Raw genomic sequence first — 144,179 nt, 5'->3', positions numbered from 1 at the left:
ACAACTTTGAAAGTAAAACAAAATAACAATAAAATAAATAAACCAAAAAAAAAAAAAAAAAGGAGCAGCAATTGATTAGCAGAATTAGATAGTTAAGACCAAGAGATTAGACGATAAAATCCTTCATAAAACCAGAACAATCAATAAATCCATCTTCAGTAAAACAAACTATCCAAAATATGAAATATAATCCAAATATAACAAGTGTGTCTCTCTTTACTTTGAATTCAGGCAGATAATTCATAACTATAATGCCCCTGACGCACAGGTTTTAAACTGCTGTGGAAGGGACAGTGGAAATGCAGTGGGCGGATGAATAGATATTTGAGAGGAGGGGAGTGACGGGGGGACAAGGCTGAACTGTTCCACTACACTGAACCCAAACAGAGGCGGCAGCAATTAGAGGGACGATGATTAATGTCTGTGACAAAGCAACAGCTGAGTTGAAGGCTTTTGAAAGAGCATTTAACCCATCGTTGCTTTTAAAAACATCTCTACAGGTTGCGATTCCCCTAATCTTCTTAAACAGAGGAAGGTTTGATACTGTGGTCTCCAGTCGGGAAAGGCATGACAAAGGCACTTTTGTAAGGAGAGTCAAAACCAAAGCGATCCAAGACCATGTCACCGGGGGGCTCCGAAATCCCTGCTCTGTGTGGACAAGCTGTTCAAGACACGAGAGTCAGAGATTTAAAGAACAGCTTTCCAGTGACCAAATCACAATCACAAATTCAATCAAGCATTCCAAGGAATATGAATTTAAAACATTGAAAGCGCTTGAACACCGCTGACAGTTTAGCTCCAGTGGAAAGTTACGGCCTCAGGCATACTAGGCTTTTAATCATCGATAGTAAAATGCACAAATTCAGATATAACCAACAAATTAACTACATTATCTACACACACATCTCACCTCCTTCAGCGAACGCAAACCTCCAGTTATTTTAACTTTGCCATTGTGTCATCAATCACTCCATCTCCTCTCGGCCCTCAACACCATCAAACGCCTCCAGTAAAGATGTCTGCTACACTGTAACCACGGTAATCTAGTTAGACGCAAAGCCTCGCTGCCCTGCCTCCCCTCTTTCTCCCCCTCCCTCTCCCTCGCTTTTTCTCCTGGTCCTCCCTCCCTCTGCCTCCCCCCTCCTCTCCCTCTCACTCCATCCTGTGATGATGGGAGAGGGAGGGGGGGCTCTCTGCTAAAGACCCATTATCACAGTTGGGGGAAAATCTAAAGGAATCACCCGTAACTGGAGGTGACAGAGAGCCACTGGCAAGCCAGGCATGAATTCACACACACACACACACACACACACACACACACACACACACACACACACACACACACACACACACACACACACACACACACACACACACACACACACACACACACACACACACAGCCTCTTGCCACCAACACCTCACCTGATACACGCATGCCAAGCCAGCACTCAGACCTCCCCCCCTCCTCCCCCAAAGCTGTAACATCCCTCGGGAGGGGATTACCACCAGAGAGAGGGTGAGAGAGAGAGAGAGAGAGCGAGCGAGAGCGGGGGGAGAGAGAGGGAGCATAGAAAGAGAGATATATCGAGAGATATGGAGGGAGAGAGGGAGTGAGATAAGAGAGGGAGAGATCTCAGTCAGCAAAGCTGGTAGGCCAGTGAATGACACAGGCACACACACACACACACACACACACACACACACACACACACACAAGATTTAACATCAATTCAGCGGACTATTATGTGCATAAACTGCCGACTCATTAAGTTTTTAGAATGTGAAAATGTTTGAAGTGGAGACATGATTTTCCAAAATGAATCTTCAAAATAAAGCAACACATTCACATTCATCGGCAAATAAAGGAAAAAATACAATACACGTGTTCATTTCAATTTCCATAATAATGAGTCCTCATGACCTGCAGCCTACCTCCACTCATTTCTCCCCGGCAGATCTTCATCGCAGGCGGTGGAACAGCGGAACAGTCCGAACTCAGCTTGCGCTCATGCTAAGAGGATGAAGGGTTTGAGCTGCTCTCTGAATATCTGCTCACGCAGCTGGGAACATTTATGCAACTTTTCCTTTTGTGTGCGAGCCTGTGCGTATTTGTACGTACTCTTTATTTATCTGCGTATGTATCTGTGCTCAGTGTGTTCTGTGTGGGTGTGTGTTTGGGCTGTGGGTGTGGGCCATGCAGCTCTGCTGGGGTGGCTGTTAGACACCATTGGGGAACACTTGATTAATAGTCACTTATAATCAGTTTGCAATCAAAGCCTAACGTTATAGCAACACTTCACACAAATCACCCACCTGCAATTTTTCCTATGTCCGAAAAGGCTTTTTGTGCTGTAAAATCATTAGAAGCGGTCAGTTGTGTGCGAGAGCCTGTTCATTTTATGACTTTTATGACCACTTTGTTGCCCATTTCATTGCCGGGTTATACAGTACATCCTACATTTGCCAGGAAATAAGCAATAAATGACCATTTTGGCACTAGGTTTTAGGTTGCATCTCATAAAAAGTCAAGTGAAGAAGGCAGAGACATATAACTAAAATATTTCAGATAAAATGAAGGATTTGGCTGTGCCCCCGGAGGAAGGACAAGCCAGGATGGGTTAAACGCAGAGGCCTCATTTCACCTGCCACCATCCAAAGCATGTGCATGTGTGTGTGCATGTGTTGTAGTGTGGTGTGCTGTGTGACGATTAAAGATTGTTCTGTTCTTCTCTTCTTCTAGAGATGGACATTCCAGAAAGTAAATAATCCGCCCCAGTGTTTTGAGTCAACCAACGATCGATTAGCACAACCCAGAGGTCCAAGAGCGGAATCAGCTGGATCAGTGCAGGGCTGAAGCAAAAAGGACTTACATTTCCGGACCCGGAATTGTCCACCTCAGGCCTGCAGGCGCCACCCCAGTAACCTACACCTTTTTAACCTCGATTTTTAAACCTATACCTTGTTTTTTGATCATTGGCCCTCCGTGTGACTTGCATGAGAACCTTTGAAATGGATCCAGTATTGAGAGAACACAACCAGCCGACCGCCACGCAACAGGGCCAGCACGGTCACCCAAGAGCGTGATCGCGGTTGCCCCGTTGTGTGGCGTTGTGACAGGTATTCTGCCGAAGCTCTTCTCTCTGTACCTCAGAGGACTGGGAGGATGAGCAGTAAAAACTTACTCTTCATCACCCTGAGTGCACCTGCTTCTGCCTGAGAGGCCGAGGAGAGACCACCGCCTTGACAAAGCACCAGGGAGGAGAGACCACAGAGGAGGTGGAGGTGAAGTAGGAAGGAGAAGGCACATGCAAAAGAAGAAGTAAAAAGAAAGAATGAAAAAAAAAGGAAGGAAAGGGATTTGAGGTGAAATAACGGTTAAAGTGTCGCTAATAGAAGATACGTTTGTTTCTGTATGATGTAGATGGACTGCACCCACACAGGGTCATGTTTTAAGTTATGAGACCAACTGGGTATATTAGTTCACAAAGTACATTATAAGAAAAAATCAATATTTATTTACATTATTGTATTGTACTATTCGTGTAACCCCACCTGGTGGGTCTCAAGCCATGGTTTGAGAACCACCAATTTTGACGACACAAAATGGAACAGCAACATTCACTAATATTACAGTGTTATAAGTGAGGGCTTGGACAGAGGAGAACACAATCAAGAGTGATCGTTTTCGACATGAAAGAGGCGTTGGATGCAGGAGAGGTTTGAAGTCGGCGCATTTCCTCCTTCTCTTATGTAACTGGAACACCTCGTGGGCAGCGACGTCAGGTAGCAGCGGCCGAAGCACTTAAGGAAATAGCTGAATTCTAAACCAGCCCTCGGGGTAAAGCTAGCCTCGTGGCATTCATTTATAATGAGTTTTCTTTGGGATGCAGGGGCCCGAGCCAGCTCATCTTCACCCTGTGAGATAAGCCATTCATAACAGGAACTCTGCTTTCTAGTAATAATCAGCACGTGAGCATATTGAGGATTGTCACGTGTGTGAAATGTTCACTCTCTGCACTGTTTGAATTTTGAAGGGAGCTTCATGCCATAAATGCTTGCTATTACACATTGAATAGTTGATACAGAAGTTTACTGATTCACTTTTTTCTATTTTTTATTATTTATTTTTTTCTTGCCTATTTGTTCTGATGAGCGCTGCTGTGACACCGCAATTTTCCTCCGGGGATGAATAAAGTATCCATCCATCCATCCATCTTTCTAGATAGGAAGACAATAAAAGCGACGATGTAGAGGGGGATGAAAGAGATGAAGGATGATGGACGAAGGATGAAAATATGTGCTAATATCTAATTATCTGCTTATTATGGATGAAACAGACTTGGTGACCAGTAATGTTTTTTTGTTGATTCATTTTCCTATTAAGCCTCCCAAGAGAGAAGTTGGACTCACTTCCTGAGGAGGAAGACGCTCGTCGCTGGTTGGCGTTGCTGCTGCTGAAGTGGTGCTTGCTGGTGGGCGTCTCTGGGGGCAATGGCGGGGGAGGGGGCGGAGTCGGCATGATGTTGCTGGGAGGTGGAAGAGGGGGTGGTGGAGGCGGCGGAGGCGGTGCCAGCTCCTCTAAGGTGCCATTTTCAGGGCTGGGGGCGGGGCTATCGGCAGGTTCCTCCAATAGCACGGAGCCCTGGAGGGGGAAGTGGGAGGGAAGAGGAATTTAGCGATAGGGCGGAGAGTGTCTGTGAAGCCAGTGTGGATTCCCTCATCAGGTCCCTCGATAATCATCATTAAGCCGAAGTAAAAATGAGAGTCAGCCCATAAGACTGGGCTGACTCTGGGGACTTACACACCCTGCCACTTTAACATGATGGAGATTCTGTTAGGTACATTTTAGTAGGATCTGTGGAGATTCTTGTGTACTATTCCCAACTTTTCTAAAATGTGTCTAAAATTTTTGGTACATGGCTGAGAAATGGACAACCCTTATCTAAACTCTCACAGGCAATCTACCAATTAAAAAAATATAGGGTAACTGATCTAGAAAATGTTTTTCTTGCTTGCAGTGTGCACTTAAATTAAAATAATAATAAATCCGGAAGATTCTTTATTTTTTATAAGAAACAAGAATAAATTATTTGAAGATGTCTGGAAAAGTAAGTAGTGGAATAATTAAGGTATAAATGACAGTATAAATGCTCCAAGACAAAATGTGTATGACTAGACCTTAACCTATGATTAAAGCTTAATCTGGAACATAATACAGAGTTAAACTGTTTTAAATGTTTTTATTTTTTGCTTAAATTTAATCTTTTCACTTTTGAATTGTTCATTTGGTATGTATTAAAAAAAATCTATTTAAAAAGATTATATGTGGCTGATTTAAAATCCATAATATTGTGAAGAAGTCACCTGCCTGCCCACCCATCCTGCATCGGAATCCCAGAGTGGTTCCTTGCTAAAGTGGCTCTAGTGTGTGTGTGTGTGTGTGTGTGTGTGTGACAGCTGTGTGTTGACACAGTGGTGGACGGTCTATTAGAGGTTTCCACTCTCTGCTTGCTCCTTTGATCAATTTGTATAGACATAACGCCCCATCGCCTGTAATGGAGTTAATGTGGCTCTAATCTGGATCTCTGGGGAGAAATATCAGGGAGCAGCCATCTGTTGCTGTAACTGATAGTGCTTTAACCCCCCCAAACGCCCAAACCCCCCCCACGAGGGCGCACGCGTCCGGCACGTTCCACGGGCAAACCATAAAACAGCTGCTCACAAGCTAATGGGCCATGACATTACCCCCACCCCACCCCCCAGCCCCACCCTTCACAGCCTTTTCATCCTCAGACGCGTGCCCATCATTGTGGCCCCCTTCTCTTGTTCAACCCTCCAGTGAGTTGTGGGGCCGGGGGGAGGGGTGGGGGCTGTAGGTGTCCAGACAGGGACTCCGGCGGCACGTGCCGCTGCTGATTAGTCGGGGCCATCTGCTAGGACGCCTCTGGGACCAGGAGGGGCCCGCTGAGGCTCTAATTGGCTCAGCATGGATTATACCCCTTAGTGGCTCATAGCATCCCCACACCCCACCACTTCAGATATACCAGATTATGGGAAAACTCTTCCCCCGGGACACTGGTGTCCAGCAATGTGCCAGCAACAGGTTGTTAAGCTGATGGGCCAAAATAATTCTTTTAATGCAGAAGTGTTTCACTGATTCATATTTCTTCTCATATTTCTTTTATATATATATATATATATATATATATATATATATATATATAAATAATTATATATAATTTGGATCATTACATTTACTCTTTTTTCCACAAAACTGGCTCCTTAAAATGTAAGAAGTTTTAATATATATACACACACATATTCTCCAGCAAGCCTTCTTAGTTAATCGGTAGTTTTCAGTAATCTTTCCTAGTTCATAGGAAAAAAAAAAACCCATTCAATTATATTTTGTCATGGTGGCTTATTTCCTTGTCTACTCTTGGGTTTTGCGTGCAGCGAGACTGACTGTAGGTTCCTGCAGAGTTTACACAGTGGGGTGGAGACTTGACACGCAATGGAAATGAGGGTGCAGTTTGCATCCGGCAGCAAACAAAAACTTAGGAGGAAAGAATGTTACATAAGTCATTGTTTACAAGAAAATAGTGCTGACTGTTGGAAGCTAGTACATTCTACAAACCTCACTCTGAAAATCACCTTGTAAAGGCAAAGCCATGATCTTTACTTACCTAGCCTTACTTACTCCGGGTTTTATTTGGCCCCTGATCATACGGCAAATCACTACATCTAGCTATATCTATATATTTATTGGACTTCTCAATAAGAGAGTTGCCTTTCCCTGGGATCAAAAAAGCCCCAACACTTGTTTCGGAGTTGGCGGCGAGCGTAAACCCAAACTCGGGGCTTATATTCATCTATTCAGAAACTGACGGGTGACGTCACAGCTGCTATGTCCATTTCTCTCTCTACAGTCTGTGTGCTGAGCAAGATGCTTCCACGGTGGCCTTACCTCCTCGTTGGGCGGCATGGTTGTGCTCTGCTGGGGCGTGTCGCTGCCCAGGGCCTTGTAGTAGTCCCCAGTGCTCGGCTGTTTGCTGAAGCTCCTCGACTTCCTGTTGGAGTCCACACGTCTCAGCCTATCAATGTTTTCTCCTGGAGAGAGCTGATCGAAGAGAGAAGAGGAGATGTGTATATTATAAGGAGCTGTTATTCTGACCTACACCTATCTTTTTTTTTAAAAGAGTAGATGAAAAAAAAAAAGGTGAATTCTTAACATTTTTTCAATGTGATGAATTGACCTTAAGTCCATTTCTATATAAAGTAAATCAACTTTGTACATTTAGTAAATAAGTAAGTAGTCTTAAGGTGCATATATTTTGAAACGCTTCCCAACTAATAAGATAAGATAACATTTTATTTATCTGCGGAAGGAAATAAGAAATTCATTAATATATATATATATATATTTTTTTTTTTATATAAAATATGACTTCCATAAACATTGCATTAATTATATTAATTTCTCAGAATTATCTTAGGTTTAACACTGATTCAAAACAATTTAATTCACAAAGAAAAAGTTACTATTCATTGGAATCAACCAGACATAATTTGTGCCAAAGTGTTCGATCCAACATTAAATAAATGAAACAAATAGATTAAACTACAGCTAACCCTGCACAAGTAAAAACATCATATATTCTGTTTCTACAGTATATATTGTTTTAAGATGTTTCTCCTTCTTTGGCAGATTTCTTTTAGCCTGCTCCAGTCATGTGACAGGATCCATAAGACCCACAAAAAAAACAAAAAAAAAACAACAACAACAACAACAACAACGTTTTCATTTAGTTCATAAATATTGTACGCTGTTCCTGTGGGTCACAGAAAGCGACTATTCATGCGTGGCTTTCTTAATCCCCGCGTAAAAGAAACCCAAATTACCTCAGAACGGGGTCAGAGTTCAGTAACTTCTCGGTTTCCACACTCTCACTTTCCTGCTCTGAGCTCCATCTTGACCAGTTCCATTTAATACCCGAGGGACGAGGATCAGATACAAGCCCAGACTTGAAACTCTCACTTTACTGAATGTAGCACTCCATATCTCTCCCCCCGCATTCATTACTTTAGGAGATCACATGCATGGAAGCTGTTTTGTTTGCAGTCATATAGGACCCCAAAAGATATGCCATCACATAAAGGGCAAATCAAATCACAAAGTACAAAACGATGGTGTGGTCTCATTGAAGACAACTTGAATGACAAAGTAAGACAGTGACATTTTGGAAGGATTAAATCAATGACCTAAAAAATGTAATTAAATAAAACAAAAAAAAACAAGCAGACAAATATGATGTCTCTGCAAACCCTGACCAATCCAAGCAGGTCAAGAAAATGGATGGATTTATACACATGGAGTCAGATGAAACACCGCTGAACTTGAACCTGCCGCTTGAGCGTTGAAGTACAAGTTCTGTTCCTCTAAGTATCCAACACTCGTTCTTGCTGCAGTACATTCTTAAAAGGCATCGCGTTCACTGGAAATGTTCTTGCAATTCCAGCTGACGTGTCGTTACCGTCTTCTCAGCAAGTTGGTACATTTTCCTGATGCAAAAATCCTCCGATCTTATGCAAATACTCCTTGAAGTTTCTGAAATCTTACGATGTCATTTTTTTGTTCTTGGTCACCTGTTTAGTTATCCCAACGGCGAGCAGCACTAAATGTATCGCAAATGCGTTGACGCATAGGTGCTACTTTAAGTATTCTCTTGAAAATAAACTGAAAAATGTAAAAGCTGCGTCAGTTTCCCCTTTCAAATGATGGAATCAGCCATTCATTGACATTCTGCAGACGGGAGCAACTGGCGTTTGGCAGATGTCCCTCAAGTGGAGATAATGTCAGAGCCAGCGCAAAATAATAGACAGGCGACCCCCGACCTTTCCCCGCTTTGTGGTGTCGTGTTCTGAGTTCTTCTACGCCCGTTTCCTTCTGTTGACTCATGTCTGCCGTCAAAGAAACGCTCGTCAGGTGGAAGGGTAATGTGAGAGGCCAGCGCTGCAGATGGTTTGATTGTCGTCCCCCCGGGAGGACGAGCGACAATAGCCAGAGCACAAAGCATTTCTGCTGCCCACCACACACAGACACACACACACACACACACACACACACACACACACACACACACACACACACACACACACACACACACACACACACACACACACACACACACACACACACACACACACACACACGTCCTTTAGCACTAAATTATTGTTCAGAGATCTTTCTTTTTGTTTCGCTAAACCACCTTTTTAAAATGTCACTAATCGCCATTTGTGCTCGGCTAGGGCACAAACTGAATTATTCAGTTGCCACACATTTGCGTGTAACTTGGAAATTAAACCTCACACGATCAGAATGATGAGCGGAAAGTATCGTCAAAAGAACGACCTCATGTGGAGCCATGCATCTCACATCCCATTCGAAGCTTTGTTTAGCAGATCAAGCCACAGAAGCAACAGAAGCCTGGAAACAGCAACAGCCTCTTATACAAAAAGGAGAACTTTTGCAGCCTTCCACCACAGCCCAACACCGCTCCACCGTTACTAAATGCATTGAACCCGTCCAAGCACAAGGAAACAAAGCGAGCACAGCCCTTGTCCTCCACGGGTCGCCACCACCTCAGAACACCTCAAGCAGCAGCTTCCCTCGTCATTACAGTACCTCGGCCTCGGCGTCCCCTGTCCCCCTGGTATGTAGCGCTCCTCTCCTCCACTCCTCACAGAGCCTCCGTCAGCCCCGTCAGCCTCCGGAGGTGCAGACGGTGTGGCTGTCACCAGATCCCAGGAGCCGCCTCCCCTCGGGTTGTTCTCTGTTCTCTGCGTGTGCGGGTGTCACTCTACCCGCCCTCTCACTTTACCCAGTGGCCTCATCAATAACCTATCGGGTCGGACTCAGCAGCGGTGACGGTGACCTCACCGCCGGCCGGCCCACTCAACAACCGCTCCTTCGCCCCGCCCCGCCATCCTAGGCCTCTAATGCAAAGCATGTGCAACAAAAGACCCAGGTCATGCTCAAATCGCTCCGATTTTGATTTAGGGATTATCTGAATAATCTGAATATTCCAGGCTGCAGGGCACCAGTGAGTGTGACTGAGGGGAAGGAACGGGTCCAGTGCGTGGAGGCCATGGGGTTTTTTGGGTGAAAGGCATCACACAGGAGCGAGGGAGCTGGGCGCCCGGGAGGCAAAGCAGTCATTTGAGCGGCCTGCCTCAAAAACACTTTGCCCCAACCGAAGGCAAACACAGACAAATTAGGCGGGGGAGTGGAGGCTCAATCACACGCACGCAACGCTTTTAACCAGAACCAGTAGATGATGCCCAAATAAACCACACTAGTCACTAAACTACATTCAAAAAACACTAGGGTTTTCTAGGGTCTTCTTTCGATTTGTATCGCAGGATAAACTGCGCAATGGGTTGCTGAGACTTTAATTCTGTGTGTGTGTTTATTTATCTTTGTTCAACAGGAATGTGTGTGTGCATGTGACATCTCCGTATGTTAGTGTTGTACGTGTATGTATCCATGTTGCAAGAGGAGGAAACAGATCAGTTAAATAGATAAGTTAAGTTAATAGTAATGTTCGCCCTCTGGTCAGAGTGTACATTGGGCGGGGGGAGGGCTGTTAATTAGGGTTTTAAGGGTGCACACACACATGCATACACCTCTTCACTTCAGTTCCTAGGCACCCCATAATGAGCAGGACACTTCCTACAAGCCGATGCTATGGCAGGCTGCAAACAAAGCAGTTTTCCTAATCCACTGATTTAATTTGATTCATGTAAATTGAGTGTGCAGAGCGCCGTGTGTGGGCGGTGCTGCGACAACCTGCCACTGGTGTCCAAAATAACCATCCGACAAAAACAAAATAATTTGAAAATAAAACAAACTTCGATGGCAAACATTTTAATCCACATATATATTGATTCTGAAAGGACACATGTCCTAATAGGTAAGTTAATAGTTAAAAAGCAGTATTTTTGAGCTTTTCCCCCCTAACATCATCTTGTAATTGGAACCACTTTTAGAGCAAGGATTATTTTCTGACTGTAATTGTCCAAACATTGTTGAAATGCGACAATATCACACAACTATAAGAACTCACTGTGGAGGGACATCATCCCGAGTTCTACTTTGATCCACCACTTATAGGAACAAGATTGCTGCTCCGCATCGTGTGAAGTGCGGCAAACAGGAGTTGACGCCCTTGACAGCCCACAATGCAGTCGCAATGATCCGTGAGCCCATCGACTGGCAAAATGATCATCGAGGACCATTAAAAAAATCAATTTTTCTCTGACTCAGAGGCTTGGCCTGATAATGAGCGTATTCGTTCTCCAGCACAGTAGCAGCATTGTGCGCTTGCAAAGACAGGAACACTGACCAAAGTGATTAGTCATGTGTGAGGGAAATGCACCTAGTGGCCCCTTTAATCCACACACCCCAAATCCAGCAAACAGCTACTAATAGACAGGTTTTGTTCTCGGATTTCATCAAAAGAAAGATGCTAGAGTCTAAAAATCCATTAATACAGCGATGTGGAGTTTTTTGACACTGAATTGTGTAAGTGATTATTAACTTGGAAGGGCTGAGTCTAGCCTGAAAAATACAGTCCTCCCATTTCAAACCAAAGACAGTTCTGACAGTGATGGCTAATCTTTTAAAAACCCATGTATTCCAAGTGAGGTTCACCTATTGATAATATAAATAATAATATCATACCAAATAAAGCCTCACAGGTTCAGGGTAATGTGCAATATGGTTACACTTCACAACTATTCCATACTACAGTCGTACACTATTCATAGTAGTATGTCAAATTAGTGTTGAGTGTGTCTGAAACCATAGTAAGCATAAAATAGTGTGTGAGAAGCACCTGAATGACACACTACATCTGGTGAAATATCTTCCTATACAAATACTGCACACTACGGCAGCTAGCGTATCCCACAATGCATTGTGATGGGTCAGACGCCGTTGAAAGTTTCTCTGGACGATAGTACTGTAGTAACATGTAGTACGCGACACTCCATTTCTAAGTAAGCAAAGTGGCTGAAGGTGGCTGTTCTTACCCCCTTCCTGCCGGTGTCGCTCTCCACGTGTCGCAGGTTGCTCTTCACCTTCAAGAACTCGACTGACCCCTGCTCTTTGGGGGGCTGCGGCGCTGGGTAGCCTGGAGGGGGCGGCAGCGCCTGGGATGCTGGCGGAGGCGGTGGAGGGGGTGGGAAGGCCGGCGGAGGTGGAGGGGGGGTCTTGGACTCAGTGACAGGAGAGGGTTCCTTCACGGGAGCGGCGGCGCCAATGTCTGGGTTCAGCATGTCCATGTAGGCCTGCATGTCGGCGATGGCCGACTTACCTGCAGCACAGAGATATACATCATAAATATTCATATTTATATTGAATAAGGATCCTTCAAAAATACTTGTTTGTAAGTGTCAACCATTTGCTTTGTGTTCAAATTTACACTTGAATTGAAAAGGTTTAAAAGATTTTTCACCATCAAATCAACTTATCAAAGTATATATGAAAGACATTCTAACTATTATTTCTTTTGTTAATATTTAGAAAGAGCATTTTTGGTATTTGTGTTTTGTTTAAATGTGGTGAATGAATAGAAATTAGAACATTATAGTGCAGAGGATAAGAGTGCAGCCTGTAATAAACTATTTGCACAAGTCACTAGGGTGCAGCACTGGCACGGCATGCTACAGTGACACCAAATAAAAGGATGCAAACTGAGGGCATAGAACCCAAGTGGAGGTTCCCACAATAGCCAAGATACTTTTCTCCAAAGATGTTAAGTTGCTGACACAAAGTCCCCACCACTCACTATTGTCGGACAAAATTTCATTTTTATATTGCATTGTATCCGCAGCTCACCAGGAAAATATGATCATTCATACGTGTACAGGGAATTAATGGAAGCCTTTGGAATACATTAAAGTAAAAAAAATAACTTTCTACATGACATGTGCATCATTTAGGAGAACGGAGAGCCCTTTCACTAGCTAACCAACCTGCTTGGGTGACAGGGGCCTGCTGGCCGGCGGGGGGCCGGGAAGGGGGGGAGCTGCTTCTCTTCTCTCCGGTGCTGGTCTGACTGGAGTTTGCTGAGTCATAGTTGGACAGGCTGCTGGACGGAGAGCCCAGCTGGAAGCGGGCAGGAGGGTTGGCAGGGGACATGGTGGTCACAGGCGATGACAAGCCCGAGTCCGGCTGCTTGTACTCCAGGTCGGTGGACGGATCCCTGGACAGCACACGGTGCTCCACACTCTGGGGTTAAAAGCCAGGAAGAAGAGATCAGAAGTGTTTTGTGGATGTGAATTCCATCGAACAGAGCAAGAAGTTTGAACATTTTTGTTCAAAAATTGAATTATTACAATACATAACATGAGGAAACTGAAATGTTGTTCTGCAGCTCAAGGAATTTCATAGCACAAGGATCAGGATCGAAAACAGAATTCAATGGCCAAGTGCATTTGCACTTGGCCATTGACATAAAATCTGACTTATAAAAAAAAAAAAATCTAAATGTTATTTATATAGGAGATTTTGTACATAAAAAAGCAATGCAATACGGTTTTCATAAAATAATAATAAAAAAAATATATAAAAACATGGACAGTAGTCAAAAGCTACAGGAATGAAAATAAATGCAAAAAAAACAATAAAAACAAATGTAATAATCCTAAATAAAATTCTAATTCCAAATAAAATCATAAAAGATTGGTGCATTTGTGCAATATGGGTAAAATAATTTAAGGAATGTAAATGTTAATATGTAAATCAGAAGAAAAGACAGAGATGTCGGTATTGACATGAGCAGCGGACATTACGGCCAGTTGAAGATTATCATTCGAAAGCTTATTTAGTTGGAGTGACTGATTCTAGAGAACTGTGAAACATCTACAGTGAGAGCTTTAAAGGCAAACTGAGCCGTGTCACGTGTGTTTCCCCTCCGTCTCTAGAGCCATGGGCCGTGAACCACGGAAATGTTCCCAGTCTCGGTCCCAGGCGACGCTCAGAGGCAACAGTTGCACGATTGGTTTAATCAGCACAGTTTAATGGCTCAGCCCACAGCTGATGGTGAAGCCTCCAGGGTCCTCTGCTCCCTCCCCACGGCCCTAGACTCAATTTGTTAACATTCCTCGGGGGGACGGACGGCGAGAAGGGGGAAATATGTTTGCGGCAGTGCAGAGGTGTTGTGAGTTCCTTATTGGACTGGAGCCGAGGGGAGCAGTCAACAGCTCTGGTGATTAGAGCAGATAAACCCGAGGTGGTCGGGGGATGCGGCAGCTCGCTCCAGCAGAGTGCACCGGCCATGGCCAGGACAACACAGTGAGGACGTCAATTCTACACATAGTGGTCGAACAAGGAGTAGCTAACTAGTTCAAATGTGTTGAAGTATTTCAATTATTGTAAAGAATGCATTAAAGCTGCGATTAAGTGAAATTCAAGGAAATGACGATGACCGATGTAAGCAAACTCATATAGTGTGGGTAGGCCCATGTCTCACCATGTTCTCCACCGTGCGCAGGTACTTGGCACACTGAGAATGGCCATTGTACTCTGCCAGGTCCGCTGCCGAGAAGCCGTCCTGGTCCCTGATGCCGAGGTCCACTCCATTGACAACAAGGATCTGACAACACTGGAGACGGAGTGAGAAGATTAGAGAGAAAGAGAGGGAAGAGTGGGAGAGAGAGAGAGAGAAAGAAGCAAAGAGAGCGGGGGGAGGGTGTTCTGTTTAAGAGTCTGTTTTGAAACTATCTTATCAGTGACTGGATGACTGCAACTTTTGTTCGATACAAGGCGAGCTAGTTGGGTGGTCATTAGTAGTCGCCCGATTAATAGATCAGCCCATTAATTGGGCCGGTATGTGCGCATTTTGAGATAATCGGCATGGGCCAATGCCTGCACTCACAAGGCCAATAAACAAAAAAAGTGTTGTAAAAAGTATATTTTTCTATACATAGAAATTCGGAATATTTGAAACTGTTTCAATATAAATTTTCCACACTATCAATATACCGGTAGCAGCTGCTTCCTCGATCTCTCTTCTCTCTGACAGCGAGTCAGCACACACACAGCACACACACTGCTGCAGAGCCCACATAGCCCCGCCTCCTCTCACTCACTCGCTGCTTCATTCGTCTATTTACTCCAGTTTGTTGTGGCATAAGCTCATTAAAGTTGGCAAGTACAGAGCCTCCGCAACTGGTCTTGAAAGTAAACAGCAGGAGTGCTGTTTGGAAATATTGTGCATTTGGGGCAAAACGTCCTACGTTTTTTTTTTTCTCCTCCAGGCAGCGCAGTGCGTGCGTTCCCATGGCGGTTTTCCTGTCTTTTTATTTGAGTACTAATTTTTTTTGAGTTCCTCCTTGTATGAAACAACATTTATAAAAACACAACTGAGTTAAGGGATCCTGATCCGCCCCATTACAAACAAACCCTGTGTCCCCACTGCCCCGGTAACACCGTCTCCCCATTGCTTTCCGTTGCCATGGAACTTAATTTAGTAAAAACTGGATGTTTTTGTGTAATTACTTTACTTGAAAATAATAAATCATGCACTTCTGTAACGGAGAGACTGTATTATATATAACCTGTGGACACTTATATAGTTGATAATTTTATTATTTTTTTTTTAATGCTTTTCAGAGACAATAACATTAGTGTTAAATAAATGTATATTTAAGTTCAGCAATTTTGTCTCTCATTTGTTGTTATTATTATAAAACTGTTGTATTTTATCAGATGCAAAAAAACCCCCATGATATTGGCATTAGATATCGGCCATCGGTCACCCTACTCTCTAAATATCGGCATTGGCCACTGAAAAACCCATATCGGTCGATCACTAGTGGTCATACACCAGTTCCTAAATTCCAAAACCTTAAAATATATCAACTTTCTGTATCATTCCCCTTCCCCAAAGATTTTATCATCTTAATTATTTACAATTCATTCTAGGTCTAACAGAACATGTAGGGATCATCAACAGACCAATCCCAGTCAAAACAGCAGGTTGGAGGGGTAACAACAGCTCATTCAAAACAGATGGTCCACATGCAAAATCAGATATGAAGGGTTATGTAGAATCATAACACTAACCATCATGAGGCATGCAAAAATGTGTGTATTGTAAAACCTAAAGTATCATATACTTTGAGTATTTTTCGAGCTTATAGAGCTTGTGCATAATCACCGGGTGTCATGACATTTCACTGCATATATGTACAACCGTATGTGTATGTATGTGACAAACAATCTCTTGAACTTTAACAGCACCATAAAGCCAAGTTTGCCGAGACTATACCTCTCAAAGTCTCTTTGCTAGGTAGACACAGAAACAGAGATATCAAAACTTAGGTGAGTTGCAAGCAAGCAAGCAACACACCCCCACACCCACCTCCAGTTCTCCGTTCTCGGCCGCATCGTGCAGCGGCGTCCCCCCCCAGCTGTCGGTGACGATCTCGCCCCCGTGCAACAGCAGCCAGCTCAGCACCTTGGCGTGGCCTCGGCTGGCGGTGAAGTGCATGGCCGTGGCTCCATCACCATCCCGGTCCGACAGGCTGACCTCTGTGAAGCTCATCTGTTAGAGGGACAAAGGTAACAGCCCCTTTGTAAATTTAATTTTTGAGTATAAATCATTTAATATATACAGCATATAGGGAGGAAGATGCGCAGAAGAGAAGGTATTGGAGGCAGATGATCTGCTGTGGTCGACCCCTAACAGGAGTAGCCGAAAGAAGAAGAAGATACTGTATATACACAGTTCTGGCTATGGAGGCTTGGTCCCTGGTAAGGGTGATGAAATGTCAGTTTCTGTACATGCAGCTTACAGTACTGTATATGCAGGAATTTTTTTAAGTTGTTCCTGATTTTTTTTTACAGCCAGATAAAATGGCTATACTATCTCAGGCCTGGATTGGCAAATCTTTTTTCAAATTTGTCACGCTGATAGTTAAACCCGATAAACTAGTATCCATAAAGCCCGGTACAAATTTGACCATAGGGGTCACTATATTAAGAAGCCAAACTTGTAATGCTCAGTCCTGCTGCCTCTTTTGACCTGGAGACCTGAAACTTGGTATACACAAGGTGTCATTTGTCATTCTGATTAATTTTGCCTCAAGAACATATGAATTCTGCTGTATCAATTTTCTGCCACCTTGGTAATTTGGGAAAGTCTCCAACTCATGAACCATTAGAAAAAACATAATAGGAGTAAACAAGTCTTGGGTTTGAACCACCAACCACAGATCTTTGCCATCCCAACATACCAGCCAGACAATGACGGTGTTGTGGCCCATCTGGGCGGCGGCATGGAGAGGTGTCATGCCGTCGTTGGCTCTGATGCTTGGCTCTGCCCCGCAGTTCTTGACCAGGTACTGGACAACCTCCAGGTGACCCTCCTGGCAGGCCAGGTATAAGGGTGTGGCACCATTCTTAGTTTGGGAATTGACAACGCTGTAGGAAAAGAAAAAAAGTCAAATAAGTTTCAGCGGGAGAAACAATTTCTCTGATGAAGCTACAGCTTCAGAAGGTCAGACACATAAACAGCTAAATGTGCATCATCCATTCATCCACCCTTTCCAACTACATATTCCAGTCTCGGAATGATGTGGATATACAAGTTCTATCATTAATAATAGCACATGTAATGATATACCCCACGTTCCAAATTATTATGCAAATTATATTTTCTCTGATTTTCCTAAATAGTCGATGCAAATGACATTCAGTGTAATTTTCAAGTCATCAACCGTTAGGTTATAATTCAAATTTTATTGGATGGGATGGGGACCACACCATGAGTTTCTCTCCTTTTATACCTATATGCAGCCAATGACACAGAGGTATTCTTTGCAGCATGAGATGGTGCATTGTCATGCATGAAGATGATTTTGCTACGGAAGGCACGGTTCTTCTTTTTGTGCCATGGAAACTCTATATACTTTGCCGAGGTCATTTTCACACCTTTAGGGACCCTAAAGGGGCCTACCAGCTCTCTCCCCATGATTCCGGCCAAAAACATGACTCTGCCACCTCCTTGCTGACGTGGCAGCCTTGTTGGGACATGGTGGCCATCCACCAACCATCCACTACTCCATCCATCTGGACCATCCAGGGTTGCACGGCACTCATCAGCAAACAAGACTGTTTGAAAATTAGTCTTCCTGTATTTCTGGGCCCACTACAACCGTTTCTGCTTGTGGGCATTGGTTAGGAGTGGCCCAATAGTAGGTTTATGCACAACTGCAAGCCTCTGGAGGATCCTACACCTTGAGGTTCGTGGGACTCCAGAGGCACCAGCAGCTTTAAATACCTGTTTGCTGCTTTGTAACGCCATTTTAGCAGCTGCTCTCTTAATCCCATGAATTGTCTGGCAGAAACCTTCCTCATTATGTCTTTATCTGCACCAACCCATCTGTGCTCTGCATCAGCCACAAATCTCTTCACAGTACGATGATCACGCTTAGGTTTTCATGAAATATCTAATGTTTTCATACCTTGTCCAAGGCATTTCACTATTTGGGGCTTTTCGGCAGCAGAGAGATCCTTTTTCTTTCCCATATTGCTTGAAACCTGTGGCCTGCTTAATAATGTGGAACGTCCTTCTTAAGTAGTTTTCCTTTAAATGGGCTCACCTGGCAAACTAATTATCACAGGTGTCTGAGATTTATTTCAGTGATCCAAAGAGCCCTGAGACACAATACCATCCATGAGTTTAATTGAAAAACAAAAAATGTAATGTTTGACACTAAAATCCAATTTGCATAATCATTTGGAATGCTGAATAATAATTTTGAAAAAGTGTTAAGTGATTTCAGAAATAAAATATAAATATCAAATAAATATAAAAAATACAACTGAAATGAAAAAAATCTTCCAAGATTCTGTGAGAAGGGATGTTTAATGCGCTTGAGGAGCTCAGATACAAACTGTTTGGTCAGATTTGCTTTTTAAGCTTAAGACTTTTGGACTTTCAGTCAAGAGGGAGGCCTACTGACTGGCTTTGGTCGGCAGTCGGCTATAAAACAAATCAGAAAAAAAAAAATACAGCTTGACATTTTTGTGCTAAAGACAGACTAAAGTGGGCATGAATTCTACTTGAATAGACCTCAGAAGTGGCCGTGATAATGATGACGCAAATTAAGCTGGGTTTTTCTTTAAACTGCAATAAACAGACCATGAGAATTAAAAAGCTCGATATACACACACACAAAAATGAAAAGGCCTGGCTACACATTTTGCCATTATCCACCAAAGTGGAAAACTAGTTGTGACAAAAACCCAACGTGTTCACAGGGAAGCTATTCTTAGTAGTGCAGACAGTGAGAACAATGAGCCCAATCCAGCTACCCCTCGTTTTCAAAGGCCCTCGGCCCCTCCCCTGGGGACGCTCAGCCAATGTCCCAGATCCCTCAAGTCATAGCGGCAGGTGAACAAGTGCCCCCCCCCCCCGCCCAAATCCCATAACTCCATGCTTTATTTGGACGCTGACAAATGAGCAGCAAGTCTGCTAAGAGGATTATCACTCCAGTAGCTTTGCCCTCCTTCCTCAGAGCCGGGCAAAGTGTCGCGGAAAGCCGAGGGAGACAAGCCGAGGGAGACAGAGTGAGGTGAAGAGGAAAAGTAATGGACGAGACATAAGGGAAGAGTGAGATGGAAGCAGACAGGTTGATCGCAGGGAAGCAAACATGACCCTGGCCAGGATTTCGCCGAAAAGGTCGCAGGTCACATTAGTCTCAGCCCTGTATGTGCATGGAGGTACCGTCTGGCCTAAAGCAAACACTTTAAGCTGCCTGTTTATTTCTGGTTGAGGTGCTGGGGAACAACCAGTTTCACTGGCTTGGGACAGCTTTGGAACATGGTCTGGGCTTTTGGCAAACTCAGTGTCCAAGGTGAGAAAAAAGACAAATCAAAAAAAATTTAACCTCAAATGCCATTGAGGGAAAGGTTCGTAATAACAACAAGCACATCCTAAATATTCCAAAATAAGAGCATGAGTGGGGGAAGTAATTTGTGGATCTGTCATCAGGGAGTGGGCAGACAGATCCATTATTCATGAGTGTAACCCAAGTGGGCAGAGTTCACCTGAACGCGAGGGTCCATACAAGAGAGAGCCACGTAGGTGCGACATTCATTCCAACTACAAAGTCGAAAAAACAAGGACCAAACAGACGTCCACGTGATTTGCTTTGTTTGGACACAGATGATGCATAGAGCAAAAACAAAAGACGTCCAAAACCATGAATGCATTGTGAGCTTGGACCCTCTTCACTAAAGAGTTGCTTTTGGAGTGGAGGTGTAGGTTTCAAAGGGCTTGACAAAGAGGTTAGCGTTGTGTGACCACACGAATACAAAGTGCCACAAGGGGCGAGACTTTGTCACTCACTTTGTCACTCAAAGGGGGGAAAAAATAAATACTCCAAAGTAGCAGATATTTGATATATTTTCAGTTCATCTCTGATGAGTATTTCACCCCAGTAATTGTCCGTACACTGTTCTCTCCCCTACTCTCCCATGTACACTGCAACAGAGGCTAATGTTATCTTCATTACCTGCAAAGTAATTGATGTCACGCTAATGGTCTCCGTACCTGATAAGAGCTTGTTGCTTACTCAATGGCTTTTCCTTTCTAAATAATTAAAACTGCTGAAAGAGAAATTATACCTTGCAGAGTCCCACAATTCTATTCAAACAGCGACATGTGTTTCATCAAACATCCAGGTTTACGCTGGTCTTCGCTCCGAGACATCACTTTCTTTTCTCCATCAGTCGATTCTTTTTTCTGGTCACTTGAGGTGGTACAGGAATGTTTTTTCATCACGACGCTGCTCATTTTTGTGGATGTTCTGCCTGCCACACACCACCCGAGTGGCATTGTCAGGGCCCTCCGATGGAGAGACAGAGGCAGAGATTTTGCAAACACACCAATTTATTGGAGAGAGTGGCAAGATGTAACAAGCCAGGAGCAGGTGGGACATTAGGTGTTTATGCACAGCAGGTACTTTATCATAGTTCTAAGAATCTTTGGAGGAACCGTAGTTCTCAGAACGGTCTTCTTGAGGGACTTTTTTAGCTTCTACTAAAAGGCAGGGACTACCCAGCATAAGAGGAACCTTCAGTGACGTAAGTGCACGGTGATTAGTCCAGACATACAGTAAGTGCACAGTCCCTCGCCCCCGGCACACTGAGGACAGTCCACCCGGCCGAGTCGCATTGCTCTGTGTGGGGACCAGCCCACGTACCCTCAGCGGTAATAAAAAAAACAAAAACAATAATAAAAAAATAAAAAATAAATTGTATTTTCATTGTAGATGTATTTATTTCATTTTATTTCCCAACGTTAATTGAATGAAACACAAAAAAACCCTGCGATGTCCGGATGCCCATGTCCATGTCTGACAAAAGTCGGAACAAACTTTAAAATTACGTCTTGTAGATCTAATATGAGTGAAGATTCGGCAACTGGATTGCTTATTTCTCACCTCAAATTAGTTCAGAAACAGCTTTTAGTAGACTGATAAGGTGAAACACATGAAAATTTACTGTAAATTCAACGAGCCCGGAAGTGAAGCTAAAACCCCATTGGCTTACGTAACTTCAGCATACATACTACCAGTGCAAGCCCTTGAAGTTATCTAGTTCTCCGGGGACAGTTCCTAGTTCCCCTCAGGGAGTCCCCAGAACTATTCTGTGCGAAAAACACCTATTGTCATGACAGAGGCCCTCCCAGTGTGTGCGTGTGTGTGTGTGTGTGTGTGTGTGTGTGTGTGTGGAGATGGGTGATTTACCTGTTGCACGTTGATTGCTCTGACGAGCAACAGGCGTACAGCCCAATTACCTAGACCCAAGACAGGTGCGGCTGCTTAAACCACACCACCCCCACACCACACAGAGCTTTCGAGAGCTGCTTTATCCAATTTTCCGCAGCTGTCATTCACTTTCTCTGCTTACGCAATCTTTGCATTGTTGCAGGGAAAGGCAGACCCCACCACCATCACTGACAACACCATATAGACGAGCACATGCACAACGCAGATACATTCAATGTTGTACTGTATTGTTTGTATTGTGATAAAATCATCTCCCCCCCAAAAGTGCTTGTAACACAATGTCTTTCTCCAGCTCTCTGTTTATACCCTCAACTCCATGATTGGTTCACTAAAGTTCACCAAACCATTTAAGGCATTCTAAAGCATCTGTTATGTGTTTAAAACCCTTTTCCTGAGACTGAATAGGTCTCACATAAAAAAATCTGTCGGCCTTGAAAATAAATGTGTGCGATCCTATGTGCCATTGGTAAAAATACCCAAATGTAAATGGAAACCCATCACTGCACATGTGTATCTTTTTACTCCAACAAAGGCTTGCCCAGTCCATGTTTGTCCCCAAGTCCATGTTTGTCCCCAAGTCCATGTTTGTGAACTTGAGAAACTTGTCCTCAGTCCGAAAAACAATAGAAGCATGGATTGGTGTTGAAACCGGGGCACGGTAAAAAGCGACATCGTAAAAGTCCCAAAAGTGAATCGGCTAATCCAAATCGTAAGACCGGTGTTTTCCTCGAATAGCTCGTTTAACGTGTGCGAAGTGTGACTCTGTTACTAGAATGTAACGCCGTACAAGACAACCAACCCACCTCACAACCTCCTAGAGGAATTATGCCCGGTGCCAAATATCCTAATCTGTGCTAATTGATTGCATAACTCGCCCCCCGCCTCCCCCACTCCCATTCATACATTCAGCCCTTTGTATGCCATACGCTATCGCTGAGGACACAGCATGTTCGCCTGCTGGTTCTGTTGTTCTGCGGGATGGATGGATGGCTGAACAAACCCCCTGATTCAAGAGTGACCCATAAATCTGACAAACACTATCTGCAAGAGGATTTGCATCGGTGCCGTCTCAATTGTGGCCTTCAGGAGACAGCGATGGCTTAATGAGGAGCACATTGCAGGGCTCGGAAGAAACAATACTCCAGCGTGTTTGCGGTGGCACACACTCCGGTTCCCTTAACCTCATATCACACGCCTGTTTGCCTGGATTTTGCAAAAGAAGCCAGAAGCCCTAATGCTATTAGGAGGCCTTTGATTGGGAACACTTTCAACCGTTTTATGCGGGGAAAAGGTTGCAATGATACCAAAGCTCATTCTCTTTGGGATGCAAGGTAAACGGTGAAGAAAAAGAACATTCATCCGGAGCTAAAGCTAATTCTCCAAACCAGAAATGCCACAGAAACACAGACACTGTTGTCCGCCCCCCCTCGGCCTACTCGGGGGAACCTACTGTATTAGCCCACTACTCCTCAGTGTGGTTATGTATTCCAGGCGGTCATTCAATCCTCCTGAATTTCGAACCAATAACATTCACCAAACAGTCAAACTGACTCCATAAACTTCACGACAACATCCGCGTTGTGTAATAAACCTTGACACCAGGTTTCCATCTCCCTGTTGCCAAGTCTCTTTCTGAACAAAGGGCAGAGGAAGATGTCCGTCTATTCAAAACCTATTTGTTTGTTCTCATTAGCTTATCGCTGGTCTGTGCTGCTGTGCACCCTCGCCATGGAGACAGTGGTAAACAGTGGCATTGGGCGGAGCGGAGGACGGAGCTGCCGGGTCCCAGTGGGTCATTAAATTTTCAGCAGCTGTGTCCCTGTCTGGGGTGCAAGCCGACAAAATGGAGAGTTCTCCAGCTTTCAGGTGAACGCCACAACCACGTCCGCCAGCACCACGACCATGAACACGACCTCGCTGAACTGAAGCAACTGTCACCGAAGCCACTTTGCATGCCATGAGGGCTTAGTCGTAAATTAGGCGCAATTTTATTTCGCTCCATCGGTTTATGGCCATAATAGGCCATAAACCGATAGGTCTATTTGTAGCTGGCTGGGGCACACAACAGCACAAAGATCATCTGCAGCAGACCCAGAAGAAACTGATCCCTTTCCATGTCTTTATGACTGACATAGGTGATCATTAATGCAAAACCTAAAATGCGGTGAGACGCAGCAAATGACCGCAGGCCTGATTGCAACCCAGGCCGCTGCAGGCATTTCGCCAATATGGTACTCGTGCTTATCCAGTTAAGTCACCAGGAGACCCCTGACAGTATATCTAACTTTCCTTTAGCTGTCTAACTTGAATTTGTAGCTGTATCCAACACAGTATCATAACCATTTCTATGTGGAAGCCCTGCGTTGAAGAATGCAAATAAATGTGTTGTATCACTTTCAATGGGGAAGCTTCCATCAACAGCCATCTCCTTTTTAAACCTCATGTAGCGTACGATCGTAGTGTTGGAATAAGTGTAATCTGAGTGTTTGCAATGCACAATTTGAAGGAAAATAAGGCATTTCCTTGAGAAAGCATCCTGCCCTCGAAGCAATAGTAATATGACTTCCTGTGAATTAATTCCCAAGAGAGTATCGGGATCTGGGGAGATAAGACCCAGATCTTTTGTGACTCGGGGGTTTTTCTGTCATCACGTCAGATCTTCTTAGGCACACTGAAGAGTTATACAAGGCAAAAACAATTACATTTTATTTAAAACTTGGGCCCTTTAGCTATAATCAAGCAAACTGTGAGACACGATACAATAAATAACTAAATAATATGACCGTGACACAATAGGTTTCTTTTGAAATAACAGTGAATAGTGTTAAATAGGGAAGTAGTACGTTTAATTTACCTATGGAGAAGTAGTGTGATGGTAATTGTTCCTGTGTTACGTGCCTTGGGTACACCTTTGTAATCACGTTCTACATTTGGAGGATTTTCATTTCCATTTTGAGCACATTTTAACCATTTTTACACACTGAAGAATGTCCTTGCTGTTGTTTTGACAGAAAAAAATATCCAGAGGGATCCCTTCGGGCGTGGAGAAGCTACCATGTGACTAGAAGAAATTGACAAAGAAATTATATGTGGGTATACGGGCCACCCCATGAAGTAAACGTATCATCCATGAACAACCGTCAACCACAATGTGGGACTGAAGCTCAGTTCAGATGAAGCAGGAATCCATGCAGCAAAGAGCCCCAGGAAACCTTCCTGATGTAACTGAGGTGAAAGTGATATGACCTTAACTCTGCTCTGGCTATTTCCAGATGTACCTGTATCGAGTCTCGTCCCCGTGACCCAGTGGACGCACTGTTACATACGTGCGCTGTTCGTGAAGTGCTGCTGACTGACGAGGAATACTCAGTACTAAGGCCTTTGCCTGGTGCCCGTGGCAGCCACGGAGGCCATATGGCCCAGTGTGTTATCTCTCTGAGGCACAGGTCTTCTGACATAGCACCGATTACATTCATCTGGACCTAGTCTCTCACTCTCACACTCACACACACACACACACACACACACACACGATAAATAACTTCAATAAAGTTTTGTAAACCATCTCCTTTTTCTCCAATACAAATTTCCTTTTTTGTATTCTCTAAATACTGACTCTCTAAAAATGTCTGCGTAAAAACTTTAAACAAAAAACACCACGATGCATTTATTCATGTGCACAAATCTTTCTCACTGATGATGGAGAGAAACTACTTGGGGAAACAGAGAAATGCTTTGTCAACTGCTTTCACACACTTCTCATGCACAAATTGAAGAAATTAATCCAGCTAAGAGGTTATTTTGGAATGGATTTGAAAGCAAAGGGTTTTATATTGCTCCACACTGCCAAAAAAAAAAAAAAAAAAAGCAATCTGGAGATTTCTGGGAGCCAGCACATTAATAAGAATCCAATGAATAGGCACTGAGAAAAGTTGATGAATGAACAGGAAACCTCATGAAATACAAGCCTTTGAAATCGGATTGTTTGCATCACACTATCATAATTCTGTGGCGACAATCACATATTTGATTCACAACATTCTGCCATTTTCAATGACAAATAAAATGTGGAAAAATAACCTTGAGACTCCATTAATATCAAAGGAGGATGCATGTCTAGAGATGTTTTATTAGGTGGAGATTACAGCCTCCCTCCAGAATGTTTGAATTTTGAGACTTTATGTTTTTCTTTGGAATCCCCTCCCGTAATACATTAATTCTAGTCTGGGAAACAGACGAATCTGCGAGATCATGTTTCATTTGTTCTGCAGAATGTGACTGGCCACCCTCCCCATCAAACAGATTTCCATCTGACCTCGCCAGGGTCGGGCCAATCACAACCGTTTATCTAATATTGGGCGGGTTTGATAGGATGACAATGCAGAGGAGAGCTGTTGATGCACCTTACCAAGATGGCTGACGCTGATGTGAAAAGGTCTGTTGAATCCGCTATCGCCGTTGAGGCACCTTACCAAGATGGCTGCCACTGACATGGAACGGTCTGTTGAATTTGTTCTACAATCACCACAATAACCCTACACCCTAATTTCAAGCTGTTGTCAAATTTTAAAGCGATGAATATGATTAGCCAAGCTGGAACACCCATTCAGTGTGAAATAAAACCATTAGATTTACACGACTCTTCCACCAAAACGGATGACGCCTACAGAACATCTCCCTGTTTTTCAATGACAACAAAGACTGAAATGCCAATGGATACGGATGAGAACACAGACTACAATCTAGAGAACATAGATCACAGTTCTGTTGATAGTGGGACCCTCGTTGAGCCACTACAACCACTCTGCAGACGTCATGAGCAGCTTGCCGCCTGTTGAGACAGCGGGCTCTTACTGTGGGCTGTGCCCGAGTAGCAGGCGCAGAGAGGGAAGGTCTCCCTTGGCAGCAGCGTAGTGGATGGGAAGGGCCCCAGTGTCTGTGGTGGAGCCGGGGTCCGCCTCACTGCTCTTCAGCAGCCAGTCGGTGAGCTCGTGGTGACTGAAGCGAGACGCCAGGTGAAGAACAGTCGCACCGGAACTGTCCCGATCCTGCCGATCAAAGAGGAAGTAGCACAGCTGAAAATGGGTGCCAATTTAGATGTAACATATTAAACAGAGACACGGTAGACCCCTCATGGGGGGAACTGAATGGCTTCCTGTAAATACAGGGCACTGTTTACGCTAGGACTGATGTAAGATGACGAGAGCAGACTGACGGTACTGTAGCAATGGGAAGCACAATGCAAGTTGGGGTTTTGAGGTATTTGTACTTAATGCAAGTAGTTCCATTTTGGGGAAATTTTACTTCCACATGGGTAGGCTTCATCCACCACTGATACAATAGGAAGAAGGATCTAGGCATGTTATAGCAACTCACCCCACAATGATTGCATTCAGTCTCAGATAGATGGATAGATAGATAGATAGATAGATAGATAGATAGATAGATAGATAGATAGATAGATAGATAGATAGATAGATAGATAGATAGATAGATAGATAGATAGATAGATAGATAGATAGATTTCCGGTAGGGTGGACAGGAATCACCAATGTCCAGTTATTCCCACATGAAAAATCTGCATTTCTGATTGTAACAACTTCTGAAACCCTTTTTGCTTTCATTAGACCCAAACCTTTGCGAACGAAAGGCCCTCTTCTAAAATTACCACATTTTCTGGCTATTTCACCAGGTGTAAAAGGACTTTATTGTACAAAGCTTTACTGGCCGCCATGGCCTGGGAATTAGGTGGTTTAGTGAGGAAATGGAGCGCCAACAATTAGGTGAACATGTGACAGATTAAGGTAGTGCAGCAGCTGACCATGACATCTGAAAAGAAACTCTACTCTCTGCAATACATGGAGGCATGACCTGTACTCTTCTTTCAGATCATTTCTTACATCTAGTATGAAATGATTTGTGTTATACTGTATGGATGATGTTGTGTGGTATAGGTTGTAGATTTGTATTTTTAGCCATTGATAATATATATCTTTGCAGACCTTTCTACCATTTTGAGGTTGGCAGATGTATAATTTTATTTATATGGGTTTTAGAGGGTTTTGTTAGAGGAAGTCAGGGTTCCATGATCTGGTCAGCTAATAAGCTGATAGTTGATCTTGGTTTCAATAACAGATTTTTAGAGCAAGTCCAGAAGGAAACCTCCCCCCCATGACCATACGCTAGTAAATACCAATATTATTGAAACAAGTTGCACTTTAAAATGTTGCTTTAAATTGTCAGACGTATATTTTGTATAGTTGTTCTCAACTAAAAATGTATTCTTAATTTCGAAATCAATTACTATTTTGTAACCAATTACTATAATGACGATAAAAGTGGAACCGATGAGTATTTTTCTGCAGCGTGCCTCTGGATCAGGTATTTAAATGTCATAAATGTGTTATGTCATCAATCATGAAAGCGGTGGCAAAGATAAGATGACATGACATTACTTGATCTGGAAATTGGGGTTGTGCCAGATCGATAGAAAGAAGCCCAACTCACCGCCGGGCTGCAGCCCCCCTGGGTCAGCAGCCACTGCAGACAGGCCAGGTTGCCGGTGGCCGCTGCGTCGTGCGCCGGGCTGGCCCCGTTGCTGGCCGGGCTGTTGCCCCGCAGGCCGGCCTCCTCCACCAGGAAGCGCAGGCACGTCAGCCGGCCGGCCCGGGCGGCGTGGTGCACGGGAGACGCTCCGAGCGCATCCCGTAAGTCGTTGCTCAGGACCTTGGAGGCGAACTGGACCTTGAGGGTCTGCAGGTCCCCCTGCCGAGCGGCCAGCAGGGTCTTCTCCACCACCATAGCTGGTCTCCAACAAGCCCTGCGGTGGGTCCGCGGTGGTTCACCGTGCGAAGCGGGGATTCATTTGATATTTGATATTTGCACCGTGCAACACCTTCGCTCTTCTCCCACATAAACACGCACCCGGAGAGAAGAGGCGTTCAGGTCAGCTGGTCCGTGAAGCTCATAATAAACACGCTGGATGCAACACATGCATGTTTAATCCATGTCCATCCCTGTTTTTAGGAACAGTGTGAGCACCTGAGCTGCTCCCCTCTCCTGGACCCCGCGGTGCCGCTCACCTGTTGCACGGTCCTTTTTATTCCCTGGGTTTGTTTTTGTTTGTTTGTTTGTTTGTTTTTCGTTCCGTCTGTGTGCGTGAAGCCGCTGCGACGTGCGTAGAAGAGTATTCCTTGGTTGTTCTCCGTCACAGATGGCGACGTGGGACTCACCACTCGCTAAATAATCCATCAGGTGGAGGATCACCGCGTTGGTCTCTGGAGATTGGCTCGGTTAAAGGGGCAGCACACCCAAAACTCAGCACCCGGGGCGCTTCTTTTTTTTTTTTTTTTTTTTTATTGGGAATCAATAGTGAGTTATTGGATTTTGTGTTGGTCAAATTGAACAGTTTCACCGCCTGCAGCTTCATTATTGTCCCAATTTAGACTCCACTGGCAACTTTGAACTTACTAGAAATGACAAGGTCACGACAAGGTGCGTCCACCTGGCGGCTCTGTGTATAGCTGTTTCAGGGGTTCCCAAACTGTGGTCCGCGGCCCCCCTAGGGGTCCTCGAAAGATTTGTAGCAGCAAAACTGTTTTCTTTATTAATGTATTGTCTTTTGTATTATTAATTAATACATTATTTTTTGAATTAATACTTTTCGTCAGCAATGTTGATATATGTTAAACCACATGACAGTGTATTGCAGGCAGATAAATTGAGGAGGCTTTTACATTTCTTTTTTGAAGGGTGGAGGCGGGCATAAACGTTTTGGGAACCCCTGCTATATAAACGTGTTGTCAAGGTGTAGCCTACTTTTAAGACTAATAAGCCAATGAAGAGTTTAAATGTCTTGGACAAGACATTTGAGTAACAGCTGGGAAAGTAAACAGTTGTCTTTATCGACAAAAATAGTGTACCTTAAGCCCATTAACACAGACCTATTGAACAATTTTATAGGATATACCAGTGAATAATTCTGAACACTTTTTATATCAACAAACCTCAGTTTGATACGCATTGTGTCAGGGAGCCCATTTAATAAAATGCTGTGTCTAGGACCCCATTTTGACAAGATTTGTATTGTTAGATATATGATAGAAAGATACTTCAAAACAGTCATTGTTGTACATAGTCTAATGGTGCTAACGTCGAGTAAATTAAATTATGGTGAAGTTGAACTATTAATCAGTTCTGCTGTGGCCCCATGGAACTTGTGACAGACCCCCAGGGGGGGTCCCTGGACCCCACGTTGAGAACCACTGGAGTACACTAAACCCACTGTCATATAGCTGCTTGTCGAGCTAGATGAAGAATATGGAATCACAATATTATATCGGTAATATCAACCTGTCTGGTTGATCTATTAATCCATCCTATGTGTTAGCCCTAAAGGTTCAATTAAGCAATATTTAAACCAAAAAAAACCGCTTCACAGATCACATTGTGACATTTTTTGTTAATAATTAATTCGATTGTTTAGAATAAATCGGAAGAAAAGTCACTTCTTTGACGAAGAATAACATTTTGAAGGAGTCGTTTTGACTTTTTCTTTTAAATTCAATTGTGTACATTTTGCGTTGTATTACACGAGAGGCGATAAACGAATAATATGAAATTATCATCCGGCTTTATATAGCAAGTTGAATTATTTTGGAGTTTTTTTCCCATGTGTGTCCTTGCTGGGCACCAACAGGAAAATATATTCTTTCTGTAAAATACCAACCTATAAAGAGCTTTTTATATTGTACCCTTGTACCCTCCCGTAAAATATGACATACGATGCTCGGACTTCTACTCTGTGAGATAAGTACTGGAGGTCAGTTAAGGTAAGTTTCATTTAGGAGGATTTAAATGTATATTCAATACAACACAGACAAATAATTACATTATATAATTATAGAACTCTGAATGCGATTGTGGCACCGCCCCTTGCGGCCGCCTGTGCGAGCGCCTCTTGTCGATTACGCACATATTAGTATTAGTTTATAGAGCTTATTGTGCGTAATCGCCGGGTGTCGTGACATTTTACTGCATATACGTCTCACCGTATGTATATGTATGTGACAAATAATAACTTGAAGTTGAATCCACATCTCACAAGAAACTGGGATGTGTTGTATTGCAATACTCCCCATCACCAAACGGTGGCAGACAAGTGTTAGAGTCATAAAGGTATAAGGCTGCACCTGAGGAGGGCTGCAGCCACCATCTCTCCAGCCTCCAGTGGGCTCACCTGTGTGTGTGCCAGAACAAGGCACACAGGCCTAAATAAAGTCAGAAAAAGGACAAAAACACGACCTGGAATATTTTTTTCTGGAAGCAATTCCAGTACTTCACAGGCCAGTATCCACGCTTTTGTCTATATATAGACAAAAAAACCGCATAATTAATTAGATCTATCATAAAATACCTAAAATAACCAGATCTATGACAAGTTGCCAACGGTTTTTATTCACATCCTTCTAATTTATGATTTTCCCTATATTTGTATTTGGGTTGACATGGCAACAGCAGCAAGACAACGCCACCAGCAACAAGGTCAAACACCATCACTCCCTCTTACTTCATTCTCAAGGCGCGTTCCGCTCGAGCGCTTTCTACTGGGGTGGAGTGGGGGGTGGGGGTGGGGGTGGAGTGGGGGGGGGTGTGGTTGGTGGGGGTGGTGTCCCCCGGGGGGCCCGCGGCTCGTGCTCGGCGCGTGCTGCTCAGGCCCATCTGGTGCACATCGACTCAACTGTCAGAGGTTTGGATTTCAATTCAAGAAGAGGCGGAAATTCCCACATGGGATGTAAGGTTCCGATTGAAATCATCTTCCATGATATCTGAGGAAAGGACCAAATGGAGGTTCAGATCAAATAATAATAATAATAATAATAATAATAATAATAATAATAATAATAATAATAATAATAATAATAATAATAATAATAAATACAAACATGCATATATTATTACTTTGTTTTCCTTTTTATGTATTTGTATTATTGTATTATCTTTTAAAGATCGATTCGTTGCAATGGACAATATAGTCATATATACTTAAATTAATTTGTTGATTCATTAATAAATAAATAAGAAATTATGATGAATACACATTATGAATAATTGTTAACCCCATATAACAAATGTGTTTATTACTTGATGTTTAAAGAAAGATTGATTCGTTGCAACGGTCTATATGTATATCTTAAAGCAATTAGTTGATGACTGTAATAAATAATTATTGATGAATAATATTAACAAATCATTCCTAACCTCGTGTAATAAATACTTTATGTTTAAAGAAATGGTGGTTCGTTGCGGACTGTATATTCATATAAGTCTTTATATATAACTTGGCTCGGGATCAATTATCAATAGTTCTTTCAATTGGCAGAGGCCCAGGCTTCAAACCATGGAGAGCATCACTGTTCTCACCGTTTGTAATGTACCAGCCTCCCTGGCCCAGCTGCACCCCTATAGGGGCTGCAGATTAGGGTTAAATCATGTGTAGCCTCTCCGGAGCCTTTTCCCAGGGTTAATTATAAACGCTCTCATTACCTCAAGCAATGTAAATCCCCCTTGAATGGGAGGGGGACCAACGGTCTTCCCCCCCCCAGGACTCGAGGCTTGGGAGCTGGGGTTTGAGTTGCACGCGTCGGACGTGCGACAGTTGTTCAAACGGGGAGCCGTTATTCGGCGCTTTTGTGGTCGCATCTGCTGCTGCGCGGGACCGTTGAGAAGGGGGGACACGTCGTGCGGGGCATTATTAATACCCTGCTTGTCGAGCGGATGCTGCCTTTGACACAAGAGCCGAACACCAATCTTTAAAATGAAACGGCTCCATGGAGCCCCTAGAGAGCAACGTTTTCTTTTTTCTGGGTGAAACAAATCATCTTAATGAATATGCAATCTGGGATTTGAGCTAGTTTTATGGACCAAATAAAGGCGCACTTTCAATGTGAGAATGGAAGGATGTATGTGTATGTGACAAATAAAAAATCTTGAATCGTGAATCTTGAATCTTGAGAACCACATTGTTTTGAAAAACAAATAGATCGGCAACCCCCCCCCCCAAAAAAAAACAAAAAACGATGTCGTCATCCTATTATCAATGTTGTTAATTTGCACATTTTTTATTTTATAATTATTCAAGATATTATTTGATCTTTTGTTCACACTGTCTGTCTGGTTTTTTTTTTCTTCTCGTGTTTCTTTTACTGTAACTGTGACGCCGTTCTGAGGCTGACATTCCTGCAGGCCTGCTGCTGGGCAGCCTCGGGCCCATCTGGCCAACGGCCCATCTGGTTGGCGCGTGCCAAGTCGCTCGCGCCGGGTACACCGTGGCGCGTGCGGTAAGAGGCTTCAATCACGTCACAACAACAAAAGCCCAACTGGACACGGATGACCTCATCAAACAACCGCAAACAATTGTTCATAATAAGAATACTAATATTAATATTAATACTACTACTGCTACTACTAATAATAATAATCGTAACATTAAATATAAATAATAATAATAATAATAATAATAATCATAATAATAATAATCATAATAATGATAATAATAATAATAACAGTTTGTGATAGCCACAATTGAGCATGCATAAAATGGACTTTTCCCGTCACCATATAACAGTGGAAAAAACGAGACCAGAAAAGAAAAGACATTTTATTTTGTCGCAGTCGATGACTTAAAGAAGACCCGGACACAAGCAAAACATATCTTTATTTATCCTCCAGTCCTCCGAGCCCCTCCTTCTTTCTTTCTTTCTTTCTTTTCATTTTTTCTCCCGCTCGATCTCCCTCTCTCTCTATTATCATTTGTCATAAACCATAATGATCAAATACATAAATAAATAAACAAACAAACGGATATCTATATTTAAGCATCCATGCCTCCCATAAATCGATATAGGATCAAAATAAGGTGAGGGTGGATTTAAGGATAACCGGGCGAGCATAACCAGACAAAGAAATACCAAAGAATGAGTTCTGTAATTACAAATAAGGGTACTGTCGGCCTAAATGTCTTAAGTTACCATAACAAATGATTAATTTCGACCGACAACATGCACTCCTAATAAACCAACAAGATTTTAAATACTGTAGGTATTCGTTTAATCGTTTTTTTCCCTTTGTGCGAGTGGGACTACCAGTTCAATTCAAATTTAGTCCAGGGCCAGTTACTAACTCTGGTTTAAAAACAACTCATTCTGAAACATTTGGAAAGCCTTTCAACCATACCGATACAAATATAATCGTAACATATTTTATATATAGTTGTGTTGGAATTTTATTGAGCGTTTACCACCTTTGGCGGTCATTTTAAGTTCTGTGACTTTTGAATGATCAATTAAGAAAGAAATAATCTATTGCATTTTAAACTATACCAAACCCTAAACGTGCACCTCTGATGAACTTCATCATTTTACGGAGCTCAACTTGAATTTATTGAGCAGAAGCCCCGACTTTCCCCCCGGTAATTAATAAAATACTATCTAATATTATCTTATCTTATCTGATGTTTTTTTTATAGTGGCTTTGCGAATGTCAGCTTCAGCATTATTCATTCTGCACAGTAATTCGTTAAATGCAATTTATCAATGGACTAAGCACATAGAGCTTCACACAACCTCTACAAGTTGCAGTTTCGGATATTTCTCTATAGATTCATGTAGAACAGTCAGTAGAAACAACAATCAACGCATATGTCATTTCCAAAGCATGTCAAATGTAAGTCTGGGAAACTTGTTTTCTTTTTTCTCTCTGCAGAAACATTCAGACACACCCATGCAGGCTTGCCCCCCCCCCCCTGCAGAGCTCCGTGGTGCTGTCCAGCCATCCGTGATCTGCAGTGAGAAGAGAGACGCTCAGACTTTCTCACACTTCACTTCATTAGTGACAGACACGCATTACATATAGAAGAAACACACTCACTGAGACGGAAACAATGGGCCGTTTACATCGAAAGGTCAAAGTTCAGGATGCACAATTGTGTCTCATAACTTGCTTTGAAAATTGATTTACAAGTCTACCTAAAGCCCTCTCAATGTTTAGAATAGACCACCTTGACTCGTGTAAAAGAAAAGCATTGAATGAAATGGTATACAAAGAAACCCTACGACATAAACTAAATTCCTCAATACAATTTGTATTCAAGAACACAGTAAGTATGAAAGCATATTGCATGCAAAGTGTAATTTGCGAAATGGCAATGCAATCTTAAATTTGACTTCACATTTACCACTTGTGTGTGCAAGTTTAGTCTCAAAATGAGCCTTTCATGCATCAGAAGATGACAATATAGAGCAGCAAATGCAGAGGAATTTCACTTTACATTGCTCAAATGACAGTGCGAACTGGGAAATGATATTTCAAACGTATCGTCACATTTTAATATTCCATTCTTACTATGCATTCAATATCATAAAAGACACAACAGAACACATGGAGGTCTGTAGGTGACACGGTATCAAAACAAGGCGTGGTCTGAAACACCCTTTTAAGCCATGGTTATGGATCACACCCTACTCTACATCTAAATGTTTACAGTGTGATCCCAAACAAAAGTCAACAAATGTGCTTGATAAACAACAACATTAACATGATGTTATGTAATGATAACAAATGTACATCTATTGTCAGTGTTAGATCCGACAATGCAGCCTAAAAGAGCCTAATATATTATGAACAGCAATAAAAGGTAGAGTTATAAGCTAAGTTAATATCAAAACTTGTTTGTTCATTATAACCTACACGTCACATCGGGTCGTGCTTCCTTTCAGGCCATCACATCGTTTCATTCTTGTCCTTGTTCCCGTTCAAATCACACAACTCTTCCCCCAAACTATAGCAATGCAGGGTAAACATTTAAAATGTAAAGAAAGAGAGAAGCACTCACCCAAACGTCTTTCGTTTTGTTTTTGGAGCCTCGGGGGCAGCAGCGCGTGGAGGCTGTGCACGCGCTGCCGGTCAGATCGTATTGAGCGCCCTTTTACGTCACGGGCCTCGTGCGCAAATGAGGCCGTGACGTTGTCCTTGTGGGCGGAGACAGGGCGCGGGACACGCCCCCTCCTGGCCTTGGCCCCGGCACAACGCGTTTAGGTGCGGTTGAAACTATAAAGATGAATATATGTTTTTTTGTATTTGTATTTTCATAGTATGAAGATATTGGGTACCTTTGAATACATTCATAAATACATTTGAACCTGGCACTGAAGACCAATACAAGCTTCATTCATAATAAAGGGCTTTACTTAACAGTTTGTTTGTCTTGTTTTGTTGTTTTTGTTTTTATATTAATAAAAGTATAAAGTATGTTCATCAGGTATTGGGTAGCCTATACTCATCGACACTCATCATAGGGGCACTTCCATTCCATCCTTCCATTTTTCTGTACCGCATACTGTGTCACGGTTCAGGGTTATTCGTGTTGCCGTATTGCTGCGCGGTATTGTTGTATGCTGTGCTGTATTATCCCAAGCACTACCTCACTTGATTCACATGCCACTTTAATTCACATATCTGTATATACATAATTGCCTATTCCATATACACAAGCATATTCCTTCTATCGATTCCTTTTTATCTCATTTTATTTTATTGTATTTTATTTTATTCTATATATTTTTACTTTATTCTATAAGTATTCGACTTACTGTATTACGTTTTAGAAGTCAGTTAGTTGGTCTATTAGAAATATTTTTTTCCTAGGACATACTGTGTGTTATCACCGGATGCTTGCATTACATTTCACTGCATATATGTATAAAAGTATGTATATGTATGTGACGAATAAACCTCTTGAATTGTGCCATAGCCTTTTAATGTATCATGCTTTCTGTACATTCTGTGTAGTTTGTTTGATTGTTTGTTTCTCAGAGTGCTATTTTTTTATGTCTCTGATTGTGCAATGATGCACCAACCCTGGGGAAGTGATGATGACTATGATGATTATTATCCAGGCAGATTCAAACTCCATTCCTCCAAACCATCCCTTGAAATTACTGTACATGAAAATGCACTCATGGACTTACGTAAACGTACTTCATAACAAAACAGATTCTGATCGGTTACATTCATAAAATAGCTGTTGAAGCTATACCAAATAGCCCCACGGTTTTCTTATTCACGTTACTTTAATTATAAAACAAGCTCAATTCCGTGATAACGTTTTGAAATCATATATGCTGCGGATCATATGTACACACTGCCTTTCCAAACCCCAGCCGGTGTCACCGGGACCTGGCAGCGCTTTATGGAACAGGAATAAAAGCATCTGCTGCCTTTGTTCTCTGCGTGGCTCGTGCTGCTCGCGTGCCCCTGATATGGAGGCACAACGGTGGCCTCGTGAGAAATCAATATTCAAAAAACCCGCCACAAGCGGCCCGGCCAATACCCCCCCCCCCCCCCCCCCCCCCCGACCATATCCCGAGGCACGGATAAGTCTATGGTATATTCGTTTTAATAAAAGCAACAACAAGAACGCGTATCTATAGCAACGGGGGACAATTGGATATTTACCATATGCGTCCAGTGAGCGTCACTATGGACTGAATGCGAGACGGATGGTTACGTACAGAGAGATGCGCTTATTGGAGGTGGAAGCGACCAGCTATTGGCCAAATGCCCCTTATGCGACGCTATACCAACTTTTTAAACCAAAAAAAAACAAAAAAACACACACCAGATGTGCTCCAGACCCTACGTCGAGGCTTGGGTCGGCGTCTTAGCCATTCGAATCCTGTCATCTGCAGCTTGGGGCTTTTGCTACAGCTGCGCACATGGACGCGTTTCGAGCTCTGCGACAGACGAGACATGGTTGTGCCTCTTGGAAAGTACATTTCACAGAATACAAGGTGATATCAAACGTAGGAAATACAAAGTGTTTGAGGCTTTATACAATTTCCAAGGAACAATAATGAGGCAGAATAATGTCGATCTCCAGGCGTGACATTACGCACACAATAAGGAGAGCTCGTGCATAATAATTTGGCACGACGAGAAATATGTAATCTTACCAAGCATTTAGATATAGTTTTCTATCCGTTTCAACTGGATTTAACATAAATTGGTAATACATGTTGTTCTAATGTCAGATTTGTTGACACGAGGAGAGCCCACGGTGGATAACTGCATGTACCCAAAACGAAATGTGTATCCAAAACCCACCACCCGCAATGATCCAAAGCTATGATATTCAAACAACATTGCTCGTTTTGCGGGATGTTGAAGACATTTCGCCTCTCTAAAGATGCGTTTGCAGGAGGAACTTTACTCAAGTCTCACATGTTGATGAATTTGATATCCAACCAGGTAGCCTATACCATTCATGAAGTACTGAAAAGTTTATATAAAAATGGACTGCAGAGCAGGTTACATTATAAAATTTGTGTGTCTTTAAAAAAATAATAATCGAGAAGTCTCGAGCTTATCCCTCCTGTCTGGCTGTAGACGCCGAGGCTGACGCGCGCATCAGTCTGTGACGTCATATTTACTGTCTACTACGACGAAAAGGGAAACAGTAGAAACCTTGACTTCCTCACGAGGCAGATGTCTCATGAGGAACAGCATTTTTTTTTGGCTTGGGAAGCGATTCTGCACGTTTTAATAGGCCCATGTTCACATTTCTGCATCTGTAGCATCAGCATCCCCATGACGCACCAAACACAGACAGCCCTGCTGTGTCAGATCAGACATTCATCTACTCTGCTTGATTCACTTGTGCCAACGAAATACAAAATAAGAATGGTTGCAAAGACAGTCATACTATTATACAGATAATTTTTCCAGCTGTAGTTGAATTTAACTCTCACAATCGTTTCAACTTATAATGCGTAACTGCCCGGTTTGAATTAACAGTTAGGTAGGTCTATTAAACCATCATCAAATGGAGAATCGCACAAATAGACGCAATTTCTAAAATTTCTGACAAATAAATATCTGACAATACAAACAAGTGTATTTTCAGTTGTTTCACGCAAAATCAATGTAGCATTTATTATACCTCAGCATGAGAAAATAGCGGCGGTCTTTCTATTTCTGAGATTTGAGAATCAGCTTGAGTTGCCTGCCCTCAACAATGCAATCTTCCTGCAAGCTATAACCAGTGTCCTATTGCAAACGCAGTTAATCTATGGTTTATCTTTGTCAGGATAGTTTTTTGTTTGCTTTGTCAATATACTGTACTAATAAAAGCATTTTGATAAGACATCACATTGTTAAAAGTGACCAGGAAATTAAGCCAAAAAACAGGGAGAGAGCCATGATGAAACACTTGGGGATTGTAAGTTTGTCCAATTCAATGGTTTTCTGTCCTTGATTTTAAAGCCATGCTCACTCATTCTAATGTACATGCATTTCTGTTTTGACAATTCCCAAATGAAAGATCAAGAGATCTGATGGATTTTAAAGGCCATTATTTGATTTTTTTTGCATTTATTAGCTTTTAAATGTTTTTCTATCACAGTCTCTGATGTCACACACAGTGTAACACTACAGTCACCAGCATACATTTTTGACATATACCTTATTTAAGCATGAAAATCTTATTAAAACTTAGTGTGGTATGGGGATGGTGTGGTTTGAGCAGTCTAGGTAATTGGTGACCAGGATCAGAGTGACTGCATAGCTGTTGCTCGTTGGTTGGTGTAACAACAACAGCAACAGGTAAAACCCCCATCCCCACATACACTCAGGAGAGGAGCCTTTGTCATGACACATGTCCATCTGCTCCTGGCCTTATTCCAGCTAGCCCACTCTCTACAATAAACAGGTGTCTACAACCCTGTCATCTGTGTCTCTGTGCCTGAGGTCCTGGGGTGTGGTAGGTGAAACTGCCACACTTAGCAAGGGTATGATGATCCAAGATGGCAAGCCACACTCAGTGTGAAATAAAACCTTTTCTACCCACCTGTTCTGAGGGACCGCAGCCCTTTGGCAATATTGAAAAATCCTCCACCTTGGATCCTTCACTTTAGCTCTTTATTGTTTACACTACATGTCACAATGTTGCTAAGCACCAACTTTCCATTTGGAGTCAAACTGAGGGGTACTGAAATGAGTGAGCAGGTAGGATATGGAGAGAGGTGTGTTGCAGGTTTTAACCTCATGTTTGTGCTGACTTGAACGACAGAAACTCAACAAGTCGTTTCCAACCAAGAGACAGAGATCTGGAGTGCAATGGAAGTCTTTTCAGATGTTGATTTATCTCAATGGAGGGCATCATTGGCATCCTGTTATGAAGACTTTTGTCAATATAAAATTATTTCCTTGCTTTTTTAATCTCTTAAAATATCCAGACAAAGCTCAGAGAAGCCTGATGTAGAAAAATCTAGATTTCTACCATGTGAAGGCACGTGGGTCTTGTATTGTGATGTCGGAGAGGCATGTCACCAAGAAGAACCTTTAGTTATAGATTATTTGTACTTGTAACCGCAACATATTTATTTGTTATTGAAGAAATTCCATAACTACAGAGTGACGTTAGATATTAAAAAGCATAATTGCTTCATCCAGAATAGGGCACTTTTGGAAGTTTTTTCTTCTTAAGTAGAGGACAAACAGTGACCACTTCAGCACATTTGGGAGGATTGTACAAAGGACCAAAGAAAATATTGTGCGTTGTGACCAAAAGATCCCTCTTGTATGGGATGTTGTTCTGCCAGCAGCCCAAAAAGCTCATATGGAGAAACTCAAGGTGTTTCCGTGGTGGCCAATTGGGATGCATTGATAGTGATGAGACCATCTCCTCGTCTCAGGCCATATATTCCGTTGATTTCACCATTGAACAAACAGCCATATACTGTAAAGGAAAACTTCACAACACCAGTTTGGATTTCTTAGGCCTTTATAGTAGAGTATTTTAACTAAATGCAGGGAAGGGTTCAAAGTCTTGCTTAAAATCACTCTGACCTTTGAATTACGATACAGCTAAGAATAGATAGCCAACAACCACAAAAGTAAGACCACGTAAAGTAGATGTATCAAAGAAAAAACATAGTCTTTAATGCTGTCTTGTATTTTATTGAATATAGCAGGTCAACAAAGGTCAACAAAAATTGTCTTTGCAGTAATACAAAGCCAATTCTGGCTGTATTTCATTGCACCTTGAGGTTTTAGGACTTAAAATCTGTACTACATAACTTTAATGTTTGTTGTCTTTGTTTCCGCTTTATCCCTTTGCTCCATTTTTTTTAAATTTAAGAGTAGCCTATTGATTTATGTTATTCTCCTCTTTTAAAAGTAATATTAACAAATCAATTGTACCATCACTGAAAATAATGTAGCCATCAGATACATTTAATGGCATTCTCCATTTGGAATTGAGAAATTTATATGGATATTTTAAGTTAAAAAAAAATTAAAGCTATTTTAAAAGTCGGTCCAATCAAATCAAATGGACATTTTTCAGTGCATAATTCTGCAAACTTGCTATCAACATGAACAGACGGCAACTGGGTGATTAAAATACAGTTTCAGACCAAGCTGGGTGCATCAATATTTCAGTATGCTAATCTAAAATTATTTTGACAGGTTATACAGCGTAAATGTATATTATTTAACTAATTCCTTATATTGCCATTCTTACACTTTTTGTTCTATCCTCAATAAACTGTAATGCTCAACTCTAAATATATATTATTATATCATTGTAGACTGCAATACATCATGGTATGTTAGGGTAATTTGTAATATATGCACATAACATTTGCATCTGTGTTGTTTTCTAAATCATTTTAATCCAATCATGTTGGTCTGAAGACATAGTGTTTGATACTTTTGGTTTGAGTGACTTGGATAGGTCGGAGACCATTCAACTCCATGGACGCATCACCACGCCTCAGTACATCTCCAGACCATCTGTCTGGAAATGTTGGCTCGTGTCAGTCTCATGTCGTCTATAGAAGGGCTTCGTATGGAGCATAAAAAAATAAAATGAAAAAAAACAACTAAAAAACATATGCCTTCAGCTCTCTTAACTTTTCTTTAGGGGCTTTGAGTCCTTTCATTGAGGCTACATCTTAATGCAGTCAAAACATAGTTTATGAATCTATTCAAGCCAACATGCGCATCGTGCCTCCTTCCCATATACAGATGCCGACAAACTCTTTGTACTGCCGCATTCTGTGTGTCCCCCAACTAAGGATATCTGTGCTATCAGCCTGCACAGATGGATACCCACGCCGAGACATTGGCCCACAGGCTCCAAACCGAAGCCGTAGATTTTTTTTTATCCTATCTCGAAGGCCCAGTTCCCAGACTGAACCCATGGCAGTTACTTGGGGCCCCAGGGGGCCGGACGCGTGCGAAGCGCGTATCCATATCTTGAGCCACCCCGCCCCACTCCACTCCACCCCCAACTCCAAGCAGGGCAGCTTGGAGACGGAACCCAGCGTCCCCCTAAGTGGCAGATGAAAAATCCAGGGATTTTTCGAAAATGCACTGAAACTGACCTTGTATTTCAATGTTGAAACATTTTCCTGCGTATTCGTGCTCTTGCGATTACGTTAAGATACTGCCATATACACTGCGCAGCCCCGGGCGTAAATAAAAACCCATCGTGCGTAAATGTACATTTACGCATAGCGTTTACACACGTTATTGTAGCTTACGTTTAATAATTGACCGTTGAAACGTGTTGGCTTTGTATGGCGTGAATGTATACATGAACATATAACTGCGCTATTGTGTTCATTTTTTCATACCCAAGTTACCCTCCCCCCCAGTTCAGCCTCCATGCAGATGGAGGATGGGCCTAACAAAGCTTTCCAGTTTAAAACAAAACAAAACAAAAAAAAACGTTGTCGTTCGAACCCATTGGTGGCGATGGGAGCGAAATGAGAGCAGGAACGGGACGAAGCGAGAAGAGGAATCCTGCTGCTGATTGGACCGCAGGGACCCATGGGGGTGGGGAGGTGGGTGGTGGCTGTGGAGGAGGGGATCTCGGTTTGGCGAGGTGTGTGTGTGTGTGTGTGTGCGTGTGCGTGTGTGTGTGTGTGTGTAGGGGTTAGAGACGGTGCCGATCTGTTGCGCAATTGTGGCGCGTGCCGAACACGTGAATCCAGCTGCATCTCTCTGCACCCCGCCGCCCCAAACAGCTCAAAGCCCTTGTCCGCCCCCTTGGATAAGCACGGGTTGTTTTTTTTTTTTCCAAGGCCGTGCATGTTTATTTTTCCATCTGCATGCTATTGTGCGTGTTGTTTTTGAATCAGGATTCAAGATTCAAAAGGTTTATTCGTTACATACACATAATCAAGGATGGAAATATGAAAATCATTATTTAATTAATTTATTTGAACGTAGGGTTTCGCACAGCATCCCGGCGTTTGCGGCATTGTCACTCATTACAAACTTTCCCACTATTATTTGCATGCATTTAAAACAATTTTATAATTAATGTATTCATTAAAGCCACAAATTAAACGCCTCTACAAGATACACCCTGTTCAAAACGCATGTTGTTCCTCGTCCTTCCTCCTGCTCTCCAGGTGAACCTGCATCTCCTGACGTTTGAACCAAACAAAGGGCTCCAGCAGATGTTAATCCACACAGCGTGGCTTGGGTATCTGCTTTATTAATTTCAACATTAGATTAGACATGCTACCCCACGCAAACACTCGTCTGGCTCTGCGCGGTATTTGTTGTCCATACTAGCATTGTAAACAATTGTGTTGTCCATAGTCATAAGCCTATTTCTTCAAATTAGTTCATAATGGATGATTTATCATTTATCACTTTTTCCCCCTACCCATTCTCTAACGTTTAGGCTAATAGAACATACACTTGCACCCCATCCTGGTGTATGGCTTAATGTTTAATGCAATAACTATATAATAACTATAGGACGGATAATAATAATAACAACAATAATAATAATAATGATAAACAAATAAATAAATAGATGTTATAAGTTTATAACCTAAGGTATGATCTGTCAATTCAATATGACAAAACTGAAATAAGCTCCGATGTGGACAAGTGTATTCTGTTAGATGGTGTATCAGATACATCCGTGAGGGTTTTAAATCTTGGAAATGTATCGCAACATAAAAACCAGACTTATAGTGCACGTCAAGGCCTCGACATGGACCAGATGGTCCCTGCACGACCAGTTAGGAGTCCCACCCACCCCAACCCCTGTCTCAGCAGCATGATGGCTTGTGGTCCCTCCCCCGTGACGCGCAGGAGCCACATAAATAGGAGACTCGCTGCGGCTCCAGCACTCCAAGAGACCACCTCTCCCCCAACACACCTCTCCTTCACAAAGCACAACCAACACACACCAAAAGAAATGACTCCCAGCATCACACCAGAGGCCAGCCAGCCTCTCCCAAGGTCCACCGTGGCCCAGAGGAAACACGCCAACGAGATGAGAAAGGTAAGGAACCAAAAAGAGAGAATATGACACCGCTCTACACTACCATAGTGGTATATATACCTATAATATATATGTTTTACCCATATTTGATTGTTGAGGTATTTTACTAACGTTTTGCTCTCCTGCTTTCCTTCCAGACTCTCAAACCTCTGCTGGAAAAGAGAAGACGCGCTCGTATAAATGACAGTCTGGGTCACCTGAAGACTCTGATCCTGCCTCTGGTCGGCAAGGACAACGCACGGTACTCCAAGCTGGAGAAAGCCGATGTTCTGGAGATGACCGTCCGATTCCTCAGAGATCTCCCTTCAACCCCAGTCAAAGGTGAGCGTCGTTTCCTAAAACAACCAGATTCTATACATTAGATGCATTTCATTTTGTGACTAAATGTAAAATATCACCAGTCACTCACCACACGTCTTTTTTTTTAATTTCCAGATTCCACAGACAGCTACAGGGAAGGCTACAAAGCCTGCCTCCAGCGCGTCTCCGCTCTCCTCCCCAAAACGCGCCTGGACCAGGACGCCTGCCAGCGGGTGAAGCTCTTCATCCAGCAGTCCATGTCGGCGAACGTCGCCCCGACCTGCCACAACTGCTGCGCCCAGAGCCCCAGGTCCTTTCCCGGGATCCAGCAGACCCTCATGAGCCTCAAGTCCAGTCTGAGCTCCAGGGCCGAGCTGCAGCCCCACAGCAGCAGCCATGCGGCCCCCAGCAGAGCTCAGCAGGGGCCACAGGCAGTCAGTGCCAACATGTGGAGGCCCTGGTAGATTCGACGGAAATGTTGCCGTTTATTTATTTATGTATTTATTTATATTTATTTATTTGTGTAATATGTGTTATAATGGTCAGATAGAGATTTGATCAGAAGATGAAGAAGAATTCAGTGTTTGGCTCGTTACGCGTTTATGCACAGAAGCCAAAATGTGCACAGATCTCATAGAAACTGATAAAGCCTATGAACTTTAAGATGCAATCCTCTTTGGGGTTTCAGAGATATGGGTTGTAGACAACACTTTCGTAAAACCCCAAGGGTTAATATGTTAATAAGAGGTTTGCACTGTGGACTTCAGACAATTGGTCTGTGCAAAATAATAGTCTGTAAACACCATGTGTTAAAATATTCTTGTTTTGTTGTTTTATTTTTTGAAAGCATGTACAATTTTAAAAAAGCTTAAAAACTGAAGTTGAAATGTTTTTTTTTGTTGACAATTTATCTTCAATAAAAAAAATACTCGATTTGAATTTGTTGTGTTTTTCCTCCTTTTCCATTGCAAGCGTATGATCAGTCAAAAGTGAATCACCATTGCACACACGCGCCCGAAATGATTTGAATGAAACGAAAAACCGCGCAAAGTTTCAAGCGTGCGTCTATTCATGTGTGTGCAGCTGCAGCCTATTGTTACGCCCAGAGCCAGAGTCCTGCGGACTGTGGGAAGAAGCTGGACGGTTTGGGTGCAGGGTTGCAGGGTCAGAAAAACACATTACACATAATGGGGGCTCATTGGAGCAGATCTTACAATGAGATATTGATATATCACAGGTTCGATTTATTAGCAGTTGTATGGTGAAACTCCAGATGAAAAAAAAAATTACTGGTGTTTTTTAAATTATTGCTATAATTATTATAATTATAATTATTATTATTATTATCATCTTCTTCTTCTTCTTCTTCTTCTTCTTCTTCTTCTTCTTCTTCTTCTTCTTCTTCTTCTTCTTCTTCTTAGTATTATTATTATTACTATTATTATTATTATTATTATTATTATTATTATTATTTCTCAAGATTCAAGATTCAAGATTCAAGATTTTTATTTGTCACATACATATACATACTTCCATACATATATGCAGTGAAATGTAATCTTAACGTAATGTAATGTTAATGTTTTTCTTAACGTAATCTCCAAGCAACGCAGTTTTTTTTAAAATTTAAGATTATGTGTTTTTCGAACGCAAGAGATATTCTGTAGTTATTAAAGGATACATTTAAAAAATATATATTTTTTTTTGTTTTGTTTTGGTTTGATGTTCTTTTTAATGAATCACGTTTATCTTAATTTTAGTCAATCTTCCTTTCTCAGTTGAACAACATGCTTCGATGCGGCGGGCACATGTGGAGGTAAATGGTACAAGATAAATAAAAAAAAGAACTAAATATAAGCACTGGTTAAACCAGAGGTTACTGATTGAAAACCTTGTAGTGAATCATAATAACGTCACTGATTAAAAAACAGGTAAAAACAGCAATGAGACGACTTGCGACTATCTGGCAATTAAAACAGTGTAATAAGCAAGAATAATATTTCTGCGTTTCAGTGACAAACTCGATCAACGTCGTTTAGTGAAATAGCTTGGTTAAATTCATATAAATATGACATGTATGCGTATATTTATGCTTTATAAAGGTTGATTCAGTTATCGTCCTAGGTTTATGATCATATCCGTTTGGCATTTCAGAGACATTAAAAATATCTTTTCTGATATTGTATCTTTTTTATCTATATTTTTCTTTATTTTTGACGCTTAAGCTGAAAATGATTCCTGCATTCACTCAGGATATATACATAATTAAGTGCAGACATTATAATAAATTGTATTATAATTTTTCTAGTCTGAAGGGATAAGTTCATAATTTTCAACCCATGTAAAAATGTTGGTTCTAGTCATTTATAACTGTTCATAGCACAGCCTCACTAAACACTTTACTTTTGAGAAACTTACCACTCTGCTGTAGCTTCTCACTGTTCTTTAATATAGTCCAATTAAGCAAAATCTCCTTTTTCAAGAAATGGGAAGCTCACAATATAATCAGACAATTTTATATGTTATACCGGGAAAAAATGGTCTCACACTCACACATCTTATCAGGTTTGCAAGGTATTACTTATGTTATGCGGCTACATCCGCTCTAACATGATAGACTTGAAACAGGAAGCTGCGCAGCTTCCTACTGGCAAAAAGCAGTTTTAAATCAAAGGCTCCACTGTTATTCAAAAGATGTAAAAATAAAAAGGAGATTTATCATGTTGGACTCAATTTAAACACAGTGAGAAGCTGCAGCAGGGCAGTTTCTCAATAGTAAAGCATTCATCAAGGTTATGAAATATGGGGACAGTTATATATGATGGGGAAAAAACACTTTACGCCCGAATGTATATGAATACGTATTTTCCAAACTGTTTTGAACAGCAGTAATGTCACTATCATGATATATCATTTACATGATTTGCGGTCATCGCAATAATGTATTTAACATTACATTATGTGAAGCAGACATTTTTGTCAAAGGGATTAAGAATTATCCAGAGAGTTACAATATCCTCCAAAACAACGTATGCAGAACTTATATTATTTGATCTAATGTCTAATATCTGTGGCTGGAGAATATTGTTAGATAGACTTCGTGTCTTCTTAGTGTAGAAGGGATATAAGGTCTTCTTTAGTACGGTGGCACGCAGTTTTTTTTAGCTTCTTAAAGGCAAAACACAGTTATTTTAGCTTCTTAAAGGCAAAACACAGGGTTTTTTTTTCGCTTCTTTAAAGGCAAGAAGCTTTTGACAGCTGGGTACAGAAAGCAAGAACACTTGGCTTTTCGTGCTTAGAGCAGACAGGTATGATTTGGCACCAAATTCAAGCAGCCAAGGGGGAGAGAAGAAATCTACATGTAGTACTTTTGGACTGACACATTTTGTGGAAGGTATTTTGCTTCTCTCAGGTTCCTGATATTATTACGAAGCTATTTAGAGCATAATTTGTGTACATTAGATTCTGTTTTACAACTTGCGAATACACAATGTCACGGCAGCAGTTGGAAATAGGGAAAATGGCAGGTTGTAATATTTGGCCCTTCGCTTTTACTATGGCGATGGAAGTGATAATTAGGGCGTCTAAATTGGTGGTTAGTGGAGAGAGATTGTAGGGCGGTTTAACTAATCAGGATTGTTATGCGGTAGGTAGGTGGCACAGGAAAGTGTTCATATTGATGAGGAATGAATTCCTTCGATAACAGAGAAACCTTTTTATGGTCTGCTGTATGTAGATTGTACAGCTCCACCTTGAGCAATAAGGAGCAAGGCTGTAAGTTGGAAAGATGGTGGAGCTAGGTGGCAGAGGAGGAGGAGGAGGAGGAGTGGAGCAAACAACCCAGAGTTTGGAACCTGACCAGTGATTGCAGTTACTGTATGAAGAGGCAGTTTGATGTACAGCCTTGTGAGAGCGTACCAGTGTAATACATTTGATCTGAGTAGATCTGGGAAGCCAGTGAAGTGATGGTGGATATATTAGAGATGACAGGCGGGTCAATAAGGAAATGGTTAGAAGTTCCACCATGTCTAAGCAGTGCTGCCCTATATGATACGAGGAATTTAGAGACTCCACAGCGTTTGATCTCCAAAGAGGTCTATGCTTTGTCCGAAAATATTATCTCCCAATGACAAAGGGTTTCTACAAAACCTACATAGTTTGGGAGTCCCAAATGAAATATGACCAGAGAAATAATCGATACATATTTTATTTTTTCAGAAATATCATCCCTGATAATGATTGACACTAAAAAAAACAGCGTGTTTCTTTCTTTGTTGTCTTTTGCTGTGCTTGGTAATGACTCAGAATCTTGTCCAAATCCCTGAAGCCACAAACACACACACCAAGCACAATGAACACTGGGACACAATAGAGCAAACTGAACAAAATGTTGGGTTGCACACCCCAAGTCTGCAGGGAGTCTACACACACTGGCAGACTTAAAATATAGTAAATACAATATACGATACAACAGTAAATCAAAGCAAACAAAACTATGGCTATGACAAGTGGAAACTGTACACTCTTCTCCACTGGGGACCCTCTGGACCCTCTTGGATGACCCCTGGAGGTCCTCGGACCACACGTTGAGAACCCCAGGCGTATAGAGCCGATCTGCCTTGTCCAGAAGCACAACGCAGCCTCTATTGGGTGCTGGAGGATAGAAGTTCCTCCTCCCCCACCAACTACCCTGACTAATAATAATTCACATGTATCGGAAGATTTTACGCACAAAGGCTCCCTGTCCATCCAGCTCGCACAGATGGGTCACCCACGCCGAATCGGCTTGAAGGACAAAAGGGGACTCAAACCGCGCAGGAGTTTCACGACAACCCCCCTACCCACCACCCTCCACCAACACCCCACCCCCACCACCCCCACAACCCCACGGGCGCGTGCAGCAAGTGTGCATATCACTTACGTGGAAACTCTTTGTTCCACAGCAACTGCTTCTGATGCGGAGTTATGCCTGCTTTGTTCATCATCTGGACTCTGTTTGCCCACCGAGACACACAAATTAATGCATTTAAAGCTTAGTTACAAAACAGTGTAACTCCACTTGCGGTACCTATTTCTAGAGAAAGTTTAGCTGATATATTTGGTTTGATACTACCTGCAAAATGTCCTTATTGTAAGTCGCTTTGGACAAAGGCATCTGTTAAATTGCGTGATGCAATATGTAATATGTATGTTTTTAAAGATGTTTTATTGTCACATGGAATGAAACAAGGAAATTGCTTAACATCAACAGGATAACAAAGGAGATGTTTTCGATAAATTATTCTGACGCTTTTATACTTTTATTATTGTGAATTGGTAAACCGTACTTGTATGATTTGTGTAAAATAAAAAATATTGAATCTCGAATAATAGTAGTAATAATAATAATAATAATAAGATGCACATGCACATATCTGTATATACATAGGCATATTCCTTCTATCTATTCCATTTTATTTCAATTTATTTTTATTGTATTTTATTCTGTATATTTTTATCTTATTCTATAAGTATTCAACTTACTGTATTACGTTTTAGGAGTCAGTTAGTCGGTTTATTAGAAAGGAATTTTCTACTTTTATTTTTTATTATTATTATTTTTTTTTTTCCTAGGACATATTGTGTGCTATCACCGGGTTGCGTTGCATTACATTTCACTGCATATATGTTTGAAAGTATGTATATGTATGTGACAAATACAAATCTTGAATCTTGAATCTTGAATCTTGAATAATAATAATAATAATAATAACAACAGCAATAATAATAGTAATACTAGTATAAAACCGTCAGAATAATTTTCAGAATTCATCTCTTTGTTCATCTCCTTTGTTCATCAAGTTACGTATTTCATTTTTATCTTCTGATTGGTTGATTAGATCGTATGTCAGACAAAGAGGATAAGAACGAGGAGTCGATAGTGTATTATATGGGCTGTTCTATTTGAGATATCATCCATCTCAAAACAACAACAATGCAATTTGTAAAATTCTACATAGTCCCATATTCTCGCCATCTCTAAGAGGCTATAGTCTGGTCTCCAAACGCACAGCTCAACAGATTGGGATTTGCGTTTCGTCATGACAACAAGCTTGATAAACAAGCCTCATCGTGGCTTGTATGATGGCTTGGACGCAGAAGCATCAAGGAGACAAGCTGCAGAAAAAACCGACACCAAGCATCCAAACCCGGAGGTTGTTTGGATGGTGTGACTTCATTGGACAGGCTCTGTGCGCACAAACCCCATGCGTGGAGATGCAGATGGGGAACCCACGCCAAAACTGTTTGGGGATCAAGTGTAGACATAAACTTGATGGAAAAGTCGAGGACATGGTTTGAGTGTGTGTGTGTGTGTGTGTGTGTGTGTGTGCGTGTGTGTGTGTGTGTGTGTGTGTGTGTGTGCCTCTTTTTGTTTGCGCGTAATTCTATGCGTAATCGTGGGTCAAGCTTGATGGGGAGGGGTGTGTGACATATTGGATCATTGGGAAGGACAAGGACATTGGCTGTTATGGATGTTGGTGATGGGTGGGGTGGTGGGGTGGTGGTGTGGTGGTGTGGTGGGTGGGTGGGCGGTAGGGGGTGCGGTGGTTAATGGCTCGGTAACAGACAGCCATCTGGTCCCCGTGGCGCGTGCTGCGCGCGTGGTTCCCATGGGTTCCACAGTGTTTGATCGTTGGTCGAAGTATCCAAAGAGTTCTCTGCTTTGTCTGAAAATGTAATCTCCCAATGCCAACGGGTGTACACTATACCTTCATCATTTGATAGTCGAAAATAAAATCTGACCGAATACATATTAGAGAGATAATGTTTTCTGAAATACTATACACGCATTGACATTAACTACAGACCTGATGCTGAAATCATCCTTAAAAACAGCGTGATTGCATGCATTTATCAGTAAGCATTATTTGCTATACAGATTATATTCAGAAATATATCCCCCCAACACCCACAAATACATATGCGCACACATTAGCATACTGTATATTGAATACACCATACACGTAGCGAGACCCTCATGAGATCCAGAAAAAAAGTCTAATGCAAAGCTATTGTTTGAGTGAGAGCATATGCTATTTGAAAGCAGCGTGGCTTGGGTATCTGTGAGGCTCAGATAAAGGCTGTACTTTAGCTAAAACGCAAGTCCGACCCCTACACCAACATGAGGTGTACTGCACCCTGTATTTAAAAACGCACATCTATAAATGATCATTTATACATAGATAATGTGCTGGAACAGACAAGCAAAACCTTGGTTATGTGGTGATATCACATTATCATATTAATTATGGGTGTGTATGAAAATACACACCCATGTCAGTGCACGGCCAAATAAAGTTCACCATCACAAATAAGCCACAGTTGAAATCGATTTTATTTTGTAGAAACTGTGCCATTTTCGTGTTGTGTATTTTATTACACAATTAAGTTAGCGATAAACATGTTGTTCATGTTGTCCTGTAGGAAACTGAGCCATTACGCACGGGTATCCAAACGTTTTTAATACATCCTGTTGCATATATGTAACAATGTAGTTAGGAAAAGCAATACTTAATATATTACAAAGTAAGCGTGGGCTGAAAAAATACACATTTCCCAGCCTCCAGCGTAATCATACAGAGCTCAATTGGAAATGCAAGAGTCCACTATGTGCCATTTTACGCACGTCATTTTAGGCTTCTGGACGCCGTCTTTGTTTGCACGCTTGTATACTATAGATCACATTTAGACACGCAGTGTAGCTGTCGCGCCCGGATTTCGCACAGGGACAGATGGTTATCTCAGCAAATGTGATGCCTTTGTGTCGTTTCTTCCAAACAAGTCTGCTTTTCCGAGCACGTCGCCGTGGCTTGGGGGCGTAGCCGTGACGCACGGTACCGACGCCAAGGACCTGGATATAAACTGCGAACTGACGGTGCTGGAGACACAGTTGCACCAACCTCTGCATTGGACACTTATCTGAATCAAATAAAAGCCGCACAATGTCTCCCAACATGACCTACGAGCACAGCCAGTCGTTCTCTCCAAGGCTCACCGTGGCCAGGAGAAAGGAGGCTCTGGAGCTCAGAAAGGTAAGAGATTGTTCATTTTGTATCCCCGTGTTTCAACAATTGGACTTCGATTTTTTTTTGTGTGTGGGATCGGCGTTGGATGTGTTTTAACGTGTCCTCGCTTTTCTACCAGACAATGAAACCACTGATGGAGAAAAGACGGCGCGCACGCATCAACGACAGCCTCGACCATCTGAAAAGCCTCATACTCCCTCTCACCGGCAAAGACGTAAGTTCCATTAAACGAGCTTCAATTTGTTCGATTTCTGCAGAAAATACACACCGCTATGTACCACTGTAGAGATGTACTAACGTTTACTTTTGTCCCTTTCCTCCAGAAGACTTGCTATTCCAAGCTGGAGAAAGCAGACATACTGGAAATGACTGTGAGGTTTCTGAGCGACATTCCTCCTGTCGGCGCCAAAAGTGAGTTCGCGGTCAATTCTGCTTCACATTCTCTTTTGTTTTTCTCACTATTGTAGCCAAGCCAAGATGTGTTGAAGTGGCCAAACTAACAGTGAATCTATTGGTTTGTTTTTTTCCAGATTCCACAGACAGCTACAGGGAAGGCTACAAAGCCTGCCTCCAGCGCGTCTCCGCTCTCCTCCCCAAAACGCGCCTGGACCAGGACGCCTGCCAGCGGGTGAAGCTCTTCATCCAGCAGTCCATGTCGGCGAACGTCGCCCCGACCTGCCACAACTGCTGCGCCCAGAGCCCCAGGTCCTTTCCCGGGATCCAGCAGACCCTCATGAGCCTCAAGTCCAGTCTGAGCTCCAGGGCCGAGCTGCAGCCCCACAGCAGCAGCCATGCGGCCCCCAGCAGAGCTCAGCAGGGGCCACAGGCAGTCAGTGCCAACATGTGGAGGCCCTGGTAGAACTCCCAGTGGTTCCTGAGCTTCTGAAAGTGTGTGATACGAGCGTCCCATTCTGAGGTGGAGATCGCGTGTACATACACATGTAAGGTTAACTCTTTCGTTTTGGATGATGAAAAGAGCATTTCATCGTGACATCGGGGTTGAGTATTGTATACTCACGTATTGCGTACTAGTCTGTTGTCTTTTATAAGTTGACAAGTTTAGACAGTCGTGTTATTTCGAGATCTGCATGTATGTATTTTTGTTCTATTTTAGTCATTTTGGTGACTAAGTGAATAAGGGCCATTAAAAACGCCCAGTAAGACCCAAAGGGTCATTTTGTTTATGGATTTGCACAGTGGACCTCGGTGTTCTGGGTCTGTGCAAATTAACTTTGTAAACATGTTATTTGTTGTTATTAGTATCTCGATGGAGATGTGCTAGTATTTTGCAATTTATTGCAAATACATGTATACATGTTACATAAATAAAACTACATTCTCGTGGTAAATCTGTGAAGTTTATTATTTGTGAATATTTTGTAAGAATTATAGGCAGGGCTTTCAAAGAACGGTGCCATGCCATTATTCCGAAACCCTAATAGTCCCTGGACATGGAAGTCACCCTAATCCTAAACCCTAAATGTAACCATCTCGAACCCGACATTTTCGGACTATTTGTTTCCGAATAATGGGCAGTCCCCCAAAGAACAGCCTATATCTACTCATATATGAATTTAATTTTAGACACACAAGATTATGTTCACATTGCAAAAGTTAGTGAGATACAAAAAAAGGCGGGACTGAGTACAATAGGTGAACATAAACTAATATACAAATAGAAATGTGTAAACACTGCACTTGAAATTATAAATATTAAAATGGTAAAAACACCCCAGTACGAGCCAAGACAATGAGCTTGTATATACATCTGGTGTTTTAACAAGGATCTCGGGGAACAAGTCTTGCAGCAAAAACGAACAAAATGCGGCGAACGCAGACGCGCCCCTGCAGGCGTCACAGCAGCGGGCTCGCCTAGATCCACACGCGGTCACTGTTGCCCCCCAGCGGCAAACAGAGGCACCGCCCGACGCTCACGCACGCCTCTCCCCTCCCGTGCAACTTCCCCGCGTCGGCGTTTCAAGACCGATTGAGTGGAGACTCGCGGTGTTTGGCGGAGCCGCATTTTCTCCCTATTTAGCGAACCGAGCGCTCAGGTCAGCGAAACGTAGGGGACGTCGATTCACCCTCGGCTCGGAGGACGTCCGCAGGTACGTCGCGCCGGGATCCGATCGTCTCTCTCCCTCCCAGACGCGACCAGCGGAGCCCAGAGAGGCTGCCACCATGTCGGAGTCCTCCTCTCCGGGTGCGCCCTGCTGCCTCCAAGTGTGCAGGTAGGCTTGTGCGCGCAACCCAGCCACGCATCCACCTCACCCCCCTCATCCACCTCATCCACCCGCGCATCCACCTCATCCACCCGCGCATCCATTCATTCGGGGGCTGGTTGCGCGCCATCGGACGCTGCAGCCGGGTTACTGGAGAAGGTTTCCACGGGAAGGAAATCTCACAGACCGCAAACGCGTCTGAACAGTATACACGGACAGGACGCGTTGTTGTCATCCTCACAAGTGAAGACCGTGATGTTTTGCGTCATCGGTAATCTCGGTAATCTCCCCGTGCACGCGTTACGTGGTGACCTCAACGGCGATGCGGTTGGACTTTGGTAGCAATCCGGGGACGCGCCGAGGCCATCGTTCCCGTGTTTACAACACATTGGATGAAGCGTGTGAGTTGTTTTTGCGCGCAGTTTGTCACAATTCTATTTGTCCGTCGTCATCGGCGGCGCAGCTTCCCCCAGCGCGCCGGTGTGGGCGGAGCCAAACACTATGACGTCACACGCTCCTTCATGGATTAAAAAAAAAAAAAACGAACAAGAAAAAGTGGGCTTCATCTTTTTTAATATATGAACATATCTGGAGCTGTCTTTCATGCAAGAAAATGATATCAATTAATATACCTGGATAGTTTTTTATTTTTATTTATTTTTTTGTTTGTAAGACATGAATTTATTATATTTTCACCAAGATCATTTATTATTGCTTCTCCTGTTACCAACAAAATTGTTACCACCAATTGGCCGCCTTTGAGCCGGACATAGTGTCCTTGGGTGTTTTGAAAGGCATTTCAAATACAACAGGAGCTAACAGGAGCAGCCCAAAAAAGAAGCAGACGATTATATTATTAATATATTGTAATTTTAGTTCAGGTTGTCAACCAATTATTTACACTGTCAGACATGCCCTGAGAATACCTTTCTCACCTGGTAACTCAGTCCAATCCTGGGACTTAGCAGCGAGGCGGTTGTCTTTACTTGTGATAAAATCCCCTTTTCACCAGTCCATCTTTTTAGTTTTTTTTTTTACTGTTGGGACTACAATGACACTGCTTTTTTCGAGAAGGTCCATCTCTCAGAAGTGGCTTCCATTGTTTTCCCACTGCTCCTCTTTAAAAAGGTAAAAGTCAGCTTATTTTGAACGGTTTTACGTCATACTTGGATGTGTTTGCTGGGGTTGAAAGGTGACTTTTAAATGTTAATGGTTGGGTTTTTGAAGTGTACCATCAGACAGCTCCCACAGGAACAGTGCATCGTTTGCATCAGCCTACTTTAGTAACCGTACGGGCACCCCTGGTCAAATATCAAACCACATGTGAAAATTGTCCGTTACAATTTCTGCTAGAATCAAAGTATCGGAGGCCTTGCTTTTAAATTCTTGAACACGGAGAGGACAAGCTACCTTAAAGGGGGAACCATTTTAGGAAAATTCACTTTTTCAGTGCTTGTGCACATACGTTTGGGTCTCTTACTCACACACTGTGAAATAAGATAACCCAGTCAAGTAATTCTGCCCTGTATTTCTTTCTTTCTTTCTAAAAAAGGAAAAGGTGTGCGGTACATAAACTGGAGGCTGCAGGGCATGATCCGCTGTGTGTTTCCCCAAACAAATCAATAAGTATTGTGTGTCTTTATTGTAGATTTTTTTCATTACATTTATTTTATTTTATTTTATTTTCCCACATTTACATGAAACTTGAAATCCCCTCAGACACAGAAACACTGAACTAGCTAAAATATCTGGAGCAAGTTCACTATGGAGCATAAACTAAGGCAGACATCGATCCCATTCCAAACTACTACTCACGCAAAAAAAAACCACAGTGGCATTTATCCGATGTGTCACACTGTGCTTCCTCGTCACAACCTCGAACAAGCAACCACGCTGCGGTTGGTCGAGAGAGTTCCGACCTGCGGCTCAGTGGGCGTGTTGGGATCCAGCCAGGCCGGCTGAAGGCATTCGCCGCCAGTTCCAAAATCTCAGCTGCCGTTCAGAGCAGTGACACACTTTGAACGCTGCTCAGACCAGATCAGAAAGATGCAGTGTTTTATGCCTCCGAGCAGCAGGAGGGCTGCGGCCTCAACCAGGCAGCTCACTAGGGATGGAAGAGAGATAGGAGGTGAGGGATACAGACATCAGCTTACCAGGTACTTTATACACACACGCACACACACACACACACACACACACACACACACACACACACACACACACACACACACACTACAGAAAGGAGCTACAGTAGCTGTTTATAAAGTGTTTCAATGATTCCCGTTCTCTCTTTAGGAAAAAAAGAAGACAAACATTAAATCAGACATTGTTATTCTTTCATTCATTCATTCATTCATTTATTCACCTACTGAATGTATTCACCTATGTATTAATCTGATTGCTAATTTATTTATTTTCACACAGGACCATGTAGAATGTTAAACACTGTACCAGATTTAGCATCAGCTCATTTTCATCTTCAGTCCCTTTGCAGGTTATAATTAATAAAGGCATATCAACGCCACACAGTACACCAGTGGTGCAAATACTTCGCACATGTTTTCACAGGCGGACAATAAGACACTGGGGGATACAAAATACAAAAGATAATAAATCTTGTCATATAGTTTATTTGTCTTGGTTCGTTTTGCCTTGTTTAGGTTTATCTTACTGCGGGGTGCCGGCCCATCAGTGGGACGTTTGGGGAGTTAACTGTTGCTGAGTTGGGAGTTAACTATTCCTGAAAGAAGAAAAATATACAACTAAGAAACTAAGAAATGTTTGTGGGTGACATTTGAAAATGATCTTCTGTTCTTCTATTCGTAAACCTAGATCTTGCTTTTGTTCAATTGTATAACTCACAAAAACAACCTGAGTGAGACGGTGCAGCGTGTGTCTGGGTCATTTTAGAGAGAAACGGAGATGAGTGAGTTCCTGTAAATGAGGATTACCAAACTTGGAAATGTTGTTATTTTTTACAACTGTTTTCCTGCTCTGATGATGCATGCAACGTCTCACCCTGAGTGACCCTGTGTGTGATGTTTGTGTTGTGGCGACATGTGTTTGCCAGATGCACATGCTCACGTTTTAACTTGACAGACTGGTTCGACCTGCGAATGTAAGGCAAAGTTTAGATTACAGCTTCACATGCCTAAAGTATGTGAAATATGTGACCGGAAAACTGGATTGTCTGAAGAGTTCCAGAGAGGTGGAGGTGAGACCCTTAGAACTGGGCCACAAGCTAAGTATGATCTCATTCGTGATTGGTCATTGGGGTTCACGCAAACACAAAGTCAAACATTTTGCTTTGTTTTCGGTTTCTGTCTATTAACTGGTTGTTGGATAACATGTACTCAAAAATGTCACAAAAAAGTTTTGTTTTGGGAAAATGACTGATCGCCATTAGCTTGTGAGCATAACAGGTGACCAGCTGATCGGAGTGTCTTGTTCCTATGGCCATGCCACAACAGCTCCAATGGAATGCCGCCAGGAACCGTCATGGCCTTGCACGGCACCATTGTTATTGGTGGAGATGAGCCAAATAAAATGACTGGAAGGCGTGCTAGCCTTATACTTTGAGATTATGTTTACTTTTTCATTCTGGAGCACAATTGGCTTCAATGCAAAACATCAACTTGTGGTGTGATGTGTAACAGATAAGACGAGATAACATCTATTTGTCCCTGTATTGAGTAACTATATTGAATAACTGGCAAGAGGTCAGGGTTTTAGGCGGTATAAAGCCCTGAAAAACCTGCTATTAATAAGTAATACATCCTCCATAAACACGCCAGTGCGGTTTACCCCCTTACAGGCTCATGCGCCCTGAGGACACCAACATTGTGGGCAACGTGCACGGAGGAACCATCCTGAAGATGATCGAGGAAGCCGGATGCATCGTCAGCACACGCCACTGCAACACGCAGGATGGGGTGAGATGGACGAGAATGTCACATATCTGTCTTTGTCTTTGTCTTGGCACCTTTTGTGCTAAACCCGTCTGCAACAGGACAACAGCTATGGTCACGGTTGAGGTCTCGTTAGAACCGGGACGTCCCAGACATATTGTGGGTTCCAGTTTTATCCAAATCGATCCGCATACAGAGCAGGAATTAGTCAAATACCAATTAAATTTGACCGGAGGTCAAATTTGACCAATTTGGCTTCCGGGCGCGCTGTAGTATGGACGCACCGGCAATGGCTCCGCATTCAACTCGTAGTTTTGTGTTTTATTGTTATTTGTATTGTTCTTATTTTTGCATGCACTGCACTGTCACTCTTACAATGTAAACGACAAGCACTCCTGGACGTCCGTTGGACACTTAATACAGGCTTTTTCGCAACTTACCGGAGTACGTGCTGCGATCCCTTTGTCCTGCCGCCACTGTGTTTACCAATACGCCGGCGGAGGAGAAAGAGAAGAGGCAAACGTGCCGGAATTCTATGCAGATCTCGCACGAGATACTGCAACCCGCCGCCACCGAGCATTTTACTGGCAAATGTTCAATCCCTGCACAATAAAATGGACGAAGTACACGCAAGGATTATTTTCCAGCGGGACATCGCAAACTGCTGTGTGCTGGCGTTCACAGAAAACTGGCCTCTGCCGGACTCTGCCGTTACTCCGGCTGGATTTTCCATCTACCGGCACGACAGAACCGTTTACCAGAGTCAGGTAAATGCAGAGGCGGTGGGGTCTGCATTATGGTTAACACTCTGGTTAACTCTCTGGGGTTCGGATATATCAGTACTTTCAAAACACTGAAAGTTTTGCCTAAATATCACCAGCATATCAACTTTCCTACCAGGGATGATCAGACTCTCGACCATTGTTATTCACAACTACGGGACAGCTACAAACCCCTCCCCCGCCCTGCTTTTGGTAAGGCAGATCACACCTCCATTCTTCTCCGACCAACCTACAGACAACAATTAAAGCAAGGAAAACCGGTTTGTCGAACAGTCCAATGCTGGAGTGAGGAATCCACTGCCACTCTCCAGGACTGTTTCGAAACCACGGACTGGCAGATGTTCTGTGTTGCAGCTGATGGGGACATCGATGCATACACACACTCTGTCTCAGCCTACATCTCCAAGTGCATTGATGACGTCGTCCCGAGAGTCAAGGTCAGGACTTTCCCCAACCAGAAGCCCTGGGTTAATGATGATGTCTGTGCTAAGCTCAGAGAACGGGCCTCCGCCTATAGCTCTGGGGACATGGAGGCCTTGAGGAAGTCCAGATATGACCTTCGGAAAGCCATCAGAGATGCCAAAAGAGCCTACAGGGACAAGCCTGGAGTCGGACTACCACAGTTCTGACCCCAGACGCATGTGGTGTGGACTGCGCACCATCACAGACTATAAAGGGAGACACAGGAGTGATGCCTCTCTTCCCACTGCTACAATGTTCCAATTATTTTAGTTTCCGTTTTAGGATTATTTTTATTATTTTCATTTATGTACATACACTGTGACCTCTTGCCCGTATTTGTAACATCGACTCTTACTCTTATTTCTTTTTTTATATTCGACTCTTATTTTATTTTATGCCCACTTTATTTAATTTATTTTTTTATGCCCATTACACAGTTGTTTCCTGTCATGCCCCAAGAATTTCATTGTACCGAATGACCTTGTGTTGTACTGTACACTTGACAAATAAAACACTTTGAACTTTGAACTTTGAGTAGCCGAACATTGGTGCATCACCGACCCACCAACGTTCGAAAAACCTCCGTTCGGGTGGTGAAGCAAGATGCGTTTGTAGAGTAAGACACTTTTTGACATCATCATCCAATTCGCTATAAATGTGCAGTTTGTAGCTATGAAGGTTCATTCGCACCGTGCGGGCTGCGTGGTGTTGATTCCATCGCTTCTTTACAAGTCTTTACAAACTGTGCGCGCGTGTGTGTGTGTATTGCCATACCTGCTTGACGTCGGCATGGTGTTTCGTTTGATATTTTATTCTTTTGCCCTTTTTGTATATATAAACGCATTCTGTTCCGTCAAATCTGGTGGCATGTACCAACTAAATAAGTGTCAACAGGTAATCATAAAACTTCACTTTTAAAAAAAAAACTTCTGAATGAAAAACAAATAATTATCAATGATAAAATAAATAAATGTTACTAAACGAGTCTCCCTGTTACAGAAGTGTAGGATTTATTATTTATTTTATAATTTAAGTAAAGTATTTACACAAAAAACATTTATTTTTTCTAGTTTTTACTAAATTAAGTCCCATAGCAACAGGGAGACGTGCACAGGTTTTTTGGGGACAGAACAGACAGTCCCTTAACTTGGTTAGTTAAAAATGGGAGCTGGGAACTGGCCTGCGTGGTGCACCGCAGTCTCAGGACACACAGGGCGGCACTTTTTATGTGCCGCAGTTTTTTTTAACCATTAATGGTCATTGAGGTAGTGGAGTTCCGCCATCGGAATGCGTTGGGACGCCTGCGATGCTGCGATGTGTTTAAAAATGTTGAGAGGGAAACCAGAATGCAAGGATGGCACAGCGCGGTCTGGAGGGAAAAAAAAACTCCACTCCAATTCTCTGAGTTAGGTGACGTTTTGCCTCAAATGCAAGATTCAAGATTCAAGATTTTTATTCGTCACGTACGTATACATACTTTCATACATATATGCAGTGAAATGTAATGCAACGCACCCGGTGATAACACACAATATGTCCTAGGAAAAATTTCGGAATTTCTTCTCAACTACCTGACTCCTAAAACGTAATACAGTAAGTCGAATACTTATAGAATAAAATAAAAATATATAGAATAAAATAAAATACAATAAAAATAAAATGAAATAAAATGGAATAGATAGAGGGAATATGCTTATGTATATGGAATAGGCGATTATGTAAATACAGATATGTGCATTAAAGTGGCATGTGAATGTGAATAGTGTGAGGTAGTGTTTGGGATAATACAGCACAGTATACAACAGTACGGCGCAGCAATACGGCATCACGAACAAGCCTCAACAGTGACACAGTATGCGGTACAGTATGCTACATACAGTACAGTAGGTAGTGGTGCCTATGTGTGTGGCTCAGTTAGGACCCCTGGTGAGGTCAGCATTGACAGTTCTAATGGCGTGCGGGAAAAAACTCTGTCTCAGTCTCTCTGTCCTCGCTGTGTGACTGCGGAGGCGCTTGCCTGACCGCAGCAGCTGAAACAGTCCGTTGTTGGGGTGATGAGGATCCTTCATGATCCTACGGGCTCTGCTACTACACCTCCTGGTGTATAGCTCCTGCAAGGGGGTGAGGGTAGTTCCAGTGGTACGTTCAGCTGAACGCACCACCCTCTGCAGGGCCCGCCTGTCCTGAGCAGTACAGTTCCCAAACCAGGCAGTGATGTTGCCTGTCAGGATGCTCTCCACTGCTCCAGAGTAGAAGGACTTGAGGATCCTCACTGAGACCCGGAATTTCCTCAGCTGCCTGAGGTGGTAAAGACGCTGCCTCGCCTTTCTCACCAGAGTGTCTGTGTGTACAGTCCATGTTAAGTCCTCTGTGATGTGGACTCCCAGGTATTTGAAGCTGCTCACCCTGTCGACAGAAGTCCCATTAATCACCAAGGGCGTGTGCGTCCTCGATTGTGATCCTCGCCTAAAGTCCACAATCAGCTCCTTGGTTTTGCTGACGTTCAGGTGGAGGCTGTTGTCCTGGCACCACGCGAACTGTAACGGGTCCAAGGTGCGGGGGAGGGAGGCGCAGATATAATCCTTGATCAGCCTCTCGAAACACTTCATGACCACCGAGGTGAGGGCCACCGGACGGTAGTCATTCAGGCAGGTTGGAGAGGCGATCTTCGGGACAGGAACGACGGTGGACCTCTTGAAACAGGACGGGACCACTGATTCAGCCAGGGAGATGTTGAAAATTCCAGTGAACACCGGAGCTAGCTGGTTAGCACAAGTCTTCAGTACTCGCCCAGATATGCCGTCTGGGCCCGCAGCTTTCCTGGTGTCCACCCGCATCAGAGCCCTCCTGACCTCGTGCACGGACACTGAGAGTGCGCGCTCATCCCCAGCGGTGTAACTCCAATTAGCCGGCGAGCTAGCGGTGTTGCTGCCAGGCTCGAACCGTCCGTTTAGCGTCCCTCACCGCCCTCTGCAGATTGTACGACGCCGCTTTGTAATTGTCCATATTTCCAGATACAAGACCGTCGTTGTAAGCGGCCGTGCGAGCATTCAGAGCGCAGCGGAGGGATTTATCAACCCATGGTTTCTGGTTTGGGAATCTCCGAACTTTCACCGCGGGAACTATATTATCCGCTAGCGTAGTTACAAAACTTACTACAACCTCCGTAAACTGGCTGAGTTTAAACTCGCTGAGTTTACCTTGCAGCGAGTTGCAAGGTATTTCTAAACAGCATTCCTGATGGTTTTTTTCAAAACCGGTCGCCTGAGGCTCTGCACTTGCCATCTTTAATGAGCTAACACCTTAACAAACGAATGAGATGAGCGAAGGAGAGAGAGCGAGGAAGCAGCTGCCACGGTATATCGATAGTGCGGAAAATTAATATTGAAACAGTTTGAAATATTCCGAATCGATATGTATATGAAAATCTGTATTTTCTAGTCTAGTATACACTAGTCTGCAGATATTTTTTGTTTATCGGCCTTGTGAGTGCAGGCATTGCCTGATGCTGATTATCTCAAAATGCGCAAATATCGGCCTGATTAATCGGCCGACTGATTAATCGGTTGATCACTAGTCGTAACACGCAAACTATAGGAGTCCAAAACTTATTCCGTGTTTGTGTCCTCACACATGGAGTTTGTTGTAGCTCCAGAGCAACGGGTCTGAATCGTGTCCATTTTATTTTAGTTCCAACAGTTTAAAAAATTGATGAAATGTCTCTGACATGCAGTGTTTAATCCATTTGAATGGAACTGTATTGTTGGGAACTTCCACATGGAGTGATTTCCTTCCACAGACACACCATGACGCTGGACTCAGTGGATTACAAGGTAGTAGACAGCCACCTTCTAATTTTGAGGATAAAGTCATGACATGCAACAAGTGTATCCCTGTAGTAATTCAGCATGTCACCAGGACTCACTGCGTAAGTACGTGAGTCGATGCTGCGTTCAAGGGAAACTCAAAATATTTAACTAATTTTAGACTAAAATTTGTAATTGGTGTCGATAATGGACCCCGTGTATTGCTGCCTGCAGCTATATTTATTATTATTATTATTATTTACTGGATGGTTCTTCACATACTTTATATGGTTCCTTAGGATATTAAAATAATATCTTCTATCTGTATAATATATTTTATATAATATTGGTTATTGGATGGTGGCTGATATCAGTTACGAAGAAAAAAAACAAACGCCTTCACGGTCTGGGAGGTCGGGGTTTGGGTGACTACTAGACAATATAAAGTATATTGAAAATCATCAAATACTGAAACACTCAAAGGAGCATTCAAAGAACTTCAAGAACCTGGGTCTGAATGATTCTCCCAAAAAAAGTTGTTCTTTGCCATCACTCCTCCCAAACTACCCTCTTTGGTTCCCATTTGCAGATTTATTTTCATGTTTCTGCTCAAGGTCTGTACTGTTACATTGTGTTGAAATCACGAAAAATCCTCGACTTCATAAATGATGCAGTATGTGCTTGTTCTTTTTTCCCTGGTGTGGATCAAAATCATTTTGCGTGTTTATTCAAACTTGTAGCTGCAGAGAGAGGATAACTTTTTAACTATAGGATAACTTTTTTGGCGTCGTTGGACGGGTTCAGCAGTTCACCCGTTTCTCTGCCTCTAACACTGTCTTCACCTTTCACCCACTTGGAACGTCGTGTGTCTGACAGTCTGATCCCGTTCCTCTGATGGCTGAGTGTCGCATTTCTCTGTCCGCCGCTGCGGCGATAAGACGGCACAACACAATAGAGAGACATGCACATAATGACAGACGAGCAGCAATCATCATGCAGACATCATGCCAACATCACGCACATTGGCCTGGACATCAGTCCAGGCCAATGTTGCATAAAACAGGCAAACTGTTATTCGTTTCAAATTAAGAAATACTGACATATATCTGTCCTGACCTTAGGTTGCTAAATATTAGAAAGGTATTTCTGCTTTGGCAATCATACAACCGATAGTATTGATACTGATATGATTGTTACGCTCACTGACTCAGATGGGATGTGAACCCATAAGCATGACACAAATACAATTTTAACTACTGTTAGGGGTCACCACAGCAGATCATCTGCCTCCAACACCTTCTGTTCTGCGCATCTTCCTCCCTTACACCAACCGCCTGCATGTCCTCCCTCACCACATCCATAAAGCTTCTCTTTGGCCTTCCTCTTTTCCTCTTGCCTGGCAGCTCCATCCTCAGCATCCTTCTCCCAATGTAACTCTAGTCTCTCCTACACACGTGTCCAGACCATCTCAATCTCACCTCTCTCACGTTTCCACCAAACTGTCCAACCTGAGCTGTCCCTCTAATGTACTCATTCTTAGTCCTGTCCATCCTTGTCACTCCCAATGAAAATATCACATACTCAGCTCTGCCACCTCCAGTTCAGCCACCTGCCTTATTGTCAGAGCCACCGCCTCTAAACCGTACAACATAGCTGGTCTCACTACCGTCCTGTAGACCTTCCCCTTCACTCTTGCTGGAACCCTTCTGTCACAGATCACTCATCCACCTCCACTCCTTGAATTCTCAGCTTTTCGCTGCCCTCCCTCCCATTCAGGCACATGTATTCTGTTTTACTCCTGCTCAGATTCATTCCTCTAATGCATGCCTCCACTTCTCCAGGCTCTCCTCAACCTGCTCCCTACTCTCGCTACAGATCACAATGTCATCCGCGAACATCATCACATACACAATTGTAACAATACATCTAAATCTATGTAATCACATAAACATATGTGCACACACATTATGAAGAACACAACCTAATATAACCTTCGACACATATCTGTGTCCGTCACTATCGTTGTTTTCGGCCTCACCGCGATGCAGCTGCAAGAGCAGAAACAACACCCCATTGTCCTTTGCGAGTCACAGTGTTTGCCTTATCTTGAACACGTAAGAATCTCTGACGCCAAACTGTCTATACATTTTCTGACTCCCCAAAATAAACTGTTCGTCTTAGAAAGCTGCTCCTTAGCACATCTCCAATCCGACCCTTGATCAAGTAAAAACCAACGTATGTCTGCCTCTTTATTTAAAACCACCGACTGATAAGCTGCAGATTAATGGGACCCTTTAATTTCTGTAACACAATCAGGTAAGAAGTCAATGTCCAAAAATTTTATTCCAAAAAACGGGCAGGGGTCAAAACCAGGAGATCAGTCAGAAGAGGCAAACTTATCTGTCAGGGAATCAGCCAGAGATTGTAAGTCCAGGGAAACAGGCAGAGGTTTGGGCAGAATATAGGAAACAGTTGGTCGTGCGGGAAAGCTCAGCGTAATGCAAGGGACTATTTGGTTTCCTCTCATTGATATCATATATTTAATTGAAGCAGCCTATCAAATTGGGAAAATGTAATTGTTATGTTGTTACATATTTTGGCCAACATAAATTTATGATGAACATCGGTCTAAACTGGCTAGATGGGGGGCCCTCTAATGGTCGGGTTCCAGACAGCTTCCCATCCCCACCTCCTGACTAGACTTCATAAAAAAAACAATATTTAGAGAGCGGATGTTTGGCCTTCTCTTCCCTCTTTCCTCCATCTTATCCCTTCATCCTCCTCTCCTCCGCAGGACCACTGCGTGGCTGCCCTGGCCCGGGTTGAGAAAACTGAATTCCTGTCCCCGATGTTCATCGGCGAAGTGGCGCACGTCAGCGCCGAGATCACCTACACCTCCCAGCGTTCTGTGGAGGTGCAGGCGCACGTTGTGGCAGAGAACATTCTCACAGGTACATTCATTTCAAGCAACTACAACATTCAAAGGATTCTATACCAGGCTTTTCAGCCATTCATCAGCATTTTAATATTAGGAGTTGTCTTGTTTTCACCTGGAAATCAGAATTAAATTAGTTTTACGTCTTTCGCCAAGTGTACTATTGTTACGTATTAAAGTTTAAAATGTGTTAAAACTAAATGTGTCTGTTTTGGTGACTTGGTTTAAGCATGTTACCCTCTACTGGAATTTCTTAGCAATTCATAAAGTTAATATTAGATAAACAATACACACCAATCAGCCACAACATTAGAACCACTGACAGGTGAAGTGAATAACATTGATCATCTCGTTCCAATGGCTCCTGTCGAGGGGTGGGATATATGAGGCAGCAAGTGAACAGTCAGTTCTTGAAGTTGATGTGTTGGAAGCAGGAAAAAGGGGAAAGCGTAAGGATCTGAGTGACTTTGACAGGGTCTTGTGGGGGGGGGGTTCTGTGTATGCAGAGGTGAGTATCTACCAAAAGTGGTCCAAGGAAGGACACCTGGTGAATATGCTCATCGATGCACGTGGGGAGTGAGGTCTAGCCCGTCTGGTCTGATCCCACAGAAGAGCTACTGTAGCACAAATTGCTGAAAAAGTTGATGCTGGCTATGATAGAAAGATGTCAGAACACACAGTGCATCACAGCTTGCTGCGTATGGGGCTGTGTAGCCGCAGACCGGTCAGAGTGCCCATGCTGGCCGTTGTCTACAATAGGCACGTGACCGTCAGAACTGGACCATGGAGCCATGGAAGAAGGTGGCCTGGTCTGATGAATCATGTTTTCTTCTGTATCACGTGGATGGCCGGGGTTAGGGTCCAGTCGGATCGAGCACCTGCGGGATGTGCTAGAACGAGCCCGATCCAATGAGCCCAACCTCACAACTTACAGGACTTAAAGGATCTGCCGCTAACGGGAGCTACACATTAGTGGTGCTTTTAATGTTGTGGCTGGATGGTGTAGTCTGGCTTGAGAAAGATCTGCATTTTAAGAAGTAAAAAGCTGTCTGTGTGGTAACTGAAGTGTGAATACTAAGTAGCTGAAAATTTAATTTGGACTATTGACAATTCCCTTTAATCGACAGTGATAAGCAGCTAATAACATTAAAACTCTGGTGTCTTACCTGGCACTACTCTTTTTATTCTTCAAACGACTGTTCCTGTGTGAATAATCTGTTGAACTTAAACGTCATAAATGTGCAAAAGGTCACTCGGAAGGTGTGTTTCACTTTGGAGGTATATTACTTCAGGATGTGCACGGTAATATTATTTGCAGTCTGCACTGCAACATTCACCTTCAACCTACTTTGACAAGTTTAACTGCAGATAAGATCAAAAGCTGAAGAACCGGCTTCCAAACACACACACACACACACACACCCACCATGTAAACACACATATTATTAATAAATATGTTTACTTGCAATGAATGCATGAATCTCCTTGTACCCATTGGAAATATAATTTACTTTATGTTAAGTTTACGAGTCATATGAGATGCCGTTGAATCCAATCTATAAAGCTTTCAGCATTTCCACCATTCAAACTGGTTTGGCCGTGAGCAGGCGATGACCTCATGGTGCCATGCTGGCCTCTGGCCACTAGAGGGCAGTGTAGCCCCAGCAGCTCAGCGGCTCTTGGAAGTGAAATGCCCCCAGTGACTCACCACAGCTCCTACTAGAGAGCATGAACCAGGACCCATGTTGTATTCATATTTGTCTTACTGTTGGCTGCAATAGATGTCTTTGACCTGGTTTTCCCATGTTTGTGTGTTAAAATATAAGACACATCCACCATGTTGCCCTCAGGGAGAGAGCAAGAATGAGTGAGTATTGCAACTGGCTGACGCAGTGTTATCTTCAAACCCTCAAATGTCAGTGGAGACAGATCAGTCGTTGATTGACATTTAAGAGCCGACGTCTTGCATTAACCACAAGGCACTCTTGTATTTACATTAGCAAACTGTCTCTTGAAACGTTTCAAGGTTTGGGGTGTTGAATACACATGCATTCAGTCTGAAAGGATGAGGTGTCACTTCAGAAGTACGATTGGCTGAGCAGAGCAACAGAGAGTTTGGCTCTGTGACTTGGAGTTCTTGGAGACAACAGAGTTGTGGGACTTGCAAGACGAGAGCTCTATCTGGCGTTAGACGCACCATAGAAGAAATGGTTTGCAGGCTTTCTGTCTATGAAAAATATACATTTCCACTGTCTTCCTCCCTGAATGCCTGTTGTCCCATGTGCGGTGCAGAACAGGGGAGAGTAACTGAATCATCGGCCCATTCTAAGTCAAAGACAAGATGGAGCACAGAATCAGTGTCAGTGAGAGGAAGGCACCAAGCCCAACTTCTTGCCAAACGTGCAGATTACAGAGAAGAGGAAGGCGGCAGAGAAAAAAGAGAGCGAGGGAGAGAAAGCAGGCAGATGGAAAGGGAAAAAGAGACAGACGTATCGATAGAGACAGCAGAAGGAATGAGAGAGAGAGAGAGAGAGAGAGAGAGAGAGAGAGAGAGAGAGAGAGGTGTGAGGAATAAAAGAGGAATCCCCCAGGCGGCCATTGCCGTAGCAACAGGCTTGTGCTGGTTGGTTGGATGTTTGGTTGGATGGTTGCTGGGTGGAAACAGGTTGTCGGATGCTGCATCATCAGAGAGGTGAGATGACAAGATTAGAGCAGCATCCACGCGGTTGTAGCCGGGTCATTCTCATGAAACCACTGTAAAGCATCTCCCAAATGAATTGATACACATTTTCACAGAGAATGTGAAATAATTCATTTAAATATTAAGGGACACAGCACCTGTTATATGGCCCACTTGGTTGTTTTGAACTATTATATTATTTTAGCCGTTTCCTATCAAAAATGTAATTACTGTACCGTACCGCAACCGTCTGGGCAATTGAAGATGACTGTTACGGTAATGAATGCACTTTATCTTAGCTTAGTGTAAAAAAGAGAGGACTAAGAAGGGACCATTCACTGTTTAGTTTCATTGGAAATTACAGAGTGAATCAAAAAAAAAATCTGATGAATGAATAAATATGCGCTTAATAAATATGCTTGTTTTTATGTGTAAAAATATGCGCAATATTTTAAGATTGGTAAGAAACATAGCTTTTGCTCACCGTGTGGACTTCAGATAGTAGGGTATCAGCAAAATGAAGACAATCGCAGATGCATTTAATGTTGTTAATTTGAGAATAGCTGCTTCAGGGATGTCAGGACTTTCTGTTCAGCTTTTCTGATGTTGTAGCCCCAAAAAGAATGCATGACTCATGATACACCCCCCCCCAATTTCATCTCGTTCATCCAAAAGGTCATAAACTTCAGTCAGTGCCAGAGGCTCAGTGCCAGAGGCTCCTCAGCACCCCCCATTGGTAGCCACCATGACATGAACACCAGAGGGAGTGCTGTTTAACTACTATTCACATTTACTGCTTCAGCTTGAAAAGAGACAGAGAGATCAATGTTTCCAAATTCCATTATCGGGAAAGCCCGGCAATAAACACAGACTGTGACGGGGATGATTATGTGAAATCCCCATTTATTTACCACATGGAGAAACGGCCGTGGAACCCTTAAGTCCAACTTCAGGCACCGCTGCCGTCCAATTGATGAGGTCTGCTGCTCGACCGGAACTAACTGTTGTATAATATATTTTAATCCTCCGTGTTTGACTTCCATGCCCTAGATGTAGCACCCACCACAGCGTGCATGATGGGAACACCTACTAATGTAGCACCTCTCTCTCTCTACGTCGTCCTCAGACGAGCCTTCCATCGGCCTCTGCTTGTCCATTATGTCCACTGTTCTTGTAATACACATGGACTCTGAACTCAGGACATTTTTTATGATTATTATTTTGAAAGCCCTGAATAATCCACAGCCAAATTCGTTGTGAGTGTAAATATGAACCTGATTCTGATAAACTTATAAGCTGTGTTGTAATACTGAGGAGCTTTCAGTACTTGTTTTAATAATATATAAACCCTGTTTGTGAGACAGTGCGAGGGTATGTGTATGTGCTTTTATCAATATAAATCTCTATTTCCTGTGTGTTTCCTTTCATGGCATTATCTTTCCCACCAGCCACAGAATTGATGGCATATTTATGTGAGACAGTGCACATAGGTCTGGCCTCCTTGGGTTGACATGCACAATGTTGAAAAACAGGAGAAAAAAAGGTGGAACAGTATTAAAATCTTACAGGACGGAGTGTTGGCATGGAGATATTTCTGTGCACACTATGGTGCATTGTACGTACGAAAGTTTGTTTGCGACATGTCTGCATTTGGTGTGTGCCTGTGTTAGCTTGTGCTTATGTATGGTTGCGGATGCCTGTGCATGGGAGTTGCATTGGTGTGTTGGTGTGTCCCAAGTTCCCATGTGTCCCCATGTGCATATGTAAAAACACTGCGTGATTTTATGCATGTGTGTTTGAGTGACTGTGTGTGTGTGTGTGTGTTCATGTGTGCCGCATGTGTGATCCCCTGTGCGAGGTGCCCATTTTTGCATGTGCACGTATTTGCACGCGTGCATATTTGCACGTGCGCGCGCTCACTTTGTGGGTGTTTGGCCCTTTAAAGGTTCCTGCAGGGCTGAGCGGAGTGGAGCATAACGGGAGTCGACATTATTTGGTTCTGTCACGTTGGCTCAGCGTCAGGCCTCACACTCTGTGGCCCAGGCAGACATGGACGCCAAGCGGATGCACCTGCACACACACTGCCACGCCGTGCGCGCACAGGACACACTCTGATGCACGCAGGGATGCACGCATCACACACCCATACACATACATAACAACTCACACACAAACACACACACACACACACACACAAACACTCATATGTGCATGCACAAATTCATACAATCACACATGCACATAAGAAAACAGGCAACACACCTGCGATTAAGATCACACCCAAACTCACACACGCACGCATGCACACACACACACACACACACACACACACACACACACACACACACACACACACACACACACACACACACACGTGAATTTGACTGAAAAATGAGAAGCCTTTAAGTTAAACACTGACACACAATGATTCAGTCTTAATTCATTCACCAGAACAATGTGAGACGATGCCTGAGTAAAACCTTTCTCCTCTCTTGCCGTGAAGGAGTCGCAGCTTGTGCAGCAACAGATCCACTGATGGCCGCACACATTCCTAGATCCCTACCCAGATGCAGCGCTCAACAGAGCACTGGGACGGGACCGCGGGAGAGGATAGTTAGGAGTTAGAGGATAGTTCGAAATTAGAGGATAGAGGATAGTTAGGAATTAATGGATAGAGGATAGTTGGGAGTTATTGGATAGAGGATAGTTAGGAGTCGGAGGATAGTTAGAAATTAGAGGATAGAGGATAGTTAGGAGTTAGTGGATAGAGGATAGTTAGGAGTTAGTGGATAGAGGATAGTTAGGAATTAATGGATAGAGGATAGTTGGGAGTTATTGGATAGAGGATAGTTAGGAGTTAGAGGATAGTTAGAAATTAGAGGATAGAGGATAGTTAGGAATTAATGGATAGAGGATAGTTGGGAGTTATTGGATAGAGGATAGTTAGGAGTTAGAGGATAGTTAGAAATTAGAGGATAGAGGATAGTTAGGAGTTAGTGGATAGAGGATAGTTAGGAGTTAGAGGATAGAGGATAGTTGGGAGTTATTGGATAGAGGATAGTTAGGAGTTAGAGGATAGTTAGAAATTAGAGGATAGAGGATAGTTAGGAGTTAGTGGATAGAGGATAGTTAGGAGTTAGAGGATAGTTAGAAATTAGAGGATAGAGGATAGTTAGGAATTAATGGATAGAGGATAGTTGGGAGTTATTGGATAGAGGATAGTTAGGAATTAATGTATAGAGGATAGTTAGGAGTTATTGGATAGAGGATAGTTAGGAGTTAGAGGATAGTTAGAAATTAGAGGATAGAGGATAGTTAGGAATTAATGGATAGAGGATAGTTAGGAATTAATGGATAGAGGATAGTTAGGAGTTATTGGATAGAGGATAGTTGGGAGTTATTGGATAGAGTATAGGAGTTAGAGGATAGTGAATGGTTAGAAGTTAGAGCATAGAGAATAGTTAGAAGATAAAGAACAGAGGATGGTTAGGCGTTGAGGATTGTTAAGAGTTAGAGGATAATTGGAAGTAAGAGGATAGTTAGAAGTTAAAGGACAGAGAATAGTTAGATGATGAGGATAGTGAGGAGTTAGTGGATAGAGAATAGTTAGGAGTTAGTGGATAGAGGATAAATATGAGTTAGAGGACAGAGGATAGTTAGGAGTTAGAGGATAGAGGATAGTTAGGAGTTGGAGGATAGAGGATAGTTAGGAGGTAGAGAATAGAGAATAGTTAGGAGTTTTAGGATATAAGATAGGAGTTAGTCGATAGAGGATAGTCAGGAGTTAGAGGACAGAGGATAGTTAGGAGTTAGTGGATATAGTATAGTCAAGAGTTAGAGGATAGGGGATAGCTGGGAGTAAGAGGATATTTAGGAGTTAGAGGATAAAGGATAGTTAGGAGATAGATGATAGAGTACCGTTAGGAGTTTGAGGATTAAGGATAGTTTGGAGTTAGTGGATTTAGTATAGTCAAGAGTTAGAGGATAGGGGACAGCTGGGAGTAAGAGGATATTTAGGAGTTAGAGGATAAAGGATAGTTAGGAGATAGATGATAGAGTACCGTTAGGAGTTTGAGGATTAAGGATAGTTAGGAGTTAGTGGATACAGGATAGTTAGAAGTGGGAGAATAGGGGATAGTTCGAAGTAAGAGGATAGTTAGGAGTTAGAAGATAGTTAGGAGTTAGAAGATAGTTAGGAGTTAGTGGATAGAGGTTAGTTAGAAGTCAGAGAATAGGGGATAGTTAGAAGTAAGAGGATAGTCAAGTGTTAGAGGGTAGAGGATAGTTTGAAGTTAGAGGATAGAGAATAGTTAGAAGTTAAAAGATAGTTAGAAGTTAGTCGATAGAGGATAGTTAGGAGTCAGAGGACAGGATAGTTAGCAGTTAGAAAAGAGTTAGAAATTAGAGAATAGGGGATGGTTAGAAGTAAGAGGATAGTTAAGTATTAGAGGGTAAAGGATAGTTCAATGTTAGAGGATATAGTATAGTTAGAAGTAAGAGGATACTTAGGAGTTAGAGGATAGTTAGAAGTGAGAGAATAAGGGATAGTTAGAAGTAAGAAGAAAGGAGTTAGAGGATAGTTAAGGAGGAGAGAGGATACTAGAAAATAGAGGATAGTTAGGAGTTAGAGGATAGAGGATAGTTAGGAGTTAGAGGATAGAGGATAGAGGATAGTTAGGAGTTAGAGGATAGAGGATAGTTAGGAGTTAGAGGATAGAGGATAGCTAGAAAATAGAGGATAGTTAGGAGTTAGAGGATAGAGGATAGTTAGGAGTTAGAGGATAGAGGATAGTTAGGAGTTAGAGGATAGAGGATAGTTAGGAGTTAGAGGATAGAGGATAGCTAGAAAATAGAGGATAGTTAGGAGTTAGAGGATAGAGGATAGTTAGGAGTTAGAGGATAGAGGATAGCTAGAAAATAGAGGATAGTTAGGAGTTAGAGGATAGAGGATAGTTAGGAGTTAGAGGATAGAGGATAGCTAGAAAATAGAGGATAGTTAGGAGTTAGAGGATAGAGGATAGTTAGGAGTTAGAGGATAGAGGATAGCTAGAAAATAGAGGATAGTTAGGAGTTAGAGGATAGTTAAGAGTTGGAGGAGAGAGGATAGCTAGAAAATAGAGGATAGTTAGGAGTTAGAGGATAGAGGATAGTTAGGAGTTAGACGATAGCAGATAGTTGGGAGTTTGGCTGCAAGTCTGTGACCATGCGACGCCTTTGTGTTTGTGTTTTGATTGTTCACCGGCATGTCTCTGTGTCAAGTCGTCCATGTATGCGTGTGCATGTAGGCAGCCATGCATGGCTTCATGCTGTGGTGTGTGTTTATGTAACGGGATGTTTCTGATGCGTGTCCATGTGCCTGACTGTGTCTCGGTGCTCTATGGCGTGTCAGCATTAATGTCATGCATATTTGTGTTAATGCAGCTATGTGCATGTGTGTGTGTGCGCGCATGGGGGGCTATGAGGTTGTGTGCCCTTGTGTGCATGCAACAAAATACATTTGTACATGTATTGGCTGTGTGTGTGTGTGTGTGTGTGTGTGTGTGTGTGTGTGTGTGTGTGTGTGTGTGTGTGTGACTAAGAACCCTGCAACAGCATTAGTTTGTTGATAATATGCATGCTCAACTGTGTGTATGTGTCCTATTGAACACGTGCACAAATGTGTGTATGTGTATATATTTTTCATGTTTATGCTTCATAAGTAAGCATTCCAATGTCTGAGTGCAGGCACATAGAGTGTGTGTGTGTGTGTGTGTGTGTGTGTGTGTGTGTGTGTGTGTGTGTGTGTGTGTGTGTGTGTGTGTGTGCCTGCGCCAGTCAGTCAGCATCTCGTCAGGCAGGCCTCAGTCACAGCCCCCCGGGGGGGGAGGCTGCCTACTGTGAGCATGAGCCATGATGATTGTCCCTGCTGGGTGGTTAGCACACACATACGCACACATACACACACATACACAACCATGCATGTGTGCACTCACAGAAAACCCAAACGCAGAGACACGAACACTGGTAGGCATTACCCACACATGCACGCACTAACATGCACACACACGCACGCGCACACAAAAAAATAGAAACGCAAAAGAGACTAAAATCATCACGGACACACAATATCACAAAATATTCTACACAACAAAAACACATACATTAAAGACACACACACACACACACACACACATTAACACACACATGCACAATTACTTTCTTGCGGTAACACATGGGGTCGTAAAATCACAGATCATGGCTCTGTATCACGCCAACAGGCTCGTTATCACATGCGCCTGCATGCACAGAGCTGAGTGATGCATTGTGCATGAGGCTTAAAAATAAGCATTTCTTTTCTTGATCCTTGTGGCTCAAAATTCAGCACACACTGCAGCTGGGATTCAATCATCAACATTGTTGGAGGAATACTCACACACACACACACACACACACACACACACACACACACACACACACGCAAACACACACACACACACACACACACACACTAACACACATACAAATATTTTCATTACATTTTAGGCATAAGGCGATATTGATGTCACAAGGTTGCGAAATGTCGAGCAAATAACTTCAAACTGTATGATTTAATTTCTCCTATTTACGATGTCATCAAGTTGTAAAAACGAAAATCTTGCCAGGATTTATAACCTGTACATCATAGAAAATATCTTGGGCAAAATGTAAAATAATTTCTTTAGCTTTTCTGGGCCAAAAAGAAAGATATATATATATATATATATATATATATATATATATATATATATATATATATATATATATATTGTGTGTATGTATATATATATATTTATATATTAGATTTCCTTTCAGATTTTGAGCTATTATTATTTATCTGATATGATAAGTATGGTATGATAAGTCCTCTGGAATAAAGAGATTAATATTACACTTCCAGACACAATTTAATATCTTTACTATCTTTAAACATTTCTTAGCAGCTCTGGATTGTACCAAATAGATTGCCTGCCTTAGAGGGACATTGCTCAAGTTTGCAATGGTGTATTGGAAATTCCCAGACTATTAAAACTCCCTAACAGAATATAAATCAAGTTGTATTCCTCTCATATTGAGATTCTCCACTTTAATAGACTCACTCTGACTGGGCTCTGTCTGTTTCCAGTGGGTTGTGAAGTCCCTTTCGCAGGACTGGAGCTGAGAGCCTTGGCTCGGAGCGATGGAAAAATCTGTGATTTTGATCACAGGGATCAAGCGGTAAGAGCTCGCCCTGCTGTAGCGTCTCTGAGCCGGGAACGCTGTGTTCAGGAAGGAACAAGCAAAACACATGCGTGTCTCTGCCTTGAAGAGATTGAAGGGAGAGTGGGAAAAGGCTGCGGGAGGGAGAGTTAGAAGGGAATGAGAGAACAGACAGCAAGTGAGTGATAAATTTAGTAAAGAAAATAATAATAAAAAATAACAGAATAGATGATGACTTCAGGGTTAAATGCAGGGGAATTTGGAGAGATAAAGAAAAGAGAGAGATGGGTGTGGCGAGAGGAGTAAGACAAGATACCTAAAGAGGGGTCTTGGGAAAGTGCCCAGTCGGGAATAATGATCGCTCAGTGTGGCTCTCACTGCAACTTGTCCTTTGGAGGAGTTTCAAGAACTGGATGGAGAAAAGACATGAAGGGAGCGAAAAAATGGAAGATGAGAGAAAACATCCTTTCATTCAAGAGGATGGTGAGTGTTGTTTGCATTTTGAAGCCATTTCATGCTCTGGCACCAGAAGCTCAGAAGGCTTGTGTTAAAACGGCAGAAAGGGATGCATGATTATCCGGGCCGGCACGCTCCCCCCGCCCCACCGTGGAATAAAACAACCTGTACATCATGTTCCGTCTCTACTCAATGGAGCGACTGCAACCTTCTGACCAGTCTGTTCAGTGAGTCAGCTATTTACATTGAGAAAATCCTCCACCTGGAAATGTTCTTTTGAGGGGGTCCCTACGTTCACTTCCACCCTCTGTCACATCAGTGGCGAGTATCCTGGTGTTGGTTCGCCCACGGTGTGGATCATACAGTACCACCCCATGTTCCCAACAGCCCCAGCCCCCAATCCTGTTTTCCCTCAGCATAAAAATAATTCTAATATCCAACAAAAATATATGATCTGTAAGCACTGTACCTGTTTAGTAGATAATATCTGAAATTATGTTTATAGGTAAAGCTGCTTCCGAAGATAATCATACTCTTATTCTATTCCAACACATTAGAGTGAACAAGATAGAACTCTATTCAGTGATATGAGGGTTTTGTCATGTTATTTTAATTGAACTTTGCAACACCAATTACCATGTAATTATGTAGATGAGCATGTATAATTATGACATATTTGTTTTAATATGCAGCATTAACAACCTTAGTTCCTTAATTACACTGAGGGCATATAAGGCCTTGGAAAGTTATGCCTAATGAATGACTAACTGCTCCCCAATTTTCCATTTGGGGGAAACATGAGGGGGGCAGCAGGAAGTCAGTCAGACTGCAGGCGGCCTTTATGTGATGTTGATGTGGTTCATGTTGTGGGATTTTTTTCTTATTTGTTCTGACAATCTCAGCAATCCTAATAACATGGCGCACATTATCATTCCTATGAAGCAACTGTGATAACAGTGCCATCGAAAACGGTCATTTGCGTTAGGTAAACAAGGATTTGAAATTCAGACCCGGTTCCCTCGCCCATCTTGATTGCGTTCTGGTGGCAAAAAAAAAAAAAAAAAAGAGTTACCAATCACGTGGTGGAAGGGTTCGTTCACTCCCTCGCTTAACCCTTTCCTCTCCTTGTCCATCCCTCTCTCCTCCACCTCTTCCTCCCCCCTTACGGTTCACTTGAAAGGTCCACCAGGAACTAATAATAGAGCGGTGTCAGTCAGTCTTGGTAGAGTCAAGGATATATAAATACACCTCCCTTCCTCCTGTGGGCAACTTCCTGGATGCCGGTGATGGCAGGAGCCAATGAGCTAAAGAGAGAAAGTGCGGTCGGCATGGCAACGCGCTCTGCGCAGCTTCAACTCGGGTGAAAAATGCAAATGTTATTCCCTAAGAGCAGCCCGCCGTCAGCCACTGCTCCCTCCCCCCCTCTCTCACTCCCTCTCCCTCTTTCTCTCTCTCTTTTAAGTTCGTATCCCCCGTCGCGCGGCGCACAAATGCTCCCTCGGGCGCTGATGTGTTCCTGAGTGTCTGTTTTACCCCGAAAACGTTGCGGCTGCTGTTGGGCAACGGCTGTCACCAAACAACGTGGCGAGCGGAAAGAAAGGGAAAGGACTTTCTGCATTTGGTGTGGAAGAGGAACACACCGCCGTACAACAACACTGTATATACCTATGTATTTATATTGTTAGAACCACCCACTTTACCCAGGAAGGCGAGAAGCTGAATATCTCAATCAGAGAGGATGGTGTCACCAAAAAGCATAGAATGTATAGAATAATGGAAGAACGAACGCTTGAAATGGAAAAAAAACATTTTGATAAAATGTCATAACTATCTCTGGCCATCCAAAAAGCAAAGCGCAATTATTAAATATAGATCTGTTAACATGCAATATATCTACAGATGAATTGTGGATACAGAGGTTTATTCTATCCATCTATCTATCCATCTGTCCCCCGTCCATCCATCCATCTATCCATCTATCCATCCATCCATCCATCCATCCATCCACCCGTCCACCTGTCCATCCATCTATCCATCTATCTATCTATCCATCCATCTGTCCATCTATCTACCGGTCCGCCCATTTATGTATTCATCCATACATCCATCCGTCAGTCTATCTATCTCTCTTTCTATACATGGATCTATATATCCATCTGTCTATCTATCCATCCACCCATCCAACCATCCGGCCATCTATCCATCCATCTATCTATCGATCCACCCGCCTGTCCATCCATCTATCCATCTATCCATCCATCTGTCCACCTATTTATCTATTCATCCACCCGTCCGCCCATCTATGTATTCATCCATCCATCCATCCGTCAGTCCATCTATCCATCTTTCTATCCATCAGTCTATATATTCATCTATCTATCTACCCATCCACCCTTCCGTCCATCTTTCCATCCATCCATCCATCCATCGATCTATCTATATCCATATATCTATCTTTCTCAACACTTAACAGCACAACTGTTTGTTTATGTACAGTATGTTTTGGAGGAAGGTGTCTAGTTTGTACGCATGCCTGTGCAGTTTACTGTCATCATAATAAAAGAAACAACAAATGATGCATAAATTAAAGAATATTTCTCCTCCTGCTGTGGTGCAGAACACACCACCCGTCTGACTGATCCAGATCAGAGAGGGTTAGCTGTTCATCCAGGCGATGGACCGGACCTGGCTGGTTTAACTCGGAGACCCGCTGGTTCCGTCCTAACCTGCTGGTCTCCTCTGCCTGTCTTTCCCACGCGCCATAACAACACAACCTCAAAATAGTCGCTTTCTCCCAGTTAGTGAATTAAGCGAAAAAATAGTGTAGGCAGAACAGAACGAATATCACTATGACAACGCCGCCGCTGCCTGATTGCTGCAAGATGCGATTCCCAGATGGTTTTGTCTGCAGATCTGTAGGAATGCAACTTTCTGCAGTAGACCTCAGCTAATGCTTAAACTAGTACACAAGTGGTTTTTAAAATACAAACAAGAGCCGTGCCTGAAGCCGAGGTTCACATGAATCATGTATGTACATTAATGAGATAACACACTTTGTCGACACATTTTCAGCAGGAACTCTGCTTAATTAATATATTATTTACTGCATTGGATTCATTTGGTTGGCCAATTAGTTAGATAACGACATAGATAAACACTCTCGCAAAGCAAATAGGACCTTTTACTTTATTACATTGCTGTGCAAAGGGAGCAGAGTCATTACTGTATGCCAATTACATGCTGTTTTTTGTGTTTGCGAATATTTAAGCTCACTGTGTGTGTGGGTGTGTGTGTTGTTGAAGTTGCAAGCTACAGCTGTCATAAATGGGTTTTATAATAACAAAAATAATAATAATAATTATTATTATTATCATTATTAATGCATATACAGTTTTTTAATGTAGTTCACATTGCACAACTAGATATTTAGACATTTAGATATCTATGTATATTGTGACTTCGGGATTCTCTTAAAAAATGTAATCTATGTTAATGGTGACGGATTGTGTGTAATCCCGTTAACCAGGTTCTCAGAATGTTTCTTCTTTTTCATGAGCTCACTGTAATGACAGAATTTCCTTACCATTGCAGATGAATTCGAACCTTATCTGATCTATTCTGAACTAATATTGTAGCCAGGGTAAGAGGGATGCATCTGGAAACATCTTTGGTCCTTCACATGCAAAAAGTTTGGACCTGGTGATATAATTAGTGCTAATTAGGGTGGGTATACTTTAAAAATAAGTAGTTCTGGCAGTGGGGGGTCCGACATGGCAAGAGTTACATTTTACAGTATTACAGATCACACAACAAAAAGGCTGGCTGACCAAAACCGGGAACATAAAATATGATTAAGATGTCTGTGTTTCCTTGGTCGCGGTCTGGTCCGCGGTCCGGTCCGCAGGCGTTGCAGTGACCCGCACCACGCGATCCCCACTGAAAGACTGAACAACACATAAGAAAACTCTCCCAGCCGGGTCCGGGTTCAATCAGCGCTAAAGAGGCTTATCAGGCAGACCCGGCACCGCTGCACCGCCACAGGAAGAAGCCAGCACCGTCACCTTCAGACCCCGGCTTGACCACACCCCCGCTTCTTCAAGATACCCCGTGTATGCTCCACTATACCACTGCTTCCTCTGACTCCAGACATGGGATTTTAGGAGATTATACAGCTGCTTCTTCCTTCCTTCTGCTGCTTTACGTGTATCTTTTATGTGTATTGAGTGTATTACTGTGACCACTTCCATGTTGAGATCTGAAGTTCTGAGTGAAAAATGCATTAAAATAACAAGTATAGATGTAAGTTTGACTATATATATTCTATCCATTATGTTCAGTGTTTACTACTCAGTGGGTGAGAATACAGAAAGTTCCAGACAGAAAGTTGCATTTTTGAGGAACAGAGTGAGTTAAAGTTTGCTCGGCTTGGGGCATTGCTCTTAATTTAACTTTCAGCCACTGAACCTGTCTATTTTGTTCTTTGTTTGGAGAAGGATGCGGCATTCAGGCTTCACTTCGTGACACGTTTGTTCAATTGTCCATGAGATCCCTTCAACATTGATTTTATTTGTCGATGGGTGAGATTGTTTTGGCAACCGAGATTTCAAAATGGTCTGATAGACTGGTCGATGGCCTCAGGAGGATGAACGGTGAATGCTTTGTCCTAAAACTGGCCAGATCGAATTGGCAAAAGGAACCTTTTAAAGGAACCTAAATACTATAAGAGTACATTTCTGTGGCGGTGACCATCCTCTTCACCGTGACCGCAGGTGCTAAGAAGCTGACCAACAAGGCGGCGCTGTGGTACGTGCCATGCTCTCTGAAGAACGTGGAGGAGATCAAGGACGTGCCTCCCATCACGGTGGGTGGCTGAATCACCGCAGGACCAAGATTTCTGTGTGATGAAAGTTGTTTTTGCAAATTGATGTAGACGTAGTTAACGGCGTATGAGGCTGTGTTTTCCATTCATGTGGGATTGTGATTAAGTCTTTCATGTGTGTATTCAGTATGCCAGTCCAGAACTAGAGGAGGAGGGACGGAAAAGATACGAAACCCAGAAGGCTCTACGACAGAGCTCCAACGAGAGGAGTGACGAGGTGGTGGCTCCTCCGCCCAACCCAGGTAACCCCACCACCCCTCCCGCTGCAGAGACCTCACGATAAGCCTAAATACAGAACAGAGACGAGGACGGAAAGCTGATGTGCAGTTTCACGGACACATCTTCACTCCTACGTGGATTAAAAGATGCAGCAGATTTATGGGTTGAGCTCTTTTTACTAATCCAGGGTTGCCATCTTTCAATTTTCAGTTATCCTGACGTGACAGGGGCTATTTTGTTTTTACTTTTGTGATGTTTTGTTTTAATTGTTTTTTTAAAAAGAGTGATAATTAAAGGGTGGACTCACCCTTCTCTGCTCAAGATTAAGTCAAAGTATTTAGATTGGAATGTTTTGGATGTGATAAAATAAATCAAAATAATTCAAATTTACGTCATAAATAAATACATTTTCATATAAATCTAGTAGATTGGCTTTAATGGAAGTAATTTCTTTATGGATAATTGGGCGCAACAAAATGTATATAGGTTTTCACTTATATAGTTTCACTTATGTACTATAGACGTTTTTCCAATCTTGCACTGGTGCATAATGGAGGAAGTTAAAGGACAGTCCCACTCCATTTCCAGTCCATTTCCCTTCTTAGATTGAAGTTAGAATGAATTACGTTGTTGGTTAAAAATGAACCTTATTCACGATATGGCCAAAAATATTAGCACGATAAAATATTTCATACCATTCGATATGGATATTTATCACGACATATATATAGAAATTTACCTGAGAAACAGATGAATCTGCAAGCTTATTTTCATTTGCTCTGCAGAGTAGGTCTGGCTACCCTCCCAATCAAACAGATTTCCACCCGACCATGCCAGGGTCGGGCCAATCACAACCGTTTATCTAATATGGGGCGGGTTTGATATGATGACGATGCAGAGTTGAGCCATTGACGCACCTTACCAAGATAGCTGCTGCTGACGTGGAATGCTCTGTTGTATTCACTATCACGACATTATTAAACGAACTGGACAGTATATTTTCTCCGTCCAGTAAAAAAAATGTTCCAACAAAACTTAGCAGCATTTAGTGTCCTCTTTTTTTGTCAAAAAAAATAACAATGAAAAGTGAGGGGAAAAAAATCAGAAAATAAAATGCTAAGAGACTGACAGAGAAAGTCCCCATTACCCACGGTGCTTGTTTGGTTCCATAAGGGAACGGAGTCAAATATAATAACCTACATCTAAAATAAAAACACTGTTTTGTGGGACGATCACGGGTGCCCCATCGCCTGTTCTCACGCAAAGTCGGTACCATCAGAAACCCTGCAGGACTATTTTAGATTGGGGACTAAAACAAACGTAAGCTCCCAATAAAACAAAGGGGGGGGTGAAGCCCCCAATGCCCATGTAGTGCACACGCAAGTATATAAAAATTTGGTTTCAAAATTGTGAAAAAAAGGCAGTTCCCTCTGTTCTGAAATGCTGGGGGCGTGTCCGCTGAAGACGATGAAATCACACCCAATCGCGTTAATCATGTTCAACTTCTTTACTTGGAGTAAATTCCATGTTTAAATGTTCTGTGGAACCCAGTCCTGTGTCTCTGGTTTCTCACCTCAAAGTGCCGCTGTCTGGCTGTGGGACTCCCCGCTCTCCGGTGCCCCTTGCTGGCTCTTCTGCAGGTCGGGGCTCCACAGCCTACTAGCATGCAGCTAAGGCTAATGTAAAACCAAATGTCAAAACTAACGGGACGGTTCTTTTTTGTTCCGGGCGTCCGTGGCATGATTTCACAGTCTCCCTGAAGATGCCTTGTACTCCAGGTGTTTATTCCCAAAACAGCGTTTCATCCTGAACTCCGGGCTGTTTCACCACCGATACTCCGTTTCCGAGGATCCGACCTGGTGTTTATATAGTGTTAGGTTAGGGGCCATGCTGATTATGACCACCCTACATCTTCGAGATTTAGTCCCGCCCAAAAAAACTGGACCACAAAAATGATGAGAAATAATTGAATGGTCTACCCTGTAACTCGACATTGTTCACAGTCTTTTCATATATTTTCAGCAATTCCTTTCTAACATGTATAATGTGTTGAGAAACAAATCACTGAATTCACTTTACAGGGGCTTTAAGTATTACACCTAAGGGGTAAAATGCCAGCTGCGGGATGTATAACCATTTATTTTGTTCAATATGAACCTGGAAGCGCTGTGGAAATGTGTACAGTATATCCAAACACCCTGGATCATTCCAGTACCATTAGACAAAACCATGGCACTGTTTCTGAAAGCAGATAATTTCACATAGCAGGCAGATATTTATGTGTTTATGATTTAAATGTGTATTATTCCTATCACCCGCTTGAGATGGAGCAAGGAAAGGTAAGAAGGCCGTGTGTCCGTGCAACTCAGTAACCTGAAGCATGTGTCTGAGTTACAGTGGTGTGGGTGAATGGCTGTTTGTTTTCAGTAACAAAAAACATGCATGGATTAGTCTTGTTATTATTTGATCAGAACCTTCCATTTTGGCCACATGGATAACATGTGTGTACGCGTGTGTGTGTGTGTGTGTGTGTGTGTGTATCTGTGTATGTGTTCCCTTGGACTGCAGAGAAACACACCGTTGGTTTCAGTCAGTCCAGTTTGATCCATCTCGTCGGTCCGTCTGACTGCACGATGAACGACTTCGTCCACGGAGGTGAGTTGTGCTGAACTGCTTGATGTCTTTCCCTGAAAACTTCACTTTACTCTTTTAAAATAGTTTTGGAGCCAAAATATGTAAATTCTAAAAGAATTCAACCAGAGACTGTTGAGTGCAGTAGAGATGAAAGAAGACGTGGTGTCCATCGTCACCGTACGCCCAACAATGCTCTCATAAATATGATCAATTAACTTTAATATAACACAATCACCCAAATAAAAAACATTTGAAGGGATAATATCATAATACAATAATAACAAAAGGGAATGAGAATAAGTGAGGAACCACACTTGAAGGAAGAATTCAATGTAATTTTGCTCCATGAGAATACAGCAGAGTTATAATTGTTCTGACAATAGCCATTACCAGAGCACCAGGGCTGTTTAGGCTTCACTTTTCAATCCACCCCAAATAAAATCAGTAGTGGACCAAGTCCAGATTCAGAAAGGACGCACAGAACCAGTTCACATAACCCTAACCCAAATCCCTCATTAGTGGGACCTATGGGGGTTCCCTAAGTAGCAAATCATGATGCTGTCTCATAATACCGGGGAAGTGACACCACACGTCATATCACAGGAACGACCAAGACCATTAATGTTCATTGTTGTATGAAAAGGAGGTTCAACCGTGGAAGTGGTGCCCGCTGCATCCAATGTTTACAGTACATACATATGAAAGAGGAGAGAAGCAGATCCACATTCTCCTCTGGCCTTAAAATTAAATCTGTATGTGGACTTCTTATCTATAAAAAAAGAAAAAAAAGTCCCTCATGTAATTCCAAGGTGTGAATGTACACAGTGCACGTTTTGATCAGATTTTTGATTGGATCTGTCAGACCACCTCTGGATGTGTAATAGCAAACCTACAGCACTGCTCCACTGGTAAGGTATCTCCCACACCCTGTGAGTCATTCTGAAGTTTGCCACTCAATCGGATCCTCTCATTGGCTCACTTCTTTCACCCTCATTCACTTTACCAACACTCACAAATGCATTTGGCAAAGTACCTATATACCAGAATCCTGATATGGCTGTTTGGCCAGGGACATTTATACAAATATACACAGAATTATACTTGTGGATTGGTGCAATGATGTAAATAAAATATGGAAAGTAAAAGTAAAAAGCCTAAAGTCCCATATACTTTGATACAAGATACAAATACTAAGAGATATTCAAATACTGCGTTTTATCAAGAGTCCTGAGAGGGCTGCAAAAAAATAAAATGAAATCTGTCTCACGTAATTTTTCAGAAAAGAAAATGAATAAAACCCTCCACTTATGCGAATTCAGATTTAGACCCAAATGCGACCTCCTCCTCCTCGCTGCAGACTCCGGTAACATCCGTATCCTCAACCTCCTGGACCTTTCCGCTGCTTTTGACACGGCTTCACACGCAATCCTCCTCAAACGCCTATCCGACCTCCTTGGCATCACTGGTACAGCTCTCTCATGGTTTCAATCATATCTATCAAACAGAACTCAGTTTGTCAACATCAACGGCTCCTCCTACCCCCATGCCCCAGTCAACCATGGCGTCCCTCGAGGCTCTGTGCTTGGTCCAACACTCTTCACCATCTACCTGCTCCCCCTCGGCCAGATCAAATGTCACCATGGAAAACCTGGATGACAACTTAACTACTCCAATTCAACAGCAAAAAGTCAGAGCTCATGGTTTTGGCCCCAAAGCCGCTGCTCCGGAAGGTTGGAGATCTCCTCCTCCTCCTCCTCCTCCTCCTCGACGGCTGTTCACAACATCTCCCGAGGTTCGCAACCTGGGTGTTATCCTGGACTCTACCCTCTCCTTTCAGTCACACATCAGATCCATCACCAAGTCCGCCTTCTATCACCTCAAAAACATCTCCCGTCTCCGTCCCTCACTCTCAGACTCTGCGGCTGAAATCCTCATCCACACTTTCATCACCTCGCGGTTGGACTAGTGTAATGGAGTCCTGTCTGGGGTGTCCAACAAAGCCCTGGACAGATGTGCAGAACTCAGCTGCCAGGGTTCTCACCCACACCAAGCCCTGGCAGCACATCACCCCCACCCTCATCCACCTCCACTGGCTCCCGGTCAAGTTCCACATCTCCTACAAACTCCTCCTCCTCACATACAAATCCTTTCACGCATTCGCCCCCCAATACCTGTCCGACCTCCTCTACCAGCACACTCCATCCCGGAACTTGCGGTCCTCAAACATGGGTATGCTGTCCGTCCCCCGTACCAGATTATGAACCTTTGGGGACAGAGCTTTCAGCGTGGCATCTCCCACCCTCTGGAACCCTCCCGTAATCCATAATGCCCCAACCCTGGACACTTTCTAAACAACCCTCAAGACCCACCTTTTCACCATGGCCTTTCCCCATTAGTTAGTTAGTTTAGCTATTCCTTTGTTTTGTTTCTGTTCCTCTCCCCCTTACTCTGCCCCTCCCGCCTTGCCTCTCTCCTGTAAAGCGACCTTGGGTTCTTTGAAAGGCGCTATACAAATTTAAGTTATTATTATTATTATTATTATTTTGCAGTTGATCATCTTTGACCCGTCGTATGTAAAAACGTTTTACCAAAACACAGCACTCCAAACACACTTAATTGGTTGAAACCACTTGCCTGAGTTCTTAATTCAAATTGAACCCTGTGATGATATTATTCCAGATATTAAAACAGATCAAAACAGTTATGATTGGTACTTGTGGAGCTGATTAGCCATCCCATCTCTGTCTTGTCATCCTAATTTGATGCAACCGCCCTGAACGCTGCAAAAGAAATCGCAGTTTTGAATGAGTGCTGTTGAGGCGGAGTAACCTTCTTCTATTCTTGCATTCTGAGCCGCGCTGCAATGCATTGGCTATTCAGGGGCCAGCGCTGCTGCCGGGGATCTCCAGAGCGCTGCACTCCCAGGCTCGCCGCTGGCGCTTAGTCTTAAAAACCCGACCGGCTCCTCTGACACCCCAAATGATGCGCAACACAGAGCTCATAAATAACATCTGCTCCGTCTGCTGGTGTGCCACACACGGGCTGCCCAGAGCCCAAACCCTGCAGCGGAGAAGAGGAAAGAGAAGAGAGTCATTGGGAGAGTCGGGGAGAATTAGAGCGAGGAGGGAACGCTGGAGGAGGGAGAGATTAAAAATCCATCCACACTGAAATGAAAGATGGATCAATTCTCTGCCTACCTTGCTGCTCTATTTAACGTCAGGAAAATGGGAACAACAAAACACACACGCACGCACGCACGCACGCACGCACACACACACACACACACACACACATACGTGCAGGCAGACAAAGTAGAACCGTTCGGCTTTATCACCTCATCAGCGCTGCTTCCAGCTCATGAATCATTGACCAGGTTCCTCTAGGTTTTTCAGCATTCGAATTGCTCGGACCGGCTGGAACTGTGGGTGCAGCACATTGTGTTCCTGGCAAATTTAATCCAAAGTGGTGTGTCCTTGAGCAGCAGCCTGATTTTATGGAAGGAAAGCACTAAAATTTGTTAACATTTCAGTTTGTTTTCTGGTACTTTGACGTGTCCCTTTGCGTGTGTGCTTAGGTTATTTGTATGTGGTTGTGTTGGGGGCATGGGATATTGCTTTCAAAATTCCCTTTAACCACCTTGATCAAAAACCTCTTCTGAGGTAGACTAGCCAGTAAATCAACACCAACAAACAAACAAAACATGTGAACAAGGAAATGAAAATCTTCGTTCATAAGTGAAACATTATAAAAATAGCAATTGAGCGAGATCATTTTGAGGCGCTGCTCACCAGTGTCACCATCAAACCAGTATTTATCTTTTAAAAGATGACTTTTGAATGAGAATGTGAAAAGACTTCTGAGCAACATTTTAAACTCACCAAGTTTTAATCAGAGCCAATGAAATGTGAGTACGTAAAGGTGTGCCTCCCTCAGTTCTCACACTGAGGGCCAAATATCAAGAATACATTATGTGACCATGAACCATTCATCAACCATTGGTTCAAGGTGACTCTACCTCTACTCAACTCTAGCTCGACTTACCTCCTTCTACTCTACTGCTAAACTATAGGAAACCGATGAGGGAATCCATGATTTTTGTCAATATCTTGACAAAGATATATGACATAATTAGATTATTAACTTAATTTGTTCTCAGTGTGGTGTCTGGGGACCCACAGGGGTCCTCCAAGAGGCTCTAGCAGGTCCCCAGCAAAATGATAAAAAGTTAAAGGTCAAGATCTTTTTTTGATAGATGTCAATAAATGACAACTGATTAATGAGACTATCTAGTCTATTTAATATTTACCGTCATTGGATGTGGATCGTTTCGCCAATTTAAAGTGTCATGCCAAAGAAAAAGATGAAAGATGGGAAGAGGGCTTGGCGTAATTCATCCATGCTGTATCCGAGCAGGGTCAGCTAGGTAAAGAGAGCTTCAGAGTGACGGCAAAAGAGGAAATAATGAGAACCCCTGACTCAGAATGAAGAAGAGAGAGAGAAAAGACAAATTTAGTCGGAACAACTGGATGGCAGTAGTACAGAAGGAGAAAGAGAGAGATATCGGGAGAGAGAGAGGTGGGACACATAAACGGCAGACGTGTAGTGACTGACTTTTTAATTTGGAGAGTCCGCTGAGAAATGTGTCCAATTAAGAATCAAATTGGGAACAAGCGTGTAGGTCATTTAGAATGCAGCTTCTGGCTCTCTCTCTCTCTCTCTCTCTCTCTCTCTCTCTCTTTAGGTCTCTCGCTCTCTCCCTCGGTACATGCTGAGGCTCATTAAACTGTCCCATGTTCTCAGATGCCATTTTCAGCCTTCTTGTTTTGTTTACATAACCTAGTCAGGTCAGGCGAAGCAGGACACAATTTCTCTCTCTCTCTCTCTCTCTCTCGCTCTCTCTCGCTCTCTCTCGCTCTCGCTCTCTCTTTCTCTCTTTCTCTCGCTCTCTCTTCTCCACTTGTTTCCTTTGTTCTTTGCGCTCTTGTTCCTTTATCTTCTCTTGGCGGAGCAGTATTTTCTTGACACTGATGGTCAAGAAGAATACAAGGCGACGGAGACATAAAGTAAATGCCTATTCATTGAAGCAAATGAAATGCGAACAAAGTGGAGGATGTCCACGTGTACGATTTAAAGCATGCAAACCGTGTACCTACTGTATGTGCAGTGTGCACACTTTTTGTTTCTATTTGAGTATACACCGATCAGCCATGACATTAAAAGCACTGACAGGTGAAGTGAATAACATTTCTTTCCTCGTTCCAATGGCACCTGTCAAGGGGTGGGATATATTAGGCAGCAAGTGAACAGTCTGTTCTTGAAGTTGATGTGATGGAAGCAGGAAAAATGGGAAAGCGTGTGGATCTGAGCCACTTTGACAAGGGCCAAATTGTGATGGCGAAATGACTGGGTCAGAGCATCTCCAAAACTGCAGGTCTTGTGGGGTGTTTCCAGTAGACAGTGGTTAGTACCTACCACAAGTGGTCCAAGGAAGGACAACCGGGGAGGGCGGGCAAAGTCTAGCCCGTCTGGCCCTATCCCACAGAAGAGCTACACTAGCACAAATTGCTGAAAAGGTTAATGCTGCTATGATAGAAAGGTGTCAAAACACACAGTGCATCACAGCTTGCTGTGTATGGGGCTGAGTAGCCGCAGACCAGTCAGAGTGCCCATGCTGGCCCCTGTCCACCGCCGAAAGCGCCTACAATGGGCACATGAGTGTCAGAACTGGACCATGGAGCCATGGAAGAAGGTGGCCTGGTCTGATGAATCACGTTTTCTTCAACATCATGTTGTTGGTCGAGGTTAGGGTCCGATCCGATGGAGCATCTGTGGGATGTGCTGGAACAAGAAGCCCGATCCATGGAGCCCCACCTCTTAACTTACAGGACTTAAAGGATCTGCTGCTAACGTCCAGGTGCCAGCTACCACATGACACCTTCAGAGGTCTTTAATGTTGTGGCTGGTCAGTGTATATTAGTATATATGAATAATATATAACTATTCTTATTAAAACATCATTAAAGAGTGAAAAGTAGATAAAGTGATGTTTGTCAAGGGTTCCAGAAGTCAAAAAAGCAGATTCTCCTTCATTTTTCCATAGACATTGTTACACCTTACTGTCCATTCAAGAATTTCCAACACTACAACACATGCATGTCAGGTACACACTCCTGCCGACGCCTTTGACCAAGGCTAAAGATGTGTTAAATACAGAGGACAAATTTTCCGGACGGAGATCAATTAAGTCATTGTTGTTTTTCTTCCTTTGTAGTTGGATCATCATTACAAACAATTAGGAATTGTGTTGAAAGAATCCTGGTTAATTGAAAAAAGGCCTAAAGGTTTTAAACAAGACTGAATTAACCAGGATTCTTTAGAAGCAGTTTATAATTGTTTATACTGATTCCACAGGGAGATTCTCATGTCCATCCAGTTGTTGTGTTGGAAAAGCTGGAACAGACAATAACGCAACAATGTCCATGGGAAAAATGAATGACCGGTTGCTTATTCAGCCCGTTCCTATTCTCATTCTTCATTTGTAAAACCTGGATTGTAGCACAACCCTATCATTTTACTTCATTTTGAACTTGAGTTCTTACTCATGCTGCAACGTAGAAAAAAATGAAAGCCTCTTTCTCTCATCTGTCTTTCCAACTTGGCAAATGAACAGGGATGAGCTGTATCAAGGTCTGGCAGTGAGCATGAGACCATGAGAACAGGAGAAAGTTGTGTCCAAACTGTAGTATCTTACAAATATGTGTGGACCATGATGCAGCCGCACACATCTTCTACTGACACTCCTCGCAAAAGTGCAAAACGAGGTTGATATATCTCTGGTAGAATGAGCCTTTAATCCCTGTGGGGGGATCTTCCTCATGGAGGAAGAGGCTAAAGCAATAGCTTCTACTATCCAGAGGGAAAGACGATCCTTCAACAGGGCCTTACCAAAGGTTTGGGGCGCAAAATATACATACAACTGGTCCGAATGACGCATTATGCGAATCCTATCCAAATCTGACTCTGAGCGCACGGACAGAACACAGTGTATGCAAGCGCTCTTCGTCCTCTGACCTTAAGGGAGGGGGGGAAATGCTGAAAGGTCTACCATTGTAGCTCTAAACCCAGCTGTTTTATCCTTAGGCTGATATGCACGGTTAGGCAATAGCGTAACGTGCTGTAGATTTTCTGAGAAAATCAAACAGGATTCCTGCACCGACAAGGCAATAAAACTACTGACTCTTTAGCTGTGGAAAGAGCCAAATGCAAGAAAAACTTTAAGGAAAGACATTTCAAATCACTTGTGGGCTTCAATGGGGTACCAGAGAGCCCACACAGCATGATAGATAAATCCCACCTTAAAAACAGGTGTGGCGGCGGCAGCCTTAACCGATGAACGCCTTTCATGAATCGTGCCTATGTGACATGCATGTCACATAGGCATAGAAGGAAACTTCCATGCCTGTGTGACATGCCCAAATAGCAGCCAAGTAAATCTTAAACGAGTGGTGCAGGCCTTCATCAAACAGCTCTTAAACTCAGAATGTCTCCGTTTACGCAGTATATCAGGTCTTCATTACACATGGTGCACCAGAGTGTGAAAGCGTGCCACTTGTGGCGTTATCACCACATTAATAATTAAAATTGCACTCGTTAAAAAGGGGATCAATTTAAATACTGTTATGTGTTATGTATGTTTTATTATTTTTTTAAATATCATATTAAATGATATTTGTACCACCGTTGTTTATTACCAAGAGAAAATTATATAAACCAAATTAACTATAATTAATCAGTCTAAGAAGGATTGGAGTTTTTTTTCTGATACACTGACTACTGGATTTAACCCTTTAGGAACACCAACAGGCAAATGTGGATTGGTTGAGTCCGTGGGGAATAGCGGCTGCTCATCTCGTCCATCGGTGATTTTCAGCGCCGCCATGTGGAAGTTCGTGTTCGGCGGTTTAGAGGGTGCCGGGGGAAAAGTCCCAAAGTTCCCAGGAGCAGTTCGCTGGCGTGGGGATGATCATTTAGCGTAACTAATCAGTCTTGTACTTGAATGAAAAAATGAAATAATAGAACATTTATAAAACAGATAAGAAAAGCATTGACGGGTAAATTAAGTAATAACTGATTCGGCAGTAATGGAGAGAGTGTATGATTATGGATATAACTTAGGGACCGAGAGATTAAATATAATTCTAAATACTAAATTTCTAATCTAAAGGTTTAAAATTGAGTAGGCAACAACTCCCATCAGAGGTGCAGCAACAGAATGTTCTGCGCCATGGCACACAGCGACCAGCCAGGGGCACAGAGCAGCCCGCCATGCTCCTCTGCCATGCCGGGCAGTACAGCTTGATTTCTTTCTCAATGATGATCTCAATGAAAAATCTTGGAAGCACTGACTGAATTCTGTCATGAGAGATGTGATCACAGACACATATTTCCCCTTTTTAGCAGAAAGCTTGGCCTTTGGAAAAGCAAATTTGATTTTGCACAGCATGGGGAGGTGTGCAACATTGCTGCGAGCCAATTAAAAATGGACCATGGGCCACAGTTGGGCCGTGGGCCTTGGTTTGGACACCCCTTTTCTATAGCATTAAATCAATGTACTGTTGGTTGCACTGGGGTCATTGAAAATATATAGTCTATTTTTGGTAGTATATTCATTTTGACTGCTGCTATCCTACCAATTAGTGAGGTGGGTAGGTTGTTCCATCAAATTATGTCTTCTTCAATGGATTTTAGCGATGGAGTAAAGTTAAGGGTAAACAAATCTGACAGTTTGGTGGATATATCAATACCAAAGTATCTAATGTTGCCCCTTGTGGTGGTTAAGGGAAATTTCTGGGTTACAGCATTGCAGTCCCCCCCACTGAGTGGTAAGACCATTGTTTTAGTCTAATTTATTGGACTTAAACCGCTGTCTGGTTTAATAAACCCACTGTTTATTCTAAGGAATGTAATTTCTTGATACGCAAAAGTCACATACAGTAGCTCTTGTGATAGTGTTTTCATTGAAACATAAATTTAAAATGAAAATAAATGATTCAGACATCAGTCATCTTTCAAAGCCTATCAGTAACACAACATTCATGACTAATTAACTGTTAAGACGATTTCTAATTACTAATTATAAAAATATAATTTCAACACTCCTACTAAAAGGCATAAAATCATTATCTATAATCTAATCATATCACACACAATAGGCATTATAATCTGATGATCGTGGTTTCCCCGGTTGACCACTAGATGGCAACCTGGCAACACGAGAAATGAATTAATTTGAAATAAGGTTGTGTAACTTCACCAATTTACATCGTACAGTGATGGGAGTCATTTTCCATAGAAACATCTGCAGATATAATATTTCTTCAATTACTAGTGGATTTGACATTGGTTCATATTATTTCAGAATTTGGCTTAACACAAATGAGAAATTGCAGGTGAAAGCCATTCAGGTGAGTCTTGCATTTTATGGTCTGGTCCAGAAGACCAGGGGTTCTCCATGGGGGTTTGGATTAAACAATACAATGCGGGGTTCCAGGTGAAGAGAGTGAGGGAAAGAGGGGGGTGGTCCCATCTCGGCCTGAGATGATGAACAGAGCCATTTGGTTCCTCTGATGCCTATATTCGTTTGGTCTCCTGGGGTGAAGGTCCACGTCCCTGTCTGGTTAGCATCCCAAATGGCATTTCCATTGTTTGGGAATGCCGATAAGAGCTTGCTGTATACTTGTGTATGTATACAGAGAACGAGTGGATTAAGGCCTTACACTTTTTAATGTCTCCACGACTGATAAAGGCATGCCTGCATCTAGCAGCCATTTCCATTCAGGTACCAATATCCCAATTTCCATTTGTGGGGCTTGGATCGAAAATCACCCCCACCACCACCCCCCACCCCCTGATTTACGAGATCTGTTGATAATGGGAGCATCCATGGGATCCCTTGTACCATTAAGCTCAGGTCTTCAAACCATGTCTGTGAGGGTCAATACGGCGCCACCAGGACCGGCTGCAAATTCTCCTCTCTCACCCTATCCAGGACCCTTTGGATCAGTGGAAAAGGGGGAAAAGTGGAAAGATCTCTTTTGGCCACTGGAGTGTGAGGGCGTCGTGTCCAAGTGGAGGGTCGTCATTGTGCACTAAGAACCATAGAGGACAATGCAACAAGAGCTGCGATGCAAAGAGATCTACATACGCTCCAATGATCCTGGATCCAAATTTCCTTTCACCACCTGTGTGTGATGATGGCACTCTGCAGGGTAAGGATTGCCTCTTGACAGGAGGTCGGCTGCCCGGTTCAGACTGCCTCACATGTGTGCTGCTGTCAGATATAGTAGGTGTCTGTGCGCCCACAGGTGTACCTGCGCCACCAGCTGGTTCATGATTGGCAAGTGATACCAGATACCAACAGTGGCGCTGTTGTCTGAACTGATCAACACATGGTAACCTCTTATCCGGTTTGCAAAAAAGAACACAGCCAGATAGACAGCTTCCAACTCGAGCACATTTATGCGGCGAGATTCATGTGCCATCCACCATCCATTGGTCGCTCTGCAATTGCACACCGCTTCCCACACCCATGAACTGTTGTTGGTCTTTATGACGATCCTGAGTGAGACTGGACCTAAGTGGATGCCTGTCCAGAGGAAGTATGGGTCTGTCCAGGCTGACAGGGTCTGAAGAGGAGCTTGGGTTATTACAAGCTTGTGGTGAAAATTTCTTGGGTTCATGTCTTTCCTTATGAACCAGGCTTGGAATGGTCTCATGTGCCATAGGCCAAGTGGCACCACTGGTTATGCAGAGGCCATCAGTACCAGCATTACCATGCACTGGCATGCAGAGGCTGTGTGACTTTGGCACAGGAACTGGACTGCTGTCCTAATTTGCTTCTGTCCCTCTGCAGACAGGCACACACGTATGGACATAGAATTTATCTCCAGGCCCAGAAAGGATGTTGTTTGTTTTGGTACAAGACAATTTTCTTCCAGTTTATTAGGAAACCCAATTTTCGTAGGTGATCTATTACTGTAATGGTGTGCGTAATGGCCATACCCATCAACTTTGCTGCTTCAAGCATGTCGTCGAGATAGCAGTAAATCCTTATTTCTGATTCCTGGAGGGGAGTTAAGGCTGTGTGTATGCACATTATGAATGTTCTTGAGCTCAGGTAGAGACCGAAGGTAAGAACACAGAATTCATATGCCCTGCCTTGAAAAGTGAACCTCAGATATTTTCTGTGCCTGTCGACACTGGGGATGTGAAAGAAAGCGTCTTTTAGATCCATAGTGGTGAAATAATCTGCACGTTTGATTGCCTTAAATAAACAGCATGTAAACATGCATGATGGCATTTTCCTCAGAGATTTGTTTAGGATTCTCAGATCTAAAATTGGCCGCATTGATCCGTCCTTTTTCGGTGTCAGAAAATATCTCTGATAATAGCCTGTGTTTCATTCTGCATCTCTCACTTGACGGATAGCACCTTTTTCTAGAAGGGACGATATCAATTTCTCCTGTTCTAGTATGGGAGCTGTGTGTGCTGGTACAGTCGACTGAACAACACCAGCGATGCATGGTGGACTGTGAGAAAATTGTAAGGCATAACTCTCCTTTAGAGTATTGAGAATCCAGGGAGATTGACAGCAGAGCCGTTTCCACTGGTTAACTCCGGTCGGCAGTGACGCAGCGTCTGCTTGTATCTGCTCTTGGGTTTCTAAGCAATGTCCCAGAGCCATCACTGGCTCTGGGCTCATTTTTGCTCTTGGAAAAAAAACAATGTAATGTCCCAACTGGCTTCAGGCTCATTTGGATAGAAGCTGTAGTCCCAAGAGGGCAGATAGACAACTTGTATATGAGCGAAACTATGGAGGTGATTTTGAGGGGGGTATGACGGGATGAGTGCTTGGTGTGTGTGACCTGAGCGTTTTTCACTGGCAAGGGACACATCAACAGTATTTTTCTTTTGTGTGCTACCAACTGCTGTGGGGCAGTGTGCCCTGACAGCAGGGTGCAAGTCATCCCCCCTTCACTCTGGAAGGAAACTAGGTCCTACGTGGCTTCTTCCCTCTGCCTGCCTGGGGGTGGGCTTATACACGTCATGGGCGTGTGACCTTTCCCAGCCAATCAGCTAAGATGGATCTTGGGTGGTGTAAAGGTTTATGAAATAAACCTGCCGCACAAGTAAGAACTTGAGTTTGAAATGAAATGAAACTTTCCACCCAACATAGTAGCGCCGCCTACTTGTCCACTCTTTACTCTTATCATCTTATCATGATTTCCGTGTTGATGGAAATCTTGGGGCCGATTTCATAAATAAACAGCAATGAAATTTGTCGATTTCACATCAAAGACCAACCTGTGAATCAAACGTGTTTTTTACCCTCAGTGCTGAGATGTTGCTGTTAATTGATTTTGTTTCTGTTTGGATAAACTCCTGTTGAATATGAGCGCAAACATCCCTGCAGCGCAGCGATAATCCCTCTGATAAAACCAGATGCAGAGCAGTGCATGTTCCTTAAACACTGGTTTGGAAACAGGAGTCCTTCAGCGGCCGATTGAAGAGATCATCAAGACGTCCTCCGACTCCTCTTTCATTCCTCATTATCACATGCTCTCACTTTCTCTTACGTTCCACTCCTATTCCCCCATTTCCACACATCCCTCCTTCATGTTCCGAGGAAGCCTTCCACTGGTTACCATGGAAACTGTGGTTGATTGCCACAGGTTGTAGCCTGCTGCAGTCTGATGGACTAAAACAAATGGACTGTGCAATGGAGCGGGAGATACTTGCAACTTGTGGTTATCTGAAAACTCTACAATGAGTGCTGGATGCTATTTGAAAGTTTTATTTTTCAACTTCCATTGTGACTCATTAAGACTATATTTTATATTTTTCTTCTGATTCTCCTTCTGCTTCCTCCTCTTCTTAGGTCGCCATGCACTAAAAAAGGGACTTTAACAGGCGTCATACGTAATTTCCCAATCCTGTCCGTTGTCTTTGAGTCCTTTTGAAACACTTTAGATTTTCTGGAGGTGTCAAGAAGCAGCATCTACACATCGTCATAGAAGAAATTTGATCAAAACCGCAGATCTTGTCCATTGACAATTTGCAGCTGACATCAGAAACATTGCAAGAAGCTGTGAACTCAGACTACTTATACTACTTATTATATTTAACTGTCTTTGTCATATTGCTATAAGTAGTTTGTTGCCTTTTTATTGTCCAGTGCATGCTCACATCTGCATCTGCATGTGTGTGTGTGTGTGTGTGTGTGTGTGTGTGTGTGTGTGTGTGTGTGTGTGTGTGTGTGTGTGTGTGTGTGTGTGTGTGTGTGTGTGTGTGTGTGTGTGTGTGTGTGTGAGAAACACTCGCATATAAAAAAAAAATCTCTTTATTCCACTCCCTGGGAGATCAGATCACAGAATATAAGTTGCACGAGGAGAAATAACGACTTGTCCAAGCACGAGCTGCAGTCCATTCTCACTATGTGTGTGTTTTTACAGCCTTGTGCGCTGTGTGTAAGCACATGTGAGATAGAGTAAGTGAAAAATGAGAACGTTTCAAAATAATTTTTGTGAGGAAACAAGATGTTTAAGTAATGTAATGTTCAATTGAGAGAGAGAGAGAGAGAGAGAGAGAGAGAGAGAGAGAGAGGTTGAAGGCTCTCTGTAGAAGAAAGGATTCATCTTGCAGTGTGTGTCATCCGTCCTCTGCTCAGATGGAATAAAAACATGTCACCGCATGAGCCGGAGTAACTCAGTGAGACTTGCATATGTCTTCTGGAGGTTGTGTGATTGACCTTTTTGTTCGAGTGTGTGTGGTGTGTGTGTGTGTGTGTGTGCACTCACATGTTTTGTGTGTGTGTGTGTGTGTGTGTTGGAGGGGCACGGCCAGAATCTTTTTGTCTTGAGTGCTAAGGGGATGCTTTATAGTTCTGGGGTGGGGGGGGGGGTGCTCATGAAATTTAGACATCCGAGCAGGTCACGCGAGCGCAGACTGCGTCTACATCAGCTACATACTCTGCGTGATGCTTCAGCCTTCTAGCATTAGATACAGTACAGCTAGTACAAAAGGCATTCTGTGCATTTATTCCGCTTATGTACTGCCATCTTACACGCTCAAAAATGAATACAATGACCTAGACCCCCAATGCCATAATAGCCAGGAAAACATTGCCACATGACATAGGCTAGGCTCAACACTGCTTAGAGCATATCACAAATTGAAAAATAAATTCTAACATACACTTTCATTGTAGTAACCAGAAACATCGCAAACATTATTGAATACACTGATACCACTGTAAAACACAGCATTTTGAGTATAAGTGCCTCCTCACCAATAGAGGATAACAAGAAGACAATACGATTGTTGTTACTTGTCGAAAATTATGATCAATGATCAATGATGTCCTGTTCATATATATATATATATATATATATATATATATATATATATATATATAATATGATATAAGTATATCAGTACCTTCATCCGGGGAATCCAGAGACTGCAGGGTGCTTTTTGAGCTACAATATAAATGTATTATATAGTATAAATAATCATTAATTTTCACCTTATTTCCCCTTTCATATATAATTACTCTAAAGTAATAATAATTACATTAGAATATATACCATTTTGAATACTGCCTTTAACCAACCTTACATGAAATTACATTGAATTGTCAATAACAAAATATTTGCACCCTACCCTTCTGGGCTGCACAATATGCAGCCAGAATTCCATCACTTTTCTCTGTCGTTCATGGAATGGGCTTGCACGTTTGGTGTGTATGGGGTGTGAAACTGGAAGTATTACACGGAGAAGAGCACTCGTAGACACTAGACAGAACATAAACATGGCTGCACACACAGAATCGAAGCTTGTTCCGAGGAGGTATTGCCGTTCACGGTGGCTGAACCAATAAAAGCGCCGAAAAGGAGAAAAGGAGCTGGTTTGTCGGCCCGTACCATGCAGAGACAGGAGAGGTGGGGTGAAGTTATGTCTTGCTCAGCATTTTATTACAGAGAAACTAACTGAACTATGGAATGGAGTCACAATGTGTTATTATTCTCTCTCATTGCAAGTCTCTCTAAAAAGAAACAAATACAAATAAAAACATTACCTTTTATTTGTAAACTGAACTTTACAACGACCCTTAATTTAAGGATGAATGTTGTCCAGCATATCAGAAGTAAAACAGCAAAACACTGATCTCCCATCACTTCCAATGCATTTCAAGGCAACGCCTCTCGCGCTATAATCGAACTATTTACACAATCGCCTGATCACAATTATTTGAGCGGATGGCCACCGTTTTTAAGAATCATTAGATTCTAATCATCATGTTTCCTTCCAAATTGAAGGTGAATTTTAAAAAAATGTTGGAAATGCAATTAATAGAATGTGAATTTGGTGCGTTTCCATTAGTTGTGTTGAGGCAAATGACACAGCCCCAGTTGAATTCACTAACATAGGACTTTAAACATATAAGTAGATATTTGAATGTACATTATAAAGATCGCCTTGGTAGTAAACCCTGGTCTGGGTATCTGGATCAGTATTGGACTCCTCTCCCATGACTACAGTATATAATAATGTGTGTTATGTGTTGTGCATGAGTAATGTAATGTAAATTTGCTCTGTCACGCAACATTGAGCAAGCTTAAGTGGCTTTTTGTGCCAGTTCAATGTTGTGTGACATGTTTCACACATGTTTCATTCAGGTCCTCGTTTGTCTTTTCACAAAAGCTCACATCCTAAAAGTGGGAATAAGCCTAATAGTGCATTTCATACCGTGTAATGGAAACAATTTTCATTAGAGCCAGCATCAAATCTGTCGTGCAGCATGAGAACCACATAGTCGTGAGGTCATTTTATTACCGATGATTGTTTCTGAAAAATGTCTTGTGTTCTTGAGTCATCCCCAAAATATCAAATTAAATTATCAAATTATCGATAATAAAAAAATATTTCCAATGTTGTCAGTGTCGTGCTGCCGTTTGCAGAACTTGCACGGTTCAAATGGCGTGTTGGTGGCAACACCTGGAAACAGTAACACAAAAAAAATAAATAAACCATCGTAAAAAAGAAAAAAGAAAAATGGAAATAAGAATAAGGTTGTGGGCTGTTAGCTGTGTGGAGATAAAGTTAACAGGAGCTGTTTCTATGGTAACAGCTCATTATGGGGCTGTTTGAGCCATTTGATTATAGAGTTTGTGATTAAAGCATTTCGGAGAGAGAGCAAGAGAGCATGCGCCTGAGAGGGTGAGATGCGATTGGTGGATAGAGTTTGGCAGAGGGCAAAAAGGAGGTTATGGAGTGGGATGAGAGAGTCAGATGACTAAGAAAGTGAGACGAAGGGGAAAGTGCTCGGCAGACAATGAAAGGAGAGAGAGAGAGAGAGAGAGAGAGAGAGACGGCGGTTATTTATGAAAGAAGCTTTTTCAAAATGATGTTTCATACTCCTTTCGGCTTTTGTGCACACTTTCACTTCTTTTCCACCTAGGCTGTATTAGAAGGGGACTGTATGTATGTATGTAGTAGGTGGCGTCTTTTGTGGTGGTTTTAAGTTGATAACAAAAATAACAAAGGGGATGGAAAAGTCCCCTGACGGTTGGCTGCGGTGTCCTGTTGTGGACGGAGATGCTCTGAACACTATTTGGGGCAACGGTCACAAGAAATGTAATCATGGAGGTATTCTGCCCGTTGGCCAACTGGGCTCCACTGGGGAATGGGTTACTAATTACCTGTTCCGCAGCGAACTCCCTTTGGTTTCTCCCCAGACTCGCCAGCCTCCACGTCCGCCCCCCACCGCTGCTCCATTTAGAATGTGCAGCCGGCGGCAAAGGGAGAGTCACAGCGCGCCATGTCACTCTGTGAATGTGTAACGCCAAGCCCGGGGCTGCCTTGACCTCGCTTGTCCTCATTTGAAGCTTCACATTGAGCCGTACTTGAACATTTGACATCGACCAAACAAGGAGAAAGGATTCTGCCGTCCCACCTTGTTTTTTCCTTTTTGCCGGAGTCACATTAACAATTTCATGGGCAACTCTGATTAAGTCAGACAACACATTAGGTGCTTCGTTGAAGGTATGCCTGAATTTAGAAACCTTGTTGTTCCTTCTTTGCCTCTCTTTGCCTTCTGCCTCACAGCAAGAAGGTCCTGGGTTCGATTCCCGCCTGGGGCGCTGTTGGCACCGTGCTCCGGCGGGTTATCTCCCAAATAGGAGCCTTTCTGTGTGGAGTTTGCATGTTCTCCCCGTGCTCACATGGGGTTTCCTCCACCTCACGTCAGTAAGGACCCCCACCAAAAACATGCACCCATCATCGTCTGACCAGCGATGGACATTTATCATCTGGTCCCCGGGCGCGTCCACGTATGCTGCCCACTGCTCCTGGCTGTGCCCCCGGAGGAAGGACAAGCCAAGGATGGGTCAAAAGCAGAGAATCCATTTCACCGGCCACCATCAAAGCATGTGCATGTGTGTGTGTGTGTGCAAGCATGTGTTGTAGTGTGGTGTGTTGCGTGATAAATAAAGACTGTTTCTTTCTTTCTTTCTTTCTTTTGGTAGGCGTTTGCCAGAAGTATGTCAAATTTCTAACATTTATACGATGAGTTATTCATCATTAAACTTGGGCTTTTAGAGGACCTAGGGCTGCCATAGATATCGCGCTACTCATTTACCTGGAATTGATCCTGTTCAATCCCATTCAACCAGTGTTATTTCTTCCCTTCAAACGAAGGATAACATTGATTTCACGTCACTGAAGTCCTTTCTGGATCCTTAACTGTGGAGATGAAAACACTCCCCTCTCAATGTCTGTAAAACACACTTTTAGAAGCACCCTGACCCCGGGGCCCCCTTCCAGCCTGTCTTCCCCCCCACGGGGATCTCTGGAAAGCTGGTAACACCAGGGAGCCGGGGCGGAAGACAACATGATCCAAACCTCCCGAGCACACCACTCAAGACGGAGAAATTCACAGTTGAGACACAAACCCGCCACACCAGTTAAAATTAAAGCAGAGAACGAGAATCCAAAGCAGAAAAGAGGAATGTAAATTGGTATCAATAGGAAATGCAAAAAAATGACGCCCCAAACCAAACTGTTGGGAATGCAAATGTGGATGCTAATTTAGGAAAAAAAATTTTGACTGCTAGCCGACCCTTGTTAACCGATCATTAACCGTTATCAGACAAGATTAAATTATTAGGGCACTGTCCCCCAGAAAAAATGAATAATGGTCATTTTTATTGGCCTTTACAAATTATAATTATAAATAAGGGGAATCATAAATATATTTTTATATGCAAACACGACTCTCGACTCACGACTCTCCCTGATCGTGGAGAGCCGTGGAGCTGTTGGAGCTGTTCCATATTTGGAGCCGTTTCTCCAAATAAAACAACTAAAAATAATGTGTTTCTAGTTTTTTTATTTGGAGGAAAAGGGACTATATGGCCGTGTGCCTCTCCGTCGAATCGTTGAACATTCACATTGAACAGCTGAAGCAGATTCGACTGACAAAATTCTGTGCAGCCCTAGAAATAATTTTTTGTTTCTCCAGAAGCATTGAACATAGGATGGAATACAGTCAATGAAGATAGCTAAAGAATTTTTATATTTCATATCACTCCTGTAACTTTCACCAGCAAAAAGATTTTATACTATTTTTTTTAAAGATATATATATATATATATGTTTTTAATTTTATTATTTGCGGTTATGGCGGTAACGAGCTCAACCCCTCGGTGATGTCACGTGACCGCAGTATTGCGATCATCGTCACAGCCCTAGTGCCACGTGTCGCCATGAGTTGTATTTAAGAAATAGATTGTATAGACTATTTTTCTTTTACCATGCAACAAATGTTTTTTATCGCTTTTTTAATATTAGGTTGTTTTTTTTATAATACATTTCTTAACTGATAGTATTTATCATTCCAATCGAGCCACTGGGGGTGCACAAGCCAGTTTATCACCAGTGCCAGTCCCAGGCCTGGATGAATAGAGAGGAAGGACAGGAAGGACATCCAGCGTAAGAACCATGCCAAATCAAACGTGCGGACAACAAATCTGATTTCCATGCCAGACCGGTCGAGGCCTGGGTTAAGAACAACCTCCACTGGTGCCGTTAGCCAATCGGGTGCCAGCGGAAATTGTGCTACTGTCGTCCCGAGAAGAAGAAGAGGGGGAAGGCGTGTCCAGAGACAGCAGGAGAGGAAGAAGGGTAGGAGAGTAGAGTTGAGAGTAGGAACTTTGAACGTTGGCACAATGAAGGGTAAAGAGAGAGAGCTGGCTGACATGATGGAAAGAAGGAAGGTAGATGTACTATGTGTACAAGAGACCAGGTGGAAGGGGAGTAAGGCCAGGAGTATCGGAGCCGGGTACAAACTGTTCTACCATGGAGTGGATGGCAGGAGAAATGGGGTAGGGATAGTCTTGAAGGAAAAATATGTTAAGAGTGTTTTGGAGGTGACGAGAGTGTCGGACAGAGTGATAAGCATGAAGCTGGAGATTGATGGGGTGATAATGAATGTGGTCAGTGCATATGCTCCCCAAGTTGGGTGTGAGATGGAAGAGAAACAATAATTCTTTAGTGAGTTGGATGTAGTGGTGGAGAGCGTCCCCAAGGGAGAGAGAGTGCTTGTTGGAGCAGATCTCAATGGACATGTTGGCGAAGGGATCAGAGACATAGGTGATGAGAAGGTGATGGGTAGGTATGGTGTCAAGGAGAGCAATGTAGAAGGACAGATGGTAGTGGATTTCGCCAAAAGGATGGAATTGGCTGTTGTGAATACATATTTCAAAAAGAGGGGGGAACACAGGGTGACATACAAGATTGAAGGAAGGTGTACACAGGTGGACTTCATCTTATGCAGGAGGTGCAATCTGAAAGAGATTAGGGACTGCAAAGTGGTGGTAGGGGAGTGTGTTGCTAGGCAGTATCGGATGGTGGTCTGTAGGATGACTCTGGAGGCCAAGAAGAGGAAGAGAGTGAAAGAAGAGCCAAAGATAAAATGGTGGAAGTTGAAAAAGGAGGAGTGTTGCATGCAATTTAGGGAAGAGGTAAGACAGGCAATAGGTGGGAGTGAACTGCAGAGTGGTGACGGAGACGGCCACGAAGGTATTCGGTGTATCATGCGGGAAGAGGAAGGAATACAAGGACTCTTGGTGGTGGAATAATGAAGTACAGGAGAGCATAGAGCAGAAGAGGCTTGCGAAGAATAAATGGGACTCAGAGAGATGAAGAAATTAGACAGGAGTACAAGCTGGTGCGGCGCAAGGCGAAGAGAGAAGTGGCAAAGGTAAAGGAAAAGACATATGACGTGTTGTGTGAGAGGTTGGACAGTAAGGAAGAATAAAGGGACTTGTACTGATTGGCAAGACAAAGGGACCAAGCTGGGAAGGATGTACAGCAGGTTAGGGTGATGAAGGATAATGATGGGAATGTGCTGACTAGTGAAAAGAGTGTTGAGAGGGTAGAAGGAGTACTTTGAGGAGTTGATGAATGAAGAAAATGAGAGGGAGAGAAAAGTGGATGATGTGGGGATAGTCGATCAAGAAGTGCAGCAAATTAGCAAGGATGAGGTGAGAATAGCATTAAAGAAGATAGAGAGTGGAAAGGCAGTTGGCCCAGATGACATACCTGTGGAAGCATGGACATGTTTAGGTGAGATGGCAGTGGCGTTCCTAATGAGACTGTTTAACACCATCCTGGAAAGGGAGAGGATGCCGGAGGAGAGGAGAAGAAGTGTACTGGTACCCAACTTCAAGAATAAGAGAGATGTACAGAGCTGTAGTAGCTACAGGGGAATAAAGTTGATCAGTAACAGCATGAAGCTATGGGAAAGGGTAGTGGAGGCTAGGTTAAGAGGAGAGGTGGGGATCAGCGAGCAGCAGTATGGTTTCATGCCAGGAAAGAGTACTACAGATGTAATGTTGGCTTTAAGAATGCTGATGGAAAAGTACAGGGAAGGCCAGAGGGAGTTGCACTGCATCTTTGTGGATTTAGAGAAAGCGTATGATAGGGTGCCGAGAGAGGAAGTGTAGCATTGCATGAGGAAGTCGGGGGTAGCAGAGAAGTACGTAAGAGTGGTACAGGATATGTATGAGGGCAGTCAGACAGTAGCAAGGTGCGCAGTAGGTGTGATGAAGGCATTCAAAGTGGAGGTGGGATTGCATCAAGGTTCAGCTCTGAACCCTTCCTTGTTACAATGGTGATGGACAGGTTAACATATGAAATCAGGTAGGAGTCTCCGTGGACTATGATGTTTGCGGATGACATTGTGATCTGTAGCGAGAGTAGGGAGCAGGTTGAGGAGAGCCTGGAGAAGTGGAGGCAGGCATTAGAGTGAAGAGGAATGAAAGTCAGCAGGAGTAAGACAGAATACGCCTGAATGGGAGGGAGGGCAGCGAAAAGCTGAGAATGCAAGGAGTGGAGGTGGAGAAGGCGGATGAGTTCAAGTACTTGGGGTCGACCATCAAAACAGCGGAGAGTGCAGGAGAGAGGTGAAGAAGAGAGTACAGGCAGGGTGGAGTGGATGGAGAAGAGTGTCCGGAGTGATCTGTGACAGAAGGGGAAGGTCTACGGGACGGTAGTGAGACCAGCTATGTTGTACGGTTTAGAGGCGGTGGCTCTGACAAAAGGCAGGTGGCTGAATTGGAGGTGGCAGAGTTGAGGATGTTGAGATTTTCATTGGGAGTGACAAGGATGGACAGGATTAAGGATGAGTACATTAGAGGGACAGCTCAGGTTGGACAGTTTGGTGGAAATGTGCGAGGGGCGAGATTGAGATGGTTTGGACACATGTATAGGAGAGATGAGAGTTACATTGGGAGAAGGACGCTGACGATGGACCAGATAGGTAAGAGGAAAAGAGGAAGGCCAAAGAGAAGATTGATGGATGTGGTGAGGGTGGACATGCAGGCGGTTGGTGTAAGGGAGGAAGATGCGCAGAACAGAAGGTATTGAAGGCAGATGATCCGCTGTGGCAACCCCTAACGGGAGCAGCCGAAAGCAAAAGAAAGAAGTAATAATCATTACAAATTCTTATTGTCTGTTAAACGGTTAATTGTTAACATCCCTGGTGGAGATGCCTGCATCAGCAGAGATTGGAAAATTTTACTATAATATATACTTAATATATACTTGAAGAAAATGTTGAAAGACAAGTATATTAGGTGGGATTCAAAGCCTAAAATTGTATTGAAGAATGTGGTTGGCTGAATACATCGGGGAATGGAGCGAAAAAGAGAAATTCTTAGTCCACTATTTCTTCTTTCTTCATTCTTGTTTATTTTGTTCTTGCTGGGTTCCCGAGGTCATGGGCCAGAACTGGAAAGACTCTCCCTCCGAAACGCAGCCCGTTGGCAGAGCGAAGCTCTTTGTTTTAACCTCTCCAACTTCGAGATACTTTCATTCCCGTGAAGAGCTCAAGTCATTGCCAGCCAATTTCAAAGGACAATCTTCAGAAACTTTTTGTCCCAAAATCAGATATTAAAAAAAAAAGAAAAAAAAAAAAGGTATAGAATATAAATATTTTTTTGCAGCGGGGAGTGCAATAGAAAAAACATTAAATAGCTCAAGAATGCAGTTAATACCGGAGGTGGTATTTATTTCTTAGAGTTTAATACATCAAATGTTTAAGATCAGTAGCCGGGGTTTATCTTTGGGATTAAAGTTAACTGTTGCATTCCATGTTTAGTTACAAGGGAAAAAAATAAATTTCGAAAAGGTCTCACGCACACAAAGTAAAAGTCGGGTCTTTGAAGACTTTCGTTTGACATCAAAAGGCTTAAAACCATAAAAAATGCAATAGGCATATGCGGCAGACTCGCTACGCGGGTTTTGTGGAACCAGGAAGTGAGATGCAGGCTTTGGTGGAAGACGTTGGCTCTTATTGGTTTTAATGAAACAAACCGTTCACATTGTTGAAACAAATAATAATGCAGCACGTAAATAATAATAATAATAATAATAATAATAATAATAATAACAATGGGAATCCTTCACTGAATGCTCTTCGTGAGCGCTCACACACATGGCTCCGTTCCGTGGGTCCCCGCTGGAAGACAAACACACACATCAAGAACCTGATCCCAGCTAAGTCTGACCAATCAGCACCCAGCCGGGGCATCGTCTGGCCGCCAGCCCACGCCCTCCCCTTCTTCGTGTAGCCCGTGAGCCCAGCCTCAGATACAGCCCCCACATACAGCATGTGCTGCTCCCAACTGTAGCTGTGGATGTTAAAATTGTCCAGATAGGTGTCAGGGTATGCCACATGCGGACGCAGCACCCAGTCCATGAGGTGCTGAAAGGTGGCTGGGCCCAAAACAACCCGAACAGAAGTGTGAAAAAGCAAATTGGTAAAAGCAGTACAGATTGGAGAAAGTCAATTTTTCCTTGGACTCACGAGACAAGGGCATCTGCCAGTAGCCCTTGGATCAATCCAGCGTTGTGGAAAATTTAGCCATCAAGTAGCTCATCGTCCAGGGGCATTGGGTTTGCGTCAAATTTTGAGACTGCGTTCACCTTTTGAAGCCTGACAAAGAGTCAGGATTTCCTCTGGAATCCCGAGGGAGGACCTGAAACAGTGCGTACGCCACATTTTTGGCCCTACTGTATTACTACGCTACGGCACTGTTTCGGGGTACCAGGTAAATTACCAGAGTAATCCACGAGCACTAGAGCTGGGTTATTTTATCTCCTGACTGACTGTTACAGCTCAATCGATATAACCTGTCCCTTATCACAGAGAGATGCGGTTGAATAAGCATACTATCTGGGCGCACCAACCTGCCATAAATTTTAACTACCCCCTCAAAGGCCACGCATAGGTTATCGTCCTGAGATTGTTCTCACGGAAAATCATCGTTGAGGGAACGAATGGGACTGGGAACGATCCCAGTTGGGACTCCTCCACTTTTAACCCCGCAGTCCTCTAGGCGTCACTGTGCACCGCGTAACACTAACATTTCCCTACCAACCGTGAGCGCACTCCCACAGACTCCCTCATTTAGGCGTTTAACCCTGGCCAATCCGTACCAAATGATAGGGAGTGCAACAGACGGGACCTAACCCGTTTCCGCTTATAACAAATTTAAAGCCACACCAACGTGGCAACATCCCCATGCACATCCGCATGCCGGACCATGGTCAGGGCACAGCTGGAGTCCAGCAAAGCCCAATGTCTACCCCCCTTTAGCCTTACTAGTAGGTAGTAGGTCCCTTCCCAACTGGGGTAGGTTCCCGGTAGACCCACCTCTCCAATTTACATCAGGGTGCAGTCCCTGCGGATGTGGCCATTACGTCTGCACCGCCAGCCCCCCTGCCCAGATGTCTGAGGAGCCGTGTGTTGGCCCGCTGTTGCACCGCCCTGGGAACTAAGCGGGACAGAGCATGGGTAGGTGAGATGGCGTCCTGCAGCACCACAAGACCGGGCTGGTAGGGTCCACCCTCCTCCGGGCCAGTGGGAGTGGGACCATGTAGGAAAGAAAAGGGGTCTCCCCCATGAGCCCGGCGGAGCCCCGGCCGTTCCCCTCCGGGCCATCGGGGTCCGCCGAATCCTGTGTGGGTCCGAGGGGTTGACGCAGCAGACTCCAGGACATCTTCTGTGGCGCTCCAGGACAAACTGGGCTCCTGCCGATTGAGACCCAGACCCAGGGGCCGGGATCTTCACTTTCCGTTGTGTATCCGCCCCATCATCATGGGAGCTCCTGCTGGTGATGAAGCGGTCCAGCTGGCAGTGCAGGAAGTTTTGCTCATCCTCCAGCTCTGTGATGGGCAACTACAGTACAGCTAGCAATTCTTCTCCAGCACCGCTTCCATCCTGTGCTCTTCCGCCTTCCTGTGACCGCTCTTCTGCCTTCAAGTGCCACTGTAGAAGGCTTGCTACGTGAGTGGAACCAGGATGTGAGACGCAGGCAGGGGTGGAAGACACAGGCCGTCTCTCAATACCAAGTACGCAAAGTCCGGACTTGCGGACTTGGTAGTTCTGATTTGGCAAGTTTGACTCGGGAATACAGACTCCTCTCCGCCATTGCCATTACCACCGCTTGGTGCGAAATGCATTCTGGGATACTTGGCTGTCCCAAGTCCACACAAGTCACCACCGATGCATCCTCGATAAAATGGGCGGAGCAAGTCCACATCCGGGCATTTTGACTGGAGTTGGCTTGATGCGCACTTTGAATTGGAATAGTACTTGGGCTGCGACTGATGACATTTTACAAGTCCACAAGAAGTACAGACAAGAACGCAGATTGAGAAAGGCCTAGACTTGGTTTTATTGGTTTTAATGAAACAAACCACCCATGTGCGGAATAAATAATCAGGCGGGACATAAATACAGTACTCCTCACTTAACCTACCTGTTTAATGACAGTTCAGACTTATATCACTATATACACTATATACACTACATACTATATATACTATGTACTATATACACTGTATACATCTCATCTCATCACCGTTCTCAGTCTCAATCTCGTTCCGCAGTCTGTCAGGATTCATTACACCAGTTCTTAATGGCCACGCCCCCTTACCGTGAAATAACACGGGTCCTTGCTTATCGAACAGTTCACTAAACGACCCGGTGCTAGGAACAGAACCCGGTTGTTAAGTGAGGAGTACCAGTAATAATAATAGTAGTAATAATAATAATAATGGCTGAACTCTGCCCCCCCGTGTGCTACAGCATAGAAATACTGCATTTGTACTTCTAGTTTTCATGAAGCAGATATGGAGGTCGCTCACTCAGAGGTTAGCATCAAAATATCTGTAATATACTGTAATTTTCATTAAATCTGTATATGTCGTAACACGTTATGCTTCACGTTCAGTTCATGCACTGTCCACCAGGCGATCAGCTGATCGTTCTGCTAATCAGGGCGGTTTCCTATTACATGCATTGCTGTATAAACCTGCCACCACCCCCAGCTCCACCCTTCCTGTACTATCTGAATTGTAATATGTTAATTTCTGTATTGTACCAAAGTTAAAACCCCTGAGGGGTCTGTATGGGAGGGGATATCCCTGAAGGGAGGAACGCCGCTAAACATAACTGTACTCCCTCTGTTGCAATAATTATTTTGATGAGATAGGTCGTGACTGAACTAAATATAAATTCAAATGGAACGTCGAGCACGGAAAACAAGAACTGAACTTGAGTCAATTTATGTAATGCATCACAATGTGTTATTATCACGTCCTTGATTCATACTATAGACTCCCAGTTGTTTTCGGGGGAAGTGTCGCTGCTGCTGCGTGCACAGGCATGGCCGGTCTGGGCCGTGAATAGAAGTGAGCTTTGTGCTGTACCCAGGGGAAACTTTCAATCCGAGGTGAGATGCTATCAATTTTCACTTGACATGGTGAAGATGGGGTGGCGTAAGAGGCCGGACTCAAACAATAAATTGTTCTGGAAAATATATCTCGAGCCGCTTTAGGGAGGGCAGATAAATACACGCTTGGAGCGCTGAACGCCCCTGTCACCTCCCGAAGTCGTAACCAACGGGAGAGAGGAAAAGAGGCATTTTCTTAACAAATCAAGTTACGCCACAAACAAGTGCAAGATATCGGTCACATTGAACTCCTCGACTGTTGTTTAAACTGCAGTGGGTTCTCCCTGCCTCACAGTCAGCAAGGGATTCAAGTGAAACCAATGCTGCTAAATATCAGACAATTCCATTTGAAAACCTGTGGGAAATTTGAATTGTATATCTGAATTTCTGATTCTCAGTTCTCCAGGAAAAGGTTTGGTTGCCTATGTAAAATGTAATCCATGTCATGGTGCAGAAAAGTCAAAGTAATAACACTTTCTATATTTGCTAAACTTACTTGCCCACTGTGCTGGTTGAAGTGGTTTCCAGAATCAAACAGCGTCGCACAGTTTGCACTCCCACATATTTGGCTGTCATAAATACAGCCACACGGTGCAGATGGTACACGCCTTTGGGAGTTTAAACCAGCCGTGGCTGAGTAAACTTATTGACTTTCTTCAGTGCGGGAACGGAAAAACAACTCATTGGGAATAACTTGTGAGGTTCTGCGACTAATGAAGGGTCTGAATAAAAATATATGTAACATCTTTTTAAACAGAGGAATGCACAAGAATGCACGCACGCCTCCAAACACATGTAGTCACGCTGGCTCTCAGAAGGGAAACAGATGCCTTCCAGTCGCTTAGCTCCCTCCTAGACATCCTCCGCCAACCACATCCAAGATGTCCCACTTTCTGTGAGGATCCTGCAAACAACCGTCTCTTCCCCCTCACACGCCACACAGGCAGCCGTAGCGAAGCTCACGCTGCCCTGTCGAGATAAATGCGAGCGTGGATCTGTGAATTCCTGTGTGTCCAATTTGTTGGCGCTGCTCTTGCAGGATCCTCGCAGCTTTTCAAGTCACAATTTAGAACTTTGATTTTCTGTCCTGGGTGTTCCCCACCAATTATCGTCAACAAGAGTATGTAGTCTGACTCATCAGATATAGGTCGTTGGTATAAAGCCTGCCATTGGGCAACTACTTCAGGCGGCATTCTCCTCCTCTTCCACTATCTGGGCGTTAACGTTTTCAAAGTCCCCTTTGCTACCTGAAACAACTCCAGCGCACAGTGCTAAAACGTGTGGAAATAGGCCTGGCTTGGCGAGACTAGGTCACTGATGATCAAGTTACATTTTTCTTTTTTACTAGTAAAAGTCGTATCACATAGTCGATCACACAGTCGTATAACACATCTTTTACTGTTATATTTGGCGTTTTTTGTTTTTTTTTCAATGCCAGGCTTGCCTCCCCACGTTTCTACCCAAGGTTCCTCCAAAACATGTTTTCACCGGACACTTTTTTGAAAGGGCACCATCGCTGCATCCTGGGCTTAGCGCCCCCAAAGATGATTGTGATCTGCTTAAAAAATACCAACAAGACAGAGCGTTTTTCCCTTATACCAGAATGACAGTGGGTTGGGCCAGACCTTTCTCCAGCGCTGGCACTGTGCTAAAATGTAGTGTGGAGATAGGTCTGACTATGCGATTACTGCCCCGCCAATTCTGTGGTGTATTATTTGGTGTGGTTTTGGTGCAGGATGCCCAGGGAGAGCTGCAGTGTAGTTCCTTTAAGCTTTTCTTTTATATAAATTTTATTGGAAAAAATGAAAAATGAGACAAGGCTATATGAAATAATGTAACAATAACAATGTTTTACTGTGTTGGAAATTACCCAGATCATTGCATTCTCACGGTCAGGAAAAACTCTGAAAGTTAAAGTTATTTCCATTTCTACTTCCAAATCCATAGAACAACATAGTTGAAGACATATTCAACAAAGAGCTGAATAATCTTAAACACAATTCTAGGCTCAAGAGAGAAAACAATCTATCTTTTACTTTCAAGACAAAACCCCAAAAAAGGATCTGTGCTCCAGAAACCATATCAAAAGGCAAGTGAAATCACACTAATGCTCCACCAGCATAATAACTACATTTAAATCTGTCTAAATGGCCAGTTTTGATTTGGATGGTGCGGCGTGGCCCTGCTGCTGCAGGAGTGCAGCTGGTGACATAATGCGTTCTGATTGCACTGGGAAAAAAACGCAAGTTGCTTCTGATTCACGCCATAAAAGCCTTATCAATGTCACCCGCAGCATTCATTTCATTTACTATAACTCCACGTGAAAGTCGTGGAAGGAGCACTGATTCACCTCACCACCAAAATATTCACATTTGAGACCATTTCTATCTCATAAAAAATATCCATTATCATTTGAACTCAAAGTTAAAGCTAAAAGGTTCCATGAAATGGAAGATATGTGCTAGATTTTCTGTAATGGACCAATGGGTTAAGCATTTGCCTTGCTGAGCAGGCTAATAAATATAGTGTAAGGCTTTATTAGAAAGAAACGCCAGAAACCAGAGCCACATAAAATTCATGAATGGATAGATATATTACATGGCTACGCATAATGGAGCTGTCCATAAAGGCTCTTATAATTGCTTAGAATTCAGCAAAAAAAGGAACACATTTGGTCTAAATGGACTGAGTACATTACTGTATACCCATACTGTCCGGTTTTTGCAGAATTGTTAAGAGAATATATAAAAAGTTTATTTTTAATCCTTGTGATATTTAAGGTGAAGCATGTGCTTTATATAGTTTGAATTTAAAAAAAGTTGTATACAAGTAAAAATCTTTGAAAGGTGTGGCCACAGCTTTCTACATGGACAGATGCTCTGTGATGCTTTCTTTGGTTGAATATTTTTGTACGTTATTATACATAATACTACCATCATATAGTGTGTTGAAGGATTGACTGGCTTTTCCAAATAAAAACAAAAATTTAAACACCAAAAAACGTGACTGTAGCGACATAGAGGCTAAATTCTTGCAGTTGAAGCTGTGGCAGCTCCGCCTGTGACAGGCCACCAGAGTGTCATTTTCAGGGCCTGACACGGGGACACAGGCGATGGGGTTGAATAGTACCATTTTTATTGTCGGGAGTGGGCAAGATGGAACAAGCCCGGAGCAGATGGAAAACATGAAAAGGGCTCCTCTCCTGTGTGTGTGAGGATGGGGGTTTTACCTGTTTCTTGTTCATTGCTCTGACAAGCAACAGGCGTACAGCCACCCTGATCCTTGGCCCTATTACCTAGACCCAAGACAGGTGTGGCTGCTTAAACCACACCACCCTCACACCACAGAAGCATTCTGCAGCATTCTGTAGATCACGTGATATGTGTCCTTCAACCCGGAAGTGGAGGAACCCCTCTGTCGTTGAGTCTAACGGCGTGTTTCGAACAGGCGTGACAATGAAGCTGATGGACGAGGTTGCCGGCATCGTGGCGGCGAGACACTGCAACACCAACATAGTCACCGCCTGCGTGGACGCCATCAACTTCCACCGCAAGATCAAGAAAGGTAAGAGGGAGCTGCACGCCGCCCCAAACGGCCCAAGAGGCCTAATGGCGCTTAAAGCGCTTATCTGCCGTTCGCTCGCTGTCTCCACTTTCCGTGAAATTCTTTGTTAATACACTTCTGCTGCTCAGCCATTATATAGCGCTCGAGTTTCTTAATACCCAATTTGCGGGATAATGTGGAAAATTCTAGCAGCCTATAAATTGAACTTTCGACAGTGATGTGTTCCATTTGCATTTGGGGATATTAACAGCTGTTCTGTTATTCCTAATGAAGGCCATGTTGTCATGCACTGGGGCTTTGGGTTATTGTTTGTCTGTCTCTGGAGTGATTGTTTCTGCTTTGTTCTCAAGCAAGCAAATCACTCATCTGTCACCGCAGTTCTTTTCGCTTCTTCGCAGGCAAAGCGTTTCTGCGCCTCAAAAAGACAATATGCATCTCACATCTTGTTTACTTTCCCAAGCTTTTTCCAGTTAAAGTCAGTAAAAAGGTTCGTACAACAAATATTTTATGAAAGCTGTTTGGGACGCATTTACATAAACTGTCATAATTCACAGTGTAGACGTGTTAGAAAGAAAGGTATGGGTGTAGTTACTCCATTGCTAAAATAACGGTCCATCATTCTCGTAGGGTGTATATTTCCATTACAATCTGGAAATAAACTTTTCCTGATAGATCACTGGATCCCCTGGAACAATCTACTCTTCCTCGTGCATTACTCAAGTGGATTCACCGTTTATTGCAATTCTCAACAAGTCGTCATCTGTGTTTATTCCATTTTAAAAGTAACCTTTCCAGCCCGGCGTAGACAGACAGGCTGTGTGAAAGTTAACTGTTGTGATTGAGTTAGTGTGAAGTCTCACCCCGCGTTTGGGTTTGATGGGATCCAGATCCCCGTGGTGGCCTCTAGAGGAGGTGGCGTTCTAGCTATTCGCCCTCTTCCACTCTCTCCCTCTCTTTCTCTCTCTCTCTCTCGCTCTCTCTCTCTTTAACCCATTTTTCTCCTCTATCTAAACGTACTAAATGTATTTTGTAAGTACACGTTAGTCCATCCACTCCGATAAACCCGGTCCAAGTTAAAGTTTACATTAAGTCCAGAGTGCCCGACGTGCCTAAATGGGTTTTTTTTGTTGTTGTTTTTCTAAACTTCACTTACTGGATTTACTTTATTTATATTTCCTATAATTGAATTAGAGAACAATTCTGTTCTACATACGAGCTGGAAGGTCATACCTTCCACTAAAATTATTCCATCATTGAGTTCTTATCTCAGCAAATGTAGTAGGAATAACATGCATCAATGGAGTTGCCGTCAACCTGAGCCTCAGATGTCTTCAGTGTTTGTTTAAAGTGAAGGAGTTTTCGGGACGTTTGAGAGTGTTCAAGTGAGCTACACAATGTCTTGAGAAGACATGTTGAGAGACGTGATGACACTTCCAACGCCTCCAGATCCTTCTATGTTGAAGTCGCTGCCTCCATCTGTCCCCTGGTCTTTGACGGTGGGGATATTATTTCCCCTGGCTTTTACACAAAATCAGGTGTTATGTCACTCATCATATTATTTCTTTGTGTGTGTCTCTGCACATCTTTTTGTCTGTTTGTGTGCGGAGGTGACAATAAAAGTCGTCCAAAGGCCAGAAAAGTGCCACAATTACACATTTCGATTACTAATTGTATTATAAAGGGATTAAATACTGTACACATTAAGATACCTACAACACAACATTGATCATATTTATTATAAGTGAAATAATAAGTGAATGTGAACACACACACTCAACTGCAGAAAATGTCTTGTGTTCAAACTTCCTGTAGATTTCTCATGTAAGACACATTCAACTAATTTGTTTATTAGTTATTCTTGAGACAAAATTGGCATTGCTGCCAAATGTTTGCAGAGCTCAATGTAGATAACCCTGAAATTGATTTAGAAGTGGTTATTCATCTTGTTTATTCATTCCTTTACAATAATGCTGTCTTCAATTAAATGTGCAACTGCAACACAGTGTCACTGAGGTGCATATGTAAACACCACTGAAAGATGATGAGACCTTAGGGTCAAGCAACATTTATTTTTTTGCATCTACACATGCATAAAAAATGAAGTATAGTCCAAATGCATCACAAAGTGACTTCACTAGAGTGCATCACATGTTGTCGTGGCAAAGGGTTCATCTGGAAAATGACAAACAGAAACCTTCCATTGGAGAGCAAATCGAGGAAAAGGACGACACATTTGTGGACGTTTTAGATACTGATAGAGGTGGTCAAAATGAACTTACATTTTTATCAGCAAGAGCACATCGCTGATCGAAGTCATCCGTCCTAATAAAAATCGTATTTTTACTGTGTTTAAAGGTTTTACAGCAGCATGGCCAAAGGCAGAGGGGGTTTGAGTAGTTGAGTAGGGACATGTTAGAGGACCATACCAGTGTACAGTACCGGTGTCTTCTTGAGATGACAGGAACATTTCCCGGTCCTTAACAAACTTACTGTGCAAAGGTGTACACAGTGTATGCTTTAGTACAGTAAGTCTCAGCCGACCGTACCAAACAGTTTTCTTTATGATATTCACAATGAAAAGCTGCAAAAAAACACCCTATGGGACTTGAAAGTGACTTGATGTAAAAAAATTCCCCCATGTGAGAACCACTTTGACACTTGTTTTTTTTGTTAAAATGACTGTGTTTCTCAATCCCAAGTCATTCAGACAATCCCACTGGTGTCAAACCTCTTCTGCTTTCCAAGTAATAGACCAAAAATAGTCATTCTCAAACTCACATTTCATTTAAATGTGCTTAACGTCTCAGTTTTTTACATAATTCCTGTAAAATGGCTGTGACGTATGCCGCTGCAGGTGGTGATACACCATTCCATTAAGGCTGTAGAGCTACATGCTGAATCTGGCTAGAGTTATGAAACCTTAATTACCTGTGAACCGGAGAAACCTGGCAAAACTAAACCAGACAAAACTTGGGCCAAGGGAGACTCGATGGAGTGAGTAAGACCGTTTTATTTAGATGACCCTTTATGACACTTTCAGTTGTTTTGCAGGCATGAAGCAACATTCATTGGGGAGAATTAGCCATCCCCTCCTTCTTCCCAGCCTTGAGATCTAAGATGGAAAAGGAAAAACACATTTTTAAACATTTTTAAAATGAGGCTCTAGTTCTTACAGAAAGTGTCTTCATGACCTCAGTCTTTTGCTGCAGATACTTTGAAATACCGTGTATGTGTTTTATTATTTAAGACTTTGACTCTTTTATGAGATCTGAGTTATACCCTGGAGAGCCACATAGGGCTGTCGGCGTAACACCATCTTTCGACGTTTCTATGGTGACCAGCAAGAATTATACCATGCTTGCACATCAAAGACAATGAAGAAATACACCAGCAATCTTCTGTGATATTGGTGTCTGATTGTGTTAAACCTGCTATTGCCTTATCAGAAAACGCAAATCAGAATATAGCACAAACTTGAGAGCTAAGAGGGCCTCTTAGCTCTCAGCGGCGTCTTACCGCGTGCAGACTCCGGGCGTTGTATGAACCTCAGATTGAATTGTGTTGACGTTCTCCTCTGACCGGGTTCTCCCCCAGGCTCAGTGGTGAAGGTCCAGGGCCGGATGACCTTCACCAGCAACAGGTCGATGGAGATCGAAGTGATCGTGGAGGTGGAGCCTCTGGTAGAGGTGGACAAAGGGAAATACTGCGCCGTCTCTGCTTTTTTCACCTTCATCTCCCTGGACAAGAAGAACAGGCCTCTGCCAGTCCCGCTCCTCAAGGTGGGTTTCCCCAAAACGCCTGCTCTCATAAACTTCACACAATGATTTACTATCCCCAAGCCAGAATTAGTTTGGCCCGATACAGTTTTCAGGTGAGTAGAGAGGCCCTGTTCAGACCTGCCTTTAATATCTGTCTTGGGTGATGGGATTGCAATTGTAGAGCTAGAAATGCAGGTGGTGGTTTATTACAATGTATGTAACAATGTTCTTCATCTGCATGTTTACTTTCAGGTGATTACTTTCAAATTGAATCATTCAGTGAATCATTTCTAATCTTTCTTTCTTTCTGATCTGAAACAAATTCTCACTTCAGAGGTTAGATATGTGTCAAGTGGTGTATGTGTGTGTGTGTGTGGGTCAGAAGGCCATGAACATATGAACATGTTATTATCATTTCATACCAATAATTACTGGAAATCATATAGTCAATACTAATTCATTAATGTACCTTTTTTCCTTTTTCTCTTATTGCGTGACAATAATTACAGATATATTACCTCCTTATCAATATGTTCATGTTAATCCGTGACTGGTGCGTTAATCCGTTTTCATCACTGTAATATTGTTTTCGTAAATCTCTAGTTAGTTTGAAATGAATCACTTATCTGGCCAGTTTATCAGACAATCAATATTTTGATTTTGATAATAATCATTGTAAACTCTCAAATTTCAAACTCTAATTTCTTGCAAATAAGTGTGAACTTGTGGGCAAAACATAGAACTAACTTATAACTAAGTTATAAGTTAGAGGGCGCTGACTTCCCTTAAAGCAAACGGTTGCATATTAAAGTATGGTTGGGTTAATAATTAAACTGTGAGTATCTTAACACCCGCTGCAACATTGCAATGATTTTAAAGGGGTTTAATCAGCAAACCAACAAGAGTTCAAATGACTCAAATTATGTTTCATATGAAATAAGATGAGGACCTGCTCTCGGATCCTGTGAAGGTGAAGACGGAACATCACACCGTGTCTGTGAGAATTTGAAACCTGCGAGAGGAAAGCCATGCTTGTTCATTTGAATTAAGGGGGAGGAAAGAACACACACTCAGGGATGCAAGTAGGGATGGAAAGTAATTGAGTACTTAAACTCAAGTCTACAGTATTTACATACATTTTCAGCAGACTTTTACCCCAGCTCATTTCAAAGAAAATTATGTTGATTATTATTATTATTATTATTATTTGTATTATTATTATTATTATTATTATTATTATTGTTATTATTATTATTATTATTATTATCTAGCGTAAGTAACTTTCAAGTCTCCGAGTGTTTTTGTGCACCTTTCCAACATGAATGGACAATTATATTTCTTACATTTCACTCCAGCACTGCGAGCACTATTTGCAGTATATTTAATAAACGTTTTTTTCAGACAAGGAATACGATACATTTCTAAAAAACACTGCAGTTTAAACCTGCCATCAATAAAAGGGAAATATCCAGACATCAACACTTTTGTTTCAGCAATAGAGGTTAATGCATGAAGGATATATGTATTTCACACCAAAGTACAAGGACTTTTAGTTTTGATACTAAATCAAGGATCTAGTACTTCAATGCTTTGAGTAGGATGTTGAACGGAGGATGGAGTACAGTTTTGTCTTCTACTTAAGTATCTGATACAACCAGTACCTTCTCTATTTGGAAGTGGTCATGGTGACGTAGCCACCACCAAGCTCCCACACAGACCGCTCCATCTCTCTTCACCCCAGACCGAAAAGCTACATCTCTGCCGACCGGGCATTTCAAAAGCAGCCATGTCTCTTCAGCCATTTCCATATCAGACAAACACTCCGTTCTCCATCATTGTCAGTGGCTTGACAGTGGCTTTTTCTGAATTCATCACCTAGCTCTCCCATCTTTTGAGCGGCACCCAGCCTTTGTTTTCCCCAGAGAAGGGAATTGCATAGATGATTAGTGTTATTGTAATGTCGATGCCGCCTCATTTTATTATTATTATTGTTTTTTTAAACAAAGAAAACCTTGGTAGGGGCGGGGTCTTCTTGGATTTTTAATAATTCATCGTTGACACTATAAATGGATGTCTAAATAGAGACCGGGCTGCCATGTCGCCTCTGATGAAGTGTGTCAGATAAAAAATCCAGAGAATAGTCATGTGTGTGCGTGCGTGCGTGCGTGCGTGCGTGCGTGCGTGCGTGCATGCGTGCTTGCGTGCGGACGTGCGGACGTGTGGACGTGCGTGCAGACGTGTGTGTGAACGTGCATGTGTGTGAGATAGAGATGGAGAAAATGAAAGGGAGAGAGGAATGTATCTTAAGATCAGAGGTAGAGAAAAGGTGAAAATGTAATGGTGTGTGTGTGTGTGTTTGTGTGTTTATGTGTGTGTGTGTGTGTGTGTGTGTGTGTGTTTGTGTGTGTGTGTGTGTGTGTTTATTTATGTGTGGGAGGCGAGAAGGAGGCCTAATCAGAGCTATTTCTGGTTCTTATTTACTGAAAGATGGAAGCAGATGAGATGAGGGAGTGTCCACCAGCACTCCGTTGTTGTCAATATTTCTATTCATAGCCGTCGGTCCCTTGGCGTTTGAAACGAGGCATCACAGGCAGAAAGAAAGGTGCAATGTGCCGCTCCAATTAACAGCCAAACCAGTGGAAAGAGGAGCGTACGGGGGATTAATAAAGTCTTATTTCATCTTATCTTACGAGGTGGAAAATTAAAAATGATATTAATGAGCTTGATGGCTCAGACAACAGCAGGTTGATCACAGTGTGACAAACAAAGTCTGCTTCTCCTGCTGCGTGCGTGCGTTTACTGCACTTCAGAGTCACGCCAACCAGTCAGAAAAGACAAATCGCCTCAGAGGAAATTTAAAATTGCTGATTTTGTTAGATCATCGCAATAAAGATTATCTGCTACAGCAAGTGGGAACCTTAACAGCCGAGTGTTGGAGCCAATCTGGAAGTGCTTTAACATGCAGTTCAGCTAACGGCCACTAGAGGCTGCTTCGAAAAACCAACGATCATTTGAAATATTGAGCAAATACATATATTTCCTTTCGTCTCTCAATATCCACGTTTTCTTCTTCTAATGGGTGGGATTTGTCTGTCACGATTAAGGCTTAAAAAGGGTTATACTATTCCAGGGCGTGGTCGCTTTGATAGCAAGGGCACTCATTTCGCATTCGAGCATGGTGGGTGTGTGCCTTCCTTTTTTTTTAAACTTTTGATATTTCTGGTAACGATTGAGACACTGACCAAGCACAAAACAACTGAAATGGTATCCCTGATTTGGTGAGTAATCAGATTTTAACCCCACTGTCACGGCCCCCTAGTGGACATCCTTCCCCATCGCTGATTACACTCCATCATGTCCCTAAAATATCTGCAGAAATTTCAAACTATGGACTGTAATGGGACTCATCTTTAATCAGTTATTAAGGAATTATTTATGGCTGTGATGTTGAACATAAAAGTCATTAGGACTCGAACACAACCAGGCAGAAATAGGCCAAAAAAACTCTCTGAATAATATTTTGCCTTAGTCAAGTGTACTAATTGCTTTGAATGGAAAATCCCTATAACTTTGCATTAAATAGGCTGAAAAATGATCTATTAATCTCACATGGGTATTGGATATAGACGGAGGATACAGAGTAGCTGATACCTTGGGGATATTTTCATACGTTAATAACTATTGCTGAAGGCAGTGGAGTAGAAGTAACACCATAACACACAGCAGTGTTTGTCAGATTGGCTTGGCTATGGAGAGAATATCAGATTTGAATGCAAAAATGTCAATGTCTCCACTATCTCTGTCGAACTATGCTGATGTAGGTGCTATATATAGCCTGATCGAAAGGACAGCGTGTGCTATTTTTAACACAAGGTGGGGTTTTTTCTTGCCGTCTCTCTCTCTCTTCCTTCTTATCCCCCTCTCTATCCCCCTGTCTCTCCCTCTCTCCTTTCTAGTTAAACATCTGCCTTTACTATTTTTAGACTTTTAGAGTCTATTTTGGCTCTGCAGGGGGTTAGGGAGAGAGAGAGAGGGGGGGGGGGGAGGGGGAGAGGAGTGGGGGCAGGGATGGACTGTCAGTAACTATCGTGTACTGGGTAATGCAGTACCACTACACACATGTACAACATTATATTGAAAACCATCAGAAATTTACCGCATCCGATTAAAAATGGAGGTTTGATCAGTGAGCCTATTTCCTGCTTTCAACTTGTGTATAAAAATAGAACAATATTTTCTGACATAAGGTTCTGATTTTACATTCATGACGGGGAAAGACTGACTGTGGTCGTGCTGCGCAGCGGCCACCTGCAAAAGTGTAAAACTCAATTCACCAAATGCAGCAAATAGCTGGAAACACCTTTTAACATAAAAGTCAAGAGAGAGCTTAACTTACGTGTACATGACCCTGTGAATGTACGTGTAGAGATGGCCCATCGTCACGCCTCTCCCTCATCCTACTCCGCTTTAAGAGACCGTACTATGTGTCGCTGTTTTCCATTTATCATGATTTTGACGTAAATCAAGTCCAGTTTTTCTAAATTAAAGGCATATTCATTAAAACGTTATAGAATTTGCCTGAAAAGAATGGAGGCAACGTTGGTTAAAACTCTCACAGACATCACAGGACCTCTTGAAGAGAAGATTCAATTTTGGAATGCAATTTTCCATGTGTAATGAAATTATGCAACAGAAAATGGAAACAAATTGATAATAAAGCGTCAATTATGGCTTGTAACTGGGTAACACCGATTATTTTTTCAGCAAAACGTTAACGTCTACGTGGTTTTCACAAGGAAAACTATTAGTCCCTTTGCAAAAACTGTGAATTGAAAAGAAAAATGTGAATTCAAATTTGTTTTTTCATCATGTTCTCCTCCGCTCTTTACACTTTTCTTTCTTTTGTTCTTCATCCTATTCTGCTCTACTGTACTGTTCTTTCTCTCTTTCACTCCCATTCCTCCCCGTCATCATCTCTCTCATCTTACAATCCCTCTCCCTATATCCCATTTCTCTCTTCCTCCACTGCCCAATACATCTCTCCTTCCTCTCCCTGCATTCCAACTGTATTCACCCTTTGTAACGCTAAGTTTGTCACTAGATTGATCCCTCCCCTTTGTCACTCTGAAAGGAGAGAGAGAGAGAAAGAGAGAGATCCATCTCTCCACTCACTTTCTTTCTGTACCCCTCCCTCTCTCTCTCTCTGTATCCATCCATCCCACTCCCCTTCCCTTTCTCTCTGACTTTAGACTCAGCTGGCCTCCTTTGACATGAAAACAAGCAGTGTTGGCATGGCAACGTGCTCTAGTCCACACAAAGTGCCGCGCGTTTATTTTTAGACGCCGCTCATTTGAGACGATCAGCAACGGGTTAATGGACGCACACACGCCGCGATCTGCGGATATTTCTTTCTGCAATAATCTGAGACGGCGTGTCAAGGACCATACCAGCGTCCAATCTGAGCAGACCAGCAGCCTTTTCATTATCATTCACAATGACTTGATGACTCTGGTTATTGATTTCAAAAAGCATTTAGTCCCAAATGTGATGAGCTACACCAAATGATTGTTCCCGGTTGCATTTATGTCTGTGAAAGAAGTCGCTCATATCCGTTATATCTGTCTGCGTCTGCGTCAAACCAGCCCGTTGATCCTGATGAATTTCGATGGATCGTGAAATTTAAGTTATACTCGCCTCTGTACCCTGTAGGTTTACAGGGTTTGCCGTATGGACTGACCAGAACCCCCAGATCTTTACACAATGCACAAGGTCTGTCTGTATAAAATATTCATTATCCCTGAACAGAAACATCCATGGAGGCGGCTCCGTTTAGTCTTTCAACAAAAGCCGTCATTGTATCTGTATCTGGAAGGATTTAGTTCGGACCATGGAAACACCTTTTAGGATTGTCTTAAATGTCAACCCTTTCTCTCATACACTGGCCTGTGTGTGTGTGTGTGTGTGTGTGTGTGTGTGTGTGTGTGTGTGTGTGTGTGTGTGTGTGTGTGTGTGTGTTTGTGTTTGTGTGTGTGTACATTCTCAAGCAGAAAGGTGTCCCACCCCATGCCAGCCCTGCAGATGGCTATCACTTTACTTGAGGTGTCTGCGTACAGCTTTGTGCAACAGTGGAGACACTGGTATTTGGCGCTGCCTCCGATGCAGCGTGCCCACTCTAATAACAGCCTGTGCCAACACAAAGCAACCCTTCCCCTGAGCATGTTCCCCTCACACCCTGTCCCCCCGCGCCAACTTACTGGGAAGGTGGCTGTGTGCCACCTCCCCTTCCCAGGCCCACCTATGGCTCGATTATTTCGTAACGGCACATTTGACCCATGGAATCAAGAAGATACCGACTTAAAATGTTCCGTGTTTCTAGGAGACTTGAAAAAATTGGGAATATGTATTTTTTTTCTAGGAGATACAACACCAGCGTTTTTTGTTTTAGAAAATAAGCTAGAAGATGACCTACAATGACATTTGTGGAAATGTGTTGCACTGAATAGATGATTCATTGAATTCATAAAAAACTTGGCTACAGTTGTAAAAAATTCTATTCCTTTGGTGTTCTCAACTCGGAGTAGAGAAATTAAGATGCACATTTTAAGTTGAGAAAGGCAAAAAATACACGTCTAACAAATTCAGGGTGCAGTGTGTAGAATTTATAGAACGGATTTGGCAGAAATGGAATATACTATTATTAAGTACCAGTATGTTTTAATTAGTGTATAATCCCATGAAATTAAGAATCATGTTTTTGTTACCGTAGAATGAGCCGTTTTTATCGACACGGAGGTCGCCATGTTGCACCGCCATGTTCCTACAGTAGCCCAGAACGGACAAACCAAACACTGGGTGGCCGTTTTTTTGCGAGTTTCGCGGCCACCATCTCTTCCACTGAGCCGCCATGTTGCACCGCCATGAGGAGAAATTTTCAGTTGGTTGCAATGAGCAGCCTCGCTGCCACTGAATTCTATACACTGCAACTTTAAAGCATTTGTTTAAGTTCATCAAAATGCAATGATAGTTTCAGTGTGTCCCAGCACGTTGTGCTTGCACTGACGTCAACATGGTGAAGGGATCTGCTCTAGAAGGCTCCATCACTCTGTAGAATTCCCACAATTTTTAAGACAAAATCTAAATTATCTTCTATAGCTTCCCCTATTGACAATTAGTGGGTCAATTACTAAAATAAACATTAAAGGATCAGGGGCGAATTCAGAAAAGGATTGCGCGGCTTTTTGCAGCCGCTAAACCTGCACATATAAGAAAAAAGAAACCGCGTAATTCTCAAAGCACATGCAAAAGGTGAAATGCACCCCTAACTGCGCTGCAAAGCAAATTGAGTCTTGGTGCGCCGGTGCTATTTGCACGTATTTAAATTAGGTATTATTTATGCATTTTGCGCAAAACTGGCCCCTTTCTATGCAAATGAGCCTCAATGCAAAAATCGTCCACTTCACAAACACCAGCACTAATAGCCACACGCAGTTAGAGTGAAAATAATATCTGTCTGCAGAGAGTCGGTGTTAACTGAAGTGCAGACCAAACAACTACGGGGAAATTTCCCCCGCTGGAGAGTTTTCCTTATTTTCAAATCCCAATGTTGACAGGTATGCTCTGATCGCGCTTTGGAGCGGGGCCAACGATGCCTTTTTTTTTTTTTTTTTAATTGCCCTTATTTACTTAGCCACATCGATAATTGCCATCAGACTCCGCAAAACAAGGGCAAATTGCTGCAAAACTGCAAAACTTTATGGCTTTTGCCATATCATTAGTGCAATATCTTGTGAATCGGACCTTGAGACCGTGCAGATAGCGGTTGAAATTCATGGTGCTATCAGCAGCTGTAATCCATTCCTTGTGAATTCACCCCTAAGTAACAACAGGAAAATATAGAAATTCACCTCCAACAGAGAGAGGGAGAGAGGGCTAAAACAGCCACAGCTCCACATCGGAGAGCAAGACACTAGCACTGGATGAGGATCCAGCGTAATCATAGTTATTAGACTAGGACCACCGTGGGAATACAAATTACATGGGAACACCGGTGGGACACTTTGAGCCTCATTGAGTTATGCAAATGTGAGGCACATGAGCACAAAAATATGCACACACAAGTGAAACACACCGAAAGCAATATATACATACACTACGTACAGAAGAAAAATAGGAGAGCGTCAGCATGAAATGACCTTCCCTCAGGGCTAGCAGTTCCATGATTTCTCTGTGGACGGCAAGGTCATTGCCAACGTAGCTCCCAGAGAAGCGTCTCTGCTTTAAACCGAGATCATGATTCCCCAAGGTCATCTGCAGGGACGTACGTAAAGAGGACAGTGAAAAAAGGATGAATAATAGACATTCAGTTTCATTGATGCCTTGATGTAGTGTTCCTTTGGGCGAAAACAATCATTCATTTATCCCGGTTTTGAGAGTAATTTGAGTGAAGGTGGCAGAATATCACAGGAATGAGATGCCATTTGTACAACGTTGCCAAACAGCAATCAGCATTGTCATATCATTTTTATTGGACTGTCTCTGTAGAGGGTTCATGTGACAATGTGTTTTTGAGGGCCAACCAGGAGGTTCACCCTGCCGCGGGTTCCCATGTTTTTCCCAAAGAGTTTTGGATTGACACAGGAAATCACATGTGTGGATTTCAAATGTGACATTTCTCTCAGCAAGATAATTTCCACGGGTGAATCCCATGTTTATCGTTATTCACACATAAATGTCAGTTTTGTAGCTAAAACTGTTTGTGACATAATGTTCAAACAAACTGCACCCAGCACCAAATTAGTCAGCGACCGCTTGCGAAGCCAAATGTTGCTAAGCAACGCACAATTCTACTGTAGTTTCAATTACAGTAGCACCTTGTTTCCAACTTCCGTCTTCAAGGCTTGTTTCATATCATGCAAGCAACATGTTTACTGATGGAATTAATATAAAATGACAAAACGCGTCACCTTTATTATGAGTTTGTCTGCCAACCACCTTATTTTATGGATCCAACCAAAACATATTGGGAAAAACATAATGGAGCTGTGGTGACAATAAGTCTTGTATTGGAGCAGAAAACTCTGATGCAGCAGCATCTGTTTGGCAATTGTCGAGACGTATTAATAAGGTGGAACAGTGATTACAGTCACAGTATGTAACTCTGAGCCTTCTGGGCGACCGCACCGTATGTATAGAATAAAATGTGGGAACCAGGCTTGGTGACGAGCATTTAGATAATTCTGAATCACACTGCCACTGTCCATCCAGATGATCTCATTTGCTGTTGTGCGTTAGATAGATCAGCGGTTCCAAAACTTCTCTGACTCTTGTCGCACTTGACAATCTCAGAGATTTTTGCGGCCTGTATCCGAGCCACAAGTAACACAGGAGACAGGTGAGTTCTCAGAGTTTGATTTGTAAGAATCGAACGAGCGCCACACAGTGAAAGAGCATGACCTGTGGCGCCCAGTGTATTGTTCTAGTTCCTACCTATTGGTTTAGTGGTGATGCATATTCAAAGATTTAAATAAAAATACAATTGAAATCGTTTTTTTAAACATTTATAAAAATACAATTAAATTCATTCTTAAATATTTATTTCGAAAAAGATGTCTCGTAATAATCGTTTTATTTTTTTGCCAATGATATGGCAGCCTACTTGCAGTATACCCTTGCAGACCACTAGGTGCTCGACAGGTGGAAAAACACACCATAGATCCATCAAAATACATAAATTGACACTGCTCGGTTTCAATTTCAAAATAGTGAAAACCTTCTTGTGGTGGACTTTAAGATATAAGATCGTATGTTAACGAAAACAACTATGTCTGTCGTGGCAGATTGATCATATCCACCCATGGCCATGCTTGCACACACAAACACAGCTGCCCATTTGTTCAGGCCATTATGGTTCAGCTCAATTACGCTATAGTGCCTTGGATCGAACATCAGAGCCACTCCTCCCATTGTTTTGTGTTGGTGACAGCCGGTGGTGCAGTTTGTTATACTGTAATTGGCATGTTCATTAAACCAAGACGTCACATCATTACCACCCAGGAGCTGGATCCTGTACGGCTTAAAACATGTAATTAAACAGTGCTTAATGCACAAAGGGCTTGACTGAGAAGACAGAGAGATTCGGGACAAAGCGGGAAAAGAGAATAATATGCCAGAAATTTTAAAGACGTGAGAGAATTGGAACATTTATTGATGTGTTTGTTTGAAAGTGTGTGTGGGTGTGTGTGTGTCTTTGTGTGTGTGTGTGTGTGTGTGTGTGAGTGAAAGTGAGAGAGAGATATAGCAGCAAAGGGTCAAAAAGGGATGAGAGACAGAATGAAAGGTGCGAACAGCCTCAAGACAATACTAATGAAGTTGAAGTGCACTGTAGCACACAGTGTTTACCTGTGTTCAACCACAGAATGGGCTGATGCATTTGGACTACATTTGTTTTGTGTGTGTTTTGTGCGTGTGTCTACTTTGTGCTATTGGATCGCTCAGAGTCGCTTCCACCTTAAACAGAGACTCGACCAGTGATGCGTTTGTCACGCTGATTTTAGTCTCCACTGGCATTTAAGGGATACTAAGTCTCCTTTCACACAACGGACACTAGGAGTACAGAATATTTGCATTCTGGATATTTCCAGAGCCACCAGGTGTCTTATCGCTTGTCCCTAATCATACTTCAGTGGAATACAGACCTGCTCCCTGTTAAAAGACGTGCACACACACACACGCACACACACACACACGCGCGCACACACACAAACCATCCCGAAGACCAGTGATGTGGTGTACACGTGCTGTTCGTAGCTCCTGCAAGGTCACATGATGTCATCCCTGGCACGACGCAGTGGCGCAAGACAAGTCGACATGTTTACGTCTCCAACAGTACGTGCTCCTCGCCTCGCCGCACTCCAATCGGCTGCTGGATCATATCAAGCATCCTCTGTCCTCATGCTCAGCAGGAGTTCCTGCGCTGGAGCAGAGGATCCCAAACTTTGAAGTGCGGGAACTACGTGTAGATTTGCAGGTTTTTCTGCCTGCAGCCCTTTATATATAGTACTTGCTTCTAACTACGTGTTTGCATGCTCAAGGATGGCTACCCCATGTAACCTGCGTTCCTTTGGAGCATTGGTTTTGCACATCCTCAGATATAACGCTGGACGTCCGCAAGATGCAATCAACGACATGATCAGCGGGGGCAGTGTATCAGGATGTGACAGGCAGATCAGCAGCAGCCTCTGAACAAACGGCAACAGCAATGGTGGGACGAATAAAGCTTGTCCGCTGCCACAATCCCAACATGAACATACATTACAGTATATTACTGTAGTAAACTCCTTGAGTGTCGCCATGTTTATTAATGTTTACGTTGTGCTAATCCGGATGTTCTCAAGGAAGACATTGCGGATATATCCAAGATATTCGGCCCTAGTCTGTCCCCTAGTGAATACACTTTTTAATCCTCCAGGTACAGGCAAAGTATGCAGGCAAGTACATGAACAAACGCTGCTTGTGTCACAGCCGCTTGTCTACGTTCTTTAGATTCACCAAATCAATTTGTTAAATAAAGTCAGTTATTAACTTTTTTGAGTCTGAAGTTAAAGGAGCGTAGCTGTGTCAGCTTGGCCTCCCACCATTCATCTAAACAATGTGCCTTTTTTACTTTTACTACTCTTTAAAGGATAGGTTCCCTATTTTTCCCCCACGCAGTCCAGTGTGGCAAAGTTTCAAATAAATGGTACAGTACAGTACGAAAATGAGAAAACTCACAAGATTGCCAGACAGTCGTTATATGATATACCAAAACAAAATCGTCAAAAATCTTGTGCATTTTTATCATGTTTTTCAAACGTTACACTCTGGATAAACTGCAGCGCTTGCAAAAAGTCGTTTTCAATTAAATGTTATGGAACTGCTATTCAAAACATGGATACAGAAAGACAAGCGGGACTATAACGTTAGTTCCCTGTTTTTGAGAAGGAGATTTATAAATCGGTCAGAATTGATGTAATCTATAATCTTCTATTACAAGTGTTTTCCTAGACTGGGGTTCCCATTCCTCAAAGCATTTTCCCTTAACAACCCACAATGCAAAATAAAAAAAATCGATTTGGAAAACCTTTATTCAACTATGTTAAATATTAACTGTAAACATTCACAGCATCCATACTGGTGATGGGGATGTATTGCCTTGAAGCCTCTCTACAGTGCAGCATGGCCAGTTTCCATTCTCCAGAGCTGGAGGATGGTTCAGTATTTTTGCTTATTACAGTATCTTTCAGTGATAACCCCCTGTGATTAAATGAATAGCATGAAAAACAGTTTTACAATCTAAATAAATTATGAGAAGCTATTAGTATTATTATTATTTTATTCAACATTTTTCCACGGGGGCAAAAATATATGGAGGTAGTTTTATTTGAGTGTTAGTCTAATATCATCATTGATATTACGATGTAGTTCTGTGTAGTTGGAGTCTTAAAAAAATATTTTGAATATATCAGCATGTATTCTGATATACATCGGTGCACAAAATAATGGAAAGTACTTTAATATCAAGGATCTAATAAGGGCTAGGGCCGCCCTGTGCCTTCAGGTTGTAGGGGGATTTTGCAATATTTAGACTCTCTTACTTCTTTGAGGGAAAAAGGAAATGGAACTCGACTTTGCACTCTTGGCTCCAGAACTCTCCACACAGGTTGAGTGGTGTTCCATTCCCCAGCCTATAATCGTAATAATGAATTCCCTCATATCGCCCTGCAGGTCTACATGACCTCTGGAGTGGTTCATTGCATGACATCTTGTCATATCTGGAGCCACGCTGCTACTGCCGTACAGTGAAGCTGCTGCTGTGAAGTGCTGGGTCACTCTGAAAACACACTCCGCACAAACGGCAAATGTCAAATAATGGAGGAAATTCTATGGTCTTGTATGTCTTTATCATGACAAATTCAAGTATCAAACTATACCATAAATTTACATCTAGACATTGACAAAATAGGTGACTTCCATCATCAATTCATAAGGTAATCATAATTATCTCAACGTAAAAATAATCCATTCGTCTAAAATGTTGTTTTGCATAAGCGTCACATTTTGACTACTACATCAACTGACTTGTTTGAGGTTTACATGTTATTGTAAAAAAAAAAGTTCTTGTTTCCCCACTTTACCGTGGGTAAACTGGGATCCATCGATTGTCTATTGTGTGGTTAACGCGATCGCTCTCTCTCCTTCTAATTTACTGTACACTTTTCTTTACATGCTTGCTATTTTAAACTACACAAGATATTCTTTCTATTACATGGCTTACACTCATACCCACACACACACACACACACACGGTGTCACGAGGTTGCCAGACAGTCTAATTAAACCGCAGGCTTGAGAGCACACCCTCCCACGGGAGTGCAGCCGAACCCAGCTGACAGGGAGACAGAAGGAGAAGATGTTGGTTCATGAATCTCCACAGGGTCCAGTAGTAGAGAATTTAATTTAATGTGTGTGTGTGTGTGTGTGTGTGTGTTTGTGTGTGTGTGTGTGTGTGCACACAGCAGTTAATATAAGACTAAGTACGTGCACTGTTTTCCTACTAAACTCTCAAACGCTTGAAACCTTTAACATTTAAAAGGTACAGTGGAACGGAGCTCTGCGCACGTCCCCGTTGCCACCCGGCGACACATTGTGCGTGGTTCTGTGTTTCTGTGTGTGTGTGTGTGTGTGTGTGTGTGTAGGCGTGTCTGCGTATTTAAAGTCTTGGGCTGCCTCTTCCTCGGCAGGTCGAAGGGGAGGACGAGGAGAGACGCTTCAGGGAGGGCAACGCACGCTATCTGCACAACAAGGAGAAGCGGCTGGCGGAGAGGGAGCGCCAGCAGTGACACAGAGGTGGCCGACCTCAGCGCCCCACGCTGCAGCGCACACGTGAAGGCGGGAAGGATGGAAGGAAGGAATGAGGGAAGAAGAAGAAGAAAACTGTCTTTCTTTCCTGTCCTATCATAGCTATAGTCTGGTGTCTCCAGATGTGTGTGTGTGTTGGAGTTTGTATTTTACTGTCAGGATGACCGGGGGTCTGACTGTGTGTGTGTGTGTGTGAATATATGAGTGAATCATGATTAATAAATGACAGAAAGAAAGAGCCGGCCCGAGGTTCTCGACTCGTGTCCTTTCTGCTTTTATGGTGAAGAGGATGAAGATGATGGTGAAGATGATGTCATTGTCTTGGGCATGCCTTGGCAGGGAGGGCACACTCCATCCCTCTTTTCAGCGCTCAGTCTCTCACAGAGGAATCATTGGAGCTGGAGGGCGGTGACTCAACTCACGTCTCTCCCACGCACCCCCCCCCCCCCCTCTTCTCTCTCCTCCTCCACCTCCTCCTCTCTCATCTTCCCCTCCCCTCCCCTCGTCTTTCCCTCGCCTCCCCTGCTCTCTTCTCGTCTTTCGCTCCCCTCCCCTCTCCTCCCTCTTTGTTCTTTCCCTCTTCAGCTCTTCCCCTCTCCTCCCTCTCTCTTCCTCCTCTCATCTTTTACTCCCTCCTCTCTCCTCCCTCTCCCTCAAGGTCCAGGAGCTCCAAAGCGAGGTCCAGGACACAGGGCAGGGATCAAAAGTACCGGGAGAATGAGAAACTAGAGATAATGCTGGAACGCTTGAAACAAGGTACAAAGACGAAACGGCACAGAGAGAGGCCTACCGACTAAATACACTACGGAGGGAAGGTTAACGAGGGACGGGTGAAACAAACAGGGTGGGGTAGACAACAGAGTGCTGCAGAAATGAGTCCTTAAACCCAGAAATGACTTGTGGCTTGTTACTTGCTACGCTTCAAAAGTCATAAAAGTGGTGTTCATATGTGAACATTATCCCCGATTCGATTGTTTTCTGAACAAAATGTGTAAGTATCATCATCTTCTTTTTTTGCCACAGAGCTTATTTTCTGCGATAATCCCAAAAGCCAATGGTAAAATCCCATTGGGTTTTTGTCGAGGGAACCAGGGCGATGCTCAGTTCCGGCCTACAAAAATACGTCATCCCTGCAGCACTCTATCACGCAGGCAGGAAACACACAAGGACAGGAAGGGAAGTCTCTAGGGAGCAGGACAGGACGTCACATCCTCAGCTCGTCTCTCCACCCCCCTCCTCTTACCCCTTCCTCCCCTTCTCTCCGCTCCTCTTTCCTTCCCCTGCTGCTCTCCTCTCTTCTCATCTTCCCCTCTCATGTTTCTCTCCCCTCCTTTCCTCTCTCCTCTCCTCTCCTCTCTCCTACTTCTTCCGTCTTTCACTCTTCACCTTTTCTCTCTTCCCTTCATCTTCTCCCACTCTACCTCCCGTTCTTCCCTCCTGTTGCCTCCTCCACTGCTCTCTCTTCCACCCCTCCTCTTGCCCCTTCCTCCCCTTCTCTCCTCTTGTCCTTCTTTCCCCTTCTCTTTCTCCTCCCCCCTCCCTTCCTCTCCCCTCTCCCCTTTTCTCCTCTGCTACTATCCTCTTCTTACCTCCCATCTCCTCTCCTCTCATCCTTCCCTCTCCTCCTTACCCTTCCACTCCTCCCCTCTCTCCTATCTACTAACTTTATCTCCACTCAGCTTTTCTCTTATTTCAGCTCTTTATCTTTCCTTCCTTTTCTCATGCATCATCCTTTGTACATATTGCTCTCATCCATCTTCAGTACTTCAGTCTATTGCGCTGTCACTTTGTTTCTCCTATCAATCAATCAGTTTTTTTCTTCAAGACTCTCTTCTCTTTATATCTCTGTTGTTGTTGTTGTTGTTATCTTTTTCTTCACCTCTTTCGAATTTCAAGTGGGCCTATGTTAATAAAAGACAGGTCCAGAATTTTAACTCATTTAGGAAGGAATCTTTGTGTTTGCATGACTTTACCTGCTTGATGCCTTTGGAGAGTATGCCTGACACCTCGGTGTCTGCGTATTTAGGCATTTTTGTGACCTTAATTGCATTACATTACTGTACATTGATTAAGCCATTATTTGCATTCAAGGATGCACACGCAGCAAGAGGGAAGACAAAAAAGATCTGGACCACGTGGACGTTGTCCTTTTGTCAGCATTTACAAATGTTTCAGCATGCTGGAAAAGCAGCATTCTTTGTTTCATAATACATAAATTCCCTAATATGTGCCTCTGGTGTGGGGATGGTGTGGTTTGAGCAGCCACACCTTTCCTGGCTCTAGATAATTGGGGACCCAGGATCAAAGTGGCTGCATACCTGTTGTTCGTTGGTTGGTCTAACGAGCAACAGGTAAAACCCCCATCACCACACACACAGGAGAGGAGCCCTTTTCGTGACACATGTCTATCTGCTCCTGGGCTTATTCCACCTAGCCCACTCTGTCCGATAAACTGGTTCGTCTACAACCTGTCGTCTGCGTCTCTGTGACGGAGGTCCCTGACAACACCACTTGGGTGCCGTGCTGGAGGCGAAACTGCCATACTGGCACCTGGACAGGGACTCTCTGGCACAGGGAAGGGACACAGAGCCCGAAGACGCCCTGGAGAAGACGCCCTGGAGTCACCAGCAGGTCAACGGGCGGCCCCAGGACCAACCCTCTCCTGACTGGCAGCAGCAGCCACCAGGGGGTCAGGACCGTCCAGTATCCCAGCAGCTAGGCCGCCCCTCCAAGCGGCCCCCGCAACATCTAAGTCCGGCCACGCCTTCACCGGCCAGCACAGCACCCCGAGGCCCCATGCTCCAGAAGGGAGGAGGGGGCAGTCTTGTCTTCGCCTTGGGGGAAGGAAGCCAGTGGACCTTGCTGTTCCAGGACAGTTCCAGGAGTTCTAGGTCCCCTCGGAGGGGGCCAGTTAATTTTTTTTGGGCATTTGTTGGTTTAAGGTATGGGAACCCTATTTCAGAGTCTGGTGTTTTATTTATTTTAGGTATAGTAACCCTATGTCAGAGTCTGTATTTAAGGCCTTTTATTTTCCCTTTTTTGTTCTCTGCTTAGGAGGGGGGATAGGCTTCGGCCAGGTATTCTCCCTGGCCTCAGTTTGTTGTCAGGGGTATGTGGTGTGGGGATGGTGTGGTTTGAGCAGCCACACCTGACCTGGGTCTAGGTAATAGGTAAACCTGTTGCTCGTTGGTTGGTCTAACAAGCAACAGGGTAAAACAGGGTAAAACCCCCATCCCCACACACACAAAGGAGAGGAGCACTTGTCATTTCACATGTCTAACTGCTCCTAGGCTAATTCCATGACGACTATGTTCTTTCTGTTATTTTATTACTTCCCTTTTTTGGGTTTTATAGTATACGCTTTTTTTGTTTTTTTTTATATATATACCTGTGTTGGAGGCAGATGATCCGCTGTGGCAACCCCTAATGGGAGCAGCCGAAAGAAAAATAAGATGAATATACCTTAAATATTGGTGGCCGAGTATAACATGTAATCACTTTCTTGTCATGTGGGGGTTAATAAGTCACATTCTAACAAAATAACCGGGATTCAACAAATGACTTTAAGTGGTAACACTGGTTACGCTGGATAACATATGACTTTAAATGATAACAATGAGTATGCTGGATAACATATGGCTTTTAAATGGTAACAATAAGTATGCTGGATATATTGTACACAAACAAGCAGTGAACATAGATGTACCTGTGAGCAAATATATAATAAAACAACTGTAGTAAGTGCTCGAATACTACAAGGAGAGGTGCGGTCCAATAATATACAGTGAATTATGTGAGAAAATATGGGTATGGAGTTTTGCGTTTTATGCATAAACATTAGAGCGGTCATATTTGGTTATCAGAAAAAAAAATTGTTTATACTCAATAATATTTGGTATGGATAAAAATATGCAAAACCATCTTTTCTGTGGTATAACAGAGAAAGATTACCAAATATCAACCTTAATACAATAACGACCTTTATATAACAGGTACATAAGAATCCATCTGCGGATGAAGGTCCCCAAAGCCACTGAATACACAGCAGTTGCTGATTGAGGGTGGTCATCTGCTGCACACAGATTGTCATTGATGGTATTGAGCATGTCTCCTTTGTATGATGCCAGCTGATCAAGGTGAGTTTTAGCTTTGTGGCTGGCCCTTAGTGACTGGAGCCGCCGTTGTTCCCTGATGCGTATTGCAAGTTCCAGCTTTTCCTCAGGAGGTCGTGGACGACCACTCAGTCACCTGGTTGTGTAGTGGTCCTTCTAGTGGGACGGGTAGGGTTGCTTTGACCTGGGCACAAAGACTTAAACACTTTGGTGAGAGGCACACTTTATGACAACATTGTTTGGTCTAGGTCCACGATTGTAAAAGTGGAGTACGTGGAATAGTTCTGCGATTCCCAAACAGTTATGTTGAATAGCCGACTACAGTCTACAGTACCAAAGTAAATGGATGCACCCTAGTGTAACAACATAATTCTATTATCACCATGTCTAATATGTAGGGGATAATGTCCATAGATTATCGATTAGGCTACAAAATATCCGACAGTGTGTAAATCATTCAGGGTTTTCAAATTTTCCGTGAATGCATTTCTCGAATGTTGCCTGAACATAATCCCATCTACACAATTCCTTAATTGAGTACATCTAAAAGTAATACATATTAACTGGACAATCTGATCACTACTGGTTTATGTGATTTGTAATTTGTGTGTGGCTTTTGTCAACAGAAGACAGACCTAACCGCATTGGTCTCCTGGTCAGCACTTCATGCAGAGATAGTCCGGTCACACTATGTGATCGTCCAAGCATTCCCATCATCACTAATGACAGGAATGAAACTCAGTCAAGCTTACCTTCACCGGGATTCCATTAAGAAAAACATGTAAATTGTCCCCAACAATATTTTAGCCATGACAGGGAGCTCAATAAAGTCGATCATGAGATGTTTGAAAGGATCGCTGTGAATAGAATGCAGAAAACTGGTGGTAGGAATGCCTCTTCCTGCATTGTTCTAAGCACAGTTATTATGTTTACTTAATTCTCTTACTATCCCCCCTTTTTGACAAATGGTACTTACCATATGTCAAACAAGCAAAACAGTAAAAAACTAGCAGGGGAGATACAGCTCCCCCTGTGGATCATACAGTACCAAGAGGCTCTGCCACTATAAATTTTGGCTTGCCACAACAGTAGTTCAGTGCAGAATGCCTGTAAGTAGAGGAAAAAACAAGATTAGTGAGGAATCCTGTGTCCTCATCTGTGGAGAAAACAACCATTTTTAGACATGAGTAATATCAAGTACCGTGGCTTTGTTGGCTGCCTTGGCTCCAACATTTCCTATAGAGATGGGGTCGAGTAAATTCATGTAAATAACAAAAATAGGAGGATCAGAATGAATGTGAGGGTTATGACATAAAAAAGTTTAACAGATGTTCTGTATATCCCATTAATCAGCTACACTGCACCATATCACATTGGCCCGTACACATTAATGGAATCAAAATAAAAAAGACAGTTTACAATAGCCTACTTAGATCACCTAATTATTCACAGTGACACCTGGGAGCGGCACATGCAGCATGTGGGAGCAGTACTCAAGTCCCTGAAGTAGGCGGGGCTCACCGCCAACCCTAAGAAGTGTGTGGTTGGGCGGAAGGGAAGTACGGTATCTGGGGTACCACTTGGGTGGAGGACTGGTCTGGCCCCAGATAGATAAAACAGCGGCAGTCGTGAACAGTCAGAGACCCAAGACCATGAAGGAGGTAAAGCAATTCTTTGGGCTGGCAGGTTACTACTGAAGGTTTGTAGTCAACTTTCCGGCACTGATCAGCCCTTTGTCTGATTTAACTCGAAAGGGTGTGCCACAACCGGTCCAGTGTACGGAGGTGTGCCAGCAGGCATTTGAAAGGGTAAATTCAACTCTCTGTGGGAAGCAAGTACTGGATACGCCTAACTTCTCTCTTGCTTTCTGCTTGCAGACTGATGCGTTGGACAGAGGGCTGGGGGCAGTGTTGTCCCAGCAGGTGGGGGGTGTTGACCAACCGGTGCTGTACATCAGCCGGAAGCTCTCAGGGTGGGAGTCTAATTACAGCACCGTATAGAAGGAGTGTCTGGACATCAAGTGGGCAGTCGGTGCCCTCCAGTACTACCTCCCGGGGTGCCCTTTCACACTCTTTTCCTGATACCAACGTGCAGTACACCTGTTGGCAATTCAGCCCTTTAAGTTCAAGATGATCCAGGCTTTCTTCCTTACCTGCTCGGGGGGGGTTGGCTGGTGGGCAGACGACTCCCCAGCCTAAGTTGGCCGGTGGGGATGTTTGGCAGACGAGGGGGTGTGGTTAAGCCACGTAAGCAAAGGACAGGGCTGGCTTGGATCTGTGGCAGCGTAGCTTTACCGGGTCTGCCAAATCAGCCTCTTCGACCCGGCTGGGTGAGTTTTCTTATATGTGACCCAACGCAGCAAAACCTGCATTGTCAAACATTTCTAAAATCGCCACAAGCAACCAAATAAGTTGAAAAAAAAAAGTTGATTTTTCCAGATTCGTGTTCCTTTGTGGGTTTTTTTTATCTCTCAATATATTTTCAAAGCCGTATTTGATTTATAAATAGTAGATAAATGTTAAACGTGGAGTTAAATATTCCAGTTAGATTACATGGGGAAACACTGTTCACTTACCGAGACACTGAACAGCGCTAAACAATGCCGATCGATCGTTTCCTTTAATGCGACCATCCAGAAGATCATTCTTCCATATTCCATGTGATGTGAAGTCACAATGTGAAACGTTTTGATCGAGTTCAACCTTTAAATCTTACGTGCTTTAAACACACACCTAGATTCATTGATGTGTAGGCAGCTTAACACACGAAGGAAAGCTGACGTCACAGTAAACAAGACACGGAACCTTCGGAAAACTTTGAGGGTGATTATTTTAGAAACACAGTTTGTCGCACCCTCATTATTAACAAGCCATAGCTTTAAAAATATTTGCTTGTTTCGCACAAGTGACACCTTGTTTTGAAGTTATGATTCTCCACTTTCAAATAACGTGGACAAAAAAAAAAGTTAAACAAGTACCTAAAATCTGCGGTGGGTCGCATATGTTCTATCTTTCAGTGGAGGTCGGGTGGTGCGTGACGCGGAAACACCTGCGGTCCACAGTGCGACCACAAGAAAGAGCCTCTCATCATCCATTTTATTTTATCTTCCTGTTTTGCCAGCGAAACTTTGCGTTATCATTATTAATAAAATCTTTGCGATATCGGCGCTGCACTGCCAGAACAACTCCCTCTCCCTCCCTAAACCCGTACATGAGGGTAGAGCCTCCCATGTTCTTGTAACTTCACACACAAATCCACAAACACGCACACAAAGGCAAAACAGCACAAATCTCCTGCAAAATTAAACTCTGCATTCAAAACAATGTTATATCTTCTCAAATTGTTTTTTGTATTGAAATGACACACCGCACCATTATATGAATAGACATTTCTCAGAACCAATTGAACGCTGATGTGCTCAATGAAAATCACTACTATGAATGGAAAACACTTACTAGTATACTAGGATGCCTTTTACATGTTCAGTGTTACACTACTACGTATGAACAGTAGTCCGCTGTAAAATATTTTTGTATAATGTTTTTATACTCAAATATGAAACAAATATACAGTATATAACAAAAAACAAATATATTGTAATATAAACAAATATGTTTTTATTTTTTCCTCCAAAATACTATCCCAGCGAACGGAAAGTTGAATGTGTAAAGTGTTCTACACACTATACAGAACAAATAATAGAAAAGTGTACTGTATACAGTAATCATTGAGTTCTGTATTCATTTGCAATACTGCATTACTGTAATGAAAGTAGATTTCTTACCTATTCTCATTTCGGACGAGTCTGGACGATGGATACCACGGTGAACCTGAAAAGTTTGGTTGTACTCTCTGCCCAGTCTCCTTCATTGAGACCATGGTTGACCACATGGTCAACCGAGGTGGCCCAGATTTCATCAGAGATAATGGCCCCTTGGTCTTCCTCTTCCTTGTCATCCTTCTCTTCCTCCAAAACAGAAGAGCTCGCATCTGGACCTTTTGTTACGGTAAAGCTCTGATTGCTTATTGAGCAACTGTGCAACATATGTTTGCCCATGTGCAGAGTCAGTGTGGATACAGTAGCAGTAAATTTAAGTTCAGCATTTTGAATGTCAGTGTGTTCCATGTTAACAGAAAAGGTTTTATTCGTGAAGATTTTGCCAAATGTAGACAATTGTGTGTTGTATTTTGACAAAAGTGTAATCCGTGTTAAGCAGGAAATGTGCTTGCATTTTAGCAGAATTAGTTCAGGGGATGGGTACATGAGTTACAGGTTGTGGTTGTTGGGTCTCAAGTTACCAGTGTAAGTGTGTAAACAGTTGAGAAAAACTGTAATTAAAAAAATTGCTACCAAAATGTTTAGAATAGCTTTTCAGAGAAATAATTTGGATCTTTGTAAAAATCACAGCCCTGACTATCCAGGTGACCCTTTCAGAAAGACCCTGGTGAGAGAAACGGTACTGTTAAATACCTCTTACATTAGTGGATATGCCATAACTACTATATACTGTATACTGTTTTGGTTAAAAACCTGACCTTTGAAATGTCACACTTTCAAAATGTGTAAGGAAATGTTTTCTGCAAATGCAACTTTGGCATTGTTAGGATCTATTGTTCCAAAGCTCATGGACATGCCTCTGCTCTGGGCCCTATTTATTGACCCTGCGATTCTGTCTGGCTTAGTTTTTGCGCCTGGTGCGCGGCCTTTGAGTTTAGGTTGTAATGCCTTGGGTTCATTATGTTGAGAGCATGTGTTTGCCGCATGAATGTTTAGAGCAATGAATGATTTATTTGGCAGCTTTTATGTAAGGTTTTGCAGAAAGAGTTTGAAAATTGAAACATGTGTGGAAACACGTGAATAGTGTTTAAGGTTATGGGAAATGTATGTGTGTTTTTGGGAATGATGTAAGGGTATGGGTTTTTGTGCTACAGGAACCAGTGTTTAAGCAATCGAAAACAACTGTAATAGACAGACAAATAGATATATTTCCTCATTTTAATATTTAACGTTTTTTCCCCCCTTCACCTTTATGATTCGCGGTTCACTCAGCAGTTCACTGCACATGTCAGGGCCATCAGCTGTAAGTAAAATGGACAACCCGATCCCATTCACTCACATAGAGATGTTTTGAAATTTAAGAGATTAAGAGATTAATTCCTCGTACATGTAGGTTATTTTCTTTTACTCTGTTTGAATGAATCAGGTACCGCGTGTAATGGGGACTTTTTCTGTCCCCCCCATCGACAGTTTGCCTAGAGCAGCAAAATGGCTAGTGCCAGCCCTGGTTGGCGGGGATGTAGGGGGAGATTGGATCTGTTTCAGGTGGAGAGACAAGAATTGTGGGAAATATAAGCTAATGGAAAGAAAGCCCCCCCCTTTTCCTTTCATGTACAACATTCGCTCCGTCCTCCCTGAACACCCCTCTATGAGACGCGCTCCCCAAGGAGAGGTCTTTATGGTCATTCACAACAATGTCGCTTAATGTCTTTGGCCATTTAGGTTGCTTGTTGCAGGCTTGCAAAGTGAAATGCAGCATGGTAACCATGGTTACTTCTGTGTCAAATAATAGACTCAAAATTGGAACACACAACATTATCAGAAATTGATCTTTTTCTGAATGGAAAAGATAGGAATCTGCTTAAAATTGTTTCATTTAATAAAAAAGGAACTCTCCTAGAGTTTTATTTTTAGATATGATTTAGCCAAAACATCAGTACCTGTCTATACTGAACTTGGAGAGAACACTGTGAAACTAGGATCAAACCAGTCATTTTATATTTTACATTCTATAATGGTGCTAATGCCTTGTGAATTAAATAATGGTTGAAGTTTAACTATTAATTATTTGGGTGGGGTTTTCCTGGAACTTCTTGAAGGACCTTGGTGGTCCCATGTTGAGAACCACAGATCTGTAGTGTAATGATGTATTATAGTCAATCTTCATGGAACAAAATAATGCCATGAATATGTGTAGAACTAGACAAATACAAGTCATTATGACAGCACGCTTTTTACCATAGATTCCAGTACACAAATTAAACTCAAAACTTTTCCACGCTATGTGGACAGAAACACCATTGGCTCTGTGGTATTGTCACCTTTTGTTTTTTTTCCTTGAGTTGAAAATAATGAAATTAAAGCAAAATCTGATCTCATACCTCCACTCATGTCTCAGCATCTAAATGAGAGGACTACAGTGTCCCCCTCACCGCTGTGGCCAAACATCCAGGGACTGACAAGGCTATTTAGGAGATGAATGATCCTCCAGAGCAGGAGAAAAGCTATTAGGGCCTGAGCAGGAGCCAGCCACGGGGGTGGGGCTCTCAGCTTTTGCATTTTCTTCTCATCTGTGCGCTTGAGCTCTGGGAAAAAGTCTCTGTCGTTTGTCATTTGTTTTGACAGAAAGGACTGAAATCTAAACCATGGGTATGCCACACTTTGAGGTCACTTACAAAAATAACTTGGTCAATATTGTATGAAGCTGCACTTGTATCGGGCGTCTTTAAGTGTGTGCTATTTGCTCAGACATAGAATACGCAGATGCAGTATTTGAGTAAAAACTATTTGAATAGTCTTGTGTACTCTCAACCATTCAAGCTTTTGTAAGATATCTGGATGTGCTGGTGGATCTGCTTTGCACTGCTTTGGTGTCTTATTACCTTTTCACACCCTGCGCGGTTTATTCCAGTTCACATAATGCAAACTGTTATTGATGCACTGCACTTGACAAATGCTCACTATGACTCATGGCTAAAACCCACTCTACAAATTGCACAAAGAAAGAAAGAACAACCACGGCATCATCATTAAAGTCGTTAAACAACTCAGTATATTCACTCACGGGTGTGTGGTTTCTCTTGTTGCCGTCGTGGCTTTTTGTCTCACCTCTGTTTGGAAGGCTTTCACAGAGCAGCAGATGCAAGGCCTGCTTTCGGTCCTTCACTACTATCTGGGCTCGTGGCCAGCTGGGATTTCCCTGCAGAGGAGTTGTAGCCGATGGACCAAACTTAGTCTGGCCTGGAACCACAGAGGACTCTGCGAGGAGCAGAACCAAAATAGTCGCCGCCACTGCCGACTGCTGCGACCCGGGGGTTCAGTGGAGCACTGGAGCAGGCTTCAGCCGGATGACGAGCCTCGCTGACGGTTTGCCTCCAAGAACGCAGGAAAGCAGAAGCAGCAGAAGCGAAGAAAGTATGATCAGGACTTCAAGACAGCATTAGCTACGCATGTAAGGGCTGGTTTTTTTTTGTTTTTATGTGTATGTGTGTGTGTGTGTGTGTGTGTGTGTGTGTGTGTGTGTGTGTGTGTGTGTGTGTGTGTGTGTGTGTGTGTGTGTGTGACGTCTGGGGTGTACACCACGAGAGCGGGGGCAGCCCTGTGCCAGCGCAGCCAGTGGGCGGAAATGCCTTCGGTTCCATTTTACTTCCAGGTCAGCTAGCAGCACACAGGAGAGGCGTGAGGGAGGCCTTCTGACTCTGCTAATCCGACTTGGATCGCTCGTCTAGTCAGGATGAAGATACAAGGTCCATACACGTCCATGTGAGAACTTTCCACTCATGGACCTTCCATTCTCCAACACAGCCAGGGACCTCATACAAAACGCAACGAGATAAACACCTGGCCTAAAGCCTAATTTGGATCCCAGCAATCGCACTGTGGCGGGGATTTTGTACCGGAGAGAAACT

General features: G+C 43.0%; 4 protein-coding genes across 6 annotated transcripts in view; 3 read left to right on the top strand and 1 right to left on the bottom strand.

Moving 5' to 3' along the window:
• Nucleotides 1–28,671, bottom strand: part of espn (espin) — a gene marked incomplete at both ends in the record, with an annotated part of 44,208 nt that extends 15,537 nt beyond the window's left edge. Inside the window, 10 exons of the mRNA XM_080015800.1 lie at nucleotides 3,186–3,242; nucleotides 4,414–4,645; nucleotides 6,971–7,123; nucleotides 12,097–12,380; nucleotides 13,042–13,297; nucleotides 14,541–14,672; nucleotides 16,434–16,616; nucleotides 17,308–17,494; nucleotides 26,725–26,918; nucleotides 28,378–28,671. Of these exons, the coding sequence (XP_079871926.1) occupies nucleotides 3,186–3,242; nucleotides 4,414–4,645; nucleotides 6,971–7,123; nucleotides 12,097–12,380; nucleotides 13,042–13,297; nucleotides 14,541–14,672; nucleotides 16,434–16,616; nucleotides 17,308–17,494; nucleotides 26,725–26,918; nucleotides 28,378–28,671 (1,972 nt within the window). The remainder of the gene's footprint in view (nucleotides 1–3,185; nucleotides 3,243–4,413; nucleotides 4,646–6,970; nucleotides 7,124–12,096; nucleotides 12,381–13,041; nucleotides 13,298–14,540; nucleotides 14,673–16,433; nucleotides 16,617–17,307; nucleotides 17,495–26,724; nucleotides 26,919–28,377) is intronic.
• A 15,456-nt stretch (nucleotides 28,672–44,127) lies between these two features.
• LOC307241480 (transcription factor HES-2-like) lies at nucleotides 44,128–45,003 on the top strand (the record flags this gene model as incomplete). The annotated part of the gene is made up of 3 exons (XM_080015611.1): nucleotides 44,128–44,239; nucleotides 44,377–44,560; nucleotides 44,675–45,003. Exons 1-3 carry the CDS (start codon nucleotides 44,153–44,155, stop codon nucleotides 45,001–45,003), a joined length of 600 nt encoding a protein of 199 aa, XP_079871737.1. The 5' UTR covers nucleotides 44,128–44,152.
• Nucleotides 45,004–52,521: 7,518 nt separating this feature from the next.
• LOC307241763 (transcription factor HES-2-like) lies at nucleotides 52,522–53,464 on the top strand (the record flags this gene model as incomplete). The annotated part of the gene is made up of 4 exons (XM_080015984.1): nucleotides 52,522–52,611; nucleotides 52,724–52,819; nucleotides 52,929–53,016; nucleotides 53,136–53,464. The coding sequence occupies 4 exons, from the start codon at nucleotides 52,522–52,524 to the stop codon at nucleotides 53,462–53,464; spliced, it is 603 nt and encodes a 200-aa protein (XP_079872110.1).
• A 1,186-nt stretch (nucleotides 53,465–54,650) lies between these two features.
• On the top strand, nucleotides 54,651–132,602 carry acot7 (acyl-CoA thioesterase 7). Of its 3 annotated transcripts, none has more exons than XM_080015032.1 (10): nucleotides 54,651–54,836; nucleotides 58,642–58,759; nucleotides 66,580–66,736; nucleotides 81,841–81,932; nucleotides 82,078–82,192; nucleotides 83,750–83,809; nucleotides 84,738–84,824; nucleotides 114,611–114,727; nucleotides 118,322–118,506; nucleotides 132,264–132,602. In XM_080015032.1, the coding sequence occupies exons 1-10, from the start codon at nucleotides 54,787–54,789 to the stop codon at nucleotides 132,360–132,362; spliced, it is 1,080 nt and encodes a 359-aa protein (XP_079871158.1). In that variant the 5' UTR covers nucleotides 54,651–54,786; the 3' UTR covers nucleotides 132,363–132,602. The 3 variants fall into 3 exon arrangements, with proteins under 3 accessions (XP_079871158.1, XP_079871160.1, XP_079871159.1); XM_080015033.1 differs by lacking the exon at nucleotides 54,651–54,836 and adding an exon at nucleotides 56,941–56,983; XM_080015034.1 differs by lacking the exon at nucleotides 83,750–83,809.
• Nucleotides 132,603–144,179: the final 11,577 nt, after the last annotated feature.

Source organism: Zeus faber, assembly GCF_960531495.2.
Source record: "Zeus faber genome assembly, chromosome: 15".
Taxonomy (NCBI): Eukaryota; Metazoa; Chordata; class Actinopteri; order Zeiformes; family Zeidae; genus Zeus; species Zeus faber.
This window is presented reverse-complemented; position numbering and strand designations above follow the sequence as displayed.

Bases quoted from the DNA above. Each gene is read 5' to 3' on its own strand.
- acot7 (XM_080015032.1), top strand. From the start codon at position 54,787: ATGTCGGAGTCCTCCTCTCCGGGTGCGCCCTGCTGCCTCCAAGTGTGC. The intron at 58,760-66,579 runs GTGAGATGGACG...TCTCCTCCGCAG, and splicing joins ACTGCAACACGCAGGATGGG to GACCACTGCGTGGCTGCCCT. The intron at 118,507-132,263 runs GTGGGTTTCCCC...CTTCCTCGGCAG, and splicing joins TGCCAGTCCCGCTCCTCAAG to GTCGAAGGGGAGGACGAGGA.